We start from the raw sequence: 143863 nt of genomic DNA on the forward strand, positions 1-143863 counted from the left end.
ACTATCTGAGGCAGAGACGTGTATGTAGCTCATGCCAGCAGAGGCAGCGCCCTCTAGCATCTCCAGCCTGCCTCCACTACAGCAACTGCAAAAGAGTGTCCAACTGGCAACCATGTTAAATCTGGCCCCTCGATCTCCGTCCTTGACTTCACTGTCACATCATCGGCCCTTAAACTTGTTACAATTTTTTCCATTCATTATCTCATGAGTATATAAGCTGTGTAATGGATGTATCATGTTCCCAATCTACCGTAGTTTTGCATATCATCACAAAGACAATTTTAACAATTAAACCAGTGCTCATCATATCAATTTACAATATTTATAAAATGGAAGGCACTCGCAATGCGACCATAATGGACACTAATGGCGCTTTTCCACTGCATAGTACGGCACGACACGGTTCGGTTCAGCTCACTTTTGGGGGGTTTTCCACTGGGAACAGTACCTGGTACCTGGTCCTTTTTTTAGTACCACCTCAGCCGAGGTTCCAAGCGCGCCGAACCGTTACCAAAACGTGACGTGTAAACTCTACTGGTCACTGATTGGCCGGAGAAAATCGTCATTACTGCGTCACTGAACTTGCGACACGAGACACAACAGACCCGCTAGATTTTTAGCACAGCCAGCGAAGGTTCGGACGCACCATTTTGTTTTAACTAAAAATGGTCTTGCTGTTAAAAACATCCACATGCCGAAAATGAAGAACACCATTCCGTCGATATGCTCCATTGTTGTGTGTTTGTTTGTGGCGCATTTAGAGGCGGCGCAACTATAACGACACGTGAATAATCCCGCCCACTCTAAAGCGGCACTAAACTGCAGTCGAAATGCAAACCGAGCCGAACTGAGCCAAACCAAGGTGAGCTGTACTGAACCGTGCTGTGCCGTACTATGCAGTGGAAAAGCGCCATAAGATGCATTTGGAGACCGCCTCTAGGTGGACCTTATCTACAGGGGTGTGGTCTCAGAGGGGTATGGTTAGTAAGGTCCACCCATGACTTTGAGCCCATCTTTGAGATAACAGGCAGCTATTTAGAGGCTGGTCTTGCAGCTGCTTGGACCCTATAAACCCAGAGGAGTGGAGACAGCACGCTGAAGGAGAATTTAGTCTAAATGCTCTTGTGCAGCTCGTTGACTAAATCAGCCATTATTTCAACGCTCTAGGGCCCAATAACAGGAAAGGGAGGGAAAGTCAGAGCACTTGTGCTTCATTATCTCAGCACCCTACAGGAGGAGGGGGGGATGAATTACTGGGGAATACGATAGAAGCTTCTGGAGCAGAACTGTGGGTCAGGTCCCTGGGGGCTAGAGCGGCAGTTATTGGAGCAGAGCAGGAACTGGACAGCCACAGGTTATGAGAGTCTACATGAGCTGGAAGGGCGGCTTGCGGCCATCATGAATCACAAACCACCTTAAACAGTGTTTTTATTCATCTTCATTAATCTGTCTTCGACAGCGGTTCCAAGCTGTTAGCTATTTCTTTGGTTGCTAAGTGTCTGCAGAGACGGAACCAGAGTTGAATCGCATACGCTGATTATGAAAGGGCCCCCCCCCCACAGACAAGTTTGTTAAGGCAAAAGAAACTCACAGCTGGGACCTTCCCTCTGGGCAAGACCGAGTCTTTTTACACGCTCCAGATTTTGCCACTGTAAACGGAAGAGGAAAAAAAAAAAATCTTAAATTTGTCTTCTTGAAAACAATAAACAGTGTTTTGATAGGATTTCCAAAAAGAAAACCTTATTAGTCCAGATAGTAACAAGCTCTCATGCAAGGAATAAGGAATAACTACCCGACAGAATTATGTAACCTACTGTGGCCAAAAAAAATGTTTAGAAAAATACTGCAACAAGCATGAACTAGGGACCTTAAAAAGCCAAGTGAAATCGGGGGGGGGGGGGGTCAAAAACTGCACATGGTTAAAGCAGTTTTCATGTGCCATCCTCACTAAACTAACTACTCAAGCTCAAGTATTCCATCTGTGACTCTCTGGGATAGCGATGACCAAGGTGCAAAAGTGACACCCCCTAGTGGAGGTAGTGTTTGTTGAGGAGTCCTGTCTAGACTTCTGTGCATTGATCCAAATTTGTATTACAGAGAATATAAAAATATGAAATTGTTCAAAGGACACACCCACACATTAAATGTTTAAAAGTTTTAATATATTAGCATACATGACACATAAAACTTGATGTTCGGTGCTCCATAGCTCCGCCCCTTGTTCATAACTGTCAGGGTCAGCCTGTGATTGGTCGTCTCAGCTCCCACCCACGGCCTCACCCAACTGCAGTGCGGTGGAGGCAGAGGTGGTTGGGGGTGATCGAACAGGACGCATGCTGAGTGGGGCATGTGAACACAAGCGAGGCGACCAATCATGAACTGCCACCAGCAGTCCCAGGGCCCACCATGACTTTTCACAGGTCACCTGTGTCAGACTATCTCCCCTCAACCAAAGATACCCGAACCGCACTTCTTTTAGAATAATCCTACAGTTTCACCACACCCCTTCCCTAAAAACCAACTATGACACAGAAATATGGAAGTGGGTTTGAAGTGGTCGTGGCCTACCTACCTGTCCCTAAAATGTATTGAACCTCATATGCGAACACTGTGGTCAGAGCTTAATAAACGGCAACACCCATGACGATGGAATGAATCTAGAAGCTCACGTAAACATCCGCCCGCCTGGACACATGCAGGCACATTCCTCTGGAGGTCACGGAACGAACACACAGCGAAGAACATGGGGGAAGAAATGTAACTACTCCAGGCACACGAGGACCCGTATTCCCTGACAACCCCATCACAGTCAAGTAACAGGCGCAACAGCTGCACCGGTGACTGAGACTGCTTACCTCCGCAGCTTGCTAGACAGGCCGGGCACTTCCAGTATGCCCAGACTGACGAGGCTTGATGGGAAATCGAAAAAGAACCTGATCCCCACCCCTCAGAAAACAACATTAGTTCCTTCAGCCTTAATCAAAGCCACAAAACCATTACACAACCGGGAGGAGTTCCACGCAGCAGGATTTCTCAGTTAGCTGGCTTAACGTAAGCTAGAAGTCACGATAGCTTAAGTTAACCCAGTTAACTGAGAAATCCTGCATCGTGGAACACCCCCCTGGTCACTTCACGGATTCACACTTAGCATTTCAGGAAGACCCTGGTAAAAGTGTTGGAACAGATCTACTGATTAGAAGTGATTGTGTGAACAAAAGGACCAAACTCTAACAACAAGATCCAGCATAAAGACTTCTGCTTCTGCATTTGGTGGATGCGCTCTCTGCACGCTGTGAATCAAAGTATTTTGACCCGATCTAGTACTTGCGTGCCTATGGCTAAGTCAGCTCAGGTAAACATTTAGGTCAGTGTAAATGTAACCTCCATGGAGGCTGCGTGAGCTGGGTGACCTCGTCACATCCTCATGTCCCTGTGAAGGAATGGCTTTATGCTTTGCCTGGAAGCCGCTGACCCCGGAACACGAGACGCCCATGTGCAGAGCCATCCAGATCCACGCCCTTGGTGTTCGCGTTTACAAAGTACTCCTCCTGGGATAGAAACGTTGATAAAAAAAGGGAAGCGTGTGAGTTAAGGTCTGGGGTGCCTGAGGTGGAAATGGAGACCTTTGAGGTTTCACTTTGTACTCTACTCCGGTTCCCCCGTGCTGTGGGAGACGTGTGGAGAACAGAGTGCCTCTCGCACTACAGAGTGCGTAAGAAAAACACAAAAAAAAAAAAAGAAAAAGAGATTCTATGTCCTGGGAACATGGCTGCCCCTCGACTGGTGGAGGCATCCCAGCTATAGGGGCTGACGGGGGACTTGCGAGACCAAAAGCCAGCCCTGCTAAAGGTCCCCAGGGTTCTGGCTACAGTTAGTACAGACCCGGACAGGGTGGTCCCAGCCCCGAGAAGGTACAGGGCGACGCTGGGGTGAGCAGTCATCGCACACGCCCTGGCCACACGCCCGGCAGTGGTGTTTGGACAGCTTGGTGCTGAACTCACACTGGCAGTAGTAACAGCACAGGATGTCCTGGTCTGGGACCCAGTAGGCAGGCCGGGCAGCGTCCTTCATCAGGCCTGGGGTGGGTTAAAATATGGACGTGACATCACAGGGTCATCTCTATGCTGCGGGACTCTAAAATATCTACAAACACCTCACTGTTTTTGCAACTTCATACAAGGTAAAAAAAAAAAAAACAATGAATATCTTCAAACAACCACCAGGGGGCAGCAAAATGAACCTGTAATATTACGTTTGAGAGATGCATTGTTAGATAATAAAATAAACAGCTAGCAGGGAAGTATCCTCTGTACTAGCTAAACACAGAAAGGTGGTACGCATCACTACACACCCAGAGGGATGTCGATGGCGGTGACCACAGCTCCCAGCGTGCTCTGCACTGCCTCGCCCACCTTCCTAGCTATCACCGTCCCGCCCTCCTCTTCCTCCAGGTCCAAATCCAGCAGCTCTGCGCGAGATGCAACCAAATACGACCGTAGCAGACAAAAGTAAAAAATATATATATATATGAAAAGACCTGAGAGGGTGTTACCTGGCCGCACGCCGCGCTGCTCAAAGCAGGCGTCGCAAACACGGACGGGCGCCAGGCCCCAGCCGCGTTCGGGCACCGGCCGGCTCTTGGAGGAGCATTCGCCGCAGAAGCCTTCGCCACAGGCACGGCAGTGGTGCTTCGTGTCATTCTCCTGGAAGACGCTGCTGCATTTGTGGCACGTCTGTCACACGAAAGCAGAACGGGGATGGGGAATCACTGACAGCTCCCCTCACCAGCCAATCCTGCGCAATATCTCATCAGAGTTAAGGGGGCGCGGCAGTTGAGGACCTAATTAAAAGTTTGGTGCTGCTTTAAGCGCCTTTTAAAGAATGCAGTGAAAAAAATATATAAGCTGTCTAGGCTGCTGCCAGTGCAGTGACATTCCTTAACTGCAAATACACTGTTGGGACTATAGGACAGGGGATATAAACAAGCCACGGACAGTAAAAAAAAATCCTCTGCTCACCAGGATGAGCGAGTTTGGCTTCCAGTAGGCTGGTGCAATCTGGTCGGTGAGCCAGGAGGTGACGGCCTTGGCAGGCTTGACGCTCAGCTCGGACACAGACTGCGCCATGAAGTTCACCCCGTCCAGGAGGCGCTGGGCCGCGTTGCTGTTGTCCTTCAGGAAGCCGTCAGACTGCAAAGGTGGGAAGGTGCCCTTGCTGGGCTCTTAATCACGTCACCGGAGGGCTTATCCGACGTCTAATCACATGACTAGATGTTTCAGGGGACTCGTCGAATATGGTGTCAAAGCCAGAAAACGGGTCAAGATGACCAGCCAGGTACGCCGTCATAACCACAAACCCAACACAGAAGACAGACCGATATGGGGCTCCGTATCTTTCTGCAAACCTTTTATTGGCATGAAATGTTAAAAAATGCACCCTTTTTAAAATTTATTTGTTCCCTCCGTTATGTAAGTACTCATTAATTATGACATATTACATATATACATATATATATGTGTGTGTGTGTGTGTGCACACGGATGATGTGTCCAGAAGCATCAGCAGATGTATTTACACACTATCTACCAATTAATTAATAAATTATTGTAATCTATTAGCTAATTTCTGAGGGTCTGCCGTAAGAGTTAGTGGTTGGGGAACAGGGACAGTCTTGTCTGTATGTTCCCTACTTCTTGTGTTTTCTTCCTTGCATAATTTAAAAATGAATAAAAATTTGTTCACAAAAAAAACAAATGCACCCTTCCATGAATGGCTTATCCTGGTCAGGGTCACAGAGGTGCCTGGAGCCCATCTCAGGCAGCACAGGGCACAACAAACAAACAAACAAACAAAATAATCAGACAGAGGCAGACAGCCAAAAGCAGAATTCAACCCTCAATCCTGGAAGTGTGAACCATCACTGTTCTCCACTGAGCCGCCATGCTGCCCTTAGTAAATACGAGCAGACAGATTTTACAGCTTCTGCCACTTCAGTATTATTGATTTGTTCTCAACATACTGAGCTTGTTTTACTGATTGTGTTACTTTTTATTCCTCCATGCATTGTACAGGTGTACAGCACTCAGGTTTGCCATCTCGTATAACCAGGAACTGTTTTATCATCAGCAGAACCACCATAATCCATAACAGCACTCTATAACCCATCATTTCTGCTCAGAGACTAATAAAGGTTGGCTATCTATCTGATATGCGATTATAAATCAATATAAAACAGACACTCGTTGACGGCAAGCGGCCCCCAGTATCTGTGCTGTGGTGACATTTACACATCACTTCCTTCCTGTCCCCCACCCCACACAAAATGGCTCCCATTCTGCCTCCCCACTCACTCAATGTGACTTCAGAGACAAGTGCAAGTTTGAAAAACATGAAGGCAACCCCCCCCCCCCCCTCCCCCAGGCTCCTGACCCCCAGCACTGGCACAGGGGACAGGGTACCAAGGCCCCCCTTCCAGATGACACTAACCCTTCACATGCCCAGCCAGCCAGCAGAGATGCAGTTTCTGACTGAACATTAAACAGACACATATTGTGGGAGGAAATGGGGGGGGGGGGGGTTCTCTTACCCCAGGCCACACATGGCGGATCTCGGTGCGGACCACAGTGTCCACGGGGTCCTGGTTCCCATACCAGTACTGGCGGCTGCGGTAGATGACGTCACAGTTCGGACACTCGATCACATACCTAAAGACACACCCAGAGAGAGGCGGGATGAGCCTTGGTTTAGCCAACTGGAATGGCTTCTGGAGGGGGGCGTGGCCAAGCTGGGCAGTCACGTTAAATAACTAAGGGATTAACTGGTAAGGGTGAAATACAACAACATACAGCTAATGCTTTGGGTAAAGCTCTGTAGATCTGAAATACATAAGCAAGTATGAAACACCCATGGGCTTATAACCAGCTAGAAATCACCTGCATTAATCTGTACCCTGACTATTAATTCCCACTAGAGATGCAGGCAATATTGGTTGAACATACTGGTATCGACCAATACTTGTTAAAAATCAAGACATCAGAATTTGTCTGCTGTGTCGATCTAGGTCAATATTGCTGACTGATATTTAGACTTTAGTTAATATTCAAAGTTAGCCGAACCAGAGCCAAACTAAAATAACGGATGTGACTGCACTGGACTATCAGCCATTTTCCAGGGTGGAGGACGAGGGATTTCATCAGTTCATTCACCACTTAAATAGGTTTCAAAGAACCAGCCCACTGGAACCCGCACTGGCAAATCCCACCCACCCCCACTACCCAGACTTCACTACTCACTGCATATTAGTAATATTCAATGAACCTATAGAGATTATCAGTGTTGGGGTTAAAAGTTCCACATTGGTGCATCACTGCGTACTGCCAAGTCCATATTGCCACCTTGGTGTCTAGCTGCTGGCCTGAAGTGATTTTCAAACATTTATATAGCTGTGCTTTGAACCAACAACCTTCATGTTACAGGCCCATGTGTTTAATTCCGGCAGCTCAAATGAAGTCCTTACCCTGACCATGCGTATCGGGCCAGGCCGAGCCAAGGCGAGTCTGAGGATGCGGACGTCTTGGGCACCACGATCACCTCCATGCCCCCCTCGTAGCACGCCTGCAGATGGGAGGGTAGTGCGGTGAGGCTGGAGCAGGCAGCGCATGGGACAGGCCTGGGATATAATGGGGGGAGGGGGGTCTACCTTGCAGGTGTAAACGCGGTTGTCGTAGTGGGCTGAGTAGCGGCAGCGGTGCTTGGCCTCATGGCTTACACCCTCCCTCAGGTGGTTCATACTGTTTCGGCAGCCGGACCTGGAGCACAGACAGGCGAGGTAGGTGTGATCCATCAAACGCCTACACTACGGCTCCCCGCCCTCCCCACCCAGAGGCCGCACCCACCCGCAGCTGAGGCACAGGCTGGAGCAGGTGAAGTACTCATCTGGGAAGAAGGAGCTGAGGGCCTGGTGCTCGTCCGGGATCTCGCCGCTGAAGCGCTCACTCAGGGCCTGCGGAGAGGGGGAAGGTTCCCCGGGCAGTTGGGTTATGGCGTCACGCCCAGACAGCCAGCGGGCACCAGGTGGGTGGTGGCCCATCACAAACCTGCAGGGCCTTAAACACGACCAGCGGTGAGCGGGGGGACCGTGTGGTGCTGTTGTCCAGCTGCTGCTCCAGGCTGCGCAGCAGGCCGCTGAAGTCAGTGGGCGGGTTGTAGGTGCGAGTGCCGCAGTAGCGCACGGAGCTGAAGGCCTCTGGGAAGCGGCCTAGCTTCCGGAAGCGCTCCTGCAGGAGCCTCTCTGCCGTCTCCCCTGGCTTGTCTATTTAAAGGTGAGAGGGGCAAAGGGGAGGGGCATGTATAGATGAGTGCCAGATACACGAACCAATAGTAGGCCAAGTTCAGCTTTCAAAGCCACAACATACACACTCATTAGTAAACAATAATGTCTTTGTACATCTGGCAGGAAAGTACAATATTCATAAATCAAAGCCCCAAAAAGACACCAAAGAGCCATTATTAATTAATCAGTTAAACTGGAAGCTGGAATTCGTTTCTGCAGAGGGAGGAGACTCTGCTGACCTGAGCCCAGGAGCTTGGTGTGGACAGTCTCGTGGAAGATGATGACAGCAGGGCCCAGCGTAGACAGAGGGACGTCGAGGCCGCATCGCGCCGTTGTGGCCTTCAGCTCTTTGGTGAAGTGCTTCAGGTACGCGTCGGAGGCGTCACCCAGGAACTTGAAGAGATCGTCGTGCAGCCGGTCGGCATGGGTGCGGTAGATGACGATGTCGGAAATGGCCAGCACCTTCAGGAGGAGCCGCGTGCGCTGGCCTTGATGGGAGCCCGCCCCCAGCAGGCCCTCCGTGTCGATGACCACCACCTTGTGGATGGGGTCCAGCGCCGCCCACACGCCCACCGTGCAGGACTCTTGGGTGGCTGAAGTCTTGAAGACCTCACGGCCCAGGAAGAAGGTGTGGTTCAAGGTGTGGGACTTGCCCTCCCCCGTGTTCCCGAAGATGGACACCACCTTGAGCAGCTGGTCAGGGGGGCAGTCCAGCTTTCTCACAAACTCGTCTTCGTCCTTCACCTGACCGGGGACCAGCTTGGTATAAATTTATTCAACAAAACAGCCCGCAGACAATTAGGAAATGAAAAAACTGATGGTCGAACAGAGATTCTGCGGTCTAATATGGCAAAAGGCTACTGATAGCTTATTGAGCTCTTTCAACCTTCGTCGTGGGTGGGCTTTTAGCCACACAAATAGACTCATCATTACTGACTGGTAGAAGAGGGAAAGACAGGTGTTGTCCAGGGACTGTCGCCGGCCTGTATTGCCAGCCAGAGAACGGTGTGCTGATTTAAATCGAGGGGAAGCAGTAACTCTACAACCCCCGATCCAAACTCACCTGCATTTCCTCATTCTCATCCACCAGCAGGAAGCTCCTGACTTTGTCCAGCAGCTGAGCCCTCAGGACCTCGGCCTCGCTGACGCCGGCGTCCACCGCTTTGGGCGGGGGGTAGGAGGCGAGCGGGTGCTTGCGTTTGTTCACACCGCTGTGCGTCCGCTTCTGGCAGTCCAGGCACAGGTTGATCTTGCAGCCCTGGCAGCGAACAGCCGCCCGGTGTCGGCCACCAGCCTCCCCCTTGCAGGAGTCGCAGAAAGGCACGTGGCCCGGCGCGACGCGGGTGCGCTCGTGGTTCTTCAGGCGCTCCTGCCGGTGGAGCTCCATCTCGCAGCGGGCGCACTGCAGGCTCTTGCACTCGTCGCACTCGAACGCCGCCTCCTCGGAGCCCCCGCAGGCATAGCTCTCCTGGCAAACCAGGCTGCCACCGACTCCAGGACCTTGGCCACTCATTATTGCTCAGTATTGAAATGATACACCTTAGTATATGGGCCGTGACCCCAAATGATTAAATATAATTATATCTACAAGTATATTCTTCACTATTGCAATCTATTTAAATATACATATACACATTTATTTTAAAGCTATTTCAAATGCTTTGTTTTTTGATCTTTATGTGTACAGTGTTGATTTTATACGCTACCCGTTTAAATAAATTTGACTCCTAGCTTTCAAATTTCAGACACCTGACTTGGCAAGACCCCTTAACAATATAACATTATTTCCCTTCGCAAAACTTCAAGTTGAAACAGTTATTCAGGCAATGAAATGCAAACGTGAGTTAAACACTGATATTATGATTTAGTGCAAACACCAATAATGCCCTTGCATCGACAACAAAAGAATGACATGAATCGACCAGGTGGTATGACTGCAATTTCCGTTTACGTTAAATGTCTAATGTCATTTAAATAAAACTTTGTCTTAAAAAACTAAACTTAGACAACATCAAAACAAACAGCCAGAATAACGAAACCTTCCCAATGAACGCGACTGGTTCACTTGCCTCTGGAGGGACCTCTGTAAACATGACATTTAAAAACTTCAATAATTTCCTAAATTGGCAAGGTAAAAAAACATACCTGAAACAAGCCCAATAGACTAAAAACCATACGTGAGACTAACTACGATGAAAAAACAGACACACCAATGACACTTCCAGGAGATCGAATTGCCCTTAATGTGCGATTAAACAAGCAAATCGTGCGGTTTACGTTCAATTTACAAGATTAGCGTTTAAAAAAGACGGAACCGGTGTGTATTGAATAATACTGTCACGAACACAGAAATCAATGTTTACCCCACAACAAAAACAGAGTCGCTCTATAAAACTGGATAGTGACTCAGTAATCCTAGCTAGCTACCGGCACGTTAACAACAGAGACACGTCTCTCTTGCCAACAGTTAAAACTTCATCACCGTCTCAGGAGTTTCAAAAAGTCGAGCTTTTCAGTAAAGTGCGGCTTTGTGTAGCGAAGGCATTGTTTTTTGTTAGCTGAGTTCCCCTCCCTGATAGACCTCCCAGAATGTTGTTGCCAGGTCAGATCAGCTGATCAGGGTATTTTCAGTCACAGGTCAAATGTCACAATGGTGTGTCTACTGTTGCATTCTGGGTAATGCAGTGTAAATCGTGTGTATAGGTGATAACGCTAACCCTTTCTTTATGTGGAAAACATTTAAGCACAGGGAAAGCGTAATTACTTCACGTCTATATTAATGAGAACATGTAGACACGCATCTGAATGGGGAGTATATAGTAACAGGGAGAATGTAGTCATTAAATGTTAATATTTTGCAGCGTTTTTCCTTCTTTGTTACTCGAGTTGCTGCGGACTACAAGTCCCATTGGTCATCTTGGATTTTGACGTTGTTTTGAATTTAAAAAAGATTTAGCAGTTTATATGCCGTATACTGTAAACTTTAACTTAATGCGGCAAACTACGCCTTCTCTACAGCGATATTTTAAAAATTAGAAATGTACCGAAAAAAAACGTAAGTTCCTTCATTTTTTTTTATCTTAAAGTGATTTTATAATATCCCCACACCTTTTCATATTTTGAATTTCCACAGTCATTATGTATGTGAAAAATACAGTATCAGACAAAATGTTTTACAACACAGTTTGGTTAAGAAAATAATAAAAGTAAATGGTGTTAAGACGGCAATCATTTTTTTCCATTAGGTGCTAGCCCTTTTTTCCTCAACGAATGAAGTATTTTGCCCATAGAAGCGTGTTTCAATTTCCCAGTTAGTGCTTTCATTTATATTCCCCTCTTAAACTTCTCTTTAAAAGATGGTCTTAACGTAAAATGAACTGCCCTTATAATCTCACGGTACTTATATCTATTCGATTTTTTTTTATTTGGAGGGCTGTTTCACATATAGATCATATATTTTGCGCCAGTAGGGGGCACTAAATATCAGACTTTTCGTAGGTTCAGAGAACTTCAGATTCGTTTAAATCTGGTCCTCGGGACTTTGCCAGGTTTCGTTCCAGCCATGAATGGCTGTTAGAAAGCAGCGATCGGTTTGTCAGAAATGGTCACATCTACTCATTAGTCAGTCGCTGAATTCTCATATGCTGCTCATGCTTAATTAAATGAAGTACATTTTTTTCATTTTCTGAATGACGGACTAAAGAAAGAAAACGGTAACATAAGAAATGCAATGCAACTATAATTAAACTATAACACTATAAGGACATGTCAACTTTAACTATTCATTTATGGAACACACACGCACACACACACACACACACACATATATATATATATATATATATATATATATATATATATATATATATCACCCTGACCAATGTTGAGAACCTGTACTTGACAGAAACTGCAAGTGCTCTTCAAGGAAGATTAAAATCTTATTCCTGTCAAAGGTTCGCTTAACCTGGCAAACCTGTTTCCGAAGGTTTTGAAAAGGGAGATCAGACGAGGAACAACAGTTCAGTCTTTCCCATAATTATTTTCCTATGTACACTCATTATGCCATGTGAGAATATTTACCTAATATGATCCATGACCCTTTAAAGCAAACCTCGGTGTGAGTATAATCAGATTATCTCCAGATTCTTCTGGAGAGAATAGCTCTATGCACGGTAAGTTTATACATTTTTCTGAGACCTCTATCTGTAGCACAAAACTGGAAGCCATATGTTTTATCTACCCTCTTCATTCTGAAATACCTGCCCGGTTACCAAAGTAAGAAGCACTAGTTCCATTGTGCATCATTCTGCCTGTACTCTTAAGAAAAAGGGACTCTGTCGGTGCTCTCTCTTTTTCGTATGTTACTGAATAGCTGCAGGCCACCTCGCCGACACACAGCGAGAGCTCTTCCCCAGTTGGCTTCATCACATTTTCTATGGTTTTCATAGCCCTGTTAAGTTGAAACAGCTATGTTTTCTCTCACTATCCATCTCATTATTGCTTTGACAAGTACCTATTAAAGTCTTCTTTACTGACACATTATTACCCAATCCTATAGTACCAGGTGTCTTGCAAACTAGAGTCTAACTGGCATTCATTGTTTTGTTTGATATGAATTTATTGCATATAACTATCTTTAGCAAGTGAAAGCAAAAGTCCCATTTTGCTATGTAACACTACCTGAGATTTCCTTCTCGCAGATTTCATGACTATCTACCAGGCAGAAGCAGTTTAACTTGCTAATCAAGTGGGCCAAAGTCCTACCACTTCCCTGCCTGCGTTTTTCCCTCCATGTGGGTCACCATTTGTATGTCCCTGGGGTGCGAGGCCCCGGAGGGAGCAGGGAGAGAAATTTCACGGCTCTGTTTTGGTCAGCACGTCGGGGTGGTGGCGAGGGCCCCCAGCAGGTTAACGGTTCTACCAGCGGGTGTGAAACAGCCAGGAACTGGGCCTGAGGTGTGAACTCGGGAGTGTCCTGACCCACACCTCATCCCTTATAAACAGAGATCATAAACCCCCACCCCCCCGCCACACACACACCCTTTAAAGATAGATAATACACTTTTTATCTGTGATGTCTGTTTGTTTAGAGCAGTGTCTCCCAAACCAGTCGTCAGGGACCCACAGCTTGTCCACGTTTTTGCTCCCTCTGAGCTTCTTGCCAGACAGTGCATGTTTTTGCTCCCTCCCAACTCCCTACAGGGAGCTAGGAGGGAGCAAAAACATGGACCGGCTATGGGTCCCCGAGGCCCGGACTGGGAAACACAGGTTTAGAGCGTTAATTGGCTTCAGTCTGGCCATTTCCACCTCACCTTAATCTGTCTCATTCGATCCATCCGTGTGAGAAGTGATAATGGTTTGGCCCTGGGGGTCTCCATGTGTAGCATAAACACATATTCCTGTAATAACAGAAAATGTGTGTCATGTAGCAGTTTATCCTCCATAACAGAAGCCACCACCCCTGGAAGGGGACAGATTGATGGATTGGGGACGGAGCCGCAAGGCTGAGGGTTTCCCGCTGAGTGTCTTCAGCAGGAAACCGCCCCTCTAAGCCGGGAGTCTCCCCCCAACTTGCTTCTCAGGATGGGGGCAGGGAAGGTGGGCGGGGGAGATGATACACCCACCCTACACCAGTGCCCACACAGTGCCTGAAGTGAAAAAGTGTGACATTTATAAGGGATGACAGAAGAGCTAAAGCTATAGCACCCTCCTGCCCCCTCCCCCCCCCCACCCCTAGACCTGAGGGGCCACCACTTTCAATCCTGCCTCTGAATTTCTGGAGCAGCAGTGCTACTCTGCTCTGGGCTATGTGCTAATGACAGCCAGAGAATTATTATGTTACAGAGTCTAATAATAATTCAAATTACAGTACTGTGCCTTGCACTCCGCTCATTGGTAGCCACTCAAAAGTTCACACAAAAGCCTTTTATCTTCCCCTGCCTTGCAAAGCTACGCTATGTTCTTTTTTTTTTTTTTAATAGCCATGGTTTTTGACTTGCCCTAACCTCCTTAGGAACAAAAGGCTTCCCGAAACTCCACCTACACAGACAGCCCTCCCCTCTTATTGGTCTGTAGCCTAAATTACCGTCAGTTGTGTTGTGTTTGAATTTTGGCTCAGGGCTTTCGATAACGCCTTCTCCCATGTGATGGGCGATTGCTGTACGCTGACAGGTGTCTCTGTTTCTCTTTCTCTCTCTCGCTGTAGTCGGAGGTCACCTGCCTGCTGGGGTTTTGTCTGGTATGGCTTGTTTTTTTTCTTCCCATAATCCTTTGATCCCAGAGGCCCTCATCAGTTGCGGTGGGCAGGCGGGCAGGCAGGCTCTGTCCACACCTAGGCTTCCTGTTGGAATCCCATCCCCGACAACTGGAACAGATCGATTTTCAATCCTTTACAAACAAACTCTTTGAACCTGTGTTTGTGGGTGGGTCTGTTAAGGAGAACAAACAACTACCTTTCCCCACCCAGTCTCCAGACAGGTAGCTCCAGTAACCCAGTATGTGATGGTATACGTATCTATCCTCCTTGAATATGCCATACAAGACCCAGAAAGGTTGTCACAGTTGTAGCATGCACTGGTTCATCTTACATTATCATCCAGTATCTATAGTTTCTGACTTAACTTCCTAATCAGTTTATGTGACTTTAGGGTGTAAAAGTTTAGGATCTGTGACATCATACTTATTAGAATCATACTACTGTATTTATGTCCGGCAAATGGTTTCGGTGAAGGTGGCGTCCCCTGGAGCTCACTTGGGGTATTGTCCCACATTTCGAGCAGGCGGCGACCTAAGGCTCAGCTGCTGTTGCTCACCTGCAGCTGACGGTACTTGTGCTGTCGCGTTTGGAAAGGCGACCTTCATGAATCATCTCAGGAAAACAGATGCTGAGTCACAGACATCCTTCACCCAGACAGCTGGGAAGATGGCGGATTTCTGGGCTTAAATATCTTAAGATACTTGAATAGTTGTCTCACCTGGTTGTTGACTGGGACTTGAAATTTTGAAAAGGTCTGTCACTGTATTTACAAACCAGAGGACATAATAGATTCTTCTTTCACTATGCTGTAGATAAATGAACACCACGCATACCATAAATTATGAATCTATTATTAGCACCCCTTGTGAAGATTTGTTAAAAGGTTTGGAAAAAAATCCACCTTTTGGTGAAGTAGCTTCATCTCACACTGAAAAACTGAGAAGAATCCAGGGGCCTAGCAGCCCAGATGATCTGGAGAGATTCTGTAAAGAGAAATGGACTCAGATGCCCTGCTTGGTATTCCCCAACCATATCAAACGCTATAGGAGACTCAGTGCTGTTACACTGGCAAAGGGAGGTTCTATTACATGCTGGGGTTCCAATAATTGTGGCACATGTGTTTTTGTTGAAAATAATTATTTCTTTTTTTATTTCAACGGATTTTTCTCATTTTCTCAGTGTGAGATGAAGCTACTAACCATTTACAAATCTTGACAAAGGGTGGCAAATAATTGCGGAGGGCACTGTACTTGGACTGAGCAAAGGTTTAAATTTTATGGTTGCCCATCTGGTGGTATTTAACTCTAGGGACGAATTCGTTGTCCTACAATGAAAGCCACACCTTACCTGTGACCTTTAAAAGAGGCTTGAGATGTACCCAGGCTGACATCACCAGCTTCCAGCTACAAAAGGATCCAAACGGTGTGTTATCTAAAAAGATCTGGGGGCAGGATTTTTGCCATACTTCTCCTGGGAGGTGTGTGGGCATCTGTTTCCTGCTGCGTTTGCGAAGTGTAACTTTCTTTCATTCTTTGTGAATATGGCCGTGGCTCTGAACACCAGGTTTTATTCCATGTCTGCCAAATTAGCTGTCAAAGGCAGGACACAATGGCCTGGGGGGGGTGGGGGAGGGGGGGGGGTCAGCAGTATTATTAGGTTAATCTCTCCTTTTGCGAATGACTCCTTAAACCTGGTTGAACAGCAAGACGGGGGCGGCACAGTGAATAAGAGCCTCTTACAAAAGGGTCGGCTTCCCTCGCTGGGCCGAGCGCAGCTGTCAAATGGCCCAGCCGAGCCCAGCGTCTTTTTCCACCCCCCAGGACTGAGCTGGGGCCTGAATTCCCGAAATCAGCCCCATGCGGCACAGGGTTGCAGAGCGGATTTCCACAGGACCAGCTGTTTACCTGTGAGGACATAAACCTGTAACCAAAAAGCTGTTGAAGAGGAACCCTATTGTTAAACTCTTGAACACAGTACATGACTCAAATTTTTCCAACCAATTACCAAACAGCAGTGTGTGGCTCAGTGTTGTGAGTCAAAGCCTGGGAGTGTTACTGCATGATTGGCCCTTAAGTGAGGCCCTTAGGCCCAGTTGCTCCAGGGACTGGTTGACCCTCCTTTCTCAACTGTACATTTCATTGAATCAAAGTTTCTGCTAAACAAAAATAAGTAAGCAGAGGTTGATAACTCAGGTCCAGAAAGTTAATACCCAAGATTTTGTTTCAGCCAACGTGTTGAGTACCCTGTCACTATGACTCTGTATACTGAACTGGTTGGTTGAAACAAACTCATGGACTGGATTTTTACTTCTGGACCTGAACTATCCACCAATATACGTGAGTTACTTTTGATGAAAACACCAGCAGGAAGGCAGGAATTCCCGGGTATCTGTCAAAAACAGGTGTTTCAGAGGAAGGTGTGGATGCTTTTAATCTGAAAGCAGGAAGAACAGACAGACTAAAGTTTCAGCATTATTCTGATGAACCAGAGGAAAGCCCCATGTTCACAGGAGCGCCCTGTATTCAGGCAAGGAAAACATTACGGAAATGCTGAAATCAGAAACGTCATTCAAGTGTCACATTTTATCGTCACGTGTTTTTAATCCGCTTCCTCCCAAAGGCTGTATTCGGCTGTGCTGTCACTGGTCTCCGAAAGAGCGCAGTCTCCTTTGTACTTGCTGCGTGGTCATCCATCCTCACAGAGAAGAGAAGAATCTGGACCCTCGTGGAAGCCGGGGTTCCCTTGGATGGGAGCCAACCGTTTCGTGGCCCGGAGCAGCAGCTCAGTGTTTTGAAGGAAGCTTAGATGACCGGTTCGTCGGGGTCACCGATGAGCTCATCTGGTCTGACAGGCTTTGGAGTCTGAATGGAGGCCTGGCGCCGGTCGGACCTGCTTGGTGAGGAAATGACAGCAGGCTGCACTTGCCGTTACAACAGCTGAGCTAAACAAGCCTGAGCACTGGATATGTTACTCAGCCCCTAATTAAATGGCACCTTGCATTGAACAGGGCAGCCATTGTTCATTTCGGTATGGAATTGGCGCAAGGGCCTGGCCAGGAATGAGTTGAAGATGATTTTTTTTTAATATTATTGTAGTACTGAAGACCAGTTTAATAATTCACAACATTCTTCTTTTAGCATCCTGGCACACAAGAGTTGGTCATCCTCCAGACACAAGCAGAACATTCTGGGTTTCCCCGCATGACCTGCCAAAAGACCTCCCTGATTTTACGCTTCTGCAGCCAGTGGAAGAGCAAACAGTTTCAAAGGCGAACCTCACCCAGGCCTTATGGGTCCTGGACTATTTAGCTCTGGTGCTGAAATCTACCTGCTGATGATAAACTATGTGTCATAGACAGTTACAGCTCATGCATCATGAATAATGATGTGAGCAGAAGGCAGTGCGTCATGTCACATGACACCTGGCTACATGATTAGTATGAAGCCATGAACTGTAGCATAAATGGGAACCACCTTTAATCCAATTAGACCTCTGTGGCCAAAGGCCTTATTTAAAGGGCTTTTCTCGTGTAAATTTGCCACCTGAATGTGACAGCAGGCAGCCAATTTAAAAGTCTTCTCCCACTCCCTCCCTCCCCACTCCCTGCCCCCTGCCCCCCCTCCCACACACACACACACACACACACACTCTCAAAATTTATGGCCTCCCCAGTCTGTTGGACACAATGTGTCTCTCATTGCTTTGGGCCATGCAGCAAAACCCCCCAATGTTTCACCCCAGCCGTGATGCAGCCCTACCCAGTCCTCTCCCTCCATGTCTCTTTGTGTCACACGTGACCTGACAAGCTGTGGATTCAAAAAACAAACCAGTCAGCCTGTACTGTGTACGAGTTCATTTCCCGGGGGCAGCACAGGACAGCACTGTCAGTATTACCGGGCAGCTTGGAGCCTGTCTTTGGTGAAATCTTACATTCTGAGCCCTAAGCAGACCACAGAAACTAAGCAGACCAGAACCAGTCGTATTTGAAATGACTCACTGAACAATGCATTTGTTTGTACGTTATAGTCAGGTATTAATTGCTTAATGGAACCAAAAAAAAAATTGGAAGTGCATAAATTCACATGTCTGACTGAAAAATAATTGAGGTTTAAAGTTATAAGCCTTTTTTTTTTGACGATGTGTGTGAGAATTTAAATAATTACTGTCTGCCCCACTACATCTCATTTCCATAACTATGGACATTATCCCAAGGCCCCCTTATAATTGTTTTAGGACCCCACAGGTGGCCCCAAAGTGTCTCTCTTCCTCCCTCTCTGTTCCACGTGCAGCCAGGGTTACTAAAGCCCGTATAGAGCTAATGCTTTACATTAAAAGCCCTGTGAGTCAAGTTACATTGGGTTCATGTTTTATTAATGGATGCAGGTCTCTTTAATCACACCCTGCATTTTCACTTGTCACTATTTTGCGTTCTTCTTTCTTTATTTGTATCCCGGCCAATCCAGTGAGGATGGTGTTAGACCAGGTGCCACCTCGGTGATGCGCCCATGGGACGTGCATTCTGATTGGATAAGGATCCTATGGTCCATCCCTCCACGGCCACTCACATACAGCAGTGCTGCAGGCAGTGACCGTCCTCTCCGCCCTGCATTTGAAAGTTTACCTATAGAATCCCCCCACCCCCACAGTCTTAAATCACTGAACCCCCACCGATGTAGTCTGAATGCATCTTCAACAATGGCTATTATTCTAAATAGTCAGGGCAGTTCCTCACATTTAGTCATTAAATTAAAGAAAACATTATAGTCTTTTAAAATCTGCTGTCTATTCTAGATTTAATGACTCCTCTAATGGGTAATTATTAATTGCAATAATAATTATTACATGTTGAATTCTGTATTTTTTCTTGACATGGCGTCCTATAGAGCACATTCTGTACCATACACATGCATACTTATGATACGTAGACAGACTTTCACTGAGTGGTGATTCACTGTTGCAATTAATCATAAACCATCTTAGGCTACCTTCAGTTTGCGGTGCTGGTCCGTGCCCCGGGGGGGTCGCATTGTCATGCCCGCCTATCGACTCTGTTAGCCCCACCCCTGCCCGCTCACTCCACTCTCTTCTTCATGGGTGTGACCCTGATCATCACCGAGGGATAACTTGTCTGTTCCATTCTTCTTTTCCATTCCATTCTTCTTCCAACTGCTTACCCAGTACAGGATAGGGTCCAGCCCCAGGAGTCCATCCCTGCTGGAAGCACAGGGCAGTAGGTCGAGGTAGACCTTGTGGGCAGAGATGGATAGTCCAGGCCCAGAAAGCAGAAGTCCAGACCAAGATCTTGTTTCAACCAACTAGTTAAGCATAAAGAGTCACAGTCTTCAGTACCTGACTGGTTGGTTGAAGCAAATTGTTAGTCTGGATTTTTACTTTCTGTACCAGAACTATCCAACCTGTCTGTGTTGGATCCTAGACTGTCACAGTGGACACTCTTACCTACACAGAACTGAATCATACATAACATAAATTAAAAACTGAATTAATGGAACTAGTACTTACATGAAACGCAATAGTGTAATTATGTTTTTTTGTGTTATTGCTGTTATTATTGTTCCTGGTATTTCTACCAGTTTTCTAAATTAAAAAAATAATAATAAAAGAAGAAAAAATAAAAAATGCGGGCAGTGGTGGCTTGATGGTTAAGGAAGCGCACTTGTAATTGAAAGATTGCAGGTTCGAATCCCCGACCAGCAAGGCCCCAGTGAGGTATCCTGAGCAAGGTACCGCCCCCAAGCACTGCTCCCCGGGCGCTGAATTAGCTGCCCCCTGCTATGTCACGATGTCACATATGGGTTAAATGCAGAGGACACATTTTGTTGTTGTGTGCTTGTGTTGACAATGATCACCAAATTCTAAATTTTAGTGGACCAGCTGGCTGTATTCGGGGGGGGGGGGCGCAGGGCTATGGGCGCCGCGGTGCAGGGAGGGCTGCTCAGCAGTGGCGTGTTCTAACAGGCTATTCGCGGAGCCAGGGGCGTCCCGTCACACAGGGAGTGTAATTTACACACTTCACTGTCGCTTAAGTCTGGGAAAAGTAAGAGCACGGCCCTCAGCAAGCCTGACGAACCCACAGAGGCGGCCGCCGCGTCTCTTCTGCTCCCGCCGCTGGGAGGGGCCCCGGGCCGCTGCTGGGGGTGACCGTGCCTCTACTTGCCACTCTGGAGCGCCACTCCAGGAGTCCCGTGTCACAGCAACCCCCACTGCACAGCGTGTGAGAAAGAGGCCCCCCCGCCATTCCCAGAGCAGGATGCGGTCACATGGCCGCTCTCTACCAATCGAAATGCACCCCGTTATGCAAATCTGCCTAGACCTTGAGTACACAACTGTTAGTATCTTGCCATGTTTTCGAAGGCAACTGACTGAAAATAAACACGGTGCGTATTTTAATGGTACTAAGCTTTCTTCCCATGTGAATTTAATGCAGTGTGAAAACTTCAAAGGAACATCACAGGTGACTTGTAGGTTGGCATTGTAGCTGCCATGAACGTCATAAACTTAAGAACAGACCTAATATAAAAAATAAAAATATCAATGGTCATATTTCATGGAAAATGAGAAGTTCGCAGTGCACTTAATTCAATCTTTGGAAAGAAAAGATGCAGTTTTAGATTAAGGTGTACATCATCACTCAATGGATTCTATTGGTCTTTGGCTGAATACTCTGTTGATGGTCAATCCATCTGCAGACCTTTTCAGTTGCAAATGAAGGGTCCACTGTAGAAAGACAGATACAAGCCAGTAACTGTAGAGTTGATGTGTACTGGACTTACCTCTACTGTGCGTGAGTAGGACAACTAATTAAGTGCTCATTTGCATGTGTGAATACATGTATAATTAAATCCACTCATCTTCCGAATTGTTGTCCTGGTCAGGATCAATCACATGTCAGGCAGCAGAGAGTACAAAGCTGGGGTATGCACTCCTGGTCCTGGCCGAAAACAATTGACTAAATCTAAAATTGCAAAACAGTATGGTTTTAATGTTCTCAGGAGCAAATAATTGGTCAGGACATTAGCAAGAATTAAGCACATAGATAGAGTACCTAAGCATTTATCTTTGATATCTTTAAATGTTTAAGTCTCCTAGGTAAACTTGGCAGACAGTTTTTTATAGAAAGAAAACCCAGTGTTGTTTCGCTAAATGTCAATGATTTCAAACAATTGACAAGTAGTTAAAAAATGTTACCTGGTTAGTTTAATGCGAGACTTATATTCTCTATAGGGTACAAATCTGGACTCTGAGGAGACAATTTTGGGTTTGGCCCATATTTTCCGCCCAGGAGTATACATGCACACACAAAAGACGTATTTTCACTTAAGCACATCTAAACTATTAGCAATGAATAAGTTGTACTCATATCTGAAACCACTGCTACTGAACACAAAATTTATAGGTATATTATGTCTTTTTATGATTATATGGTTCCACCTACAAAGGCTTACTTTCTTGTTTTTTTGAATATGAAAATTTAAATAACTTTACAATATAACATTATACATTGACTTACAATCTAACTTACTGAAACTTTAAATTTAAATGAGTGACATTTACATTGTTAAATAATGATGACTGTTTGTATAACATTGTACATTATTATTATTATTTATTATAATTATTAACCTATAACCTAACTTTTGATTGAAAATATACATTTAAATAATTGAAATATAAATTGTTAAATAATGTGATTGTGTGTAATACATGTACATTAATCCACAACATAACAGCAAATCTGATCTGATGCCAATGAACTGGAAACAAAGCAGGGATATTATTTGCATTCATCTTTGAACAGCAGTTGAACTACTTGGCAAATGTCCAGAGGCTCATAGAGCTGAGAGTAAGTTTACCCTCTGCTTCCTAGTTTCATGTTTCAAGGCTTCTGCATCCAAGGTGCCGGACAACGTTTGTGCATTTGTCCTGCAGAGATTTGGGTTAGGGTTAGGGTTAGGTTAGGGTTAGGGTTAGGTCCCAGCTGGGACACGATCCCATAAGCCTCACTAGGCAACATCCATAAATCATAACACGAGACCCAAGAAACACTGCACTGCAGATAAACATGTTGCCCAAAACACCAACCAGCCATGCAGGCAGTTTCTGTTTTTCAGCACTTCCTGCACGCCTGAGTTCGAATTGGCCCAAAGAGTCCCAGCCACAGAGCCCCGGGCCATAACTGTCGTCTCCGAGGTGGATGGCCCGTGTCGCTGGGGGAGCCGCCCGTGCCGGCGAGATGCACCTGTCGGTTCCCATGTGCTCTGCCAGGAAATTGCATCAGTGAAACTCCCAAACTCCGAAACTGGCCACGCGCCAAAAACGGTGCTAGCTAATTTCGCCCAAGCCTTGGGAACGAGAAACAGCCCGGCTCCTGGGAGAGTCGGAAGACAAAGGATGACTAATGCTGACTTCAAACCACAGGGCGAGAAGCACAGCTCACCATTCATGGGAATCTGATTCCGACAGGTTTGACTGCTCTTGCCCAATGCATTGGTTGTTCTTCTGTGACATGTTCTGTGAGGTAGGCGGACATTCAAGGAAACCGCTTCAGTGTGTTTCGTCGTGTGCGTGTCTATATGCATGTTTTTCTGAGTTTAATCCCCAGTCTTGTGGATACTCTGTTTCAAAACAAAGAGACCCCCAAACAGGGCATGTACCAAGGTTCCTCTCACGCTGGGCTTCCTTTGCACCGACCCTGAGCCCGCAATTCCAGCATGTGATATGGTTTCACGGGTCATTCCATCTGTCATTCCATTTCCTCCCTTCTGCGTTGTATTTTCGATTCTAGCAAACTCAAAACCACCAAACCAAACCAAAGATGTACATTTTATTTATTTATCAGATGCTTTTATCCAAAGTAACATGCATTTTTGAGAAAACAGGGTCAAAGAATTGCTGGAGCAATTGGCAGTGAAATCACTCTGCCTATTACTGGGATTTGAACTGGTGACCATCCAATCACACACTGCCGCCCACTTCACTCAATCTGGACTTTAACTTTTAAATTACAAAACCAATACTGAATAAGCTCCAGAAAAGGTCAGGAAAATCTTCCCATTGACAACAGAATACAATGCATCTAACTTTAAAGTGCCATGCTGATGTTAACCCAGGGCATTACGAAAGCTTGTCAGTTGCATATCAGATTGCATGTAGTCCCTGATGCAGGTTTGATGCGGTACCTGGGAGCGAGGTGACTCTGGCCAGTCACACTGTATACCTCACACTTTACCTGCCAAGACACGTTGCAGAAAGCACACAGCCAGTGTGTTTATCCTTCCAAGTAAAGAACCTTCTTCTGGTGAAGCCTTGTCTTTGATGGTATACTTTGATATCCTGTGGTTTGCATTCAAATGACCCATGGAGAGCTAAGTGCCTTTTAATAATGTGACCCAAAACCTTGACTAGCAACAATGGTCAATGTTAAGCGTTTTATTCTCCATAGAATAAAATGAGAATTTTTCAAATCTAGTTAGTTGATATGTTGGATCTGTGGCTTTCATACAGGAAATTTCTTACACTTGGCCGATATTTATTACAATTTCATAATTCTGGGGAAACTGGAGATAAGAAACAGGAAAGAGGCGGCGGGTGTTCTCTTTTAGAATTAATCGTCATTGAGAAAGTTAGTTTGAAAGAGGTGACCACTCTGCCTTGCAGCTTCAATAAATTAATCGTCAAATGAGATGACATTCACATGATTGTGAGTTACTTCTAGGAAGTGGGGAAGTAAGTGAAGTGGAGGTATGGGCAGTCTCAGGGTGGGGGGGCTCCTCTCAAACCTCAGTTTTGTCACTGGTGGATTCCAGCCAGGGTTGCCTAGGCAACTGAAGGTAGGTATACCTCACTGCAGGGGGTCTTTTTTCACAGTGTCATCAGAGATGCAGCTGTGTGTGTGGGGGGGGGTGGGCTGGAATGAGGAGGGGGGGCATATGGAACAGCCAGCAAATAGCTAACAGGACCTATGCTCCTGTGTCCATCCCCATTCACCTGGGCTAGACCACAGCGGCATGCCCATTATAGACAGTGACTCACCTTTCTTCCTGCTTATATGTTTAAAAAATGAGGTCATTCAAAAAAAGACTTCTCTATCAACATTGCCGGATGTGATTAAGATCTTCTGTCACTGGTCTGGGGCAGTGTTTCCCAATCCAGTCCTAGGGGACCCACAGCCAGTTCACATTTTTGCTCCCTCCAAGCTCCCCACCAGACAGTCCATATTTCTGACTAAAACGTGGACTGTCTGTGGGTCAGTTTTATATGGAAATGAAAATACTGAGCTTTATGGGATGTAAATTGGAGGATCGGGTGCTGTTATTTTGTAGAATAACCAGGATTAACAAACAGCAGGTATAACTTTACCCCTATGTATGGTTTGGTATTACAGTGTAGCGGTTGGTGGTAATTTGTGTATGTACTCAAATTACAACGGTGCTTCTGAGGGGAACTGGTTCACCTCAGGTAACAATGGTCGGAAACCTTCATCCTGAGCCATATATCTACCTGCTGTTCCTGTACAAAAAAAAATTGGCCAAACCTGAAATTGCAAAACAAAGCTTTTAATGGTCAACAGCAAATACTTTGTCAGAACATTAGCTAGAATTAAACAAACAGAAAGTAACTCAACTTTTCCCTTTGATGTGTTATAAATGTTTATGTCTTGTGGCAAACTTGCGGACAGTCAATGTTTTTCCACTACATGCTAATAACATCAAGCACTTGACAAGTACTTGAAAATCATTTCCTAGTTAGTGTTTAATGTGAGACCAGATATCCTTTATAGGGTTCAAATCTGGACTCCGACCAGGCAATTTAGGGCTTAACCCATTTTCTTTTGTCCAGAAGTGAACATTCTCACAATGGTGACACTGTAGGGCAGTTAGTGTGGCCAGTAGATGGCGCAGTGATTAAAGGCATAGCCCTATCGTATAGATTTCCCACTTTTGTACCCCTGAGGAAGGGTAATAAAAACTGAATTGCTTTGGGGAAAACAGCCAACGGTACAACTTGGTGAAAGTCTGGAAAATTGAACTAATTAGTGCCGAAACTACCACAGGGAGCAAGGAGGGGAAAGAAAAATCAGCCAGTTTCCTCCTGCTACGGCTTCCTCTTCACTGTGATCACTCCTCCTTCAGTGAAGGAGCAACCACAACAAGGCTCTTGGCAGGACGTCAACATGGAGATGCAAAGGTGCTCAATACATGCCTCCATGCTCACGCGAGGCATCAGGCGGGACCCACATTTACTAATAGAACAACACGGAGACTTAGGTGCATTTCATCGTAATTTATTTGCCAGCATTTCATGTAACATTCACACGCCAAGATTTCACTTATTCAAAACAAACTCTGGAAAAAAATGGCGTGTCTAATTGCCGACTGAAGTATTAGGAAACAGAGATGGTAGGATCAGTAGTCATCAAAAAGCTGATCGAACTGTTAAACAAACAGTACCGCTTGTCAAAAAAAACAACATAAAAACAAAAAGCTTCCACAAGAAGCATCAATGCAATGTTTACATTCATACATTTGTACGAATTCCTACAAAGAGTTCAAAATGGCTGCTGTGATATGATTCCTTCCAAGGTGAAGATTTCAATAAACATTAGAGAAAAACAGCCTGCAGCTTAAAACCAAAAGGAAAAAAATCAAAACTGTTCCCCCTGGGTTTCTGGACGCTGATTAGTGTGCCAGTTGCCCTAACGATCCAGGACCACATTATGAGCGGATATCAAACTTTTGAAATCCCTGCCCAAGGTGCTTGCTAAGGCCTGGGTGCGGAAGATGATCAGTCCTCCTTCCCGGCTTGGCCCGGAGCCATTGAAATGTGCATTGCAAATAAGTACCCTTGTAGTGGATTCAGTTCATGAATACAATGTCGAGGGGACAATGTGGGGCCCGTCGCCAGTTAACGGGGCGGCCAGGCAGACAGACACTGTAACCGACACCTACTGCGATGCCGTGACTTTAAGTTTAGCATATGAAAGACAGAGGCCCAGCAGGACAGCGGACTCTGAAAAGGCCAGTGGCCCCCAGGGTCCCGCGACTCTCTCCTCTCTGCCAACCGCCAGCTCAGAGAAGACGGCGGCGGGATTGGTGCGGATTCAAAACTGGCGGGCTCTTCCCATATCCACTGGGGGGGGGGAGTCTAGTCAAATCCAAAACCGTGTTAGATTTTCAGGTGCCCTTTGTATTTAAATCTGCTCCCCTTTGCTTCTCCCGTTTTGGTTTGTGCTCTGAATTCCATTTCCATTTCACCCTAACACTTTTTTTTTGGTTCTTAACTGAAATCCACCAAAAACTCCACGCGACCACTCGGCTCGGACTGGTTCCCCGGATCCAAACTGTCCTTCACTGAGGTGTTTATAAACAAAGGAAAGCTTGTCAGTTTCAATGGGTCAGGCTTTCTGCCTTGAATAAATTAATAAATTAGTCCTTGGTGATTTGAAGTACTGCTGGGCCATCAGACGAAACAGAAGAACTTTTTCCAGCCACACTTAGAGTATGTCTTTGTTCGGTCAGACATCTTCAGTTTTTTGGCTTTACGGGCCTTGTGCTTGATGGCAGCAAAGATGGCCGTGTCAAAAGCCTCTTTCAAGTTCTTCTGAGTCAACGCCGAGCACTCAATATAGTCCTGGGCTCGGATCTTCTCGGCCACGCACCGAGCCCGAGAAGATAGGATTGGCTTGACTTTAAAGCGGTCCAGGTTGATGAGGACATTAACATCATGTCGGAGGTCGGTCTGTGTCCCCACAAGGATGATTGGCGAGGCTGGGTTACAGGCCCGGATCTCCGGAACCCACTTCTTTGTGATGTTCTGGAAGGATGTAGGGTTGACAACGCTGAAGCAGAGGATGAAGACGTCCGTGTGAGCATAGCACAGTGAGCGGAAGCCGTCAAACTCCTCCTAGAGATCAGAAGCCACTTTAGTAACAGGGTTAAAATGTGCCAGTATTGTAATAAAGATCAAAAGTCAAAAAATGCAACTTCACTCCAAGATGGTATTCACAAGGGCAAGCAACAAGTTAATCATAGAAATACGTCACATGGAGATTTAAAAAACTACATTTTTTTAAATATAAGTCATGGTGTCTTGCGTTATGTTAAACACAAGGGATAACTTCTGCAAAAGCCATTGCGAAATCACAAGAAATCAAAATACACGGAGGACGCGATAATGGGTGGACTTGAGTGTGGGAGGTAAAAGTCGATTAAGTCCCCATTACGTCGAGAAGTATTCGTACCTGTCCGGCAGTGTCCATCAGCTGAATTCGTACTGGTGTCCCATCAACTTGAACCTGCCCTATTGCAGAAAAATACACAAAAAATGCGTTAAAACATAAATATTTCGATTTTGTTCCTTCTACATATTTATTTTGCGCATTTACACATACAACGATAAAATTTGGGATTGCTCCCTATTTCTTCGTACATTGCTTTAAGGTTGCAACAAAGTTTCAAAATATACCGCGAAAGCAAAGTATAACCGCGTGTTTAATGCCACCTATTGTAATCTGCTATATAGCTATTAGCTTTTCCAAACAAAAGAAAGGCTGCTCAGATTATATTTTAAAAAGTAATCAAGATACCGGAAAAGACGTCAAACGCAGTCTGCTGGTATTCCATAGGGTATCCATTGGAAGTATAACTGACGATCATGCTGGTTTTGCCCACGGCACCGTCTCCCACCAGCATGCAGCTGATAGCCGGCTCCTCATTATTTTCTTGATGCATGCACACTGACGGGACCCGTCTCTGATCGCAGTGGTAGTCCATTTGAGGGGGCATTCTTCAGCGGGTAGATCCGGGGGTCAGTGGCCGCACGGGGTTCAGCACAGTGCAGACAGCTCGGGACAGCGGGCGGCACGGTGCTCTCATCACCTCCAAGACTAACAGTGAGCTTGTCATTGCTCAGCTCTCGCTTTAGTACCAACTGTCCTAACAGGTTGTATTTGCATGGCCACTCCTCTGCGTGCCCAGTTAAGTCACGCACACAAATCCTTCCAAAAGAAAGTAAAAAAACCCTTGCCAGTGTAGATAAGACTTATACCGATCGTTTTATCAGACATTTGAGCGTACATTATTATTTAACCACAGTTTAAAAATTGTGTTGATCTGTTACGTGATAATCCTTTACGATATTAAACCACCAAAAATGTACTACTAACAGAACTAACACATCCTTAGTGAAGTGACACAGACAGACAAAGCTTCACTGGACAATCTGTCCGTCTTCGAATAAAAATAAAGTAATAAATGTCCAATAATTATGCTAGTATAATTAATACATAAATGAAAAGTTTACCTCATTTTGTATTTATTCATGTAGATTAACCACACCGAGTGCGCAATCTGACTCTTCATGTTGTGAGATTATCGGTGTCATTAATAACTGGTAGATGGCTCCACCTTGCGCCAGACGGACGCAATGGCTTGTTTTTCTCCCTTTTCTTGTAACACCGTCACGTGGTCGTGAACCACGTGATCGCAGATCACATGACCCTCCTTTCCTTGTCACTTTGTGCGAATTCTGTCAAACCCTAGAACCATGTAGATAAACGCTTATTTGTCAGATACGTATTTTATTTGGTGACTTCTGGGTCTATGTATTTTTTATTTTTTTTTCTGCCGTACTTGCGACACCAGTTAATTTCAGATCTCGAGTTATAGATATCTGGCTTCTCCTTACACAGCTAGCTGGCTGTGGAGCTCTTTTCTGACGCACTGGTGTGCAGTTTCATTTCCCCCTGCTAAAAAACCCTAGCGACTGCATATATGGCTTCGATACTGGACGAGTATGAAGACTCGCAAAATATGAGTCGCCCGGGTCATCAGAATAGAATTTCTGCCTCAAACATTGGGATAACTCATTCAGGTAAGCTTAAGGCCTGCAGAATGGAGGTACATCATCGCTACTCAATTGGGGTTCTTTTGTATAAATTCGCTTAATCATCTGACACGTTTACTGGATAATGTGAGGATGCGTGTACCGCAAAATGCAAGTAAACTCGTTTTGTAACTGCGATCATCGTACGTCGCAAGCTTCCGCTATCCATCCTAGCATTTCTACTGTCAGCTGACGAGGACGAGACAGCCCTTATCTCTTATTTACCGGGCGCTTTCCTCGCCGAGATACGAAGGAAAGTCGCATAGGTTTACGATGTCTGAGGATGAAGTGAGGAATAATTTGCGGATTTTTCCTGCAGGGTTTGTCAATGTGCGGCTGGAGGAAGAGAAGCCGATTTTCCACAAACAAAGGATCGACTTTTCACCTCCCGAAAAGATTAACTACTTTGTGGTGTGCAACAATCAGCTATGTATGAGTCTGGGGAAGGATACGCTGTTAAGGTAGGCTGGCAAGGGTTAAAACCACCAGACAAAAGGATGGGATTGAATTGAATTAGAATGCAGCAAACCCCCATTACCCGAAACTTTAAACCTTTTTGATTAAAACTGCCTTAGCTGATTTGATTAACTCAGATTTTACGGTGCACTGCAAATTAGTCAGTTTTTGAATGATGGGATTTTCTGGATAAATGCACATAAGTTATACATTTATTTCCTGAAATGTGTATTTTAAAGACGGAAGTTGGAATTCATTCTTTGACAGCCTAACCGTCAGTGATGCAAAACAAGGAACTGTTTTTGTACCAGTTTACTACTACTATCTAAGTTGTGCAACCTTACTGAATTTGTTTTAAAATGAACAAATGTGAAAGCAACAAGTGCTTTGGATGCAGTGTAAATAAAGTATATATTTTTCCTGATGCAGGATCGACCTGGGAAAACCTGACCAACCCAATCAGATTGAATTGGGTAGAAAAGATCAAAGCAGCATTTATAAACTTTTCCTGGATCCCACGGGTAAGCTGTGCTAACTTTTGTCAGAGGATGATGTGGAGGGGGTTCTTTTACTGTACATTTAAGTGCACAGCCCATTATCTGTTACATATATCTCTGATTGGATTGTCGCAAGAATTTCACAGGAATGTGCTGCCATTGTCGCAAGGAAGTCCAGACTCTGGCTGCATTTCTGGGCCAGATTAAAGACATTTAAGTGTGGTGTGGATTAGCATTTTTTGTGGTTGGGGGTTGTGCTGATTTTATAGCTGATGGTACGCTGTTATCTTACATACTTACTACTGTATAATAGGAGACTGTACCTGGGTCCCTGCTGTCTGGTACAGTTATGTGCATAATCTTACTGGTTCCATCCTGCAGGTTCCCATCTGGTGATCAGCCTAACCACAAACGAGTGCCTGTACCTGAACAGGAACACCCAGAAAGTGCGCAGCCTCTCTCGGTGGAAGGGACACATGATCGAGAGCGTGGGCTGGAACAAGCTCTTGGGTACGGAGAGCAACACGGGCCCCGTGCTGGTGGGGACGAGTCAGGGTCTGATCTTCGAGGCCGAGATCTCTGCCTCAGAGGGCAGCCTGTTCAACACTAACCCGGACCAGTACTTCAGGCAGGTCCACTCTCTGGAGGAAGATGGCGACCCTGCGCCCGTCTGCTGCCTGGAGGTGGAGCGGGGCCTCGAGTCCAAGTACTTCATCATCGCCACGACACGGAAGCGCCTCTTCCAGTTTGTGGGGAAGGTGGCGGATGGCTCAGAGCAGCAGGGATTCAGCTCCATCTTCAGTCAGAACCAGGACCTCCTGCCCAGCTTCCAGGAGTTTCCGGTGAACATGGGCTATAGTGAGATCGCCTTTTACACCTCAAAGCTCCGCTCCTGCCCCAAGGCCTTTGCCTGGATGATGGGTAATGGAGTCCTGTATGGCCAGCTGGATTATGTCCGGCCCGACTCGCTCCTGAGCGATGTCCAGGTGTGGGAGTACGTGGACAACGTGCACACAGTGAAGCCTCTCTCCATCGTCCTGACACAGTTCCACTTCCTGCTCCTCTTCTCCGACCGTGTAAAGGCGGTGTGCACCCTGAACGGCCAGGTGGTCTATGAGGACGTCTTCCCAGAGAAATTTGGCGCCTTGAAAAAGATGCTGAAGGACCCGGTCTATGGGCTTGTGTGGATCTACACGGAGAAAGCCGTCTTCCGCTACCACATCCAGAGGGAGGCGCGGGACGTCTGGCAGATGTACATGAGCATGGAGAAGTTTGACCTGGCTAAGGAGTACTGCCGGGACCGGCCGGAGTGCCTGGACATCGTTCTGGCCAAAGAGGCCGAGCACTGCTTCCAAAACAAGCGATATGTAGAGAGCGCCAAGTGCTATGCCCTGACCCAGAATTACTTTGAGGAGATTGCACTGAAGTTCATAGAGGCGCGTCAAGAGGAGGCTCTGAAAGAGTTCCTGCTGAAGAAACTGGGCAGCCTCAAGCCTGCCGAGAAGACTCAGGTCACCTTGCTGGTCACCTGGCTGACGGAGCTCTACCTGAATCGGCTGGGCGTTCTGGAGGCAGACGACTCCAAGAAGAGCGTAGCCATGGAGACACGCAGCGAGTTCCGCAGCTTCATTGCCAACCCCAAATACAAGGACTGTTTGTACAACAACCGCAGCACCATCTACGATTTGCTGGCCAGCCACGGAAATGTGGACGATATGGTCTACTTCGCCGTCATCATGCAGGACTACGAGAGGGTCATCTCTCACCACTGCCAGCACGATGACTACGGCGCCGCCCTGGAGGTGCTATCTAAGCACTGCGACGTGAAGCTTTTCTACAAGTTCTCCCCCGTCCTCATGCAGCATATACCCACGCGGGTGGTGGAAGCTTGGATCAGCATGGGCAAGAAGCTGGATGCTAAAAAGCTCATCCCCGCTCTGGTCAACTACAGTCAGATTGGCAGCACCCAGCAGATCAACGAGACCATCCGATACATGGAGTTCTGTGTCTATGAGCTGACGGTGACGGATGAAGCCATCCACAATTATCTCCTGTCCCTCTATGCGAAGTACAGGCCAGACTCGCTCCTGTGGTACCTGGAGCAGGCTGGCATTCACGCCACGGACATCCACTACGACCTCAAGTATGCACTGCGACTGTGCGCCGAGCATGGGCACCACCAGGCATGCGTCCTGGTGTACAAGATAATGGAGCTGTATGAGGAGGCTGTCGACCTGGCTCTGCAGGTGCGTACCAGCATTCCTTGGCCACTAGGGGCCATGTCTTATGACCTCGTAGTCAAAAAAAATGGCCATAATCCTGTGTTTGAAACATTTAAACATTTAAAAGTTACAGAACACCAAAGTTTTAAAGCAAGTAAAATGATAAACATTTGTCTGCAAAAATACATTACCTCAAATGTCAGCTGGCTTAACCAGAAAAAGGTAATTTAAAGGAAAATTTAACTTATTTTAGAAAACAGTGGACCAGATGTTACATCATAAAGACATCATTATCTTCAGGGCACAATGAAAAAGTTGGTGGATCTAATTCAAATATTGACAAAAACGACCATTTTCACTAATTTCTAGGTCATATGGAACAACCCATGGAAAACCATGAAAATATTGTAATATGACAAAACTCTTTATTCTTTTAACTGAATTTTGAATATCAAGGACAAAAATATGTTCATGTGTCCAAGCAGTCATCTGTTTAATTTGAAATGAGCTTGAAAAGGCAGGTAGTGCAACTGCGATTAATATGACCACAAATAAATGTGAAAGAGAAATATGAATTAATGCCTGATGCATTGTACACACTTGAATGGTTACTTTGCGAAGGTTTGATTAGGGAAAAAATAATTGTGAAATATTTTTTGGTTGCACCACCTGACGTTTTTCATTTTGTGAAACCCTTATTTGTCATTCGCCCATGGGCAATAGAGAAACAATGTTACATAATCATGACTGCTTCATCACCATTGTTATTAAAGTGTTTAAGTGTTTTGAAAGCAAACTAATGCATCTTGCTGATGCTGAATTGTTCTTGTCTGCTCTGGCACTCAGGTCGATGTGGACCTGGCAAAATCCTGTGCAGACCTGCCCGAGGATGATGAGGAGCTGAGGAAGAAGCTGTGGCTGAAGATCGCACGGCACGTGGTGCAGGAGGAGAAGGACGTGAAGAAGGCTATGAACTGCCTGTCCAGCTGCAACCTGCTGAAGATCGAAGACATCCTGCCCTTCTTCCCAGACTTCGTCACCATCGACCACTTCAAGGAGGCCATCTGCAGCTCCCTGGAGGAGTACAACAAGCACATCGACGAGCTGAAGCAGGAGATGGAGGAGGCCACTGAGAGTGCCCGCCGCATCCGGGAGGACATCCAGCAGATGAGGAACAAGTACGGCGTGGTGGAGTCCCAGGAGAAGTGTGCCACCTGCGACTTCCCCTTGCTCAACCGGCCCTTCTATCTCTTCCTGTGTGGCCACATGTTCCACTACGACTGCCTCTTCCAGGAGGTGACGCCCCACCTGTCCTCCTACAAGCAGGCCAAGCTGGATGAGCTGCAGAAGAAGTTGGCGGCGGCCAGCCAACCCAGTAAGGCCCGGCACCGCATCCGGGAGGAGGACACGGCGACGCCGGGCAAGGAGCAGCTGAGCCGCGAGCAGATCAAGTCAGACATCGATGACATCGTAGCCGCCGAGTGCGTGTATTGTGGCGAATTGATGATCAAGTCCATCGACAAGCCCTTCATCGACCCACAGAAGTATGACGAGGAGATGTCCAGCTGGCTGTGATGGGAAGCACGTGCCGGAGACAAACCGGAGTTGTCGGTACCAAAGCTCCCCGCCCCCGCAAGACGACCTGCTGCCCCACCCAACTCTGCGACAGCGAACCGCCATCATATAGAGCAATGGCTAGCCCCATGTCGCACTGTCACGCTGTGCTTGTAGCTGCCTGCTCCCTGGCTGAGAAAACGCCATTAAATTCTGCAAGTGGAGAAAGATCGGATCTTGTTTTCTGTATGTAAGAGCACCTCAACACCCCCTCCCTAGAAAAATGGTGTTTGAGGTGTTTCATGTATAAAGTTTGCCTTTGGAAGAAAACTTTCACTAAAAATATTTCCTGTTATAAGTGTGCACTGTACATTTCTTTCGTCTGAGTGTGACGTCACGTTTTAAATTCTTTTGGCGTTGCTGCAGCTAGGTCGTGATATATTGAATAAATCTTGTAAATTGGAATTTTGTACCGAAAATCGAACGCGTCACTCTGTAGCCCTGAACGCAACCCTTTCCCCACAGCCGCCGTAACTTTGTGTCTCATTAGCTGCAAATTAACGATCCAGCAGGAGTCAACACATGACGGAGGAGTGGGGAACAAATGTAATATAAACAATCAGAAAATGAACAATGTCAAATATGCTGAATTTTATTACTGCTGGGATTAGGGGTTTCCCATAGTGGAGAGTCCCCACAAAGATGGGGATACAAACGTGTGTGCGAGACAGAAGGCGGCTGTGTGATGTGTGCTGTTTGTATACTGTAGGGACCTGCTTTCTGTGCTCTGATGCAAGGAGAGTATTTGCATAGATCTGCTTTAGAGAAGCTATGATGAAATTCAGTTACATACAGCAGCAAAGGAACATAAAGTACACAGTGCGGGCAAGATTGTACAAAAATGAATAAACAGATTAATCTTCATTACCAAGAGGTGTACACATGATGGTGTCTTGTTGCCTTTCATCCCAATTCACTCAGTATTACAGTTAAATACCTTGACATTTAAATAGAGGTGGGGGAAAAATATTGATTTTGGGTCATTCCATGTCAAATCATCACACTTTCAGACCTCATCGTCACGGATTTTAACGAAACTTGGCATGCTGATTTGGTCACATGAGTAGCTCGTGAAACTGAAATTGGGCGAGTCTTGGATCAATATTGAGGGAGATTTAAGCGAACAACTTTTTTTTTTTTTGGGGGGGGGGGGGTGGCTATGATTTTGACTGGTTATATTTACCGTAATGTAAGCTGCACAGAAATGGTCCTTATACTGTTTTAAAGCTATTGTCCAGCTCTGTAGATTGAACAAATAATATGCCATCCCCATTTGAATAATTACTATGTAATGACTGATTAAAATACTTAAAAATCAATAACAAAAAACTTATGTTTCTAAATTGATCAATTTTTTTTTTTACTAAAGCTAGAGCATAATGTCATGAACATTTGGTATTTGGTTTTCATAAAGTGTTGCTGAGATATCTTGACTTAAAGGTAGCGTCACATGGTTTCATGTCACTAATGGACCTTTTTAATGGCAGCCACCCTGACATGAAATAGTATAACAAGCACAGGTGTATGTAATAACATTAATTAAGGTTACAAATATGATAATTAAATTTAATGTAAGGCTCATTAATGTCATTGCAGACACCTGTACTTGCCATACTACTGCAAAGGCCCACGTGGCAGGTAAATATAGCTAATAAATGCCCTGCATTCATCAGACGCGAGTGAGGTGTGCAAATCGGACCAGTGTAAGTGCACACTTAGAGAATCACTCGACTTTGCAAGCATCAGAGGTTATGTCCTGGCTGCGTATGATGATAATTGGTGGCTAGTCTTCAGTGTTACGGGCCTCGGTCTAGGGGATTAGGGAGTAACAGAATAGGTATATGGGTGGATGTGTGGTGTGGGGACAGAACAAACACGGTGCACAAAACAGGTAGTATAAATGGAGCGTGTATTTACAAGTTTGCTCACCACAGTGTATGTACAGACTTCAAGAGTAACCCAGGCCAACGCAACAAAACAATCTATCGCACAAACTTAGTCCCAAACCAACTTATCTACAAAAGAAAAACGAAACAAAAGACAATCACTCTCATTATTTCCCTATCTATCAAAATATACAAAGAAAACTCCAGTCACTCTATACACCATACCAAAGGCTAGGCTTTTCTCGAAATCAGGAACGCAGGCAAAATGGCCGGTACGCAAGAAAAGCAAATACAGAGACAAGCGACTGAAATCAAGGCCGAAGCAAAAATCGATAAACCAGTTACAAATCATAATAAAGCACGAACCACTGTGGGTGCCCGATGCGTGCCGGCTGTTCCGCTCTCGGAAAGCCGCCATGTTGCTGGCCGATCGGTCCCACACTTTACGGCAGACAGCCCGTTCCGGAGCCGCACATAACAGACGGTTCATAGCGTAACTTTACAGTTTAAATGCCTTTAAACGTTCTCAATAAATAAATTAAGTTAACCTTCTAGTCAATCACATATACTTGGTTTAAATATGTATGCAAAACGCTCTAAACCTGTTTCTATTACAATATATGTGATTGACTAGAAGGTTAACTTACAGTGCTGTTACCTTTTAAGACATAATTTGCTGACTTTCTTTCGTAAATCTTTGTCCGGCTTTGGGGAATTTTTTCGGTTCTCGAGATACTCGGAGGGCTGCATAAAACACGGACATCCTTGCTGGCTTCGAACGCGGTAACTCGCCGTAACAGAAAACGCGGATCCGACTTTGCCGTAAAGTCTTAATTATTCATTTCTTCAATTTTTCTTTTAACCTGTCTGTGAACAGATGTAAGTGTTTGAAACATATTACTTGTAGTTTATTACTGCTACTTTCAATAAGTGCAAATATTCTGCATATGCATTAATAATGTTGTGGTATACTGGCAGTATGGGACCAACCTAATTTTGTTATTTGTTAAAGACCCACAGAGCATGCCCACGGGGACACTGGAGCACTGTGGCTTCACAGGTTTTCTCCCTCCCAGTGTTCCCCCAGCAGGCCCACAGTTTGCCCAAAGTATGCCCAATGTGCCCGCAGTACACCCCACAGTGTGCCCACAGGGGAGCATCCAGCAGGCCAAAAAGTGTGGGCATACTGTGGGCCCACAATGGGCCTCAATGCGGCACACTCTGCTTAGTGTGGGCAGACCACAATGGCCCCAAATGTGCCCCGCATTTCACGCCGGTAATGGGGCCCACAGCGGGCTGCCCGCAGTGGACCCACACGGGCCCCAAAGGGGCATGTTGGCTGGGAAATGGCTGCTTGTCTGGTACCCTCAGATTCATAATGGAAGTGAAAACATGGAGTGATTTCTTGGTCTCTAGGACCAGGAATCATTCTTGTAGCCCTGTGTTGAACTCTTTCTGAGGCAGCAATGTCCTATTTAAGGTACGGTGACCAAACCTGCACACAATATTGTAGGTGGGGTCTTACCAAGGAATTATATAATCCTCTAATTACAACCTGCTGCTTCCTTAACCAGTTTTCAATCCAAGATGCTACAGTTCCTAAAATCCATTCTTCATCATTCTCACTCAACCATTAAGACAGCAAAGGGTAGGCCTTTTACAGAGCCCACTTTCATTATTATTTGGGGCTTTTCTCTCTCCCCCCTATATTCTTAAATAACCTCCCTCCCCCCAAGTTCGTAATTTAAACATTCTTCAACTACTCTTCACATACACCTACCCAATACACTGGTTCCTCTTTGGTTCAGATGCAACCCATTTGGCTTGAACAGGTCCCACCTGTTCCAGAAGGTCCTCCAGTGCCCCATAAACCTGAATCCCTCTTTTCTACACCACGCTTTTAGCCACGCCTTTAATCTCCTTATTCCAGATAACTTCTTGATTTTTCCTCAAAGTGTCACTGATGTCAGAAAAAGAAAAGTCCCGTGGCAGGTTGAGTAATCCTACTTACCAGGATGGAACTTGTTCTGTTGCAAGGGGCTTGGATGCCTCATTAACCTGATAGGAACTAATTTCTCCAAAAAAAGTATTTGAAATGTGGGCCCTGACACTTAGCTGCAGTACTCCACGAGAGAAGAACAGCAGCTGGCTTGGAGGAACCTCAACCGGGAAGAGTGTGTACCTCTGCTGTTCGTTTTCACCTCTTCCACCAGGGGGCAGTGTTGTTCCAGTGGCAGCATCTGTCCATCCAGCATCCATCCCACTCTTGGTGGGTCAGGGTTGCCTGCCTGGCTGCCATTTCCTCCCGACGGGCCCAATTGTGAGCTGTAAATAGTCCTTGTCCACTCTAAGTACCATTGTGGTACTGTCAGCAGTTGGCCAGGGGTTTCTCTGCTCAGCTGTCAGGTGCAGCTACCAAAACCCGACACCCCTAACCGCTCACTTAGGCCCGAACTCCAAGCCGATCTGCTGCGTCGGAATTATTCTCTTCCGTGTTACTTCCTAATCTGACAGGCAAACGGGATCATCTGAGGTCTCTCGTGTTTCTGTCACACGAAAACATGCCAGTTTTGTCGCTCGGCCCTCAGCTTCTCTGCCTTCACATGGGATGGCCATGCTCCGCTCGACCAGAGGGGCCTGTGTTTGCTTCCTCCTAGCATAGCTGTGGGTAGATGGTGTTGCAAAATGGGTATGGCCACTATTTACTTACATGCTGGCTGGACTGTTTACAGGCTTTGGCGGGCCAGGGAGGTATCCATCTGTTGCACGAGGACAATGATTTACTTCCTCTGGAGAAGAAAAAAACACGGAGGAGGATGAGACACGGACATCTGGCGTGATCCGCGTCTCAGATCCTAGGATGTGATTCAGACTCTGTCTCGCAATCGTGTGTTGGTGCCTCTTTGCTCTTGTCACCAATCTCAGCTGTGTCAGCAAATGCGAAAGAGGCCCGACGGACCCAAAACGGGCCGGGTTAGAGCTTGCAGTGGGATGGATCAGATAAAATTGGCCCGGAAAGTCCCAGGGAGCTGTCAGGAAGCCCAGACCTCACACAAATGTTTTGCATATCTTACTGCAATCGGCCCGCGTGTGTCTCCAAAACAACTCTGAGCAGCTATACCAGGATGTCGAGAGGCTTATGGCAGCAAAGGCCCGTTCACTGTTTTTTAACCGTTTCTACGAGAATCCACATCACCCGGTGGCTGTCCTGAACGATTGTCGAGATGTAGCTCGGAGATGTTCAGCTCTAATCACAAGCACACAAGTGCTCTGCTTTCACGTTGGCGGCTGGCTGACAGATGCGAGGTTTGCGGTGGCAGCTCCAGGGTTGGTTTTTAACGGGCAGAACCCCTGATGCTGTAAACCAGGCCCCGGGTACTGTGTCACAGATAATGTAATGAAAAGTCAGGAGAGCTGGAGTGTAACGTTAGACACTGATGGAAATCAATGGGGTCACAACATGTTCTACAAATAAACAGGATGATTAATGCAGTGCTTTGGGAATATGGGTGGAGATCTAACACCCATCAGATGCAGGTTTTAATGGATCGTGATGCCTTCCTTTTTCCCCCATGTGTTGTGGGTTTTGTAACCCCTCTTTCCAAGGTTTCCTTCTTTCCCTCTGTTTTTTCGGCAGCGTGTTTGAACTGAGCATTAAGTTTGTGAGGAAGACAATGAGAAATATGCTGGTAGGTAACCAGCAGATGTTTAAAATCCCAGCTGGCAGCGGGCAGACGGGTACTTGAGTTTCCTTAATGACAAACTGACACTTGAGAAACTCGACGGTTTTTACAAAGCATCACAACTTAGGCATGGCCCTAATTAAAAATCGTTGCGTCAAGTACAGTCAATTGGAATTACGTGGCAGTAACATCTGACGGGGGCTCGAGTCGCCCCCTGGTGCAAGACCCAAAGACCTTCATACGTTCTTTTAATTGAATCACTAGGGTAAATGATGGCTCACGGTCTCTCAAGCTGACAGGAGATTGATGAACCTTTCAAAAATCATCTCCACCTTCACCAAGAGTGCTTATCGATCTGATTGGATTTAAATTAGCTGTCCCTCTCTGAGCCCTGGTTTCTGTTCACCGTCGGGGCAAACAAGACCTTTCTGGAGTGTTCCAAAGGTCACGGTGACTCATTGAGCTTTGTGGTCTCCGTGGTCATAGTGGTCGAACATTTTGAGAATGATTGTGTTTTTAAGTTATTTCAGTTGAGGGTAAAAAACTGTTGTGAGGATAGATATGCAGGATTCTAAATCTTAAGTGACGGAACATGTCTGATAACACCTTCAAGTGGGTTATGTGTTCCCTCTCACTGACCGTGACCATATCCATGGGTGAAGGTGCAAAGATCTGGACATCCCAGGGAACACATGGGATCCAGGACAATGAGCCCAGCTTGGGAAAGGTGTGTCACGTAGGCGATGGGACCTTTCAAATCCTTTATTGCGATACTGGCGGATCATGCAATAGGAGAGAAAAAAACCTGTTATCCTGTATCAAGGTTTGAAGATGGAGTCTGATAAATGAATTTTTTTTTGCTGAATAAAATATTATATTGTCCAATTTCATAAAAAGAAAACAAATTGACACCTTTCGCATTGCAAAAAACACAGGTTTGGCGATCATATATCTCTTGGACCTTTCTCAATGTACATACCAAATATGTGCTTAATTTGAAGACCAGCTTATCTGCCAAAGTTGTGATTCAGTCAATTTCACCTAAACGTTTGATACGTGTGTTTCTGGGAGGTTGGTAAAAGCTTTTCCCTGACAGCCAAAGTGTTTCTAAGGAAGGAGGAGATAAGTTTAGAGTGAATGTAAAATTAGAAAACATCACCGCTTATCTGTCAAGGCCTGCAGGAAATGCATCAGTGCTGCAGGGGTGCTTCCTGTTTGCCCTTTATAGCTCCCTTTCCTTCTTTCACCTGCTGTCTGGTCCCCTCCTTCCCAGAAAGATATCTGGGGACCCCTTCTGATGACCTCCTTGGTGTCCGCCCCCCAGCAAATATCACAGAGATCCCACTGGATTTGCAACGCAAACTCTAAGTAACCTTGACTCGTGCAAAACCTCCCACTTCTGTGGAGGGAACTTTTTTCCTTTTAAAGACCTCCTTCATTCACTAAATCAGGTAGTGGTAAAAATGAATGCACGACTTTAAAGCTTTTGTTGAGGATTTGTGAGGTTGGACATCCAAGCCACATCATTAATGTCAACGGCTGCATTGAGGTTGGACATTCAATCCACATCATTAATGTCAACGGCTGTATTCTGCCCTGCTGTTCCCTTAAACTATCATACCATTCCATTGTACTATTCCATTGTTAAGTCTTCTAAAACTACTAATAAGTATGCCACCAGCCGTCTTCCAGGCATTTTGGGGGGACTTGTAGCATATCTTCGACAGCATAGGGTACCATGCAGGGGTACACCCTGGCCATACATAAACATACCCAATCTCAGACTGAGCCAACCCTTCATATAAATATCTACTTTACTAAAAGGTTGTGGGTTCCCCATTTGGTCTTAATTTGGCCTGTAGGTGGCAGCAGAGCTCTGATTATTTATTCTCAAGGATTCAATGTTTTTGCTCTGGCCTCAAAGACTATCTGTGAAGTAACTGAAATTCCTGGATTTTTATGTCAATTTTACTTAATTTTGCCCGTGGAAAATGCATTGGTCAGCATGCAGACACCCTTCTCCAGATATTGTGTCGTTTCTGTGCCCTGCGTGGCTCGGTCCTTGGTCCTAGAGAATTTGTATCCTGACAGGGATTTGCAGGAGTAATCTGCTTAGCCACCTAACTGGCCAAGCGTAATGTCCCTTCTGGCTGATTTCTGCGGACTGGTCAGGCAGCCTTAGTAACACCTTCCACACTGGGCCCCCAGGTCGCCCTGGCAGCATGGCCATCGCTGTCTTGGGTCCGGGGGCTCGGTCTGGCCCCCATTCATACCCGAGGCCAGTACCAGCCCAGACCTCAAGTAATATGCTAGTCCAGTCGAAAATCTTTTAATGAGGTGTAAAAAGATTACAGCGCATGAGCTGTAGATAAAGCTGGATAAGTGGGAGGGAACAGCGCAGGAAGAGTGATTGACATTAAAACAAGACACCACAGTGTGGGGGAGGTAATGATCAATAAAAACTCCTTGGTAGAAAAAAGTGAATTTTGGTAGTATGTATGGTTAAAGTATGCTGACGTCATTTCTTATTTGGTTAAAATGACTATCCTGACCCATCCATCCTAGACTCTAACAGCATCTCGCTGATACCTGGATCACCACTGAGGTGACTTCAGGTTACATGTCCCCATATGGTGGTCTTTGTGTAAATCCTCCATCCTCTGGAGAGTTTTGGGGGTGTTAGTACATGTGCCCCCACCCATCCACCCACACACACACACACACACACACGATGGTGATTTACCACTGCTGGGGACACCTCCACTTCCCACAACCTTTGTGTCTCCTGTCTCCCACTGTTCCCCCACCCAGAGGATGGGATTATATTAATCCAGGAGTGATGACACAGAGACACACAGACGCTCACAGATACCAAAATCACCTCAGACCTGCCCCACCTGGCCCCTTCACACACAGAAGGGCATATTTGTAAATCTTTTGCCATTATCAAGGAGATAAATGGCCTTTACTTCGAGAGAAATTACATTTTTTTCACAGTTCTATGAGCTCGTGAAGAACACCAGCAGTCCTTTTGAGAAATTACCCTCTCGTAATAGTTTAAATACAGCTTAGTGCTTTGAGAATGACTGAGCAGGAGAAAGGGCTTTAATGTAAGAAAATCAAGGTTATTAAACACAGATACCTGGAAGCACTATGACCTTTGGGCTCTTAGCTGGCAAACATCTCACTGATGAATGTAATATTTATCTTTCTTGCGGTGCTTTGCCACACAGATCCTACCGTGTTGGGGCAACCCACTGCTTTATTGTGCTGTAAAGGCTGGCGAGACGATATTCTCCGTCGTCCTTTTTCTTTTGCTGTGTTTTAGGCTATTGGACTATGGAGGTCATCTACAGCTCTCAGTTAATGGTCTGGCACATCAGTACTTCTAGAGGGTCAGTATGTAGTCCTGGGAGAGGCCCGTGAAAGAAATGTCATTTGCAGGAGACTTATGGTGCAGATGTGTTCGGTGCTGAGTAGGAGTCGGCTATATATCTGAAGAGATCTTGTAGATACCTACACTATTAATCCATTTATCTAAGAGGATGCTCTTACTTTGCACATTTTACAAATGGACGTGTCTAAACACTTAGTCTATTTAGATTTCTTACAGGAACTATTCACGTTAAGTGCCTGAGCCAGGCTAGGCGACATCAGAAAACCAGGCGGAATTAGTTTGAATTATGCTTTAAAGGCATTGAATCATCTCCATGGACCTTCTACAGTTTCAGTGTCTCAAGCGTATCCAAAGCACGGGGTGAAGCAGACCTTAGCTGGGCCATCATACAGAGTGAGAAACCCCACTGGGATTTTTGGGACCTCAGCTCAGTGTTTGTATCTCACTGGGCTCTGCTTGATCCTAAAACCCTTTTGGCAACTGGGAATCATGGATAATGAGCTGTCCAATGAGATCCAACTGAGGCTCTTAGATTTGGAACATCTCCTCATTAATATTCATGAGTCCATGAATGTGTGGGCTTTTATTACTTCTGCTTTCAAATTTGTGTAATAGGAGAGAGCTGGGGTGCTTCCTCATTAAAATGCATGGCCTGCAGACTGGGCAGGCTTTCATTCTAATTTGTTGTCCTTTTTTCAGTTCTACTGTAACATGACTGGTCTGTAGCATGACAGAACCTCAGATGAACTATTTGAATTATGCCGCTGCCTCCCTGAAAGATTTATTACGTTTACAATGGGCCACATGTTTCCAAGCTGCGTCTTTGTTGCAGGGGAGGAAAAAAAGGACAATAAAGCAGCGAGATGCCAGGCTTTGACAGATCCTGAGCGGCGCAGGTCGCTGTGTCCCACGGTCCCTCTGGATGACACCTCCTCCCAGCCAGGATACAGCCTTTTCCCAGGTCAGCTTCCCCAGCCAAAGAGCCCCTGGGAAGATTCCTCAGCCTCACATGGCTCCCTACATTAACCCCCCTCCCAACCCAATCTCCACCGGCTGGGATCCTATCCTGCTGCTGCACTGATTGCTCAGGAACCACGTCTTCTACAGTAGCTTGGACAGCATTCCCTGAGCCCTACCGGCAGCCCCGTGAACCTCATCTTGCTGGGTCAGAGTAGCGGCGCTATGAAGCTAAATAGTTCTGGGACAGTGAACAACGCACAGATAGTCCAGCGGCCAAGAGCTCATACCCTGTTCTCCTTCACAAAACAGGAGATCCCTGGTTCCCATTTCTTAATGGGTAGATTAGCAGTTGCCCTACCCCCTTCCTGACAATAAATCAGTGTTTCACCTGGGAATTGGGAACGAGGCTCACAATTATACAGGACCATGAAAAATCTACCTCACATTCCTGCTCTTTGAGAGTCTGATTTCTGCAGATAGAGGTTGGTACTCCTCTTCCAGCTTAGCCTCCCCTCCTCTTGCGTCTTAATGTTATAGGTGCAGGAGAAGCTGCTGATAGCTGGAGGATGGTCTATATGTTTGTTGAGATAGACCGCTCTATCTCAAGTGACTGGCTGAGAAAGAGGGAGCATATCTGGTGCTCCATCTTCGGCTCTCCAGATGCTAGTCAAAATTCTACTGCAGAGATTAAATGCAGTGTGCACTGTACAATGTCATATGCATGCACCCGTCTATTTATACTGGTTTATTTTGGCTTCCATCTACGTGCCTCATTTTCCAGTGAGGTCATGACTTTTTGACAGCTTGTCTGACATGCCATGCAAATCTCATCTGGACCTGACGTTGGACTCAAGTCATGAATGTTAAAGACTGGGGCTCTGGATTTTTTCAGGAATAAATGATTGATGTATCCAATAAATTGGATATTTCAAGCTAAAACGATGTCCAAGCCTCCTGCTCTGAACTGCAGCTGGTCTACTGGCTTGGTTGGAGATGTTTTATCTGTGGCCCAGCCAGAGACGGTGCCCTTATAGACTTTACCTAAAATCTGTGCTTCTTTTTGCCTTCTGGATTGTTCACTGATACTGTTCCACAGGAAAGATGAATCGTCCATCACCATGTCTTTCAACTGGGGTATCAGAATAACCAGCACAACTGCTGGGGTTTTCGACACCTCTGGGGATGAGGAATGAGCCATGGGAGGTCAAGTATAATGGGGTGTTTCTGAGTTGACAGTTCCTCATGTTTGACTGCCGTTCTGTGGCCCCACTTTGCTTGCACCTTCTCAGCCCAGTCTTACAGGTGAGTGGAGCCGCACCGTAATGGACACCAGGTGTGCCAGCATGCAGTCCTCTTGCAAAGTTTCTGAAATGTTTCCCCAGGTCATATTTTCTCCCCTAAGGCAGCGTCTCCTAGCTCCAGCCTGGCGTATCCTATGTGGAGGAAGGCAGGGCGGAGGGTGGGGAACCAAAAACTGTCCAAACACACCTCTCCTGTCGGACCTCGGGCCTGCAGGGACTTACCAGGTCCTGCAGAAGCATGCTTTAAAGCGGAAACCTGACACTAGACCCTGCGGTGCTTTTGAGACATGGCCAGAGGTCCAATCAAGTGGTTCCATAAGCTAAACAGTGCAGCAGGAGCTCCTCCAAACTTTTGAGTGCAAGAATGTTTCTTAAGAAGCTCCAAAGAGAAAACTAAGCTCTAATCAAATTATGCCACAGAACACATGTTTCTGTAGGTATCTGTGATTAGAGTCATGTTGAGTCAGATACAATCCATAACAATATACACAGGAGTTCTTCTGAATACTGCTAGCATTTTTTCTTGATAAGTATTTCTCATTGTAATTGCCTGTGCTTCTGTCCTGAAGGCCCTGTAAGTCATTCTAGATACAGACATCCTTGGAATGAATTAATAACTTATTGTTTAATACCGGAAATGATTTTCCTTTCTTTTTGTGTGAAAAGACAGTCATTCACGAGAAGCCGTAGTCCTTTGTAACAGGCTCAACATCTGCACCTCAAGTCTTGCTCAGTGTTTTCATTAAAAGGTTCTGTGAATGTGGGCTCCAGGAATACTTGAAGCACTCTGAGCTCTCCTGAAGTCACAGATCCTTCCATGCTCCCACCACAATTCAGAGATGTCATTTTTTGATTTTTTGGTCTGGTTGGAATATACCCTGGTGCCTGATAGTGGAGCGACTGCCAGGCCTAAGCTCTTTGGTGTGGTCTAGTTGCATCGGCCCCAGCCGTGGTCCAGACTGCTGGGCTCCCTCTGAAATTCCCTTATTTCCGCCCTCAGCTAACAGCCTGGCCTACTCCAGTCACCCGGCAACCAATCAGTCATATCCCTGCTACCTCAGTCTCAATGATGTGTCCACGTGTGTGGAACTATGGGATAGGCTTAGGCTTAGTACAGTTGGATGCACTCTCCTTTAAACAAACTGCACCGTCTGACTCTTGCATTGTGGGATTCCTGCAGCTCAAGGGAAGTGATTTGCTGTTGTTATTTATTGGTACAGAGACAGGAATGCAGAGTGGGCGGTCAGGTACAACTGGTGCCTCACCACTAGGTGGAACCAGCTTGATTCTCTCTCCTCTGGCCCATCCAGCTAGGGCTTGCTTGGCTTCTGTCGCAAGGATGTTCTCACACTCCGTGGGATGAGGCTACCTCCACCATGTGGCCTTGGGTAGCCAGCTACCTTAAGGTTTTTCTGCTCTCATTATGAAGACATGGAATATATGTGCAGCTTAGAGTGCCCAGCCCATAGACTGTGATATTCCATTTTGGCAATGGTCAGATGCTACTGGGTGGCTTAGTACTGGACCTGCTTTTGTCAAGGAGTGATAGAGAACCATCAGGATAGACCCTTGTTTGGAGGCGGGGCCAAACAAAGCAATGCCCCACCCACAGTTTCCATAGAGACAGGTGGATTTTGAAGACTGCGCATTACTGGGTGAGGTGAGAGGGAATCGGTAGGCAGACCTTGCGTGTGAGCAAGACTGGGGGGCTTTAGAGGAGTTGTAACAATGACGTTGTTCTTATCTGGTAAACATGTGCCCCCTGTTTGGTGGCTGGGCTCTCGCTTCATGCATCTCATGGGGGGGGGCTGGTGTGAAAGACCCCTACAGCGAGCTCCAGCTGTACTCAAACAAACAGCACACAAAGCTGGAAAGAGGCCCTCCTTATCTCCTGCCCCCACATATTCATTGTTTGTTTAGTTTCCTTTCTTCCAAGCTTTTCTTACGATTCGCTTCGATGCGGCTGCCCCGTGAGGGATTCTTTCAAAGGGGGTTGTTGACTTTAATCAGCGAAAAGCCCAGCTGATCTGCTGTCATTTCTATTCCAATTACGGGAATCAAATTCCCTTAGCAGCAGACCTGAACGTCACAAGATTATGAGAAGCACTTTAGTAAATTCTTGGTGAATACAATGATAGTAGTTATGATTGGAATTAGTGACTATTCAGTTTTCCCAACTGTAGTCTTCAAAGTTTGTCATTTTGGTTTCCCCTAAGATGTGGTCCCTGTGGAATGGACTTGGCACTTTAGTGCCAGCACAATAAATGAGTGTGATCCCCTAGTGCATTCTGGGAAAGTGAAAAGAAAAATCCTAAGCAAGCTATTCCGTGGGGGGTATGGTGATGCAGTGGTTAGCACTGCTGCCTTGCAGCAAGAATGTCTTGGGTTCGATCCCAGGTCCGTTCTGTGTGGAGTTTGCATGCTCTCCCCATTTTTACCGGGGACTCCGGTTTCCTCCCACGGTCCAAAAGCGTGCAGGATATGTTGATTGGTGAGTCTGAATTGACCCTGTAGTTGTGTGAGTGTGTCCACCCTGCGATGCATTGGTGACTGCACAGGATTGGTTCCCGCCTGTGCCCGTTGTTCCCGGGATAGGTTCTGGTCCCCCCGCAACCCCAGTTGGGATTAAGTGGTTTCAGAAAATGGATGGATAGAAGATATGCCATGCCAGCCTAAAGACACATCAATTTTTTGGACAGTAGATAAAAATCAAAAACAAACATTGGAGAATCGACTGGGGCTGGCCGATTGGTCCTTGATTGTAAAACCGTCTTTTTTTTCCTACAGGAGAACAAAAGCAAAATGAGATAAGCGCCAAATGTATTCCCGCAACCAAGTGGTGTCTGATTTTATTAATTGTTGCAGGAAGCGGCCAGCTGGAATCTAAAGGCACCAAGTCAGATTTGAGTCGGCCCTGTTTCTCTTGGCAGGCCACGGTTTCGGAAACATGGAATCTGAACAAAACCTCTGGCCCAACGACTCGGGGAAACGCGGAGTAGAGCGTGACACTGACGGATCGGGTCAGCCCTGCCCATCCAAAACAAGTGCCAGTCAGCTGGAACCTTACAGGGATCATCACCCTGCTTTGGGGGGGGGGGGCTTTGCTTAAACACTATGTTGTGTTTTGAGTGGATTTATGTTTGTAACTGTATTTATATGGATCTATTCTGCAGTTCGCCACATGCTGCACTGACACGTAGCGTGATTAATTTTTACAAATCGTTTACTGTGAGCTATGCTTTTGTTTCCCTTCTGTGTCTGATTCATATCACTGACGATCCACGTGAGGAGTGAAAGCGGGGCCCCCCTCACCCAGCTCACGAGACTGGTGGGTAGACATGCTGCCCCCGCCTGGATAGAAGGTATTATCAACAGTCATCAAAGGGGAGGTGAAGAGGGTGTTTTGGATTTTTGCTGGGGGATCCATGCGGCCTCACCTTACCGCAGTGTTTGAACTGGGATTTGTTGGAGTGCCCTTATCTGTGTGCATGGGTTTACCTGAGAGGGACAGATAGGAGTTAGCTGTGACCTCCGCCATCATTCTTATCAGAATCAGGGGGCTTGGGTGGATTATGTGGTTCTGCACCAAGAATATGTGATGATCAGGTCTTGAATAACGCATACAAGTTAGCTGATATCCAGGCTCACAAGCGTCTGGGATACATAGTTGCGATTCTGTCATATGGTCCTCATTTCTAGCAGGAGTGTGTGCCCCCCCCTTCCCCACAAAAGGCCCCAGGTCACTCTCTTTTATTATCAACCGAGTCAGGTCCACATCGCTTCTGTTCCCATTATTGTACATGGTAGACAATTCCTGTCCTGCTATGTCTTTCCATGACCCTGTGGGGAGGTTCTCGTCAAAGGAGTTTCAATTCCTGGAAGAAGTGTACTATCTGGATGCAACTGGAGATGGTGGTGGTGGTGGTGGTGGTGGTGGTGGGGGGGGGGGGTTCAGGGTGTGTATGTATGCATGAATGAATTGGGGGTGGCTATTTGCGGAGAGGTGAGGTTGCTCTTCAGGTGTCTGGCTATGGAGCTTCTATAGATGAGAGAGCCAAACTGCGTCAAGCTCAGGCTCTCTCAGGGAGGAGATCCCCACTTCACTTTCCCTGTTCCACCTCCGAGGCCCCAGGTCTGTCCCAGTCCCCCAGCCCTCCAGGTACCTGGGAGCATTTTACAGCCCTGTCATCGGATGCCAGACTCATCCTCCCCTCCCCCCGGACGGTTTACGATTTGCCTGGACTTGCCAACCACAGCACAGCCCGTCTGCATGTTCTGGAGGTGATAACGGACTGAGCTGTTGGGACTGGTCCGGGCCGCTATACGAAATGCCGAGCCGTATGTGTGTGTGGGTTGGGGTGGGGGGGGGGGGGTGGTAGCGATGGATGCTCTGGAGCGGCTTGCCAGCTGGCAGGGGGAGGAAAACAAAATGTGAAAGTAGCTGCTTCAGCAAATCTGTCACTAGCGTGGCGTGAGCTGACAGAAACGGCGCTCAGATTGGCTGTGGTTACAAAAAGCAAAGAAAAACAGATTACAAGCCAATATGGCCAAACACTCGCTTTCATTTCCATGGCAGCTTAGCAGATCGTTGCATGGTGGCAGAAGTTACCTTGCGGGATTTCTAATGCGTCTGAAAAATCCATGCTGGTTTTGTTATATTCTCAGAATATCTCACGTTTTCCTTCATGCTGTTGCTTTTGAAAGCAACTTTTGCAAGGAACACCTGACTCTAGAGTTATCAACAATATCAGTTTGATTATCATGGTAGAAGAAGCTGTCGTTGCGACTGCCTCAGAGTCCCGGATGAGCGGCCGCATGACCTCTGCACGTTGCTTTTGTGCTGACCACCGACTCCCAGCTCGAATTTTCCCCTGATGCAATGCGGAATCTTGCAATGTTGGCTGGGTTCTCGGGGCTATACTCAAGAACGCCTATCAGCTAATCGCTGTGCAGAACCCAGACCGCAGGGTGTGGCCTCTTCTTTATTTGATAAGTTTATCAGTTCCCACAACTCCTGCTTTTTAAGTCTTGAAGCCTTTTGGGGGGGGGGGGTATCTTGGGCTGGGGCAGCCACGGAAACAGTCCTTGATTCTGAGGTGCCAGCTGCTCTTGAAAGAAGATAAGGACGGAAGTCCAACTTGATGGAAACTGAAGGCTCATGGGAGAACTCATTCAGGGGTCATGCAGGGGGGGGGGCTATCCTACTGTGCCAGGACTACATACTGTAAAGAAATTCCTTGCATCGGTATTCCTCATTCCCCAGCTCGCTGTGGCTTGTGAGGCCACTTCCTGCCTCTAAACTCTGGGGAGAGCCTCCAGAATGAAACAAATCCTTAGATCTGATTTAAAACAAACAAAACAAACGTTTACAATTAGTAAAGCAGTATCATATCCAGAGCTATCAGGGTGAGGCACAGTAAGTTACAAGGTTGCTTGAGGACAGGCCTGGGATTTCCAGAGCAGCTACCATACCAGTCTTATCTCCTGCAGGACTATTGTCCAGACCAGCCCAGGAAGGTCGGTAACGGCTTCAAAAAATATTTGTTGGTTCACAGTAAAGGGGGAAAAAAAAACAAGCAGTGAGAAAGGAGCTGGCAGGCTGTATGAGGGAGGTGGCACAGGCAGGAAGCCGTGGAGGAGCGTGACTCCATAAGAGCGGCATGAGTATTGGAATAGGATGGTGGAGGAGGGGCCTCACTCACACAGACTCGGGATATACCCTGCCGACGGGGGCTGTCGGAGAAGGTGTACTGGGAAGGAAATGACGCCATAACAGGCTGGTGTTATGGAGCAGAAGGTTCATTGACTGACTTGTTGCATGAGTGTTAATATACAAAAGTTATTTATAAGAAAGCAGTTAATATTAAAAATAGTTTTAAAAATGGAAGAAATTGTGCACTAAAACCTTTTTTTTAACCGTATATTAATATGATTTCTTAATGCTTTCTAATGGGTTCTAATTTTTGATTCTACTTTGTTTTTATTCTTTTTTTTTATAATTTATTATTTGCACTATTTGCAAATGTATGAGAGGTCCTATGTAAATAAAGCTATTATTATTATCATTCTTCTTCTTATTATTATTAATAATAATAATATGATTATTATTAATAATAATAATAATAATTATTATTATTATTATTATTGGCTCCAGCTTCCCCGCAACCCAGATTGATAAAGCGGTATAGATAATGGATGGATGAATGGATAATTATTATTATTATTATACCACCTGGGATTGCACTCAAACACAAACTCAATGAAAGCAAATGTGATATGAATTAGATTTATCAGCGAGTCAGTGATGTTGATGACATGAGAATCAGCAAATCCAGGCACGATTCCACAATTCCAGTTACTTTTATTTGCAATCTGCTTTGATCACCTAGGCTTCCCTCAATGGGAAACTTAACGTTATTGTAAAAAGTAACTAATTGCTTGTCAGGAGCAGCATGACTGAAACCAAAGGCAAACGCAGACTCAAGCACAATCCTTTGCGTTTCTAACAGTAAGTCTGGCAAATGGTGCTTTTCATCCACACCATGCTCCCAGTGCGACAGCCGTGGTCCAGGGAGGCTTTCAGATCCGCTCGCCTCTCTCAGCCTGTGGGAAACAGTCACTCCACCTTCCTGTTCTTTGAAAGAAAAATGCACTCCAGTAAAATAGCAGGAAACATCCCCAGCCTTTTGATATTAGCAAAACAAGTCGGGTACATAATTGTTTACAGTTTGCGTCTGTCTGGGACATCTTTATCGTGAGGAGACCAGCAGCCTGCGGCTATAAGTTGGGAAATGTGGCTCAAACTGCCCTCTCAGGCCGTCCTTCAAATTTTTGAGGCATGAAACCACTGTGGAATCCACAGACTATAAAGGCTGCTGACGGTGCTGTGATCTTACACCAAAAATAAAAAGAAAGTATGGAAGAACCGGTTCCAATTACTGTTACACACAGGTTACATGTCTGTTAGCTGTTATCTTCTCAATATTCACATGAGGACATATATACTTTATATATATATTTACTCGCACCATTTCAAAGCTTTTTTAAAATATGTTTTTTATTAGTACACATCTTTTTATATGGGTTGCTGTACATTCCAAATATCTGTCAGTCTGAAGGTGGGCGCATGTTCTAAGTGTTATTGCTTCCTGGCTGGGGGCTGCTGACAGTCTTAATGGATTTTGCGAGCCGTACGTAGCTCTTTTCCGAACACGGTGCCACGAATTTTCACACCCCGTCTGGATTTGCCGTGGCATATTCTGCACACCAAATTTGGACCCCTTTAAAAGAAAACTGTGTCTCCCTCTCCCTCGAGCGAACCCTGACACCTTCAAATCATAATCGTTGCGGCCAAGACAACAGAACGCTGGGTCAGCTGTGAAACCCACACGATTCTGCTGTGGGCTGCCTTCCTCTCTGTCGTCCCTGGAATTTCCTTCCCGAAACCGGCCAATAGGGGGAGATGTCGCAGTTTGAATCCTGAGCCATCGCTCTACCTACTCTGTCACTTATGGTGAACGGGACAGTGGCCAGCTCCGATTTTAGTGCGTAGTGTGGAGGACACTGTTAGCTGATTAGTCACATCAGAGCTGGTCTGAGGACTCATCCAGAAACTGCAGCAGCCTATAATGTCCATGTATCCTAGTACATAATCTGTGAGTAACGTCCTCACCCCCCGTTTGGCGCTAGCCTGAGGGAGGGCAGCACTGTACAGAAATACCTGCTTTTATCTGGAGTAAATCTGAAAAGGGAAAGTACAAAGTAAGGCTGTGCGTCAGCTGACTAGCATTTCAGTGAGTTGAAAGCAGTGCTTCGGGGTCTTATTTTAACTGTTCGAATTCTTAAAAATGAGGTAAAGTGGAATGGAATACAGTAAACTACGATATTTGTATTAAGGTCTTTGCCCAGAAGTAAATGACATTACTGAAAATGTAAATCCACTGAAATGTAAATCTACTGAAATGTAGATATGCTGAAACGTAAATCTACTTAAATGTGAATCTCCCATGTGTGCCAGAGGTACTATTAGGCTAGCCTATAGTACGGTATGGTAGGGGTTAATCCCTGTGCGTGCGGGGCCAGGGGCAGACCTGCCTGCAGGAAGGCCCACATCCTGAGCACCACTGGCATGAAATGGGGGGGGGTTTCAGGCACTATAAGGGAACCATAAAGAAATGGGTTTTCAGGGAACCCATGCAGATGGTGGTGCCATGCAGCCCTGCAGACGTTACCTCTGGGTCAGACATTTGCACAGATATTAATTCACGTTTTAACACTAATACAAGCATCATCTAAACCTGAAATGCCACAGTATATGGTTAAGGATCCTATCAATTAGATAATTAATGAAATTGGGAGCAGCTCATGAGAGGTGGATCTGCTCCAGACAGGTTGATAGCTGCTGATCAGTTTTATGCCCTTACACACCACCCCCAAGGGCACAGTTTGCTATGCGCCTGGGCTATTTCCCAGTAGGGCCTGACGTACCCCTGAACCCCTGACCACAGCAGCGTCTGACTCCCAATTGAATTACCAACATGAAATAAGGGGGTGTGCGTGTTTGGGGGGGGGGGGGGGGGGGCAGCATTGAAGGCGCCATGGCCCAGCAGTGAGCCAGTGGTAATTAGCAGGCCTCTAGCTGGGGCTGATAAATGGGTCAACTGTGCCACCCCCCCCCCCCCCGCCCACCACAGTAAGGACCCCGATCTGGAGCAGAGAGATTGGATTAGGGGATCTGTTGGAGTGGAGTCAAGGGGGCTCTGGTTTGGGCTGGTCCAGCCTCGCAGATCTGGGCTGGAGCCATGGCCGACCGCCCTCACTGGACGTGGCCATGGCTGCGTTACCGGGAAACGCCTTGCAGTGGTTTCATTGGGGCCGAGCCCGTGAGGCAGTGTAGGAGACACTCAGGCCTCACTGCGCTGTCAGAGCAGTCCCTTCCTGCACAGCACATGCCAAACGCTCCATGAGCAAGTGACCACGCGGTCAGATGTATCATTAGCTGGTGGTTGGCTGCATTTTGGTGTGAGCATTTGTGCCTCACAGCATTCTCTCCCCCAAAATGACAGGAAGTCAACTATTAGTACAGTGATTTGTAACTGTTGTAGTCTCGTGTTGTTGGACCCACTGCCCCCACACTAAGCCACTCTACAAAATCCAGACTGGGACGCACTCACCCCCTCCAACACATACAAGCTCCTTGACGCTGTAGCAGTCAGGCATCTTTGATGGAAAGCCTGAGGTTTGGAAAGCACTTTTTCCCATAATGCTCTTTGAGGTTGAAGGACACACACTGAGTTTGCTGTCTGGCAGAGCAAGCTTCACGTGCTGTGTTTCAGGGCTCGTGTGCAGCAACTCGAGCTGGGGTCTGAGTCCCCAGTCTGTGTGTGTGTGTGTGTGTGTGTGTCTGTGTCTGTGTGGGAGGGGGGAGGGGGGTTCAGGTTACAATGTGCCTGGCGGCCCCTCCACAAACAGCTTGGGTCAGCTGCTCCACAGTACGCCATGACCTTGGGGTTGCCCCCATCTGAAGTGGCAAGCCGGGCACTTAAACGCCCAGTGGTCGTTACAGCCCTAATGAGTCACTCTTTAACTCGTTGGGCGACCAGCCCCTCGGCCACGCCTGAGACCCCGCTGGGTCGGAGGTCAGGGTTCAGCCTGGGTGCACATTAGCATGCAGGTGGGAGGCCGGTCGTTTTCTTTTTTTTTTCTGGTGAATTCTCACCGCCTCTGCCACATGCGCCCTGGCGCCTCCATGCAGACACTGTGTTTGTCTCCCTGCCATCACCAGGCTGTAAAATGTCGACCTCTTCACCTCTGGGTTGAACCAGCACCTAATTATGCTGCAAAATGTGCTGGTGCTGTTTTATATAGTATAAAACAGGGACACTCAAACACAAACGCATCTGAACCTAAACACATGTGATTTGGGCCATGCGACTGATCCCAGCTCCCCCCCCCCCACCACCACACGTGGGGAAGTTACTCACAAAAGTAATCCATTACAGACAGAGGTGGAAAGATCAGGTCCAGAAAGTACAAATCCAGCCTGTTAAAACCAACCAATTGAGTCTAAAGAGTCACAGTCACAGAGTACTCAACTGGTTGGTTGAAACAGAACCTTGGTCTGGATTTGAACTTTCTGGACCTGAACTTTCCACCTCCGTCTGTAATGCATTACTTTTATTAGTAACCTCCCCAACACTGCCTACCACCACCCCCTGCCCGCACTGCCTCGGACCATGGCTTTGTGCAGCTGATGAGATTTGTACCTCAGGGAAATTTTTTATCTATATACATGCTATATACCTCCTGGTATATAGCATGTAGTATGTATGACATATAACACATTCAATGTAAGGGGGCATCATTATAAATCACTATACACCATCTCTGAGCTTGGAGGGAGAGGCTGTCGGAGCCCAGACTCACTCACTTCGCTTTGTGTTCACAACCCTTGCTTTGAAATTGCAGCAGACCGTGTGAATGTCACACTTTAAGCTGCTATTTTCTGTGCTATGCAACCGTGCTGCATGGACAGGGCATGCCACGGTCACCGCCCCCCCACCCCAGCCAGACCCTCACAGCTGCCCCCCCAATTTGCTGGCCACACGACAGACCAGCTGGCCCCAGATGGTGCTGAGGTTCCCGGCTGACCTGAGATCTCGACCTGCTTTACCACCACGCCCCGTGGTGCAGGGCAACTCGCGCCTTAGTGACTCACTGTGAGAAGCAGCTACTGAAACCTCATTAAGAGAATAACTCTGTTGTCACAGGCATTTTCTGGGTGGTTTAGGGATTCCTGAGCTGACATATACAAATGAAAACACAACCAGGCATCATCGAGTTATTGTTGTGTCATATACTGCACATGTATAATCCAACTGAGGGCTACTGACAGTATTAGATTAACGGATTTTGACTGAGATCACTCACAAATGCTCTTTTGACAGCACCTTTCACACGTGGGTCACATTACCAGGTGCTGTTCTCTGATTGGACAATCTAATTGCATGCCATTGGTGTTTCAGACAATGTGAGCAGTTGGGATTCCCCGATTGGGCAGCACCAGCTAGCGCTAATCTCTGGCCATTCCTAATATAGTTCCACTCATGAATGGCCGAACATCATACATGTTTAAGGGGTGACACATTCTTCATGTTTGATTTTCCAAAGTTTTAACAGCCATAGCTGCCATTACTGCTCTGTCTCTGAGGTTGTCTTTAGCTGTATTTGACCTTTTTTTACCCCTTCTCTCCCTGCTGTAGTCTTTCTTCCCGTAGGACACTATAAGCATGCTGACCTCAGCACTGTTCCCAACACTGCTGACTGGAGAGCTCTGCCCGCCTCAGCTTCACCACTAGGTGTCACCAGCTATGCCAGTCCGTCGTGGTCAGAGCCACAAGCTAATTGTGTTGCCAGAGGGGAGTGAGGGACCGTGTACACTTAGCACATCACTCATCTTCCTTAATTACCATTTGCATCACCGAGGGACTCGTGTGTTGTGCATTAGCCTATTAAACAAATGCCTGGGATTAACGGACATGTGAAGTCTCTGGCTTGGTGTGTGAATCTTGGCCTTGGGGTGCCAACTGCACGAAAATGGTGCAGATTTAAATGTGCTAGAGGTCCCTCCCCCCCATATGCATGCGGTCTATAACCAAGCCACTCTGGGCTTTGTGTGAGCAGAAAGCCTGCGATTCGGGGTCTTCCCACTTTACGTTTCTGTCTGCACACTTGGCTGTGATGCATTATGGGTAATTAGGGGGGGGGGGTCTCAGCTGCAGTGAGAAAGGGGCTTGCTAGGCAGGTGTGTGGGAGGGGCTTGCAAGTGTGTGTAAGTGGGGTCCGAGGCTTTAGGGATGCAAGTAGAAAGGGGGGATTTAAAGAGCGGCAGAGAGAGGCGTGTGTGTGTGAGAAGGGAAGTCAAGGGTGGGTGAGACAAAGAGCAGAGGAGGAGGCCATGTGTGGATTAACCTGGGCCAGCAGAAGAGCAGCTCGAGCATGCAAACCTCCTCCACAGCAGACTGCCCAAGGGGCGGGGCTTATGTTTAGCTACTAAAGCGACAGTATTCTCAGTTATTCCGTGTTCGTCATTTTAAAATCCTTTTGAGTGTTTTGGTCGGAAGGAGATGGAAAGATCAATAATTTGGAGGGAGCTGTAATCACAGGCATGACATTTGTGGGGTTAGTGAACTTAGCCGCCCCGGGAAGGAGGTGTGATATTTTAAGAGTGGGAATAATGGAGATAAGGCTGAGGATGAAGATGCAGGGACAGCAGGGAGTGAATACCACGAGGGAAGTGTGTGCGTGATTTTCTGTTTTTGTGGGTGTCTGTGACTGTGTACACACTCTCAGATAGACACGTGGCTTCCGCTAACAACCGCCGGCAGCACTCGTCTGCGTGTCCGTCTGTCTCTCTCTGATGGTCCAGGTTATGGTTTTCCCCGCAGGGAGTCAGAAGTCCGGTTTGGCCCATGCTTTACGTGGTGGCGAGGCTTAAACAAAGACGCACCTGCCATATGTTTATGTAAGATGAGACCTTCTGTGGATCTGAGCACAGATAGACAGTCCCAATAAGAACACCTTTCCTTTCACCTGGATGACTCACCTTAGCATCTCCCGTAGCATCTAAAGGCCAGCTGGCTTTTTCTCCCCATATAACTAACCCTGAATCGCTCAGTCGCCACAGAGTGAAAAGAGAAGGGAAATCTCGACTTCCTGTCCATTGTCCCAAACCAGTGCGGCGATTGGTCAGTACTGGTTCTGTCACTAAGGCCTCAGAATGGAGTACGACAAGTCACAGGAAACAGCCCAGGGCGGACTTATTCATATCAGCGTGGGAACGCAGTAACCAATCAAGAGCCACGTCCATAAAACTGGGTTAAAAATCCACAGAAGGGCTATAGTCATTTCACAAAATCAGGATTTTATTTATAATTTGCTATATGAAAATCAGCCCGAACGCTGACATGTTACACTTCTCCTTGTCTCTCTCCATTGGCTCCCTATAGGGGCGCTAGTATCTAGCTCAAGTCCTTGGTTCTCTCCTTCAGTTCCATCAGTGGACAGGCACCCATCTCTCTCCACAGACCTCTTCTCACCTTTGCCCCAACTCTCCCCACAGTCAACAAACCAACACAGCTTGGAGTTCCCTCCACCATGTGACTCCAGACCATTCTCCTGTGTGGTTCCCCAGTGGTGGAATGAGCTGCTGAATCTCATCCAGTCATCAGATTACCTCTCCACCTTCAAGAACTGCCTCTCAAGACCAATCCCTTCCACAAATTCCCCTACTAATCTGATGTCTCTCATTGTTCCCTAATGTTGTCGATGTTGCACTTCTCATCATTGAATTGTCTTATTAGGTTCTTGCTGTACTTGTAACATGTTGCTTAGCTGTTGCCTCTATACTACGTACACTTGTAATTAGGGATACATTATTATAACGAATACATTATTTGAAAATGCACAGGTAATGCAATGTAAACAGTGGTACTGTAAACAGGTAACAGTGTGGGCTGTGGTGGCTTAATGGTTAGGGAAGTGCACTTGTAATTGAAAGATTGCTGGTTTGACTCCCTGACCAGCAGGGCACCACTGAGATACCCTGAGCAAGGTGCCGCCCCCAAGCACTGCTCCCCGGGCGCTGAATTAGCTGCCCCCTGCTATGTCATGATGTCACATATGGGTTAAACGCAGCGGACACATTTCGCTATGGTGTGTCAACAGTGATCACTAAACCAGTATTTTTTCTACTCAAAGTTTTGCATTATTATTTGGAAAAAGGCAGCTCCATGACTGACATGTCTATGTTTCTTCAAATCGATTCATATAATTGTGAATAATTACCAGAAATAAATGCCCACTCTCTTTGAAATTGAAACACAGGACTTTCATTTACTATAAATTTAAAGTGATCGCTATATTCTGCAGTAGACCCACCAGACTAGGATGCGGTGGGCAGCGGGCTGAGAACGGACCTTCCCCGTTGTCACTCTGGGAAACTCGCATGGGGGGGCCGAGGTGTCAGTGTCATGTGCAGATTTCTTTCAAATCCCTTTACAACCCAAAACCCCTAATCAGCATGCATTAATTACTTCCATAAAAATACGGGAATATGGAGTATGTAATTACTGTTGTACAGTAGTCATTCTTGTTTCCCTAGCGAACAGCAGTAACGTTAACGCAGGGGTGGTCAATCTTATCCGCAAAGGGCCGGTGTGTATCTGGGTTTTCGCTGCAACTCCCTAATTAGATTACTAATTAGAGGACTGATTGGCTGAAGAGTCCTCACACCTGGGTTTGAACAGCTGACCTACAGGTTATCCCAAAAACCTGCATACACACCGGCCCTTTGCAGATAAGATTGGCCACCCCTGCGTTAACATCAAGAAATGCAAATGCCACATCATAAGATAATTCCTTTTAACTGAAGGTTATTTTTCTATATAAATTTACTGAAAATAGTTTATATTTTCAATGCAAAACAGAATCCTTTGATTCTCTCCAGTTTTTGATTGTTTGAACTTTATTTTCAGCATATCATTGTTATTGTTTGTGTCCCCCGGATAAAGGGAGCAGGTGGGGGGGGGGGCGTTAGAGTCAAACAATTCATAAAACTTAGTTTAGTTACAGCACAACAACTGCACTGCTAATGAATATTAGGTTAGACAATACCATTTTTATGGGACCACACCCATGTAGATATAGTGACAGATAATTTTGTTGGTTGAACAGATACAGATAATGATGTTGCTGTGCACTTGTAACTGGGTATTCATAGGGGCCACATCATTTACAAAAGTTTTTCCATATACACTGAAACATGAAAAACCAAATATGACGCGGCTATTAGCCTAGATCAGGCATGCGCACATCGACACACTGATTAGTAGATTAGTCTCTTTTTACGCACATACAGCAGTCACACTGTATGAAATGCTATTTAGCGGCATACAGGTCAGCAACAGGGGTAAAGCCATTTAAAGCCCCACAAGAGAATTTCTGTATCTGCCATGTTGAAATACTGTTTACTTCCATGTAGGGTAACCAGGCAACCAATCAGAAAATGAGAGGGTGTAATTGGTGGGATTAAATCAGGGAAGGGCCACGTGATGAATAGGGTGCTTATAGAGTCCCTGTTTTCACTCATCCACATTGCAACTCTGAAACTCTGAGTTTTCAGAAGTATTCAGCTGTGAGATCGTTTACAAAAATCTCCTTTTGGGGGCTGAAACCTGCAGAGTTTTCTGTGGAGTACTGAGTACTGTGGACGAAGGGTGAAAAGAGAGACTTATGTCTGCATTTTAAAACAAAAATGTAACAGTGTGAACATAGAATTATACTACACCAGTGGAGGATCTAAAATGAGGGCCCTTGTAGGAGATTCCTGACAGTCATCGTCAGCGGACCCCCCCCCTCAGCATCGTGCTAGCTCCGCTTCTGAGTGAGACCTAACATCACACTAGCTAAGCTAGTCAAAGTGCTAACCAAAATTTCAGCTACCGTACTGGTACCTAACAAAACTGATAGTCGAGTTGCACATAAAACGGCTTGTTTGGTGGTACAGTATTTGTTGAGCTCTTTTGAAACATCGCACTTGAAATTACCTACTACTTTATTAAAAAGGCTACTTGTTTTATGCTTGTTCCCCTTCTGTGGCTAGCTAGTATGGTTTATCTGGACGTATGAACCCACTGAGGGGAAGGGATTGAACCAAAAAATTACGTGTGTTGAGCGTAAAGCCATTTCTGGCGTCAGCTGGAAGGAATGTCAGGCTGCAGCACGTGAAAAATAAACTGGTTTGGCATTATTATGTTTGAAACGGCCAATCAGCTTTATTTATTTATTAGCTGAAGGTCCCAGAATGCCGTTCTGGATCATTCCGGCCCACTTTAACCCCTGGGAGTTCACTGGAAGCTCACTTATGCCGAGCTGATTCCTCAGCAGCCATTTGTTTACGATGTGCTGTTTGCCACACTTGTACATCACTTCGGACAAAAGCGTCTGATAAAGAAAATAAAATACACTGGTAGAACAGAACTAGCAGGTTGCTAGGATCACCTGCAGAATTCAGAAATATGTTACGTGTTTTCAAAGGTTCGTCATGGTTCCATTACATTGTTTCCATACTTCACCATGAATTGCCACAGACAGGCTTGGACTTTGCATAAACACTCAAAAAATGTCTGCTAGCTTTAGAATTACAATCCCCGCCAAGTCAACTTCAGAAGATGATTAAAACCAGGATAGTTTACCTTTTCTCAAAGAAAAACCATTTGCAATGCTTGTGTTTAGCATTTGATTGTATGAAACTGTTGTCCCCCACTCACATGGTAGTGATTCGGTGTTCAGGAGTATGGTCAGACCTGAAATTAAAGCGAAATTCAGTGTTCTTCGATACATACAAACCGCTTACGGAGGAGAGTGAGAGTGTCACATCACATGACCTGGCCATCTGACCTAAACACAGTAAAAATGGTTTTGGAGGAGAGTGAAGGAAAAGTGGCCAATGAGTGCTCAGCATGTGTGAGGGGCCTCCTTTAGGACAGTTTGAAAAGTATCTCAGAAGAATGGGAAACTGGCATATAGGAGAAAGCAGAGTCAGCCAGGTCCTGGAGCAATTAGAGAAGATAAGGGCCTAGGGTCCAGTGGTGGGATTTGAACCAATAACATTCTGAGTCCCAATCTTCAGAGCAAGTTATTTTTTTGTTTAATACTTTTTTGGTCAATGCATAATTCATATGTTATTTTATCATTTTGGTGTCTTGCTAATTATTGCAAAATGTAGAAAATAGTGTAAATGAACATTTCTCTTGGTCCATGTGGCTAAACATTTGACTGCTACTCTATGTATCCATATTTTCCTCCTATCTTGTTCAAACGGTACTCAACAGCACCGCTCTACTGGCCCAGAAGGAAAGCACGCTGTGATATGCAGCACACCCACATGAGCAACAGCTGAGGCTGCTATCTGAAAGAGCACACAGCTCCTCTCTGACACCCCATTTCGGGAGAGTCTAGAGCCAATCAACAGCCATCACCACTGCTATTTCTAGCAACGATGACCTTTTAACTTTGAGCAGTTGGAAAGAATGTCAGTTCCAGGTAAAACTGAGAATGTCTTTTGCAGTATGTGGGAATGAGAGAAAGGTCAGCAAAAGCTCTAGCAGTGGAGTGAGAAAGAGATCTTTGTTCATGTTGTTTTGGAAGGAGAGTTATAGGAATCACCTGAAATACTTAAATGTCTCAGGTAAACAAAACGGCAACACCAGCGCCCAGGATGACGAGGCCTGGATCAGCCTTGGACAACATGGAGCCCAAACTCCTCTTGCAGGATCTTCTCAGGAGCTGCCCTGTTTTCCGGAATGTTACATGTGTCAGCAGGATGACGAAAAGTTTGTTATTAAAAGCTACAGCCAATGCAAAAGACTTTAATTTGCACAAGCAGAATGTCAAGCAACATTTGAACAAATTGCTATAACGTTTAGTAAAGCAAAACATTGAGAAAACCATTTAAAGCCATTCCTTTCATAAGCAAGTTGAGAAACGGTCAATTTAAAACTGGGGAAGGGAGGGATCACATGGCTTATTATTCATAGAAGATTCCATTGCAAAGACTCACTGATGCAGAAACTACTGGAATGCACAAAGTTTATATAACCTACAGTCCCTTCAGTGAAGGGTGGACTGTGGCTCTCCCTACAACCAGTGCCCAAAAATGCCACAACATGCATGCCAGAAGGAAGATAACCCCAAAGCTGGGGGTTAACGATGTCTGTAGGGACCGGTCACATCTGGAGATGCTCCCACAGCCCATCTCTGTCCTCAGCAGGAAGGCCACGTCTGCCCAGACCTGGACCTGCCACCCAGGCATGCAAAGCTCAAGAGCCTGGTGGTGAAATTCCAGACTTGGCTAGCAGAGTTTCCAGGACATTGATAAATATCCCAGAAATTGCACTGAGAGGACTTCAGTTCACACTTACAGCAATTTAGGGCTGTAATATATATATATATATATATATATATATATATATATATAGGCTATCTCAAATTGCATTGGGCTGAATTGGTGGGATATGCTGTTTATCATTCGCCAGAGAGTCTGTCGTTTGGTGGAACAGCTCAGTCTGTAAATCCTGGTTGTCTGCTTGGCCCATTTATCAAGTCTGTGTTTATACTGGCTCTGACCCAGACAGTCACCCATGGCCCTATACCCTTCTGCTCGACTCACGTGACGAACATCTTAGCGTTCTTCCTGAGACCGGCAGCTGAGGATCAGCCGGTTCCACCAAAGACCCAGAGACTCCATGATACCGGCAGCCCAGAGGAATGGCAGTGAGTTCCCAACATGCCAGCCACAAGGAAAAGTATATCACTTTCAGTCACACTGCCAGAATTAATAAGCCACACTTAAATATCCATTAGCAGTTAAGGGCAACACAGAACTGACAGTATTAGAGGTAATACTCTGTAAGGACGTGTCACAGCATGAAGCCCGTGGAGGATACAGCTGTGCACAGCTGAGAGGTGTTCTATGTTTGGCATGTAGTCGCTCATAACAGCAGGAGGAACATTACGGTGGATGGACAGGACGGCCTCTACTGGGCTGAGCTGGGACAGGCCCCATCTGCCAGGCCTCGGTCCTGGAACACATCTTATAAAAGGCCATGGAGATCGAAGAGGCAGAAGAAGAAAGCTCAGGGCTCATGCTCACCTGAGGCACCAGCGTACAATTGTGGCCTGTGTCCATCACCTGGCCCACAATATTGGTCCATGGCGCAGGGATGGAAAAAGAGGCATGATCTACAGAGCGGCTCCAAGAAAAAGGGGCTCATTAACAAAACTGAACACAAAAGGATAAAGCACAAAATAAATTGTTTTATTTTAAAAAAAGGACCATAAAGAGTCAAGAGCTAAAATGGAAGAAATAACTAAAAAGAACCACAAAACAAACATACTAGGAACAAAGCAAACATGAGCACAGGACTCAGAACAATTAAAGCTACAAACACACAGTAACAAGTACACATCTTAAACATAATGACTAACTGAAGAACAGAAATGATGGCAGGCACTTAAATACATACAGACAACAAGGTTAACAAGGGTTGGGCCATAACTAAATCAACCAATCAGGACAGGCAAAAAGACACAGGTGGAATACATTACAATAAACATACACAGGAACCAGGAAACATTGACAAACACTGAGGCCTAAAACTAGGAAAGACTCAGAACATAAGCATAAGCAGGCATGGGCAGAAGAAATCAAACCAAACCAAAGACAGATAAGCACCAAACACTAAAGATAAGCCAATTATAAATTGCACAACAGCTGAACTCATAACTGGAGGGGTACAAACTCTGAGCCGCACGTTTAACCCATTGAGCTTCATGACAACCCTGCGGGCAGGGAAACACACTAGGGGCTGAAGGGCTACAAGACGAAGAGAGGGGGAGAAACAGGATGACCAGCGACACCTGCTGGCCAAAGGGGGACAAGACACATAGATCTGTAGATCTTCCATGTAATAGTAAAATAAGTGTGGCTTAGTGACATGTGTCCTCTGCCAAGAACACAAGAGTCAGGACTGGAAGCAGTGCTCATGTTTCGGCTTGTCCAGGGTTTCAGTACAAACTGCAGTTTTTTTTTGCTCTTCCTAAATACTTACATAGTTCTAACCTTTCATGACCCTGAGGTGACATATACCTTCAAGGACTCTGGAAAGATATTTTTACTCCAATGCTGTGGCATGTCAATGACTTCAGCGCGATATTCTAAGTGAACCAATGCCACCTTGAGATCCCTCAGGAACGTGAAAATAAGTCTGACTTTAAATGTTTCCTATTTTTGGGTCCTCAATAGTGGAACAAGCTGCCCCTCCACATCCAGTCACAGAGTCCCTCTCTACCTTCATGAAACCATCTATTCCAGGAACACCTCAACAAGCTCTCTAACCACTGTGATCCCTTGCCATGTCTCCCTTGTATTTTTGAACTTGTCTTTGATTTTACAGTTTTTCACGATTGCTTCAAGTAATTTCTCAAGAGACATTAATATTTCCAAAACAACAAGTGTAATCCCCACGCCATGACATCACTTCTACACAGCTGAACATCATTTCTCATTGTTTCACACAAATTTCCAGATATTTTGCTGCATATATACAAAGGGTTTTGTACAATTGTCATGATTTGGCAAAAATTTCAGTTGCTTTGGTCATGTTAGTCAAAATAGATTATGTGGTTTCCCACTGTAATAATTTTACACCCAAAACTACACATGTATGAGATCATTGTGTTAGTCACCACATGCAAAACCATTAACATTTGCAAAACAACAAGTGTAATCCCCACACCAAAATGTCACTTCTGCACAGCAGAACCTATGGTAAAATTTTACACCCATAACAGTATACACATGATTATCGTGTTGCAGTTTTCACAATTGTGTTTGGTTCCCACGGTACATGATTTTGTTGCCATTTTGCTGATTTTGTGTTATACAGTGCTGTGTGACTCTTTGTTTGCTATTGAGATCTGAAGAAGTTATATGTGCATGGGAGAGCTTTCTCTTGCCAGTGAACTTTACATACTGTAATGTAGAGCCTTGCAGTGTTGAAACTAGGCTTTGACATGAGGAAGAATCAGTTTGCTAATAAAAAATGATCAGTCAGTGACAATGTGAAAGTAGGAACCGACTATCACTCAGAATTGTGGCGCTCACGAGTTGACTTACACTGACATACTGACAATATATCTAAATATTTTGACTTTTCATTTTGCTGGCAGTGAATAATTCATTGGTGGAATTATTTGCTTTTGAGACAGGAATCAGCTAAACCACAGTGTTGTGCTACATGCATGAACGGTTTTGTGAAATGCTCTTATAGCCTAGAGAATGTTAAGTATGCTTCATGAAATGTGCCAAAGCAATCGAGAAAAACTGTAACGTTGTTTGCAGGACCATTTACCTCTGGGTCAGTGGGGAGGGCCTTTTTCCTGCTCAGCGCTGCATGGTGTGGGAAAATTGGGAGATGGTTAGAGCTGCCCAGAGGTCAAAATAACAGCAATGAAGAAAAATACACTTTGTGACTGATGGATTGGTGGGGGGTGGGAGGGGGGGGGGGGAGCACTTTTCAGATTTCTTTCTTGAAACCACTGTGAGCTCTGCTTTGAAATGGTCCCTGTAGGTATCTTCTGTTGATCAGGATGACAGGCACAGGTATCATCAATTCTGTTACTATTGCAATTCAACAAAATATATAAATATTGCTTCCAAAACAAACTTAAATAAAATATGACCAAAATGTCAAATACTTTCCATTACCTTAGCCTGCACCCCTTGTTTGAAAATAGCACAAGTGATCGGACCCTCCCGAAATACAATGCTTAAAATACCCAAACAACTTACAAAAACATGCCCAAACATGTTGTAGTGTAAATTCTGACAGTCACAAGATGCTAACCAAACACAAAACAATTTTAACGAAGTTTTACTTACACAGATAAGCTTGAATTGTAAACAAAACTCATCGTGGCCGAAAAGGGCCATCAAAGTGGATAGTCGATAGTCATTTTACAAGCTGGAAACAGTTGCCATTCAGTAAAACTCGAATGGATAGTCTCATTTTGTTCAGTAGGCAGAGCTGCATAATGAATGCTGTGAATCATGTATATATGCATGTATACGTGCTGAAATCCATGGGTGAAAACTAAGATAGGCCGAGATAACCATGCTTTGTGCTGTGACTGTTATGTTATTCATGTAAGCAAACAGGAAGTGCACAGTTCCCCTAGTGGCCACCTTGAAATGCAAACATATTTTCTTAATACAGTGGTACCTCACTACTCAAACTCATTAAAACTCGAATTTCTTAAAAGTCGAACCAACCAGTTTGAAAAAAAAATGATGTAGAACTCGATCTGAATCTCAGAAGTCGAACCGTGAACGCCGACCTAAGATAACTTGTATGCGCGAGGAAATGAATCACGCGGCACGTCTCAGCGGAAACAAAGGGTAAGGCTTCAGTCTCAGCCTCGCATCCGCTGTGATAGCATTGTTTGTTGGTGATAGTGCTTTTTTATTGAAAATATCAGGTACTTTATATCATTTTGGTAGCCATCGCACATTGTTTGGATACATTTATTTTCTTACTTGACAAATTTGTCAGGCCCGGCTCGTGCGATCCTCCTGTGTGCCACACCCCCCTCGTTAACCTCGTGTGATATCCCGATGTCATCTGCTGTTTCTTGTTATTTCCAGTTAGTCATGTGTATTTAAGTCCGCATTCAAGTATGTTTCCCCAGTCCTGTCATTGAAGTCTACTCCGCCTTGTTTGGCAGCAGTAAACCCCGTGTTCTTGGATTTCCGTCTGCCTGACCCTGATTCCGCGCTCCCTGCTCTCTCGTCCTGCGCACGGTGTGACAAAATTACTGTTCATTTTGTGTTTAAATGCTAAAGAGAAAAGCATAATTAGGTGTAATTTTTTGGGGCCGGGAACCAATTAGTTGGTTTTCCATTATTTCTTATGGGGAAAATTCGATCAGAACTCGAACTTTTTAGGATTCGAACCCGAGTTTTGAACGGATTAAGTTCGAGTTCTGAGGTACCACTGTATTTTTATTTGACTATGTCTATATAATATGATTAATTAATCCCTATTAATTGAAACCACATTAATCAAATATAATCAGCAATCATAAAAATTACTGATGCACTATTGATTCATCTCAATATAATTAAGTATATGTAATTTACAAAGTACATAATATGATACTCTTCTAATTATGTCAAGTTTAATGTGTAAAATAATCACTTCTCTTTTCTTTTTTTCACTCACCATTGTGGCATCATACTTATCCTTAGATATAGTTAAGTGGGCAAATAATCAAATATAAAGAAACCAGTCGGTCTGTAGTAGACATAACAAACACATGTGCTTGCAATGCACTGACTATGTGTGTCAACTAAGGAGGCTGTTTCAACCAGAAGGTTGCTGGTTCAAATCCCGTGAATGCCACAAATGGTCCTACTCCGTTGGACCCTTGAGCAAGGCCCTTAATCTGCAATTGCTTCATCGTGGGTATGACGTTAATCTACATCCAACCCTATAAGGAGGTTCTCCAATTTACAGGGAAATTTGGGGGTTGGTGGCAGGATTGGCACTCCAGCCATCACAAAAAACTCACACCGGTTTGTCGTGTGGCAACGCACTATAATCAGCACATGCTCCTTACCTCCTCCTAGAAATAAAATGACTTATTATCTGCCTTGAGCCTGTAACTTCCAGAATAGATTCCCCCCCTCACCCCCCCAGCATACCATGTTAGGTTAATTGATACCTCATTGAGATGAGGTCTTCATCTAGTCATCCAACAAAATATCAGTAGCTTTTTTGGAGAAGAGAAAGAAAACTTGTTAGTTTAAACTGTGTTACTGTTAATTTGCACATTCAAATATTCACTTCCTACCAGGATAAATAGCTTCTTCAAACTACATCAACTGTTAGACATTATTCATATCTGCTACTTTTAAATATTGTGGTTAGGAAAGAAACCAGAAAAACCAGTGATGGAATTCAGATTTAAACTTTACTGTGTGAAAAATAATGGCACTTATTTTTTTCCTTTTAGAACAAAGCCAATACCATATAAATAAAATAAAAGACAAATATCCATACCTATATATATATATATATGATTATAAGTGCAAAATGTTTGTGCTGTTTGCTTGTATCAACCAACACTATAAACGGCAGACATTATAATTCACAACATAATTATAATTAAAATAATTGTGTTTTTTAAGTGTGTCCTTTAGGACAATATTGCACTTTGAAATTGGCAGCACCAAATAACATAATACCATAATTACTCATTAAAACCCATCAGTGAGAAAACAAAAAAATATTGCACAAAACCCAACGTCATAGTAAACAGTCGTGCAATAGATAAGAACAACTACTTTATAATCTGAAGGCTGGTACTTCTAGTTATAGGAGGAACAGACAAGTCCTGCCTGTAGTACCTTCAGCCTGAATATCTCCACTAAAACTAGAATAAACAAATCGACAAAATAAGCAGCTCTTTTAAAAAGTGTCATTTTTCTATTATATAAACTCTGAAAATGAAGTCTACACAAAAGTGTTCATAGTGCAATGCTACATGTTGGCAGTAAAAACTGCCGTTGCTGAACCATATTGTTTTGTTTTGGCCCCCAGCTTGACCAAGGGAGACACGAGGGTTACATCATCTGCTTGGACACCAACAGATAGGGCACTAGGGCCAGGGTAGCAGCCTCGATGGAGAACAGGTGGTCATCTTCTACCTCTGGGCAGTACCGCTTCATGAACTGGGCCAGGCGGAGCAAGTATTCAATGTTGTGGCCCGTCTTGCCCTTGCAGACGGCAATCTGGGCGGCGATCTCCTCTGGGCTGGCAGGTCCTTGGTATATGGGGTTGCTGGCTGTGGCAATGTAGGTCAGGGCGAGGATCGGCGTGTGGCTGTCCTCACGCGAGATGAACTCCACCCACTTGGTGATGTAGCCGCCACATTCAGACTCCCTCACATTCAGGTATTTGAGGGACTCTTCGATCTGGGAGCCTGTCACCTCATACGCCACACCCCAAGTGCATGCCTGACAATCATATGAAAGCAAGAGGTAAGTTCTCACATAGATATTTTTCGACCCCCCAATTTGCCAGTTTTAAATTTCACCATCCAGTGTTAAATAATTTGAAAAAATTATCATCTATTAACTGAATACTGTTAGTCTATCGCAATGTGTTTCTTTAATGCCCCCGACCTCAAACAGACATGCATCCACATGAAGAGTTTAAACTAAAAAATGAACAAGTAAAACCACGTATTTCGGAAATAAGACACTTACGTCATCATCTTCCACCAGAGTCACAACTCTTCCGGGCTACATGAAGAAGCAAGAAAGAGGAACAAGTTTAAATACAAAACTGACCTATTTATTGAGTGACAGCTGCCGAATGAGCATACGTTATAAACAGTCATAAACAACTAGATGACCTCGTTCCTAAGCATCACTTAAGAGTTCACATAAATATCAGATAGTATTGAGAACCCCGTCTACTGTACAGTAGTTAACTACAGGAAGAAGATCGACTTACCATATCAATGTCCCCTCTGTGAAAAGTATCGCCGTGCCAGAAGCGTCTCTTATAGCCCTGTATGTAGCCAACTTTGCTCCGTTTGAACTTGAAGTCCGGTCTCCAGACGAGAGAACCGTAGCCAAAAACCCAAAGACTCCTTTGTTCATTGATCATGTCCTGATGTTTCATTCCTCACGTCCTTCAAAAATTTCGCTTCAGATAGCCTCTAGTTGTACAAGTTAACAGAAGCCTGACAGCCTTTAATGTATTTTTAACGTGATCTGCAATTTGATTGCCTTATTCTTCCACTCCCCATGGTTTTAATACTTCAGCATCTTCTATCTTGATGTTTTAAAATCCAGTGTAAACAGTCAATCCCTTCATTATTAAACAAAAGTCCAATAAAATGTGCAAAATGGCAGATCTGGCTTAATTAATCTACTAAGTATAAGAGAATCTACCGCCGTCCGTCAGCTGCACAGATCATTTATACCGCAAGAGCCGGGCACACGTGTGTTTGTGATGCCGGGCCTGTCAGTTGAGCAACAGCTGGACCAATCAGAGCACAGATAACCGTGGGCCTGAACGTCACTAACCAATCTCAGCGACGTGTTCCATGCGGTCTACAGAAACCCAGCGTGATACGCCTGTTGGTCATAAACAAAAACCCAAATTCGCCTTAAACATTAGTAAGTCGAAAAAGAAGAACCTAAGAGTAAAGGGTCTTCTTCTGACCGGCTACGATTTTGTTCACTGCCACGATTTTATTTCTCCGTTTTTGGATACACGTGGATGCGATCCCCCGCCCCATTTAGAGCAGCGTCATAGGTTTCTACGCAGAAACGGCTGACGTTCAGAGGAACTCGTCACAAATCGTTTATCGTAATCCGTCTGGAAAGAATTTTCCACTTCGGCGTAATTGACGCTTTGTATTTGTATTCTTGATATGTAACATATTAAAAATGTCAGTAAGCGTCTACAAAACAATGACTAAATGCAACTTAAAGCACGAATAGCAAACGCGGAACCCAAATGCTATAACTCATAATGAACCAAAATTAGTGGGTGTATCAAAGGGGAAGCTTTCACGACCTGAAGCTGATATTCATTACTGAGGAATATACAGAAAATGAGTCCCTTCTTCACTTCAGTTTAAACCCAGTTCTAGACCGTCACCCAGGGGTATTGATGGGCCAGGATACCCTAGCTAATTCAGGGGGTCCAGCACTGTACAAAAGCCTCAAAAAAATCTTTATAAAATAATTTTGCTACAAGTTGGAAATTGTACATATAATTTTATGGGCAACTCCACATATTCTGCCATAATCATAGTAAATATGGGAAGACAAAGAAATTTTGTTCTTTTGTTCGATTAATACATGTCCATAATGGAAAAAATAAACAAATATTGATGCATATGTGTATGTAATATAATTACAATATAATTTAGCATATATTAATGAAACAAAATTACAATATAAGCATATATTATTTATTAGCATATATTGATTAAAATAACTTTTGTTATTTGTACAAATACAAATCACAAATTCACCAGTCCAATAGAATGATATTTTAATGTTATTTTAATGGGGAAGTAAAGAGCAAACAGTAAAGGTCTTGACTCATCACAGAGAAAACCGAAATTTCGGATTCTGGAAATGGCCCCTATAGGTGTCTCCTGTTGATGACAGGCAGTGGTCTTACCAGAATGCCATCCTGAGGGCTGGGGGGGGGGTAGTTAATTAGTTTAATTAATTGCAATTAAATAAATTGTATTCATATTGCTATAGCTACAGTAATGATATTTTATCTTTAAACAGGACAAAGGGGTATAGTAAACGGCCCAACAGTAATCGTTTGTCACTTAGAGAATGACAATTGCTATGGATCATAGGTTCTCCTGTCTGGTTACTATAGATGTCAGTACCCATGACCGTGTCATACATTCCACTCCACCAATCTCCCTGACCAGGTTTCCTAATGGGGAGCAAGAACATTGATGTGTAGAACCTTCTACGTTGGTACATTACCACCCATGTCTCCAACAGCACGGGAGGCCAGCCTGTGCAGTTAGCATACAGTGTTCTTACCCTGTATTGCTCTCAGACTGATTTTGCTTAATGAACGCCTGTAGGTCGCTCATACATTGTAAAATCCACTAATTCTTTAAGTTTCACGTTGTGTTATAGTTTTTCTCCCTTTCTGTTTAGCCAAGGGAGTGACATTCCTCTCAATAGTAGGAGGGATTGCAGCATTGTTGAAAAACACTCCTACTATCTTGACGCAGTTGAGTTTCATTGTTATGGTACAAATCGTTTAATATGTCCTGTCCCACAGAAACCCCAGCACCAGACACCCTCACTGCCATACTTCTTTAGCCATGAACACTTTTTTTCCCTTAACCCTAATCCCAACTATGGCAACCTTAACCGCTATGCAGGCCTAACCTTAACCATAAGTAACCAAATAAAATAAAAGACTTTTTGAAGTTGGGGTCCGAAAAAATGTCCCTACAAATTCATAATAAGAGGATTTCAACATATTTTTGGAAATGTTATTATATTGTGGGGACAATATAATAATCACACACACACACACACACACACACAGAGGTTTGTAATTATATCTTTGTGGGGAAAACTCTAATCCCAACCAAACAAAATAAGAATCTTTTGGCATTTTTAGTTTTTTGAATGCATTCACAGATATTTGTGGGGGCCTGAAAAATGGTTCCCACTATATGAAAATAACAGATTTTTATCACATTGGGGGGGGGGTGGGCAGTTGGTCCCCACAATGTAACATAAACATAATTTGCACACACACATGTTCCTCTTCATGTATGCTGCTACTTCAGGAGCATTTCAAGGTCGACCCCCTTGTAGCATTCGTTTCCTGCAATATCACACAATAGCCCTCCATTTAAACCTAGAACAAAACATACATCTCACTCATCGGCTAAATCCTTCCGTGACCTTTTCTCCCACGGTGCCCCAGATGCGGAGCAATGGGCTTGACCCTGAAGTACCCCAGGGGACTCTAAAGAAACTCTGATCCCAGGGGGATTTGTAAAGAATTTTAATCTAATTTGTACATTTTTCTCCTGTTCTAGGTGCTGGATGCTAATTATATAACACTAATAATACTACTAATAAGAAAATTGACTAATCGAAAAATAAAATATTTGTATGGCTATTTAATGACATACTCCTCCTGGGAAAAGTAACTGTAAGTTAAATGTGTCTAGTAAACATAATGATGTCACATTTTCCTGTCTCAAACGTGTGGACAGGCACAATACCTATAATTAACCACCGGAAACTGAATAAGATGGGGTTCTGCAATTTCTGCCTGTTGCATAAGAAGAAAAAACAGGCACAACCCGGCAAAGCAAGACACAACACTCAGCATGCAACAGTGACTTGGTGAGAGGCGTGTGAAAACATCTGGGGAAATAGGAAGGAAGTGGACCTCACGACAAAACAGAGATCATCACCATTTGTGCCTCTGGTGGAATAAATGACACAAAAATGACTCAAAAGCCTAAGGTTTTAACTCAAAATAGACACTGCTTGCTGTTTCATCTGTGTGTGCTGAGAAGCACAGTATTTATAGTGGACTAAACAGGATATATTCTCATTGTTGGTTCCTGGTCAGGTTACCTGGGTTATTGAGATAAAGCATGAAAGATCACATTAATCTCACGCAGCAGTGAACAACACACGTCTTCTGTCACCTACATGGTTTCAGCAGGTTGCCAAACTGTCTGCGGGTGTGAATGTGTGTGAATGGTGTGTGTGCTCTGTGATGAGTTGGCTCCCCATCCTGGGTAATCCCTGCCTTATGCCCATTGCTCCCGGGATAGGCTCTGGACCCCTGCAATCCTGCAGAGGACAAGTGGGTATAGAGAATAGATGGATGGATCGATGGATGGATGGATGGATGGATGGATGATGGATGGTTTCAGCAGTGTATGGTGGGAAATGTCACATTGTTTCATCTCAGTAAAATCCAGACATATAACATCATACTGTAATTTTCTTATGTAAATTCCTTAATAAAAACGTCAGATGTTGAATTAAGCCCGAAACAGTGTGATAACATTGTTTTGGAAGGTCCTGCATGTACCATGATGCTTATAACATAACAGAAATGTATCAATGTTGGATGAAATAGTTAAAAAATTCATATGTTATTATTTTTATTATTATTATTATTATTATTATTATTATTATTTTAAACAGAACTACTATATAGATTACTATAGAGCATGCGTTCATAATTCTGATTCAATTGGCAAGCTATGTTTTGGACATAGGGTGTTCTAGACAATTGCAATGTTGTACCATGAGACCATATAAAAACCATACAAAAGAAAACTAGTTCTCCCCCTTTAACCAATGACACTCAGTTACAGATTAACAGAGTTATACATTTCATATACAGCAGCTGTTGAACTCCCTTGGAAAAGGCTGTAGCCCTTAAAATAGGTGAACTCACTCAGTTTCATAAACAGCCTGCAGGTCCCTACAGGAGCCTGCGCCATTGTAACCTCTCACCCAGTTAGCAGGCGATTCTCAGAAATACAAGGTTTGCTGAGCTTGGCAAGTCACATTTGGCCGCTCTAAACATTCTCCCACAAAGTAAAGGGGTGCACACTTAACTTATTTAACCAAAGAGGGAAGAGAATTTCTCTGTCTCACGGTGGGTAAATTGGATCTCTGATGTCGGGTTTACAATGTTACAAAAAGTACTGTGCCGCTTGCATGATAAAGAACCCAGCCCCTCAGTATCTACAACCATATAATTAAGAATTACTATAATTGCTAATCGTAATATATTACCCAATAATAACGAGAGGACTGCCACTTTCGCAAGAAACTCCTGATACAAGTCGTATTCGGAGCGTCACTGGAGATTCATGCGAAGATTTGCTATATCCTATATTCTTATAAAACCACGAACTTAACAGAATTGAGAAATAGATCGCTAACGCGGAACCACCAATGTTCAGAATATAGTTGCTGTGTTGACGAAACACTGAATCATTATTACATTCTGTTCTGATGCAGACGCACATTTGCATGAAGAGAAATATGTTTGTGTACGATTCAGCAGTGGGTAAATATAGGCTTGTTTACTTCGCTGGAGACTGCTCAATGAAGCTGTTACGCATAGGGCAGGGTGCGATCAAGACTGCGGTATGTTATGCCATTTCTCAGTCACTGTCAAATAAGACATGGATTAACACCCACCTAAGGTATGCCAAACACATAAAATCCACTGAAAATAGAACAGGCTGTACTGGAGAGTTCATAGGTGTCACCAGATGTTTTTCCATGGGTGGGTATGTGTGTTTTTCCGCAAGACAGGAGATACTTCAAATTACAAGACGACAGAGATGTTTGTAAAATAAGTTCTAACAATCAGTGAATCTCCATACTCCTGCTGTGCCATATGTTGCAGTTTTGGTATGCTACTCAGTTTTTGATTACTTTGATTGGTACAAACAAGTTCATCTGGATATGCTGGCAGATTCGGGAGTCCCAGCACTTAACAGGGGCGCTTGAATATGTAAAAGTATACACTTATCTATTTATTTATTTATTACTCACAAATGCAATAAATGACAGTGTGCTTCAAAGTTTCATTTCATAGACCAAATTACGGTTTAAAGGTATGGTTTTCTTGACCACATCCCTTAAAATAAATACCTCAGTTCTTTACTAATTCATTTCTTGACAACCAAAGGAAATGTTTCTAAAGGATTTACTGACCTAGAGATTAAAAAAATTGTTTCCTAAGAATATTACAGACAACTGAGAAATGTCTAAGGCTGGTGTTAACAGAGTCTCCAAATAACATATTCTGCCACCTAATTTAACTCGTACAGCATTGTGGAAAAGTCTTAGTCGTTATGCTGGAAAAGTCATCATGCTGGTGTAAAATAATGATATTATATTTGTCAAAGTGCGTTAGCTTAGCCATCTCAAAACTTGTGCTGAAGTCACCCCAGTGTTTGTGCACCATGTATTTTTTAACTCAACTCGACTAGCATGGTCAAATTTGGCTGATCAATACCTACGTCCAACCATCCAATTTCTGTACCCACTTGACTGGGAACAACCCAGTATGGGGCACTAACCCATTGCAAGACACTCACACTCCATTTACACCTACAGGCAATTATGTAACTCGAGTTAATCTCATCATGTTTTTGGACTGGGGGGGGGGGGGGGGGGGGGACACTGTGCTAACCAGTGTGTCACCCTTGACTGATACCTCATGCAGTTATTTGACTAATTAAAAAGAAATTATTGTTAGCTTAAACTGTCACTGTAATTTGCATATGTTCTCTTTTTCTGAGCAAAAATTCATTTGCTGCCAGGATAAATATAATTAAACATTTTTGCAGCACTGCCCAAATAAGCCGTCAGACATCATTCACATCTGCTGTAAATATCGGGGTTACAAAATAAACCAGAAAATCAAGTGATGAAATTCAGATTTTAACTTTACTGTGTGGGAAAAAAATATATATATATATATATTTTTACAACAAAGGTAGTGGGAGAGACGAACAGTTGTTGGCTACATGACTATAGTAAGAAGAGAAGGAATTAATAATTCACAACATAATTATAATTAAAATAATTGTGTTTTTTAAGTGTGTCCTTTAGGACAATATTGCACTTTGAAATTGGCAGCACCAAATAACATAATACCATAATTACTCATTAAAACCCATCAGTGAGAAAACAAAAAAATATTGCACAAAACCCAACGTCATAGTAAACAGTCGTGCAATAGATAAGAACAACTACTTTATAATCTGAAGGCTGGTACTTCTAGTTATAGGAGGAACAGACAAGTCCTGCCTGTAGTACCTTCAGCCTGAATATCTCCACTAAAACTAGAATAAACAAATCGACAAAATAAGCAGCTCTTTTAAAAAGTGTCATTTTTCTATTATATAAACTCTGAAAATGAAGTCTACACAAAAGTGTTCATAGTGCAATGCTACATGTTGGCAGTAAAAACTGCCGTTGCTGAACCATATTGTTTTGTTTTGGCCCCCAGCTTGACCAAGGGAGACACGAGGGTTACATCATCTGCTTGGACACCAACAGATAGGGCACTAGGGCCAGGGTAGCAGCCTCGATGGAGAACAGGTGGTCATCTTCTACCTCTGGGCAGTACCGCTTCATGAACTGGGCCAGGCGGAGCAAGTATTCAATGTTGTGGCCTGTCTTGCCCTTGCAGACGGCAATCTGGGCGGCGATCTCCTCTGGGCTGGCAGGTCCTTGGTATATGGGGTTGCTGGCTGTGGCAATGTAGGTCAGGGCGAGGATCGGCGTGTGGCTGTCCTCACGCGAGATGAACTCCACCCACTTGGTGATGTAGCCGCCACATTCAGACTCCCTCACATTCAGGTATTTGAGGGACTCTTCGATCTGGGAGCCTGTCACCTCATACGCCACACCCCAAGTGCATGCCTGACAATCATATGAAAGCAAGAGGTAAGTTCTCACATAGATATTTTTCGACCCCCCAATTTGCCAGTTTTAAATTTCACCATCCAGTGTTAAATAATTTGAAAAAATTATCATCTATTAACTGAATACTGTTAGTCTATCGCAATGTGTTTCTTTAATGCCCCCGACCTCAAACAGACATGCATCCACATGAAGAGTTTAAACTAAAAAATGAACAAGTAAAACCACGTATTTCGGAAATAAGACACTTACGTCATCATCTTCCACCAGAGTCACAACTCTTCCGGGCTACATGAAGAAGCAAGAAAGAGGAACAAGTTTAAATACAAAACTGACCTATTTATTGAGTGACAGCTGCCGAATGAGCATACGTTATAAACAGTCATAAACAACTAGATGACCTCGTTCCTAAGCATCACTTAAGAGTTCACATAAATATCAGATAGTATTGAGAACCCCGTCTACTGTACAGTAGTTAACTACAGGAAGAAGATCGACTTACCATATCAATGTCCCCTCTGTGAAAAGTATCGCCGTGCCAGAAGCGTCTCTTATAGCCCTGTATGTAGCCAACTTTGCTCCGTTTGAACTTGAAGTCTGGTCTCCAGACGAGAGAACCGTAGCCAAAAACCCAAAGACTCCTTTGTCCATTGATCATGTCCTGATGTTTCATTCCTCACGTCCTTCAAAAATTTCGCTTCAGATAGCCTCTAGTTGTACAAGTTAACAGAAGCCTGACAGCCTTTAATGTATTTTTAACTTGGTCTGCAATTTGATTGCCTTATTCTTCTACTCCCCATGGTTTTAATACTTCAGCATCTTCTATCTTGATGTTTTAAAATCCAGTGAAAACAGTCAATCCCTTCATTATTAAGCAAAAGTCCAATAAAATGTGCAAAATGACAGATCTAGCTTAATTAATCTATTAAGTATAAGAGAATCTACCGCCGCCGCAGCGGAACAAGTCATTTATATCGCAGGAGCCGGGCACACGTGTGTTTGTGATGCCGAGCTTGTCAGTTGAGCAACAGCTGGACCAATCAGAGCACAGATAACCGTGGGCCTGAACGTCACTAACCAATCTCAGCGACGTGTTCCATGCGGTCTACAGAAACCCAGCATGATACGCCTGTATGTCATAAACAAAAACCTAAATACGCCCTAAGCTTATTCGAAAAAGAAGAACCTAAGAGTAAAGGGTCTTCTTCCGACCGGCTACGATTTTGGTCACTGCTACAATTTTATTTCTCCGTTTTTGGATACACATGGATGCGATCCCCCGCCCCATTTAGAGCAGCGTCATAGGTTTCTACGCAGAAACGGCTGACGTTCAGAGGAACTCACCACAAATCGTTTATCGGAATCCGTCTGGAAAGCATTTTCCGGTTGGGGGTAATTGACGCTTTGTATTAATATGCTCTAAATCTTACCGAAATTCTGCCACTTCGTAGGAAGTCGGACATTTAAAAAAAAAAAAAAAGGAAGAAAAAAAAGGGAAAAAAAATGTGACTGGTCTGAACAGTAACCCGTCTACAAAACAACTACTATATGCGATTAAAATCAAATCAAATAGTAAACCCCAAACGCGTAAGGAGTATCCCCAAAATGAGTCCCTTCTTTTACTCCCTGCAGTTTAAATCCAGTTCTATACCGTTGCCCAGTGGTATTGGAGGGGCATGGATACCTTACCTTATTGAGGGGGTCCAGCACTTTATTGGAGCCCGAACACTACCCCCATGAGGAATCCATTTTAACGAAACGATGATTTATTGAACATAAAAAATAATATGCAATACATTGTAGACATACGCTATGTACTTAAAGGCAGTACAAATACAAATTACTTTCTTTACCCCCCATACCCCATAACCCCCCCCCCAGCAAAATACTGTGTATAGGTGTTGTAAGTGAATTTGCGAAAGTGGAGGGTGATCTGGAGTGTTAGGGGCCTGAGGCAGCGATGGGGGAGGACAGGATGGAGACTATCTGACCACTGCTAATTCAGTTACTCTCTTATCACCTTAGTGGTGCCAACTGGACCCCCCATGATTGTAATTTTCTAAGACTGTCTATATTCAAATGATCAAACAAGAACACTGGGACAGCCACACTCCTTTTCCTTACACCCCCGGCCACCCTCTCCCCCACCTCCCCCCTTCTGCTTTGGAAATTGTATGTACTATGGGACCCATAGGGGGGATTATTGTTAAAATGGGATCATCTCAATGTCTTTAATCCCAACTTGATTCCATTCTAAATACATTAATGCCTGTTGAACACTATATAAAAGAGAAAATAAACTATTGTTAAAAACATATATGAATTGCAAAGTTTAATCGTTCCCATTTTGTCAGGTGTCCTATTTCAACAATACTCAATCTATATATTCAGATTGCTACTTGAAAGTGCCACCCCAAGTGAGGTTCCAAGGTAATATTTTGCCAGCGGGCCCAGAATCCCTAGTTACACCATTGTCGCACCTACTTCAGTCTTCATGTTTCAGGCCAAACCTGTCTGCAGTGTTCATTGTCCCATATCCCTCATCACCTGCTTGCTCTCTGCATCATTCCCCTTTGCAGCACCTTAGATGTTAATTCCCTCAGTCTTTCTGCACTTACTACGCTCCATGTCTCGGTCTGTAGATACAAAACTGCAGAACTGGTAGCAGAAGACAAGACTATACTGCGAGACTATACTGTACATTAAAACTGATTGCAAAAAGGTCTTTTTTTAAATATAATTTCAAGGTCTTTCTTGAAAAAGACACGTCTTGGGCTTCCTGTTTATACTCACCCTGTGTTCAGAAATCAAGATCATTATGCTCTGTGCCATTGTACTGTTCAGCTGGAGTGCTAAGGTCTATCAAGCTTTACCAATGTGTAATCTGGATGATAATGCTGTAGCCCACGGACACAGTTAAAGTAACAGCTCTAACTGAATACAATAATTTTATTTATTAATTTACTACTCTTTAAATCAGTAGTCGAATGTCTACTGATCACAATCAATAGCTTCTGGAAAGAAAATTTTCATTAATATTTAAAGTCATATTTTCCAAATAATTTCTATTTATTGCTATTTCTAATTTCTATTTATAAGCTGTGGTTCCAAGAGTCACGTGAAACAAATATATAGTTAAATAAAATGTGCTTGATTTATGTATCCTCATTTATTTTAGAAATTTCACTACAAGTTGGAAATTGTACATACACACAATTTTAAGGGCAACTCCACATTCTGCTATTATCACAGTAAGTATGGGGAGAGATTAACAAATAGACATTGAATAGCAAAAGAAAATTATGTTCACATCTTGGAGCTTTTAATTTAATAAATGTCTATAATGGAAAAAAAATAAGTATTGAACACCATTAAAATCTCTGCCATTAAGTCTGATGCACATGTGTATGTAATATACTTTGTCGCATAAAATAATTAAAATAATATTTGCATATTTGATTAAATACTACTGTACATGATTTTTGGGGAATGGTCTTGTTAATCACAATAAATTATACAGTCCAGTACAGCACTGCTCAGCACAAATATCCTGGAAAATGAACAGTATTTTAATGGGAAAATAAATACCATGCAGTGTAACATGTCTTGACTCATCACAGAGAACACCCAAATTCCGGAATCTAATCTTATCCCTGGGGTGAGTCACAATGTACTGTAACACTTCCAAAAACATACACAATCTAGATAACTGCATGCGTTTGGCAAAGACTATGTTATGTATAGGGTTGCCTTTTTGTTTGATTTCTGCATGTGTTCTTTGGAGATACAAGTACATCATGTGGCGTCATGTTCGGGGAAGCATGGGTCTGCGAGGCGCCTTGTCTGAGGAAGAGCGGTACGCTGTGGTCTCTGTGGCAGGCCTGCTTACTGACTGCAGCAGGAAAGGGGGAAGTGCTACCTTATGCGTGAGATCTCCTGGTATTGCCCAAATGGTACTGACTCAGGGGGTGCTGTGACCCAACTGAAATTTGACATTTTCTATCCTTCTATGGAGATGATGATGATGATGGTTATGATGATAACCTTTTATTTCGAACATATACAACAAACCAATATATACACATATATATATACACGCATATCTGCCTATATAGGTACACACACATGTGTGTGCCGCAGACAAAATAAACAAAATCTTAAAAACATAAAATGAAAGAAAAAAAATTGTCAAGTCCGAAATGGAGTTGGAGGAAGTATGTCCATACTTATTAATCCTAACCCCATGCTCCACACTATCGAATCACCATATTCTTAGTTACCCCCCACCTCCCCTCATTACTCACCCCATGATGACCACGAGATGGGGTAGGAGAGGGGAAGCATTCCAATGTATCTGTACTTCTGCAAATGGTAAATAAAGGATTGAAAAAGAAGCTTTTTTGCATGAAGAATGACAAAATCAGTTATGTTAAGAGTGACTTGATAATGGGCCCCACATTCGGCATATTCCTTGAGTTTTAGAAACAATTCTGTCATAGCTAATACATGATTATCTATAAATAGAGGCATTAGCCAGAATCATGCTCGTAAGAGCCTTAGACGTCTGCACACCGCCGAGTGTTTCGTCACTGGTGTCTCACTAAGCTTGTGTCATGCCTACTGACAGAGAAACATCCTGTTGACTGAAGTGCCCTGAGACTGGGTGTAGTAACAGATGAGTCACGCACCTGTGGGCTTTGGAAATGCAACGTTGACGCACTGGTCAATTTTTCATAAGCGAACTTGTGCCACTGATATCATACGTGATCTTCGTCTGCCACGTCACCTACATGCACTCATTATGGTCAGCAGTCAGACATCAGAGCCACAACTTTGGTGGCACCTCTTTGTGAAGCTCTACGACCTCTTTGTACCAACTATGGGCTCTGGAAACTGCGAACACATTTGCATTTAAGACTCACGAACAAGACCAGTGGGACAGACGTACCTCATATCTGGAAGCAAAAATCAGAGACTAGGGAGAACAGTTAAGGCAAGGTGGGGGGAGGGGAGGGGAGGGGAGGGGGGGGGCTAGTGGAGAACTTCCTTGACAGTTAACTGAAGTATCGGCATCTGGTGGATTTTTGGAATTTTCTATCTATCTTCAGGGCTGTTTTTTGCATCCGAGTAGCATGTCTTAGCATGTTTGCCACATGCATCTGTGAAATCACGTCCAGCTGTATGAGAAGGGCTCCATATTCATATTTCACTACTGGGGTAGCTATTTGTGTCTTTAACATCTGACCCAGATTCAGGCTCACTTCCCAGTACAAGGGACTATATGTTCTGAAACACGTTTACCAAATATAGATGAATATGTCTGGGAAATGATCTTATCACATATCTTACTTTTCTTTTACTGAAAGAAGCAACTTACTGATTTTTCAGTTTTATGAAACTTTGGCATCTACTGTTTGCAAAACAGAAAATAACAACAACTGCATTTTATCATTACAATGTAAATATCAAAAAGTTAATTAAATGTTTGGTGCACCTGCTAGGACAGCTGATGGCTGAATACAACAAGTTAAATTACATTTCCTGTTATGAACCAAAAAAAAAGGCAAATCAGAGTAAAACCGGACATACCAAACTGGAATCAGATAACTGGTCATGTTAACTGCTAAACATGGAACTCATTTTAATTTTGATTGTTTTATAAACCAGTCAAGTAAAATTACTTAGTTGGGACCCAAGCATTTCTATAAATACATTACTTACTGCCCCCTAGTGTTAATTAATTGAATTACTTAAGAATAAGGAAGCGGTTTGGATAGAGATTAAAAATATTTTTGCTCTTGTACTTGTATTTATACTGTATACAAGTATTTAAACCATTGACGTTCTCTCTGATGGGAAGTTCTTCAGGATAAATGTTTCAAAGCACAAATGAAATGCTTGAATGAACTGTATCCGCTTGTTGAATTGTTTGAAGTGGAAATATGATGTTGCGTCAGAAGATTGTGTTTAATTTTTATTCTCTGGGGAATGGGGTTTAAAGCCTATGCATCTGCGGAAAATACCCCCCGCAGTTGTCTTTTCTTTTCTTCTTGATAATTTGTTTTGACCTGTACACTTGCAGGCTATCTGAAAATAAGACATTTTCCCCGTCATCACTGCTAAACTTCCTTGAGACGCAAATACTAGAAAAGTGTCTGTAACAGATGCGTGAGAAAAGCAGTTGGCCAGCGTGGTTTGCATTTTAATCAAACGGGAAGCAGGAAATGATGTCACTTGGTAACAAACAGGATGCTGTGATTATAACACAATGAAAATGCTTGGCTGTGTGATTGAAACCCAGAGGCCAAAATATGGGCCAGAATGGGGAAAACATACAGCTGCCGGCACGAGACAGGTTGCAACTCTGTGAGCAAAAGCTGCAGGAATGGTATGACGACGAAGCCTTTCGAACCACAGGTTTTAGGAATGTTCGGGGTTCACCTTTGACCACACGGCTGTTCCCAGCTCTCAAGCCTGGGTCTGGTTTTTTTTTTTTTTTTTAATTCTGCTGTTGTGTACTGATCATTAGTCTGCCCATTATTAACTGAAGTAAGGAGATTGAAGTAAGGTGAAAATCAGCTCTGAAAGTCTTGTATTATCAAATCTGCCTCTGCCTTTATGTTTCTTTTGCAGTGTTCTAATTGTGTTGCTTGACTGTATAAAATCCAATTTCTATTGCACACTTGGAGACTGATCTTGTGTTTTATCTTAATGACTTGATCTGGTAACTGTGTGTGTGTTTGTGGGGGGGGGGGGTCTTGACTCTGATTCTCTTAAAGTTAGAGGCAAAACCAGCACATCTGAACCACTGAGAACCCCTCCCCCAACCCCCCTATGCCACGTTCCACCTGCCTCAAGCTACCAGACGGCCACGTTATAAACAAACTGAACCGCATCAAGAACCAATCGAAGGGAATTGGAGACTCCTGTCTGAAAAACCCCAGTCCTGCATGAGCCAAGTCAGCCTATCATGTAGCAGCTGGAAGGTTTGCTGTTTAACCATATATTATGACAAAAACACGTTTTTAGTACAGAAAGAGGATTTACACACAATTAGTATGGCAGAGCGGGGTTTGGATGGAGGATGGTTCAATATTCTTACAGTAAAGGGACACCCTGAATGAATTAACCTAAAATTAATTAAACTCAGAAGCCCATCTGTGCCCCCACCATTCTGGGCCATCGTCGGAGAGCCTTTTTTAAAGCGACTTAGCGGGGTTTTCGGAGGGACCACTGGGCCATTCTGTCGAATTTCACCCTGAATGGAGACCGGGGCTTGGCGGCAGGTTCCTCTTGCGTCTGAGGCTCCGTTCTCCTGCTCGTGCTTGGGTGCGGGGGGCACATATGCTCGCTTTCATAGACGTGTGTGTGTGTGTGTGTGTGTGTGTGTGTGGTGGGGGGGGTCACACCCTTTTGCATCTGCCCGCCTTTGTTAAGTAGCTGCTTTTCTCCTCTCTCTCCTCCCATCGTTTGCTCTTTACTTGTTTTTGTTTCAGAATTCCAGCTTAGGGGCTTCGTTTCCATGGAGACGGATTAAATTTCAAGCCAATTAAAAGTACATGAACGTGAAGGGGTGAGGGGGCGGGGTTTAAGGGGTGGGGATTCTTTTCAGTAATTAAGTGGTGACGTTGCCAAGCGTGGGGCCATGCAGACGAGGACTAACGTAGCCCCGAAAGTCCTTATTTCTGTTCTGAAAGCACAAGATCCTCCCAGTAAACAGAAGCCTACTTTTAATTACCTATTTGTTTGTTTGGGGGGCCCCTTGCTAATTACTACATTAAATGAGGTTTTTCCCCTCCACATATGGTGCAGCGTCGCAAAAAATCTTGGAAACCTTTAATTCCACCTCTCTTCAGAAAAAAAAAATGATTATATCATCTGAAACACACACACACACTCAAAAAAATGTGTTCATGGTGCTTCTATGAGTCGCAACAGAGGTACCGTCGCAGGACGCCTTCTGCTGTGCTTTTCTATGCAATAAAATGAAAAGGATTTAGCTAATTTTACTTTATACATTTTAATATATTACTCCTTATATTCCAACGTCTTCTGCCTGTTACCAACAAGTACAATACTGACCACCAATGACTGAGAGCACATGGATTTTACACGACAAAGACTACCACTCTAAGTAAATGCGATTATTACAAGTTACAAGCTCACAGGAAATCCAGATGTAGCTGGTTTTTTTTTTTTTTTTGTTGGATTATTGGCTGTAACTGAAAAGACCTACAGAATTCCAAAGGCTAGACAAAGTGCTAGGATTTCCAGTATTCCGTCTTTCTTTAACATTTAATGAGGCCAGGAAACAACTATGTACCAGGTATGTTTTCATTGATAAAAAAAAAAAACAAAAACAAAAAAATAAATTCATATTTTGTGAACATCAAATGAAACACAGTTTTAAAAGAAACTGCTTGTACACTTCAGACATTTTCTGTTTATAAATATACATTATATACAAAATAATCTTATAAAACATAGAAAGATCAGTGCTTCATAATATTTAAATTAACTAGTGAAATTCTAATCTTAAAAAATAACATTATTGGTTCAGTAATTTCAATACTAATTATAGGCAGTCCTTGGTACGATAGTCACTTCTCTTCGTTTTTATTGTATGGGCAATTTTGCATAATTATAAAAAGTAGTGGGTTGTACTTTTCCTTGGGTCCCACTGGCACAGCACTTTGGGTCTCCATCCTTTGTTTTTCCACCCTAAATCCCATTCAATTTCCAAAGGAAAATATCTCTTCCTCCCCTTCTCTGTAGTGCAAAAAACCCAAGAAAGTCAGGGCACAAATTCAGTGCTTCAAACCCATGTTAAGGCTTTGTGATATGGGCTGCATACAATCTTTATCAAAGCTTGGAAAAAAAAACTGAAATGCCAGTCATTTTGCAGATTTGACAATTCTCAGCCGTTCTTATGAACTACGAACCGTCACTTGTATTTATTTTTATTATTCCCCCCCCCTCCCCCAGAAAGAATTATGTAGAGTTCTTTACTTGGAGAAATCTACAATTTTTTTTTTTTTTAGTTTCTTGCATAGCACACAGCCTGGGAAGAATCCGGGAAGTAGCTGGCCCCTCCCACTTATCTGTTGGCTGCTTGTTGATTGGTCAATGATTATCGCCACAATGCTGAGGGTCTTTTTATCCGAGGCAGACCCTTCCTCCGTCCATTAGCCGTCTGCTCACATATTTACAGTCTGCTGTCTCTCTCAAAAAGGTGTGCTCGTATCGAAGTCCCGCCATGGCTCCAGAGGGCAATGTATGCCAGTGCACACACACACACACACACACACACACACACACACATGCTCACTAAGGCACATTCACACACACACGCATACACACACATGCTGCCCTACTGGTGAAACATCCAAGATGCACATGCATGTGCTTCTGAGATCCCCTCCACAGTTCAGTAACTCTTATACATTCAAACACTTGACAGAAGTAGAAGTCCTATTGCAATCAGAGCAGACTCCCGCTCTCTCCAGTTATCAAGTTTTCAAGAGCAGCAATTTACATTTAAATAAATCCCAGTCTCTTCTTAAGTTCTGTAAACAGTCTGGAAGATATTCCTCCTTGATTTTGATTTTTTTAGGTTATCTTCCACAGTTTATACCTGCAAACAAAAAGTGGGTTAGGATTAGAGAGGAACCAGAAAAACACAGTAATCAGCTTTTCAGCAAAATATAAGAGAACGGCAAAAACATGCTGTTTATCTATCTTTTTTACAGCATGCCGTCTGATTCCTGTTTGGCTTGGCATCGCAACATGTCTCCCTTTATTCCCAATAGCTTTCAGAGTTTTAACACTGAACTGTGCCAAATAACATGAAAACCAGCTTTGATTTTTCTAAGTAACTCAAACATACAGCTAATTTCAAGTCAGCTGGGCCAATACATTTTCAGCAAAATAGGACACCCAGTTACTTCAAGATGTTCCGCTTGGATTAACAAACTCAACTCGACATGTTCAGAGTGGTTTTATATTAAAATACAAGCTGTGATATTATTATCATAGAATCATCATTTTCGGTAGAAACCGATACTGAATATTGGTTTCAGGAATCAGAAAGTGTAAACACCTTTTCAAAGGAGTAATCAAAACTTTACCTCAGTTGCTATGACACACTCGTTCCGCTCTTCTGCTATTACATACACGGACTGGTACATGGAATCTCTTGGGGAACATATCGTCGATATCCTACACTCTGGCTTTTCACTGTAAACACAGAGAGAGCACGAGGTTACTCAGGAACACGGGCCGACAGAGGGGAGTGGGCTGGCCAAGGTAGTAAGTGTTAGCTGAACCTGCATCGCTCTGGAGGAGTCCTGAGTGTTCACTTGGGGGGAGGCTAAACTGGGGACCTTAGCTATGGACCACCTAAGCCCCTAAGCAGAAACTGTGGAGGTTCTCTAACGTGTAACGATACACTTGGTTTTACCAAGTGTGTTAGAATCATCTTCCGGAAATGCAAAATGAACAGAAATTCAGGCGCGTTGCTAAAGTCACGGCAGATGGGAAAACATACGGCGGTGATGGAAAAATATATGCAGGATGATGTCTAAGTGGTTAATTTTGTGGCCCAGGAACTGTGAATTATGGGAGTCGGGGAGACACTTCCCGGCATATTACCTGTACATTCTACTCAATGGTGTTTTCTCTTCGGGGCACTTTTCATAACTGTGAGTCCTGTCATCCTGCGACATGTCGTCCTTGTATTCCTTGGAGGATTTGTAGTCCAAATGGTAGTTATTGTGTTTGTAGTTGGACTTCTCCAGGCCACAATCTACTTCCAGGTCCACCTTCTTGTTGGTGTTCTTCAGCTGTGAGGCTGGGATAAGGTTGTCCTTCTGGAAGTCGGACAGGTTGTTCATGGCGTCCCTGTCAGGCCCGTCCCGGCCTCGTTGGTGCCGCACGTGTCGCAGGACGACCACCACCATGCAGAGCAGCACCAGCAGAACCACCAGACCCATCCCGAGGGACACGGCCGCCCACTGGTAGGCGTCACTCGCCTGCTCGTGCTGGGTGGGGCTCGGGGCGGACGGCACCAGCAGCTGGTGATGCTGGCAGAGGTTGCCGAAATAGCTGGTCGCACAGGTGCATACGAATGGCCTGCCGTGGCCACCAGAGCATGTCCCACCATTCAGGCAGGGCTGCAGGATGCACTCGTCGGCCGGACGGTCGCAGTTGTGTCCTGAGAAGCCGGGGGCGCAGACGCAGCTATAGTCATTGACGCGGTCCACGCAGGTCCCGCCGTTGGCACAGGGGCTTGCCGCACACTCGTTGATGTTGATCTCACAGTGTTGACCCGTGAAACCGGCCCGGCAGCTGCAGAACCTCAGGTTGCCGATGATGTAGCACTGCCCACCTACATCGGGAAGATCAACGGCGTTGGACGAGGCGCTCTGGCCAGACCCTCCCACCACAGATGTCATTCCTCAAAACCCAAATCACGGTATTAAATCTGAGCGAGCTATTTGCTAATTACACCCACCCATTACGAGTTGTACTGCATACGGTGTCGCAATTATAGGCTCTTCAAGAACACATTAAATTATATGCGGGAAAATGATTGAAATTTAAACCGAAACAGAAGTTGTGACGTTGCATAATCTGGAGCCAAATTAGTGATTAATGAGCCATATGCCACTGTATGGCACTGCTGCAGGATTTTGATGCGTCATGCAGAGCAACATGCCACACTTCACACTGCATTGCTCTGACTACTTGCTGTACACTTCTGGGAAGTCAGTGCTCGTTTCACCTTGCAGGCATATATTAAACTGTCTTGTACGGAGAGAGGAATGTGGAGTGTACCATTCGCACAGGGGGGGGATGTGCACATGTCGACTTTCTTCTCGCAGTTGAGTCCCGTGAAGCCGCGGGGGCACTCGCAGGTGTAGCTGCGGCCGTTGTCCTTCTCGTGGCACTTCCCATTGTGGAAGCAGGGGGAGTCGGCACATGTCAGGAGGCTGTGCTCGCAGTGTTCCCCCTCGAACCCACGCAGACACACACAGTGGTAGCCGCTCTCCAAGTCCTATGCGCAACAAGACGTGGGGGGTGAATGAGCATTTTGGGAAAAGGGAGACCGGCTCTCGGCCAAGCTGTCTGAGGTGACTCGCTGGGGACGGATCCCATGATGTCAAAGCAGACAGTGGGGCGGTTCTATCCTTACAATGGGGGGGGGGAGAGGTCAAACGACCCACGTTTCTTCACAATGGCGGAAAAGGTCTTGCAAAGATTATCGAAAAACAAAAACAGGAAATGCCGCTCGCACAGGCATCGTGGGAAAAAGGGGTCCTTACCATGCACCTCCCTCCGTTGCGACAGGGCTGGCTGTCGCATTCCTTGACCTCCAGCTCGCATTTGACCCCAGTGAAGCCCGGCTGGCAGGTACAGGTGTAGCTTCCCTGGCCCGTGTTCATGCAAGTCGCCCCGTTCTGACATGGCTTGTGGTGGGTGCAATAGTTCAGATCTGTGTGGGCACGGGCAGGATGCATCAACCGACATGCAATTTGTCGTCCTGCACACTTGCAGCTGTGTATCGCCGACCGCTAAAACACAGCCCTGTGTGAGACTGGAATAGCGCCTCACCCTGGTCACAGAAGAGTCCGCCCCAGCCTTCCTCACAGTTGCACTGGTTCGGCAGTTGGCAGGTTCCGTGCTTGCAGGCCGGGTATGGCTTACACTCATCGCAGAATGGTCCCTGCCAACCATCCCTGCACCTGTGAGGGTGAAGCAGAATGCCGCATGTTTACCAAGAGACCCCTCCTTCGGGAAGCCTCCGCCCCCAAGCTAACAGGCACCGCCCACACCACTACCTACTATCACACTGTGGCCCCAAATCACATGTCACCCCCCCCCCCACTGCTGACACCTGACACAGGTGCAGAAAATGGCAGGTGCTGGTCTGACAGCCCAATTATGAGCCGTTGTCTCATTTGAAACCATTGTCCACACTATTTACTGGTAACAGGCATATTTAAAACTCTGAAGCAGCACAAAGGTTATTTTCTTCTCAGAGTTTATCCTCTAACTATGTCAAATCTGTCATAGGAATCTAAAAAACATGACTTTGAATACATGGTATTATGAATTAAACTGGAGGGGTAATGACCAGACAATGAAATCTGTACAATCCACACCCAGAGAAGTGGGTCGTCATTTCCCCTTAATTAACTCGAGTGAAAATGAAAGCTGTTGACATCGCTAGCTCTCGCCCCATCCACTTACACGCACTCCCCTGGCTTGGAGCAGTTGCCCTTCCCTTTGCTACATCCCTCCAGACAGATCGCTGCAACACAGAGAGATAACGAGTCATCAACTTGGCTTGCAAGCACACATTTTCATATTTAAAACAGATATTGATAAGGACTCCCACACAGGTTTGCTTAGATTATATTTTTATATACTAAAAATTCTATACAAAGAATTTATGAGGCGATTAGGGACGATTCTCTTCTGCACTGGCCCTATCTCTCTTAAGACCGTGTGTTTGATGGGACATTGATTTGTGCGGGTTAACGGCTAGCTAGGCTGAAGCAGATGCTCGCCGTCAGGCGCGGACAGCTGCCTCCATTGTCGTGTTTGCAGCTGCTACCGCGCAGTGACATCACAATGGGGAGCGCGATTGAGTGGCGCGCAGGGGACAATGACGCCGCGATTAACCCGCCGCGTGCCGCCCTCCCCCATGGGGACGCCGGTGTGGGATTAGGCTGGCCGGCACGCGCCCAGGCAGCTAGGGAGAAACCAGACGCGCGGCTGCGCCCGGGTGGCTCCCCGGCACGCGATTCCTAATTAACACGAAGGGGCGGCGCCGCTCGCGCGAGCGCCCATGGTCATGCACCTACCGCGAAGATGAGCCTGTCTGCGTTCGGAACTTGGGAGGTTTTACTACCCGATTGTTTTGGAAGAAAGGCGTTAAAAAACGACAACCTCGGATAACACGTGGTTGCGGTTGTTGGCATTTCAAGATAATTGCCCTTCATTTCTGTTTACAAAAATCGAGCTAATTTAATGCATATTGGAGCGCAATATCTTCCATACCACCTGAGACTGATCTTATACTGTATTTTAGGTAATAGTATCGTTTTATTGAAAAGCATACCCGTATTTGCTTATGGCACAAGACTGGCCATCTTAAATAATTTGTCTAGATATGATAGACTTTCTGCTGTGCTTGTATATGAATAGCAGTCGCTCTTCAACTGGCTCTCTTTTTTAACACAATACTGCATCTGAATCAGTGTCAGCTAAGCCAGCACAGTTACTTACACCGTGGAGATGCAGGGTTTACACATTAAAGAGATCCGTTACAAATTAACACCACTGAGATGCGTAACCAAGGGCAAAAATACAACACTGTTGAATTCAGCAATTAAAAGAAACGTGTAGTTTTCTTAAAGCAAACCCAAGTTATTTCAGGCCAGTAGATCATTTTCTCCGATTGCTTACGTTGTTCGCAGTATTCTCCCTTCCAGCCAGGGAGACAGGATATTTGCCCATCAGGGTCGCAGGTGTAGTGGCCAAAATGGTCGTCCCTGGGTGCGCATTTTTTGGAACAACTTTCGCCGTAGTAATTTTCATTGCAGATGAACCGGTAAGAATACCTTAGCTCCGTCTGCTTGAAGTTCTGTACATCAGGAGACCACTCATCCCCTACTTCCAACTTTTTTTGGATGGCAAAAGAGCTAATCAATAATTCGGGGTTGTTTGTGTCTGCAAGGAACAAGAGAGGGGGAAAGCAGAACCAACATGAAAAGCTGTCCAGATAAAATACGAATTTTATCAAAACAACGTATTTTCTATCAACTTTAAATAAAAGGCAATGGGAGATGCTTTACTTTGTTCTTGCTAATATTTAAATAACAGATGGTAACTCGGTTGAACAGGGGTTTTCGTCATGTGTGTTATCAAAAGCGCGTAAGCCTTTCAAGTGCAGAGTACTACGAATGAAATTTCCTCTTCCCTCGTGTCAGCAAAACATTCTCAAGCTATTATTCTCCTTCCAAAGGGCGGAACAGAAAAAGGTGTAAAATACAGGAAAAGGCAGTCAGAAGGTTTTGGCAAGGTTTAAATATTCTCACCAAAGACCAGCAGTCGTTCCCACGCCAAAAATAACTCGAAGGAAGCGCAATTGTGTTGGTGCATAAGAATGAAAAAATTGTTTTGTAGCACGTAACAAAGCAGAGCATACCTTGTATTTGGATACGTGCACAATTACAATAAATAATAGTGAAGAATACTCTAACATAAAGTTACTATTAGAGAGTATGTTTGTAAAATAAACATTTGTTCACACATAACAAACACAATTTGTAAATTGCTGTGAGTGGGAACAAGGAGACATGTCTCCCTCTGGTGGTAAAATAGGGACTTACTCACCTGCAGGTAGATCCGCGGAGGGAGAATACCAGGCTTCAATAATTAAAGAAAATGACCCCTAAGGACATAACATAAATTATTCGTATGACTACAGATGTAAAAAAACTTCAAAACCACAAGTGGTATCAGTACAAATATCCTAGAATACTACGGTACAAATTCAGCTTTAATATTCTTCACTTTCATAAAATTCATTCTGCTTAGTCAAATATTACATTCTTTATTCAGCAGTGTTAAAACATTGCTAACATTAACATGGGTATTTACAGAAGAAAACAGGTGCTTTAAATTGCTATATTAAATCAACTCTGAATTCAATGCATGTTTTTGCAAAAAAAAGGCATCTTACCGGCCATCCGAAGTTGAACGGCATTCGAATGGGTTTGCTGAAACTGCTGCTTTGCCGGACGCTAAACGAGTTTGTCCCCAGGACTGGAGTAATGACGCTGCCGAAGATACATTCACCTGGAGACACCACCGTTTGGTAGTTTTTCAAGCAAATTCGGAAAAAAGTCCTGCAGTCTGGTTTGCACGCTGTCCCATTTGCTAGCAGTCCATTATTATTCTTGAAATCCTGCAGGTCGAGCTCAAATATTCCGGATCCCCAGACCTTTAAAATACAAAAAATATTTGAAATACTGCATGACACATAATTTCTGAACGACAATCTAGACATTTACATTGCTAAATAACTTAAATATTCCCTGGATCCACGAACAGAACACAGCATAACCGTTTACCTGCGTTGAAATCGTTAAGCTAAGTGCGAAGATAAAGGTGAACAGAGCTGCCATCCTTTCTGTTTCTCCTGTGCAGCCGCTCGTCTCCTCAAAATACCGCTTTCCCGTCACAAGTCTCCTATTCCAAATAGTCACGGTAGAACGTAAAACCGTAAAAAAAAGCAAAACGAAAATATATATCCTTCTTGAAGATCAGCACAAGGTCCCCCCGTTGCAGAGGCTCCAAACACTCCAGACGTAGGTCTTAAAATTCCTGGTTATCCAACGGTACAGGTTGAGCGCATATTATAAAGATCAGTATCCACAGTTTGGCCCCGTGTGTCTCCTGCTTGGCTTCACCTTCTATACAGTCCACCGTGTTATTTGGTTTCGTGGCGCGTCCTAGTCTGCCTCGTGTTCTGCTTTTGAAAAAGACACACGTTTTGAAGCGACAGTATCGTGCAGTGGAGACGGTAACCTACTGCCGGGGCTTACTATTCCTAAATGAAGACTGCTGTCCGCCTCCCTCAGTTTATATACTGATCCTGCTGTAGCTCATTATATAAACTGTCCATCAGTAAACACCGCCCCCTCTCCATCCACCACCCTCCCCCACCACCATTTCCAACAACACTCATATCCAGATTTAATACCCCACCGCAACGCTGACCACCAAAGGAGACAGACCGATTATCAAAAAGCCCAGCATCTGTTGATATATTTTGAGCGCTTACGCCAGGGAACAGAACGTATAGATTTTTTGTATCAATTAACTGAGCATATTTTATTTTATTTAGCAACTTGTTTAATATTATGCTTGTAACGCGGGATAACATGCGTAAAATCATATGTCACAAATGGCAACCGGCGGGACGCAAAGACATCGGGAGCTGGCAAATTTAATTAGTGCTACAGTCCCATCTTTCCAGGTTTATATTATATTATTTGAAGCTAATTTTCTCAGCGTCCAAATTCATATTTCATGGATTTTATATAAGAAATGGTAGATTTAGAATGAGGACATTGGGGTACTTAAATAAATGGTTTATTATGCAACACATTTTTTCGGAACCAAGCATACTGTTTTGAATTCTATTCTTCCTTCACAAATACAATTTAATTAAAGGCTGGTATACAAGAAAATCATTTTACAAAGAGAAATACTTCATTATTTAAAACGCCATTGCAAATAACATGTACAATAACAAATGAATCTTATCAAACGAAGCAGAATAAACTTGAAACAAATCTTACTGTAAACAGAATCAGCAGGGCACCCTGACAAACCTTTCGTACAAGGCGTAGGCATTGGTGCTGTTAAATTTCAGGTGCAAGGTAAATATTTCCCCCCCGTTTTGAAATTGCACGCTCGTATTTCTGAGGTTGGCGACCGACCGGCTGCGTCTCGGGCCAGTTAAGCTCGCCCAAGTGATTGCACCTTGCCTCTTATTGTTGGGTCGCGTGCCCCTCATTAAAGTCGAACACAGAACCGGCTTTCATGTGACTTTTTATTTAAGATTGTAAAAGCGATGGGGGAGATAACCGCTCAGCTGTATGATAATGAGCTCCCGTCAGAGTTATGCTTCCGTAACATCATAAAGCCTGGATGTGCCTGTTTATAGGAAATCTGAAGGAAGCCGCACAAAATAAGATCTTTGACACGTGGTTATTGCATTTATCGAAGTTTTCAAAATCAGACGTTAAAATCCGTATTACTGTTTAACATTTGTAGAAAAAGTATTTTTGTTTTACAGGTTCTTTAGTCTGAATTAGCAATCACTGTTCGGGAGACAGGGCATCGAATAGGAATCAGTTCACATAAAATCCCACTTTTCTATTTATAGATCTAATACTTAATCATAATCGTATAAGGTACGGTCAAGCTTATTTTCACAATCGGGATTTTCCCTATATATTTTCATAATAATACACGAGGTGTTATATCATTATGATACAGTGCCATTTTAAATTAATTCAACTATCCGTTTTAATTTGCATTGAAACTATTTGTTTGAGTTTTAAGAGACGACTTGTTTTTGGTTAATTTTCTTTTTTAGAGACCCCTTCATTACGTTTGCGTATCTGGTTTTTATATTTTGTAATGAAAATGTTATTTTAAACATAGCAATTTGAAATTATAGTTCTCAAAGATGTACTGGTTCATTTTTATCTAGTGGAATAAACAGAAACATTTAGGTGAGGGTTCCATATTTTAAAAAACACATTGTTTATGATTTTCCGGTTTAATTTTAGACATTAAGTTTAATTATTACTTTTTATATGTTATTTCTCTTAAAGCACAGATACAGTCTTATGTGTTAGATATGTGCGAGACGAAATTGCTGATAAAACGTTAAACCTAACTGACACATGGAACTGGGCGTAATTTAATTTTGCATATAAAAAGCTGTATACCATTTACTGGTAATATTAGCCTGTTGGTTTTGATTTTTGACTGGTTGTGTTGTTTGACTATTTTTCGCACGTGGATTTTCCCTACCCACCATCTGGCGAAAGACTGCGCTAGGGCGCTATGTCCCGCGACAACCCTCTTAATTAGGAAACATTCCTTGCAGATGCTCCAAACCTGGGTATTTTAATTAATCGGTGGAGTGTGTTTTTTTTTTTATCGGGATGTTTTGTTTAAAACTGATAATCATTATGTGCAATTGGTATTCTGTATTGAGGTCCTGAAAGAAACAGACAATACATTTTTTTTCTAAACGGAATTATGTATCTTTTGGTTCATGCGAGTTTTAAATTTGCAATTTTTGTTCGCTTTAGTAAGAGATGAAAAAAAAGACATTTGAACTTTTTACTTTTAAAAGGCTACTTAACATATGTTGCTTATGCCAGTCGTTTTATAAATGTCTTATTTATATTTATTGATACGTTATGAAGGACCAATGAAGAATGCCGTCAGGACAGAAGTTGTATGATGTGAATTTACCCACGATTTCAAATGAACGAAAATCACGCCGAATTAAACGACGCTTATGAATCTGTTCATTTACAGCTACACCCTTTTGAGTGACAAAATATGGAGTAGAATGTCAATAGATGACGGCAGCGGAAATAAGTGGAAGGGCGACGATATATCAACTGCTCAGAAAAGCTTTCATGAATGTATCAGCAGAAACATGATCAATTATATCAGGCGCACGAGCAGAAGGAGAGGCGATCTGCAAACTGTTGCGGGCATCTGCGCATCCAGCCCATTCTTATTGACGCGAGACAGACGCGTGCTGGTGCGCTGAATGGGGATGCCACGCGCCGGAGCCCCGGGGAGCCAAGCGCAGATATTCCGATAAAATTGACATATCTCCCATTTCACGGCACATAAAGGCTCAAATCGAAATATCTGTCTCCCCTTTGAGGCAGCCCACATGACACTCAATTCATTTATGGATAGCGTGACTGACACGTCATTAAACAGCGTTTTTGTCTCCAAAACATATCGGGGTTGTATTACACCTTCAGCACACAATCTGCTCTATTGTTTTTTGCAGGGTTACTTAAGAGGTGTTATCTTTAAGAACATAAACCAAATTCATTATATATTAATAATTATATTATATTATATATGAATAACTTTTTAAAATTTAAGCATAATCCAAGCAAACAATGCTCTCATTTACAAAAGAGCAATCCGGTTACATATAGTGGGTGAACATCCAGGGCCCCTGATCCCCAAATGGATCATTACCTGTTGTACTGTGTGTCCTGTTGCCATATCAGTACCTTCAGTAGGCCGGGAGCCATGGTGTGTTGTCAATACACTTCTGACAGCAGCTGTTTAGATCAAAATTGATAAAAAGGACTCCACCTGCCAATCCCCCCCCACACACACACACACACCCTCAGCCCATGGTAGTTCTAGTCTAACAAACTAAAAACAGACTCTGACCATACTGTGGCGCAAAGCATAAAAAATGTAACTTCCTTTTGTGCAGGCGTTGGTAAATCTGAGAGATCTGACAAACGTTACACCTCATACAGTCACGATGCGTAATTAGAAATATGATTCATGCTATTTCACTTCTATTTATGCTTTATCTTCTATTTTTTCCCATCGCCATCCACATGAATTTGTGCTTGTTGTGGCTTTAGCCACTATGGGATACTAAGTGACATCAAAGTGGCAGCGCATGCGTCTGGCGGCACAGAGATCCCGTGCAGGACTTTACCGCGCTGTCACCAGGCTCGTAGCGGCGGACTGTGATGGCGAGGCGTGCAAAGTGCTGCGAGCTGCGAAGGAGCAGCCTGCCCCCCTGCTGGACGTGAGTTAACGGCACGCAGGGTCACGCCGGGTGCGAACATGGCCTCCCCCCGCTACCTCGCGGCTGATTTACAGTGAACGCTGGCAAGGGAGCGGGCAAAAGGAAACGTTGGTGTGCAGATATGATGGTGTCTTTGAAACGAAGCGCTTTCTCAGAGCCATGACCTCACCCCCCCCCCCCACACACACACACACACCCCGGCAAGCCACCCACAGCACTTAGAGTCTGAGAGTAACGTGGGGCAGTGATCTCTCTGCACTGAGACAATGGCCTATTCCGACTATTTTATTTGCCGGCCGCGTGAGTAAGTGCCCAGCCAGCCGTCCCGCTGCTCTCCCCTTGGTTTGTTCCCACCATTCACGGGCCACGCTCAGATCCTGCAGGAGGAAGGCACTGCCGAGATACCCCCCCCCCCCCAGCCCCCAAAAGAAAAATCATCCTGGGGCTTTATAGTCACACCTTTCTATCAAAATAACCACTGTTACCAACATCACAGGTACAATCTTGAGTCATAAAATCATTTTCGCTTCTGTGCCTCATAAGCTATACCTCTACCTTAAACCTATAAAACTCAGTCATCTGGACATGTAACTTTCGCAGATAAATGAAGAACCGGCACCAGTGCAATTAACAACAGGCTGATAGCTCACCTGGCCAGATGGCTCATCCGTTTTTATATTTATGTACTTTATTTTTCCAGCGGCTGCACCTCAGCGTTTGGCACGGCCGCGTCTGCGTCCCTTGCAGTTACAGGTGTCTTCTCTGACGGCCCCCGGCAATAAACTTGCCTGGATTCGCTCCCGTGGTCTGGAGGAAGATTAGCATTAAATGGAGATTAGAGCCAAATGAAGCAGCGGATTCATAAAAGAACAGCTGTCGGGGCCTGTGGACAAACGTTCCTTTCTTCACCCCATCATTCTGCTTTGTTTCCTGGCTTGAACTTGCCATTATCTGTGAGTTACAGCCCTCTGTCTGCATCCTGAGAGGCCTGTTTGCAGAACATCCCAGAATCGTGTCCTGCAAGCCGCTATCCCATTTGCTGCAGCGGCAGACACGACCGAGCCCTCCTGCTCAGTTCTCACAGAGAGCTGAAAGCAGGCTTGGTAAATGGGGACGCGGCCTTCGGGAAAGTAACCGGGAGGCTATGGGTTTGAGGCCTGGGAGGTGCTGTATCTATGCTCATGCTATGAAGTGCTCCGGTAAAGACCATCCAGACGTTTACATACATAAACAGTGTTTAAAACAACAAGCTGTGCATCTCTTTGGATAAAAATGTCCACTGATGCCACAGCGCAGCAGTACTGTGGGGTGTGAGATCTCACTGACCGGCATTAAGAGGAGACCTAAGGAGTGGTGTATGCCTATCTGCAGCTTGGCTGGCCTATATTTCTGGGTTCCCCCCCCCCCCCCCCCCAGGTACCTGGGCCTAGCCCACTGGAAACCAGGGACAGAGCAGGCCCAGACCCGTAGATGACTTTACAGTAAAGGTACTGGCCCATTGTTGTGTATGAACAAGCAACCCCCCTCTAATGAGAAAAGAGGCAAAGGCTCATATTTTTCTTTCTAATTTTCTAGACAGTCTATAATTTATAGACTGCGACATGACCATTATAAGATGAAGAAACAAATATCAAGCTACAGTATTTTTACAGATAAATAGTTCCATTTTTAGACAAAATAATAAAAAACAGACACTCCTAGTGCCGTACATGTTTTTAATATTTGGGACTGATGTGGTTCTTTTTCCTTTTTGCTGTTTTTTTTTTTTAATGCATGAAAACTGTCTACCCCTCTACAGATTTGGTCTCTGAGATCCAGCACCGTGTTTTGTGGTGTGATTGATCGTAAGCGACAGGCCTGGGGTTATGTGAAAGCCTGCCGTTCGGAGCTTCTCCTTGGGGAAGAAGGCCAGCCCCCATCTGCTGAAGGACGAAGCCACATTCAGCGTTCGGGAGGCTCTTTAGAAGCTCAGTTCATGCCCTGGTTCTGCACAGCTGTGGTAGGTGAGCTCTCTCTGGGTTTCCTGCTGTCTGAAGAGAGCTGGCGGGGGAAGGTGTCTCCAAATCACCCTCATTTCACACTGGCACACCCCCCCCCCCCCCGCCCCCCAGGCTGTTCTCTGCGTGTGCCCTATGCTCCCTGCGATTGCTCAGTTTGACCCCGCAATGGGTGGAAAAAGGAGGGTTCTAGCACCAGGACGATTGGCCAAATCTCTTTCATTTACATACATTTAACTAGATTTTCTCCAGAGAGACTTGTTCTGAGCTCACAGAAAGCTAAAGGGGAGGCAGCATGGAATTTACTGGGACACTGAGATCTGAGTGGTTACTCCAGGCTAAGGAAACTTAGGCGGACTTGGGGTTGGGGGCGGGTGTGTGCACTCACAGATGATGGGGAAGCAGTTCACCTGAGGGGGGGTCACATGACTGGATTGTGACAGGCATGGGGCGGGGCCACACCATCATTGTGACAGGCATGGGGCGGGGCCGCACTATCATTGTGACAGGCATGGGGCGGGGCCGCACCATCATTGTGACAGGCATGGGGCGGGGCCGCACTATCATTGTGACAGGCATGGGGCGGGGCCGCACTATCATTGTGACAGGCATGGGGCGGGGCCACACTATCATTGTGACAGGCATGGGGCGGGGCCGCACCATCATTGTGACAGGCATGGGGCGGGGCCGCACTATCATTGTGACAGGCATGGGGCGGGGCCACACCATCATTGTGACAGGCATGGGGCGGTACCACACTATCATTATCCAGAAATCGCTGATGCAAACTACCAACAGAGGAGTGTGGAGCTGCAGAGTGGTTAGTAATAATAGGAATAATAACTGGAATAAGAGCATGTTTCAGTGCACATCATAAATCAGCACGACAGAGGATCTGCGACGCCGTCCATCTTCTAGCTTTCATACAGCTTTGTCTCTCCATGCTGAAGATCCAGCCCGAAACAATATGGCGTTACGGGCACCACCCCTGGGATTATTTACCTTTGGCCAACGCAAACAATAGCATGACCGCCTCCAGTTTCACACACAGGCTTTGTGTAAACAGACCCTGTCCGAGCAAAGCTGCCATGCCTATTTTCCCCCCTGCAGCCACTTCTTCCATTTGCATAATGATGTCATAATGATGCATGTGTTTTTTAATGGGACAGTCTCCTAATTGTCCTGCTCATTCTTTATTTCCCCGATGCCTTAAAAATAACTTGGTCGATTAAGCCCCTGCGTCCCCGTGGCTTGGGTTCAGCCATTCGGTTTCCCTGCAGCTCCAGATTCCATGGCCCAGATTCAAGCTCTGCAAGCAGGGCAGTGTGATTGGCATCATCCCATGGCGAGGCTTCTGGGACTGCAACCTGTTGAACACGGACAGGTTGGCGGCCCCATGCGGTGAGGACTGCGCTTCCCCGCTGCGCGCGCAGCTCTGCCAGGATTTCGGCTCTCTGAAACACGAGGTCCCCCAGCTTCATCAAAATCTCCTCCATTTCCCATCATTCCCGGGCAGGAAGTAGGTGTCCAGGTATTGTTTAGAAAGTCATACATCTGCCAGGCCTCTTCTCTGTCTACTTTACATTCATATTGCTAAAATAGAAGGTAATTCCTCCTTCTCCTGATCCACTGACCATAAGCCACCCCACACTACGCCTAATTTATAAGAATATATTTGAATAATAACACATATGAAGAAAGACCCAGGTAGTTATTTTGTCAACGAGGTGGAAGAACCAGGTCTGCACCTTCATACCTGCTCAAGCCTGGATGTCCCTTTTCAGCTCACCTCAGGATCCCCAGAGAGAGGCTCCAACACCCCATCATCGGTCCGGCAGCCAGATGTTTAAATGTCATGGACTCAGTTGTGATGGTAACCTAAAGCTAACCAGCGTCGGAGCAAAGGTCCCTCCAGCCTGCCTTTAAGGGGACTTCATTTGTTAAAACAAATAATCCAAGGGCACATGCAAATACTATTTCTTTCTTAATACCACTTCAGTTATTAAAATACATAATAAAAATGCTCTCAGTCCACAACAAGCCATTAAAATAAAATTTAAATGAACCTGCATGTCTGCTTGTGTTGAAGTTGAGCGAAAATACTTCACTTGACGAGTCTCTGTATTAATTGCAAACACCCAGCATGGTACTGGATGACGAAACGGAACTGGCTCAGGGCCTAAAATAGATGGATTAATACTAGCCCAGATAATAACTGTTTCCAAAAACACAAACACTTATTGCTCATTTAAAACTCTGTATATTTAAATAGGGGCTCTATATTTAAATTGGCTCTCTCGCTGTCCGTGTGCTAAAGTTTGTTTCCATGAAGTCAGCCATTCCTGCTATTTCCTGTATCCTTTGGAGGGTCCTCGTGCTGTTGTTTGAGGGCGGCATCGTCTGTGTGGTCCCCCCGACAAATCACCACCCCCCCCCCCAAAACAAAAAAAAGACAGATGACCGGTATTTCCACCGTCTGGTTTACATACTGTCACGAGTTGTTTGTGGCCTTTTTCCTACTTTACACTCTGAAACCTGCGTTCTCACGGAAAAACCCGTATTCCTTTTCGGGGGTAAAATAAACACTTCGGATGTCGACGTTGCACCGCGGTAAACGTTTGCTCCATCACAACCAACTGATTCAGTCACTAAGTTAAAATGAACTCAGCTCCCTGTTCCTAAAAACTGGTTTATTTTTTTTAATAAGTTACATTTAAAGTGCATTTTTTCATACTAGTTGTGTTTCCAACACCTGTGCTAGCCATTAGTTACTAAAGGATGAAGCTGGTCCGAATACAGGAGAGAATGATAAAGCAATCATTCAGTGTCGGCCTTCAGGCCGAATAGACGCATCTGCTATTGCTATAGCGCTGTCACAGAGGTGGGTCTAAGCTTGACGCGCTCAGGCAGGGTACAGCATGCCTGTATGGCCCCATAACTGTCAGAGCAGATAATGAGCGTCACACCGTCTCCCCGAGCCCGTGTTTTCGCTGCCCTCAGATGGGTCAACGGATGCAGGACTGGGAGAGGACTGCTGCCTCGGTGCTACTGCCGAACACGGGGTGCTAAGCGTGTGTACACAGGAAGTCCTGTCAGGCGTCGAAAACGTAAATAAATGAGCCCCATCGCAAGTAAAGCAGTGCACATTTTATAGGGGCAAAGATTAAGTGAACAGTTTCAAACTGTGTGGTCGGCACAGGGCTGCTCCCAAAACGCAGGGCTGATTTCTGACTATTTTCACTTGCATTTACAAGACAAAGGAGCTTATGATTTATCTGAATCTTTAGTCCGTTGGGTTTTGCGTTCAAACAAAAAGAATTGCTTGAGAAATTTTTATGGTGGTTTTCACCTACCGGGGGAGGAAGCTCCCAGCATTGTGGCGGGGGGTGGTGGGGGTGATGAGGGTGTGGGGAGGGGGGTAAATATGCATCAGTGGAGGGTGCCAAGGCAGCCCCATGGGCACCAGACGCGGGCCGCTGGGTGCGTTCAACGGAAAATTAGCCGCGGTGGTGGCAGATGGCCTGCCCCCCCCTCCCCATTCAAAGCGCTGCAGTTTAGCACGTCTTAATTGCGTGTTTGATCTCTAAGCTGCAGTCTGTCCCGCAGAGTCAGTAGGTGTTCAGGGGTGCGGCCAGCCAGCGGGCTCCTGAATGCCATATCGCTTTTGTTCAGCGACAAATTACCTGCTACTTTGATTATCGCTGGCCGGTTTCTTTGGATTTGCCGGCGTCCTGTACAAGCGGCACGCATGCAGCCGCTTGCCACGCGGCTCTGCTCCCTCATAAATCTGCCATAAATCTCTCCGTCTGCATCAGGGTTTTACAGATAAGTTACACAAAGCCATCAAGAGGTAGATGTACTTTAGTTTTGAGCCCCGTGTTTGAGGTCTGTGATTCAATTTCCTGGTCGCTTTCCACAATGGACCATGTGACATCCTAACAATGATAACCACCACTACGTAGGTTTTGGGCCATCTCAGAACCAGACGGGTCAGACAGCTGGATCCGCAGGTATTTTGGAACTTTCCTATCTCTGGCTCGCAGTGTGTTTACAAAACAACGCAGTCCCCCAAGCTCCGTGTGGCTGTCCTTGCCACTGAGAGCACCAAGCAGCACCGACTGCTGGCAGAGTTTGGAGTCATTCAGAGGAGTAAGTTGACGCTGCACCAGAAAGGAGCTGCCTGACGATTCGCCCAGCCAGAGTCACCTGAACACTGAAAACAATCTTATTTCACAGAGGCTTTCTCTCTGGGGGGGGGGGGGGGGGGTACATATATCTGCACTACGGTTAGCAATATGGCTGAATATTTTATCACAATATTTTTTTTTATATTGATAATTATTGTGGTATAATTCAAGTAGTCATTTCAAGGCTCTGTTTTTGCTTAAAATTCCATCAGGATTCTCCATAAACAGATTCAGAACATGAAAAAGACGACGAGTTGAATCGACTGCAAATTGAAATCTAATTTTAATTATAAATGAATCTTGCTAAAGATAAAAAATGCCAGACGGTGTAACACTAGAAAGTGCTTTGTTGCGTGTTGCAGAGGGTGGGACTGCTGTGTCACATTTTGAACTAACTTGGGATGCAATTTGTCCCATATTTCTTCAGATTGAGAGTTTAAACCCTAATTACTGGTGTCCATGACATTAAGTGCTTGCCTTCTGTATGTGCTACTATATGGAAAATAAGTTTGCAATGTTTCCAGATTTACTTGGCACAAGTTTTCTGCAGAATTTACAACAGACAGCACCAGACATTAAATTGCCGAACTACCGCCACACCCCTGACGACTTTTTACTGTGTTTACTCACAATATCATCTTTTAAAAAAAAACGAACGTAGTGGCTGCTGAGCTGTGGTTTTCTTTACCAAATCAGAGAGCACTCATCCCTTCCACATGACCAAAATAGTAGCATGCAGGGCGTTCTGCTAACTCAATGAACATTGCTGTACCGTGGTTGGTTATTGGTTCTTAAAAGATCATATGATTGGTTGGGATTGCATTTTTTCTGTGATGTTATATGAGTTACCAAGCAATGATCTTTATTGACAGTTTACCGAAGTTTCTCAGTTTATCATTTAATTTTTATATAATGGTAAAGTGATATTGCCCTGCAATGGGCTGGCACCCAATTCTGGGTTGTTCCCCGGCTTGCGCCGGTAGCCTCTGGGCTCAGGGCCCCGTAACCCTGAATAGGACAAGTGGTTACAGAACATAATATATGGTTTATATTGCCCAGCCTTATAGCTAGGCCTCAGCCACTAATAATGTGCAGGAAGAATGTTACAGAAAGCATAGAGTTATTATCGATGTTTATGATGCGACAGGGAAAGGTGGGACTGTGTGAAAGTCATTCCCCAGATGGAAAAGCCTCATATAAACAACGACAGTAAGGGAAGTGCGTGTCTTCCATGTGCTGACCCAGGAAGCCACAGGAAGCTGCCCTCCGTTCTCAGAAATCATGCATTTTATAACTAACATCCTCAAAGTAAAGATCAATAGCCTCTAGTTCTTAAAATAGATCCAAATATATTCCTGTATTACTGACTTCTAGGTGGTTTAACTGCAAAGAAACAGGACTTAAGCACCTTCTAGTTCCCTAAAAGTTTATTTCAAACCATACTGCAGTTTGGCGTATTACTTAATGATTAGTGACTGCTTTGAATTTTATAGTTGTTAGAGGATGATTTTCTTTCTGTTTGCACCCTAACCGTGCTGCACAGAACAGCTCTGAAGCCAGCCTGACAGGGCCCCCATCTGACAGGGCCCCCAGCTTGACAGGGCCCCCAACTGACAGGGCCCCCAGCTTGACAGGGCCCCCAACTGACAGGGCCCCCAGCTGACAGGGCCCCCAGCCTGACAGGGCCCTCAGCTGACAGGGCCCCCAGCTGACAGGGCCCTCAGCTGACAGGGCCCTCAGCTGACAGGGCCCCCAGCCTGACAGGGCCCCCAACTGACAGGGCCCCCAGCCTGACAGGGCCCTCAGCTGACAGGGCCCTCAGCTGACAGGGCCCCCAGCCTGACAGGGCCCCCAGCCTGACAGGGCCCCCAACTGACAGGGCCCCCAGCCTGACAGGGCCCTCAGCTGACAGGGTCCCCAGCTGACAGGCCCCCAGCTAATTGGCCCCCGGCTAACTGGCGTGGTGGAATATGGGAGTATGTGGAAAACCTCAAGGAAGAGCCGCGGCTATTACCGGCTCAAAGATTGTGCTATTCCATGTCATAGAAGCATGTTGCTATGGTTCCCTTGGGAAAGACACTTCATCTGAATGACTTTCTTACATTTTAATATTATAAAAGTATGCAAACTTAAACTCTGCGGTTTGCTTAGGTAAATGGATCTGCAAAAAAAAAAAAAAAAAAATGGAATGGTGAATCACATCAGCGGCCAAAGCCACCATTCCACAAACCAGTCTCAACACTGGCTGGATCGTGTCTGTTTTCAAAGAGATTACTTTTCTAATTATGTGCATAAAATGTGTGATGTGACCGCAAGTATGTCTGCACGACTAGGAGAATACTTAAAGCAGGATTAAAGTGATTGAATGCAAACAAACAGTAATATTGGAAGATTTCGAACAGTATTTGTCTTTCCGTAATATATTTAGTGCTGGAGAAACTTAGAATACAATCAGTAATATGTTCAGTGTGCGTGTTTAATGCCTGACTGCACTAATTAAAATTTCCAGAAAATTCCAGATGGAAAAACCAGGAATAGGGCTTCTGTTTTCAGGGGCTTCTGATTACTGTCACCTAAATTCCTCACTCTAAGATAGATCCTTACGGGTGTGTGTTACTGTATGTGAAATTCCTAATACAACAAAAAAAAAAATCATTTTTTTTATGTCATAGCAAAGAGAGTGTGTAGACAGATTCACTCTCTTCATTGAATGGGTGGAGCGTTATGGTATATTTAAAAATGAGCTTATAAAAGTACACAGGAAGTGATGATTCTGTTTGAAAAAACAGGACCATTGACGTCCTCAGGAAGAATCACTGTATGGTGGTTTGGGGAGGGTGGGGGGGGGTGGCTGAGGGGGTGCAGGTGGTCAGCAGCTGCCCGATGACATGGGACTCTAAACCAAGCATCCATGTGTGTCAGAAGAGCAGAGTGAGGGCGGGGCCTCATGCGGCACTGTTGGCAGATTGCAGGTTTTCAGAGTGATGACAGGTATTGATCACATGAGGTCTGGCTATCAATTTTAACGTGCCCCACCCCTGGCTGGCTCCTCCCTGCCACCACTTTGCCAAACCCCAGGCATCTGTCACAGTTAGGTGATGAGGCAGGGAAAGCGAGATAGAGAGATAGAGAGAAAGAGAGAGAGAGAGAGAGGTCTCCTTCTCTGTTTTTTTGCTGATGTCTTTTGGTTCCTGTAAACAGGCACCACTCCCAAAACGAAGAGCTCTGTTTACCCAAGTCACTGTTTACGTAAAACACGAAGGACAAACAGTTGAAAGTCGCACGTTAGCCGCCCCCCCTTTTCTTTATCCTCGAGATTTTTTTCTCCTCTGTGTTTTTTTGTGATGTTTGACAACAAAGCTAATTGTACATGGAATCGGTGGGATGAAAGGAAATCCTCGCCTGTTAGAGGTCAAGGCATCGCCTTGTTTTTTTTTTGAGGGCTCATGGACAGGAAGCGGCACCGGAGTACCCTGCGGTCCGGGCCTGAGGCGTGTGAAATGGGCCCATTGGGTCACACTCACTTCTCTCCTGGCCACCAAGGCTGTCCACTAGGGGGGGGGGGGGTCCACAGGCAAAATCCAGCCCATCAGAATGACACACAATAAACACGGTTTTCCATTTGGCCATTCCCGGATTTTCGGAACGTCTCACATTCCGTTAGACGGATGGTTGGGGGACTTTGAAAGCAAGTAGGCAGAGATTGGAAGGAGCGTTGTGGGGAGTCCGGAGGGAGCAGGCCCTCACAGGGAATGCCACCGTCGGCACTCCAGGGGGGGGCTGCTGATACAAGAAGAAAAAAAAACAAATGAAAAAACAACAAGCGTTTAGGAAGCGGGGGTCAGAGGAAGCGGACAGAGGGCAGTGACCTTATCCCTCCTTGGGGGGAAGATCCTGTCAGTCACTGTGGCGTCCTGTGTCGGCATGACCCCCCTCAGCCCCCCCCCCCCGCCTCATCCCCCTCTCCCCCGGCAGCAGATCTGGGATTTCGTGACATGGTACAGCTGCAGGGCATCAGTCATATAAAGCTTTCCTCATTTTGCCAGTCTGTGTAACTTTAACGACTACCTGCTAGCTGAGGCTGATGCTAAAGCTAATGCTAATTTGCGATTGAGTGCTCGTCGCTGGCAGCCGAGGGTAAAATGGAGCGTCGTCTTACAGCACCTGTCAAAGCAATGGCAGCCTTTTGCCGCAGTGGTAGAAATCCCAGCGCGAGGGAAGTGTTGTGCCGGCACACTGAGGCGAGGTGGGCCTGCTTCCTCGGGACCCCTGTTTCCTGACTGGCAGCCATGGAGCTTTTAGGGAGCGCTGTGGAGAAGGGAGAGCTTCGCTTTACAGCTGGGAGCTGGACATGGAGGAAGCTAATGAGGCCTAATCAACTGTCCTGCCTGAACTTCCTGTGTCTTGGTGGAGCTGGGGGGGCACAGGCTGCCAGTTGGTTAATACTATTGCTGTTTATTTCCAGTGATGGGCTTGGGGGGTATTTTTGGAGAGCCCTTGTTTTTTCCTCTGTAATTTTGCCTTCCGGGTTTTTCCGGTTCCCAGCCAGTGGATGCTGGAGACGCTTCCTCTTCTTGCTTCCTATTCACAGAGTCTGATTGTTGGAAAAGTGTGTGGGGGGGGGGGGTGTTTGCAAGCGAGGGGGGAGGGATTAGGAGAGAATGACTGACTGCACGGGACTGAGCCGCAGGGCCTGGCGTGGGGGAGTCAACAGTGGCACTGGTCCGCCCCCCCCCGATTGTGTGCGTGACCAGCTGCCCCCCACCCCCAAACCTCTGAATGCCTCCGGACGCTCTTTACCACCAAGATACTGCCTATTTTCTCTTTGTGCCCCAACAGTGGCTTATCTGCCCACACAATATGAGAAAGGACAGCCCTTAGTCCCAGAGCCACTCTGGATGGACGAGGCATGGCTGCCACTTGTTTTGGATTTGGAGTTACATGGAATTGGCCTGGGTACGTCGAGCACATACAAGAGTACATTCAGGAGCACCTGCATGGCACACAGGCAGGAGCACAGGCAGGAACACAGGCAGGAGCACACACATGGAGCACAGGCAGGAACACAGGCAGGAACACAGGCAGGAGCACATGCATGAAGCACAGGCAGGTATACAGACAGGAGCACATGAAGGAGGCATGCAGGGGCACATACAGGGAGCACAGACAGGAGCACACACATGAACCACAGGCAGGAGCACAAGGATGGAGCCCAGGCAGGAACACAGACAAGAACTTATGCAGGGAGCACAGGCAGGAACACAAACAAGAACTTACGCAGGGAGCACCAGCAGGAACACAGATATGAGCACATGCATAGAGCTCAGGCAGGAACACAGACAAGAACTTACGCAGGGAGCACCAGCAGGAACACAGATATGAGCACATGCATAGAGCTCAGGCAGGAACCCAGACAAGAACTTACACAAGGAGCACCAGCAGGAACACAGATATGAGCACATGCTTAGAGCCCAGGCAGGAACACAGACAAAAACACACACATGGAGCACAGGCAGGAACACAGAGAGGAGCACATGCATGGCATGTTAAAAAATGTGTCTTCTCATGAATTAACAGGGAAGCAGATCATTCTGTCATTCGGTCCACATTCATTCAGAGAGAATGATGCTGTGTTCACTGTATCGGAAAATCACACTGGGATTTTCGGGCCTGCCAGCTGGTGAGCTCCGAGCCAAAACCCTTGCTAACTTGCTAACTTTTTAATTACCTTTGGCAGGGATATAAACCCATATGTGTTTTTAAAAAGTATCACAATGGGTCCTCGTTAGCTATGTTTTTCACACCTGGAGATATGGATAGAAATCAATGGCTCAGCCAGATCTGGTCACATCCCCCACCCTGTCCCCTCAGGCCCTAATCAGTCATAAGGTGCGTATGACAGTCAAACCCTCTCGTGCCCTGTTCCCCACCCTCTCCCAGTATAGGGAAGCGGTAATCTTTTTAGGAGAGATGTGTTACATCTGAGGCCTACAGGCATACTGGGAGTGTGGTAGACACCAACACAGGACTGGTCCCTCCCCCCACAATGCCACCACCCCCCTCCCCCTAAGTTCACATTCATAGGGACTTCTGATGGATGAAGTGCTTCAGATATGGACCGGATAAAAATGAAACCAATCAGAGGAGTTCCACGCCTTCTATGGACTGACCTCAATGCGTCTATAATTAGGCTGCAATTACGCAGCAATTGCACCATAGTAATTGTTACAGCTGCAGATTGTTTCTGGGGGCTGCATATCGGCGATTGTTTTTCTTCTCACCGGAACCTGAACAGGCCCGATCCCCTGGCTTCAGCTTTTCGACCGAGCGCCAGAAACACTACAGAAAAAAACAGCCACATGATGGACAAACAGCCTGATATCGGCAGCAGACCCACATCAACATGCTGTAGCAGCATCAGCGCCCCCATTGGCGGTCAGACACGTGCCGTTTACGCAGCGTCCCGCCCCCATTATAATGCCGTGTTGCGATCACGACCTAGTCTATGCCCACATGTGGATCCCACATAGCTGAGGAAAGGCGGTGAACTACCCAGTGGCATGAACAGCCGGCTGAATGACAGAACAGCACGTGGAACTGATTCTCTCAAGAAACTGATTCACCCTCTCATTGCCCCTTCATACAAAAAAGAGCTGGAAGATCTGCATCCATGCAGGTCCTGTAGGAGGAAATTAACTTATTGACCTTATTGGTCCGATTGAAGAGTTAACCATATCACATGACTGCAGGCACCGCTCTCCGTCCAATGAGGCGCTTTTGATGCAGGTACAGCTGGTCCTTGGCAGGCCAGCCCACACGCCAGCTGGGCGCCACGCCCCCTTCGCGGTGACATGAGCCGCTCCTGCTTCTTGCCGAACTGACTTCAAAAGGTCCTCTGGCTTGATTTACCGCGGAAAAAGAGGTTGTGACCAAGTGGGGGTTTGATTTCTGGACACAAGGTATTTTTGTCACTGCTTGATGGACGGTCTGTCCCCCGTCTGTTTGGGGATGGTGGGTTTATCTGACAACCAAAGCAACAACCCTACAATTCTGGAATCTGGCTTCTGGAAAAGTCATGTCTCAGTTCGGGACTTGAGAGAGAGACCTTTGGGTCTGTGTGTTGTGGGGGTTGGTTGTTTTTTTTTTATTTTGTAGGCTAACAGTTGTTTTATAATTGTAGTTTGCCTTTGGGTAAGAGTGTTCTCTTGAAACAGCTGCTGCAAGGGCACAATAATGAATGTTTTGAGTGTAAATGTTTATAAAGGATACATTTTGTGAGGCAGAGACAGGTGAGAAGTGTCTGTGATGTCACATCAAGCCCGTACACTCTCGCTACATCAGACACGGTTTGTTTGCATTCAAAATGTGTCCTTGGGGTTATAAACCATGTTATAGGGGGAAGTGGCCCATTTTTTTTGGAGGGAGCAATCAGCTCGGCCCTATGATTGGCCCTCTGGTTCTCCTCCCAGGGGGCTATTGGCTCTCCGGCAGGGTTGGTAGTGAAATGCTTGAGGTGATGTTATCTTAAAGCAGCGGTCGTGCTTCTGACCTCACTGTGTTCTGGAGCCCTGATTAACTTAAAAGGGTCCCCGTTCACATTGAGTTTCACCCCGTGTGTCATAACCCCTCCAGGCACATAAAGCAAATTATATATTTCAACCTTCATGTTGTCATTGTAAAGTTTTGCTCATTAAACCTGTTCCATGTTGTCACACCCTGCTCCGTACGATCCCGATGTGTGCCACGCCCCCCTTATTACCTCATGTTCAACCCTGATTGTGCTCGCCTGTGTCTTATTAAGTCTAGCTTGTCTTGTGTATTTAGTCCTCGTCTAAGTCAGTAGTCCCCAGTTCCGTCATTGTAGTGTCTCGTTAGATGTTCGTGCCTGTCTTCCCTCGCCGAATAAACCCCGTTTCCCTACTTCCTGGCTCCCGATCGCCTGCTTTCTCGCTCGCCTCCCCGTCTGACGCTGACACGTCATATCCGGTATCATTTTGCATATATACTGCACGTATCATTGTGTACTGGATAAGCATTTTGCTATAAAAGAAAACATTTAATATTTATACTGTTAATATTATTGCCACCCTGACCAGGATAGATGGTCAGAAAGTGGATGAGTAGATGCAGTGGCAGAACAACTGTACATTGGGCCCTGGGGCAAAAATGGGCCATGTCCCCCCCCCCTTCCAAATTCACACCTAACGTCTCCCATGTCAGCTGCCGCAGTTGCGGATGATGAAATTTAAGTAGCCTTCGATCATACCCATCATGCACTGCAGTAGTTACCAAATTTCACAAACATGCTTTTTTTCATTAAATACACGCCTTCACAACATAGTTTGACTACAGAACATTTAAACACAATTTGTTTCAAGTATTGCTCCATTTTTTGTGTCGATTCCCACCATAATGAGATTGTATACATAAAAATGAGAGACATAAAAGCAGCATGTTCAGAAGTTTGTGTAATATGCCTGATGTCACCTTCTTAATCCTCACAAATGGTTTACATATATCTCAGATTTCCAGTCTGGGGGGGTGGTCAGCTGCCCCTCGGTGAGGGAGTCGATATTAGTCTGGCATGTGGGACCTATCGATGCAGAAGCCTGCTTGTCTTTGGTGTTCATAGAAGAGCAGAGCACTGCACTTAAAATTTGGGTCAAATGTGAAGAAAAGTGCTTAAGAGTCTCAGGCACGTGAGCTTTTTCCAGAAGTGCTCTCCTTCCCGTTTACAGATTGTGGGGGAAATAAAATGCTTGGAAGGACCATTGTATATAATCTATCAACCCCCTCCGCCCCCCACCAATGCCTGTTGTTTCTTCGCAGACACATGGAAAAGAGTAAGACAAGGTTAACATGACAGACCACATGGGGGGGGGGGGGCAACATTCAGTGCCAGCAGCTCTTCAGCCTTACAAATGACAGTCGATAAACAGTTTTATTTTTTCTTTTGGTCTACGACATTCCAGACTGGAGTGTTCTGCCAGATCTGAAATCCTCAATATTGCCCGGCATTAAAAAGAACAAAAAAGACAATGAATCCATGGGCGTTAATTCAGAACTGGAATTAATAACCACGTCTTGTTCTAAAATGACTCCTTAAGAGAATCTGACACAGAACTTTAAAACAATGACAAGAAATAAGGTCGACGGTGTATACACTTAAACGTGTTTGCTGCACAGTGGCTCCCTTCTGATCCATTCGTTCACGATTCAACTTTAAAAAATATGAGGAGGGGAAAGAAAAAGACGGGGACCGGATGAAAGTGCCCCGAGCCCCGAGATAACGAGAGATTTATGAAAGCGTCTCCGCAGTGGAACGGAAACCGTGGACCTGCACTTTCCGCAAGCCGGCAGGAGGACCTGCACTTGTTGGACGTGAGCGAGAGCATTCCAGAAGTTCTGCAGTCCTGGTAGCTGTTTAGGGTAGGGGGGCGCCCTGCTCTAATAACTACCATTGACGGTCCCTGATATGCGACCCCCCCCCCCATTTCTGAGGGGTGCATGTGGTTTTGCAGTTCTATGGGGGGGGGGGGGGGTCATTAGTGGAAACTTATGAAACAACTGGACATGTGAATGGCAGCATGACATCACCATCCCTGGCCCCGCCCCAGTACTACGAGCCCCCTGGTAACAATGCAAGCGGCCCCCGCTTCCTTTGTAGAAGGATGGATAACTTTACTGACAAGGTGTGACGAGACCTTTCATTTTAAATTAGCAGTAAGTTCATGGGTTTCATTAATACTAAAATTCAAAATTCAATAGCCGCTTTTACGTCCGTAGGGTAGTGGTTACCAATCCCGTCTGCAGGGACCCATAGACAGTTCACGTTTTTACTCCACCGGGAGCTGGGTGGGAGCAAAAACATGGACTCTCTGGTAGGGAACTCGGCAGGAGCAAAACCATGTACTGACTATGTGTCCCCGAGGACCGGACTGGGAAACACTGGCGCAGTGGATTTGAATGCCCCTTTCCCTGCTTCAGTGGTTTTTACTGCAGTTAAGAGAACCTGCCTCAACTAAGTTGTAAATGAAGGAAATACTGAGACAATTAATCATGAGAGACCATAGATATCAATCTCTTACATTATTCTATATGGTACCATATTTAGCAGAAATGAGTACAGGAAATTATTTTGGCTTTTATGTGTTTATAAGTATGCCTATATCTCATCTTTATGAGGAAATATTTCTCAGTTCCATGCTAATGATTCCCAGATCCATTTATAGATAACACCCAATGGCTTGCTGTTCCATGGTCTACAGACTGAACTGTTTAAGTAAAATGAAAATGTAGGTCAGTGAAAAATGTCTCTTTGAAACCAGAAGCCTTACTGCACATGAATAACGATATCCTGTAACCTGCCCACCTATCCAGTCAGGACTGGAAATGCACCTGTTGCAGTGAGGTTGGCTCTCCAGCTCCCCTATAGTCCACTTGAAGAACTGCAGGGGGGCGTGAATTACACTTCCAGGTCACCAGGGTTAGGTTCTAACCCTGTCTGTCTTTAGGCTTGACTTATGGTTGTTGAGTGGACCTCCAAGAGGGACGCAGCTCAATTGCCGCTCTACGCAGATCCAAGAATATGGGGGGTGGGGGGGGGACCAGGAAGGGCCATTGTTGCTGCCCCATTGTTGTCCCAGAGACTGCCGACTTGTTTCCCAGCCTCTTGCACGCATTGGGCACTACCGTGTCCTATCAGTACATTCTCCCACGGCGGTGTCACTTTAAGATGTGTGTGAGCTTTAAGATGACATTCTGCCAAAGATTAATGCCACTCGCTCACTGCTTTGTCACAATTCCTCCCATGTTAGGTGTGTGCCTCCTGCCATTAAAGGCCACTTCCCCCAAAAGTATGTGATTTAATGGACTACCTCTTATTTTTATGGGAAAATGCAGTTTCCAGGGAGGATCTTACAGCACCTTGTTATAGTGCCAAGCAAGCAATACACAGAGGATAAGGAGTGTAAATGCACTGGGAGGCTTTTTTAAACATCATGACACAAGAACTTTGTTTTAAAAACAATTTAAAAAGCACTGGCATTTTGGAACTGTAAAAAAAAAATAAAAATCCATCGTTGATGGCTTGGCACGGCACTAATTCACAAGCCACACTGTCAGACAAGGAACTCGAGAGACAAGCAACTGCCTGACAGAGCAGCAGTAAAGCCTAATCGCATGTATCCAATCACGGCACGGCAGCACAGGCACTGAACCAATCGGCAAGAGCCTCCCTACCTGATCTGTGAAGGTCTTTTGGGAGCCCTGAATGATGTACTGTAGTGTCACATAGTGTCCAACAATCTTCACCTGTGCACTTAACCGACCAGCTTGTTAGGATTTTGTCACCTTCCTTGGGGGTCAGATCTGGGTCAAGGACATCGGCTGTCCAGGCTTGCCCTCCTTGTGAACCCAACCCTGGATCAGGTCACCCTTGATGTGTTAGTGGAACCTATGGAGCTGTGTTGTAGTATTTGAGTCTGGTCTTGGTTTCCAGACCACTTTTTCACTTACTCTGCTTTGTTTCAGAATTGAAAGCATTTCTATTCTTCAATTTTGACCACAGCGATAAATTTGTCTGTTGATTGTTGGAGACAACAATCCCCCCCCCCCAAAGCTTGGTAAAACTTAATTATCGGGTGGTGGCATACTTTTTTCTTTTTAGTCCATTTTACATTTGATTTTTGAATATTAGCAGCAGTGAAGACAGTAAATCAGCATAATTAAAACCATGTTCTCAAAAATAGACTTGAGTTTTTCCTTTCTCAGTCTCAGCTTGGTCTCGACCCCCTCAAAGTCTTGATCTTGAGTTGGACCCTACCTTTCAAGGTTGGTATTGACTCATACTTGATATAGGTGGTGAGTCCTCATTTGGACTACCTAAAACACTATAAAAGAGGGAAACATTTCATTTAGCATTTCATTATTAGTCAGAATAATGAGTAAATACTTTCATGATGTATGCAACCTGTGACTGGACATTAATCAAAAAAGGAACCTTTTGCGATGAGTCCAATTCCTGTTGGTTGACTATGGGAAGTATTTTCTGCAGAAAATAAAATGAAAATGATAAAATGAAAATACATACACAACTAAAATGGCGCTGTGATCACTCCCCTCTAAGGAAGCTGGGAATAACTGAAGCCATGAAATAAGATGCTGCGAATAAGTAGCTAACTTAAGCCGTGTGTGACTTTGTCATTAGATCAGGTGACATGGGTGACCATGGGCAAGAAACACAAGGACAACGGACCGAGAAAGTGCAGCAATGATCCATAGCTCCGCCCACCGCTCCGCTCCAATCAACTTATATTTGCATGTTGTGAACTTGAAAATGAAAAAGCAACGTAGGAAATGAAAAGTCAAACTGGAAAATGAAAAGATAAAACGGCTTTTTAAAGTAATTTTTTAATGTTTCAAATCTGTGTCATACATGCAAATGGTGCTATTTCATTTTCATTTTCATTTTGGCAGGATTTTTGCGCATAGACTGAAAACTAAATGGCAAAGTGGAGACTGTATTTTCATTGTATCATTTTCATTTTATTTTTTGCAGAAAATGTCTCCCATAAGTTGACAGCTTCTTATCGACATAAAGAGAATCTGTACCAGTGTATTGTACTGCTATTGCTCAATAGGGACCCTCCACACATGAAGAGTGACCCCAGGTGCTTGGGTCATCTGAGCAATAAAAAAATAATGGTGAGGAATGGTGAATTCGTCTCACTAACAGAGTGGCACATTGAAGCTTTGCACAATCTCAGTCCCGAAAAGCCAAGGGGAGGCACGAGGCCTACATCTGAGGTTTTCCACCCCTTTGTGGGCCACCCAACGCTCTATCGTCACCCACACAGTCAGGAACCACCCAGTGTTCAATGTAGTTTAAAGGGTTTTGACTAGTGAATGAAAGCCCCCATCTGTCTATGGCCTGTATTTACTTAACAGCAGAATTGCTGAAAAACGGCCATTTTCTAACAATTGTTAACCGAAGAATCTTCCCAGAAGTCCAGCTTCCTCACATGGTCCCGGTGATTTATTAGTGGGAGTGAAAATGTCATATTGTGAGTCCTGGACCAATGAACTAAGGTCTCAATTTATTTATTCATCTTGCTGAGCGATTCCTTCTCCTATTCCTGCACAAAAGTGGGATTTGATACCAGCCTGTAAATTTTATATACAGAGACTCTCTCCTTCCAGACTGGCCTCTGTTGTAGTTCTGTGTCAGTGGTTCCTGGATTTCTTTGTATTAGACACTGCAGGTCACCAGCTGATTAACTGATTGCCAATTTTGTGAGAATGTAACCAGTTAAAGCTTTGACACTTTGGAAACCCTTTATCTGCATGCAGATTAAAGTTAGCCGATGTGTAAGGTAGTTTACACTACAAGCCTCTTTGTTTCTTTGATTCAAAAGCAGAAAAATAGGCTTTGAAAAATGTTGCAAACCAGTTGGTTTTTCAAACATGGTAAAAGAAACATTGTCCCCTAACTGATGCATTCGAACAGCAGTACAACCCATATTTATGGAGTTGCGACGTTCATATTGGCTTTTATCTGCGTCTGTGCGTAAGTTCATCCTTGCCACATTTTGTGTGCGCTTTTTTCAAAATAAGGGATGCAGCTTGCCGGCACGTAATATCCTGTTTATTGTTCCAGTCACGGCCGTGAGATCGGCGTGGACTTGGGGGCATTGTTTTCTCTTTAACTCAAGGTGAACCCCGCTGCTCTCGCTGAGACGCTGGAGCTCCACATTCACTACGACCCCTGTACCTCTTGCCTACTCACTTGCCTGGCAAAGCCTTGGCCTACATCCAGACCAATGTGGGGTCTTCCATTCATGCTCTGCTGGGAGACACAAATCTCCAGACCTCTGTTTTTGTTTGTTTTTTTTTAAGAAGCGCTGGAAGTGGAATGGATGTGTAATGTTTCTTGGTCTAGGAAGAATGTCATGTTGTATTTTAATGTCATCTTTACTCTACTTACCCGTCATGCAAAACTTACCCCACTTCCTGATGTCGGTGACTTAGAGAGCCTCAAATGGATAATGGTGGGCAGTGATTTTTTTCCCAAAGACTTATTTATAGTGAATAAATACTCTGGTGGTCATCGCAGATCCAGGGTGTCTATATAACGGCTGTTGTCTCTGGACAGCTGACTGATGTAACTGACAGTTATTATTTCTTCATTCTCTGAGGTGATGTCTATTAGTCCCTTTGAGGCTCAAACCTCATTTAAAATTTTATTTTTCACCCACCTGCCAGCTAATTTACAATCCCTGCAGTGGCGACACACGCGCCCCATTTGCCTCGAGAGTTTAGGGCAGCATACAAACGCATGACAGCTGGGTAGCACGCTCACAGTGAAAGCAGGGAGAGGGAATGCCAGGAAGACACCGCCCCAGTCCCCTGTGAACTCGCCGTAGCCCGTCGTCCCCTGCCGGAGCTGCATTCAGGCCGAACGGCAGTGGCATGAAGCGGCACGATGATGTCATCGCAAAGCAGCGGTGGTTGAGGCCGCTAGACCTTCGGCACAGACCACCAGGCGATGTGCTGGACCTGATAAGGGGCTGGGAGCGCCACAGTGCCTGCCCTCTCACGGCAATTACAAAGACAGAGCACAGAAGGGCTTACGTAACTCTGCCTGGGCTCAGCGCCGCTTGCAGGGCTGCATCCAGGCATCACTCGGCCATGCTGGTGTTTGTACCCAGTGTCACAAGGGTGCAGGGGGAACACAAAGGACTTTCATCCGCGCATCTGCTCTAGCCTGCTGGGAAGACCACTGTTTGGATTTGCAACTCCTAATCTGTTTACCAAACAGTTCTGTGGCTTGCGTTCTGACTTGGGCCTGCTGTGCTGTTAAACAATGACAGTGGGTGACTGACACGCTTTGGGAGGGGGGTCTCAGATCTCACCGCAGAGGCTGTGATCTGTCTGATCCTCGCTGTCTGATCCTCAAGGTGGCATGTCTCTCCGCCGTGCGCCGGCTGCGCAGACGCCACTTTCTGGAAGTGCCGCACAGCAACGAAGTCCGTCCTTTGTGTCCTTTGGAAGACGAGTGCATTTGAAGTCTCATCCAGCTGCTTGCGTAAAGTAACGCAGGTACATGGGCGAGGGGGAATTCATGGAGAACTGCTTTGGCCCCATGCAGGCTATTGTCTTCATGCTTTATTCCCAGCCAGCCCCCCTTGTGGTATGGAATGAGGCAAAAATCGAGCCTAATGAGAGTGGAAGAATGAGAGTGTTTTGGTTAAAGCGGCCAGTTATTGAATAAGCTTTATTGAGGTCCAGGTCATTTTGCTATGATAAGGTAACATCCTGTTTCAAAGCTATGGGGTGAAAACGTGAGAGGCCAATGAGGTGTTTTGTCAAAGCCATCCGCTTTAGTCACCTACCCCCCCCCCCCCCCGGCCCCCTTCCCGAAGTACTTTGCTTTGGAGCACATTTATGTTTCCATGGGTACAGTACTTGTGGTAACAAGTGTACATTAGTTGCACCCCAGCCTGCCATCATTCCCCCGCCCACACACTATTGCCCCCCCTCCTCCCAACACCGCCACCCCCCCCCCCCCCCAGGCCTTACCCTGAGCCTGGGAGCGGAATTCTGGGAACATTTTTCCATGTGAAAAGCCGAGGTCCAGTCGAGGGGTGTGACGCCACTGCATTGTTCATGCAGCAAAAAAAGGAACCGCTTGTGATGAGGCCAATTCCTGTTGGGTCCAAAAAAACAGGCACTTTCTCACACTGGCTTCCTTCCTCACTGGACAGCGCAAAACAATCCCAGTCCGGCCAGCCGAAGAGGGAGAGGGAGAGAGAAAGAGAGAGAGGGAGAGGGATGGAGCGTGTTCTATCAGTCTACACAGACTGTTTATCGGTCATTGAGAACAAACAAAGTGCCGGCACAATCTCGAGTGTCCACCTGACACTCTCAGGACAAAGGAAGCTGGGAATTAGGCCCCTATCGGGTCAGCACAGGCCCCCACGCGGCCGGCCTTGTCACTGCCAGGTGTCCAGTGGCATGGTTACTGTTGTAGAGTTTACAGAGAGCCAGCATCCACTCCTAACCCTTCTTACCTGCTGGTCAAGCACATCTAGTGAGATATCAGCGCTCAACAGAGCTAGATGATATATGTTTGGACAAGTGCAAGAGGGAGAGGTCACTCTGAAATCCCTGCTTCCCCTACTCCGCTACCTCCAGAGGGAGCAACACTTGGATGTTGTACGCTTCATCCTTCTTCATCCTTCACTGATAAAAGAAACATTCTTCATCAGCTCCTACCCAAACAAATACCAGGCCATTTCCAGATGATCTGCGATCATTTGCACGACTTCAGTGAGGTTTTCCCACCATAGCATTCAGACCTAGTTAAGACAGTGCTTGTCCAGTGACTTTCATCAGCCACCTGTTCTGGTGTAATCTAGGAATCATAAGACAAATGGCATATAGGTATTTGTTTAACTGGTTACTGTTTCCAGCCCAAGAGCAGAAACCCATGCTCCTGTTTTTCACACGTTTGTTACGAGAACTGAGGTGAATGTGATGAGCGCTGTCCCCTTGCGTCCTGTGTTGTGGTCAGTCGTCAGGTCAGAAGTTTAATGAGTTCTAGACGTGTGCACATAGAGCACGTGCACACCTCGCCTCCGACTCAGCCGACCCCCCCCCCCCCCCAAGCAACAGTCTGATCGTCCTATTGTTTTATCACAACTCGATGGTTTCGGCACGTATAGTCGGTCTGTTATGTGACCCCCCCCCCACCCCCCATGGTTTCCCACTGGCCAAATATAGACATCTGGGTCTCAGGAGGAGAGCGCTTTGAAACTCTGGGGTGTCAGGTGTTGACAGCACAGAAGGACCAGACTGCAACCTGTCCCATTCTGGAGTAGGACGAGGCAGTCGGGTTGTACCATCTCACTGAGCCTCAGAGAGAGTGTCTGCAGCTATGGAATTGAGGGAAGCGAGTTGTGAGGAACTGGATGCTTTCCTGAGGACGCCCTCGTCTGGGAGTTCCATTCCGGCGCAGAGACACTGTGCCTTTAAAACAGTGCCTGTGTGTGTGTGTGTGTGTGTGTGTGTGTAGTGTATTTGAGAGAGCGAACGAGAGAGAGAGAGAGAGAGGTTGAAGTGATCGAGTGAGTGGGGGCTCAGGAAGCACCTGCCTGAGCGGCCCACCGTGCGTTTATCTGACCCCCCGCTCCCATCAGGTGGTTTCCTTGTTTACATTATCCGTGACTCCCTGAGGCCTGGCCTTCATTGGCTTGCTCTGGCCACTCCTTTTTCCACCACATTCATTGATGTTGAGAGAGAGCTCACACTTCCCTATGACTCTTTTCCCAGCACATCGACTTTGGGGTGATCTGTTTGATCGCGCCGAATTCCCCCCCCCCCCCCCCCCCCCCCCACGACCCTCTCCAGCTGCCCCACCCCTCTTCACTGTGACGTGTGGTGCTTTCTTCTTATTGGGCGTCCACCCATCGGCCGTTAAACGGAGCCCCCTAACCCCTCTTACCACAATATAAACAGGAGAGCCTTGAAGACCCTTTCCTTCGCCTTCCCCTTCCCATGCCGGAGCCCAGTGAAAACAAGAAAGACATTAATCAAGCCGGGCAAGCAACTGGAGACGGACAAGCTCTGCTCGCTCTATGTTTTCCTGCGCAGCGAGCTTGCCGGGTGACCTCCCTCCACACTTGTTACTTTACCAGCAAGGAAAGTTTACACCTTACACCGAGACAGCTTAGTGGCACACCGGTCACGGCGTGAGCGGAATAGTGAATGAAACATGCACGTGGAGCACTAGTAGACGTCACCCCAAAGTAACCCTCTGTTATGTGACATCAGGAGTACAACACCATTGCAATTTGGTTCCGCTTGCTTCCTGGCTAAGTATGGAATAAATTACGTACAATGCGCTTGGCCCACAGCGATTGTTTGTAGGTAGTTAATCGCTTGCTCAGTAACTAGAAGTAACCTACAGTACAGTGTTCTAACATTGTGGCTACATGCATAAATTAGGCAATAAAAAAAACAGCAAGAAGACTGAAGTGTCAAAGTTGTGAATATTGTGAAGTCCCGCTGGGTAATCACTAGTATTTCACCTAACACGGCCTTCAATTTTTTATTTGGATAGCTGGATCTTGAAGGTTCATGGATATTCCTCAAGGGTATTATGGCAACCCCCTGCATGCAATTCAGAGCTCTTTGATCAAAAAGCCTAGTTTCCAAGCTTCATCTGCCACCTGGCCTGACTTCTCCAACCAGCCACAAGTGACGATGCACAGTGAGTTTGCTACACATACTGTATGTCTGAAGGAAGTTTGATGGTACATTTGCTAAGTGCAGTGATTCAATTCTGCTTCGTCTTGTAGTGGACGTAACTTCTATGACAGCTTCCGTCATGGGTCACCCTTGGGCATAGTGCTGCCTCTACATAGGTGCTGCCTTTAACAACTTAGTTGAGGACAGAAAGTATGAAGATCCCAACAGTACCAGCACCTATTAGGCACCAGGCAGCTGTCTGCAACCTCCAAACACCATGTTTCTCTAAGGTCCTGATTAAGAAGTCATTTCTACAGTTGGCATGAATTATTTGCGTGGGTTTAAGGGAAACAAAGGGTCTAGGAAAGGTCAAGTCTGGAAATGCACTGAACCCTGGATGGTTGTTTGCACACTGAGTGACTTGTGTTGGTGTGAGGGGAAGACCCAGGTCCTCGCTGGGAACCAGTTCTATGTATGGGAATGACATCTAGACATACCTCTTGTCTGTTTCTCCTGGCAGAGCCCTCAATGTGCCTGACGTCATGGGTCAGAGTTCTTCATGGTAGTGCCAGGAGATCAGACGGGAACTGAGAGGCACGCCACCCACCCCCTAGTCGATTCCAGCCTGGCCAGCACGTCTTTCCTCATGCTTCCTGTCACTATTGCCATGTTACACCCAAGCAGACTAGGCATCAAGGATGAAGGATTTTTATTTGTTATTGTGTAAATGGATTACAGAAGTACAACAAAACTTAGTAGCTGCCTCTATAATGACATAAGTAACATCAACAGCCAACATACTGTATATACATAACAATCAACATAGTATTAAATAAAAACTACACAGACATAGCACACAAGAATATACAACTGTGAAAAATTCACTGGGAAATATTTTCAGTAAATAAGCTTGGTACATATTGCACTGTTGTGAAGTAACCATGTTAACGTATGACGTATAGAAATATGAAGGTAGGTCTCCCATGTGGGCCATGGTCTGACATCCTGCAGGTGCATATGTCTTCAAAGGCCTATCGGAGCAGGAGTGTTCCAAAGCACGGTCCCCTACACGGGAGGCCTTGCACGCACTGCCGCAAACAGGCCCCTCCCCCCAAAAGCATGCCGACACACGCGCGTGCGAGCTCACACACACACACTCTTCCCAGCCTTCTCCCTCCACACTTCCTCTATCTGGAACTGTCGTGCCCTCCCGGCAGCTCTGCCTTCCTCAGTATCTTGTTATCTCAGCAAGTGTTTCCTGGAAGCCTCTCGCCTGGCTCTCCAGAGGTCTCCGAAAACCGGCTCCCTATTACGTCCGTGGGGGTATTGTTCTCCATCAGTTTGCATGGTCCAAACTGGATGGAAATGATTCGTCAGATGCCTGTGGGAGGTGGGGGGGATGGTGAAGGCGCAGCCCAACAGCCGGACCTCCTTCATATTATTGCTATTGAACCATAACTCCTAGATAAATTAATGGTGCTACTCGCTGCCATATCTGCAGATATGAAAGGATAATACAGTACAGGCAAAGTTGGGGGGAAATAGCTTCTTCGTAGCTTTTACTGAGAATTATCCCTCTGGTGAGTACAGAGCATAAAAATTCCACCATAAGTCCCAATTAATTTAAGTTAATTAATTTAACTCTTGTAGTACAGAGCCTCCTCACTTAATGACCAAGTTCTGTTCCTACGACTAGGCCATTAAGCAAATTGGTTGGTAAACGAGGAGCCGGCCCTTACTGGTATTTCGAACATTCTGTCCTGGTAGTGGGTTTGTGTCAGCCATCTTTAGATATTGTTTTATTTTTGGAGAGCTGGTCATAAGTCCAGGCAGTCGTTAAACAGGTAGGTCGTTAAGTGAGGAGTGTCTGTATTTGTGTGAGAGGCATTGCTCCCAGAATTGTTGCTGCATGATCTGTGACAGACGAATGATGGTGACATGGTACTGCCCACACGGTCCACAGAGTAGAAAACTTGAGTTATGGGTGTAGACTGGCCATCAGGAAGTTTGGGGATTTTCCTGGTGGGCTCGTCTTGTAAGGGCTGCTCATTCTGTCTTTCTTCCCCAATGTTGGCATTACTTACATTGCAATTGCAATCCACTGAAAAAACCAAGGGGACTACCCCACCCCCACCCCCCCGTTTCAGATCAGCGACAAAATACACCATGCAAGAACATCAGAAAGGGGAAAACATCTATCTGTCTTCTCATCCTCTAAGAGTGTTACTAATACTGATCGCCATTTTAACTTGTGTTACTTCCCACTCATTACATGCTCATTCCTGCATAATGTTAGTTAGGTAGAAGCTTTAAATGAACAAACTAATAATGAGCCAGGGGAAACAGCTGTACACATGTGTTTATACTGGGTATATTTGTCTATAGTCCATTTATTTGTTCTGTTGCTGCTGCCAGTCATTCCGTTGCTTGTTACCCGAATCGTCACGTCTATATTCCAGAATAGAAGTTTTTCAGTGCTAAAGGATGTTCATGCCTAGCCCGGAGATTAAACTGTGCCATACGTGTCACCTGCACCGTGGGGGTCAGGGAGAGGTCATGCATCCTGGAGGTCAGGACTCACTACAGGCATCTGGCTGGCATTCACATGGATGCAATCACAGAGGCTTGCTCACACAGTCGCCTCAGGGCTAACATGGAGTGGATTTTCTCCATCTTTCAGCCCCAGGCCAGACTGACTGATAGGTCTCCTTTTTCATCTGGCCACAGGCCCCATTACCCTCTGAGCCCAGCCGTCGGGGTAAGGTAAGGGTCTACCCTAGAACCAAAGGAAGTGGGCACGGTTCCCACCAGTAGGACTGCCCTCCGGGGACGTTTGTGACATAAAACAGTGTGACAGAGAAAATACCCTGGAAAATAAATCCCAAAAAGCATGATGAAAAGTGCAATAAAGTCCAGGTCAGGCAATGACATGAGAACCACTGTATTCTCCCTAAGGACCCAAAAAGGTTATCTTTCAGTCACTTCCGTAACATAACCCAGATCTTCTCAAGGTTAGCCCCAGTTGCCAAACAAGCCCTTAGGTAAGTCTGGATGGATTGATTAGTCTAAGTTTGATCTTGATAACTAGGCATCATTATTAGTAACTTAGCAACATGAAGAATTTTATCTCATCTCTGCTTATGTCTATGCGATTACTGTAACATATCCTGTATCCTAATCATAATGCTTTTGGATTTGTGGAACTTTTCTCGAATATCTTGCAGATGGATCAGGGTTTTCCAGCAAAAGTTCTGATGTCAGTCCTCCTCCACACTACGTGGAATGCACATTACCGAAGAGATACCAGAACTCAGCTAAGATCTCGCTTATCTGTCTGGAAGGTCTTGTAGTGACATGCAAGTGACAGTAAACTTCCGTCAAGTCAAGCTCCTCATTGAAGGAGAATCATCTCATCATTGAAGGAGAATCATCTCATCCTTGCCAGTACCTTTTCAATGGAGATCTGATGTGTGCCTGGGAGACTCCCGGAGATTCCAGAAGAAAAATTCCCTCGAGGCAATGCCAGTGATGTGTCTCTTGTGGCCAAGCTGTTACCCAGATTTCCCAATGTTGCAGCACAGACATTCCAGATACGTTACCTGCTTGTCGGGTGGGCATTCCAGGAGGGTTTACAAGCACTGATAAGATGCTGGTCTTCTCCAAGTAAACCATGCAGAAGAGGTCCACCGCGGTGCTCAGGAATGCCATCGATATGCAGCTTTTCATCTGATTGGCTGCCAGAGGGCCGTAAAGTACAGTCATTTTCCATGTAATTTGCTGTGATAGTAAAACATTTGCACAGCTTGCGAAAACAAAAGCCCCGTCTGGGGACAGTTGGAGACATGCCAAAAGTAATAGCTGAAATAGGGAAAAAAATATCTATGTGTATATGAAAAAATGGTTCAATCCGTTTTGACAAGGAAGTTTTTAGGCAGGATGCTGTTTGGCCCGAAACCATGTATGTTACAATCTCTGCAGTTCTGGCACGTTGATGAAAATGTAAGAATATTATTAAATTCAATACATGTTCAGATCTGTCAATTTCCATGTCCTGGGTTGTGTGTAGCCTCCTGAATGGAACAAACAAAAAGGTCTTTAGAACAAAGAGGACATAAAATTTTAATGCCTTTTCATTTGAATCATCATTGATCTGGCAAGATATTTTCCAAGTGAAGAACAATGTCTCTGTTTTGGTCCACAGGTGCTATGCCGTGTTGATGTAATCTGTGATTCGATTGCAATGCTGAGAATCTGAAAGTTGGTGGTGAGCGAGGCCAAGCCCCCTTTGGGTGGTGGTGACTTACTGGGTCACGGTCCTGTAAAAGGAACACATTCACAACAGTCTCTTGTTGCCAGTGGGTCCGTGCTGGCCAGCTGCTGGGTAAGGGGGAGGGGTACTGGGGGGAGTTTAGTCAGATCCAAACTGGCCTGTCGTACGCCCAATACCTCTGGCAGCTCCATTTGCACCTGTTCGCTACTTCGCGTTTCTGTGGGGAATGAGATCAGCGACAGGCTGTAGGCGGGGTACACTTTAAAAAACATCGAAAATAACCGGAGTGGTCAGTCTGATTTGCATAAAACTCCCCCCAGAAATATCAGATCCCAATGCAGTCACATTTTCCTTTTTCCTACGTAATATTTATGAAGGTGTTGAAGGCGAGGATGGATAAATTCAACTTCTTATAGTTACGGAATCCCTGAAGCTTTGACACCTGTGGTAGGCGGGGTTATCAGCTGTCAGTCACACAGGTTTAACCCTGTTTGTTTTTTTGTTGATTCCCATTGGTTTAAATCAGGCAATGATTGACAGCACACACTAAATCCCTCTACTATGGGTTTTTCACATCACCAGACTGCTGCTATTAACATTTGAGAAGATTATTATTTTCTGGGTCATGTCAGTGCTTTGTCTGTAGTGGTCTCCATGGCCTTTGAGCAGAGCCCAAAGTGGAGAAGCAGGCTTGCATTGTTCCCCTGGAGGTGGGCAGAGAAGCTGGCCTATTGCTACCACCCTTCAATGCCATTGGCCGGAGGGCCTGGAAGAGATGAGAGCTCAAGCAATCTGCTCCAGCCCTAAGCTCGACACCACACTAGACAGTCATTCAAGATTTATGTTTGGCTGTCCATCCATCCTTCAGCCGCTTTTCCATTACAGGGTTTGTAGGGTATTGAACCAATCCCAAGCAGCACAGGGCAGTTAGGAGATGACAGTCCACTAAAAGGCAACTTAGAGACACCAAATCGTCTAACTGCATGACATTGGGCACCAAATCACCTAATGGCATGTCACTGGACAACCAGAGGAAACATGAAACACAGTGATAAATGCCAGTTCCACACATACAGTGTGGGTGGGACTCAAGTGCACAACCCTAATATTAGTCTGTGTCTGATTCACACCTGAAACACCAGGTGAGAAGATATAAATACATATAAAACAGAGTGCCAAACTAAAGTCCTTAAAGACTTTCGATCCACCTTTTACTCCCCTCACTGTGAGGTAAGCTGGAGAACACAGCCATCTCTGTGAGGTAAGCTGGAGAACACAGCCATCTCTGTGAGGTAAGCTGGAGAACACAGCCATCTCTGTGAGGTAAGCTGGAGAACACAGCCATCTCTGTGAGGTAAGCTGGAGAACACAGCCATCACTGTGAGGTAAGCTGGAGAACACAGCCATCTCTGTGAGGTAAGCTGGAGAACACAGCCATCTCTGTGAGGTAAGCTGGAGAACACAGCCATCACTGCAAGTTTAGCCCTGTGTTCCCGCTGCAGTCTTCTAGGCCCTGTAGGCCAAAGTCATCCAACTTGAAAGTCCTCAGCTGCTGTGACCCCGGGGCTGAGGGAATAGGCTTGCACCCGGACCTCTGCCACACTGCCCTGAGGTGTGCCAAGGCCCGGCAGACGGACACTTGCCCATGCCCCACCCCCCACCCCAGACCCTCCCCATCACGTACTACAAGTCTTGCATCTTATTTGTGGGAGGCGGGCACCGTTACCATGGCATTTTCTGGCTTTATTTTTTAATAGGAAGTGGCAGCAGGAACAAGGAGGCCTTCTTTCAACAACGACCCCCCCCCCCCCTCCCGAGGGGATCGCTGCATATTGCCCACCTCTACTTCCCCCCACCATTTGCCAGGGTGCAGGTGCGCTTGGAAGAGGATAAACAGAATCAAATGAAACCTGGACCGTGGGGCCTGGGCTGGCATGTCGTCCAGGCCAGAGCCCAGCGTGGCCAGAGTCCAGGGAAGATACACAAACAAAGAAAAAAAACACTGAGCTTTTCACCAAATCCTGAAAAAATACACTCCTGGACTGACTACAAGCCTTTATGCTCTTTAAATGCAACCTGACAGGCTTCCAAAACTGTGTCCATGAGAGGACAAGCGCCCGGGCAGAACTCCCAGCATCTGTGGCACCCGTCATCAAAGGCCGCTTCAGGGGCCTTCCCTTAGCACTGCGTCTGTGCCATTGTTCCTGCCACCTGAATGTTTGTCCACAGTCATCATCTTTCTAGGAAACCGCTGGCGAGGCCGCCGGACAGTGAGCGAGGTCAGCTCAGTCTCTGGACCATAAAGCAGTCCCCGGCATCCTGCCCCGGCTACGTAGGCGGCCTAACGATGCGGAAGCTCAGACGAAACGATGGCCCGCGGACACCGAAGACGAGCACCAGGGGAAGGAGCTTGACCTAAGATGGCTGCCAGAGAAAGACAAATTTAGCGCACGTGAGGACGAATCCTCGGCTGCCGGCATGTGCGCAGTTCCCGACCTGTTATCCGGCGGTACTTCCCGTTTCGTCCACGGGAAGTGTGTCCCTGCAGATTGCGGAGCAGGGCCACATGTCAGGGCGTGGCCCCCACCATTAGGGATCTAATTAGAGCAGCAGCACTAGCGAGTGTAAGGGGGGGCGAGTCCAGGCTCTTTATTACTCGCCTGGTGGGTGTTTGTCGCAGCCCTCCCTCCCACCCGCTTAATGAGCACTGACGGGGCGACAAACACTGTGTCAGCTGAACAGCTGGCAGGCTGACCCCCCCACAAAGCAAATTGGCTAAACTGGCTACTGAACAGGCAGATCCGGAGCTCACACATTCAGCGTTATTGTTTTGTTTTTATGTTTATTTGGGTAAATATGTGGGTCATCTTAGTAGAAGGTGTCTATCTATTTACATTAACTTTTTTCTCTCCAGGCTCATTTTCTGAAAGCAAATTTGACACTTATATAATTTCAGGTACCTGCATATTACCTGACAAACAAATTAAAGCCTGATCTTCATAAATTAAAGGTTTGCCTCAGGTGCTTTTAAAAGATAACATCTTTTAAAGTCCATCGGTACCCTGTCACCTTCTATATTTTGTTAAGTATGTAGGAACCACAATCAACTCCACAAAAACTAAACTGCCAAATGCCAAAACATTGGATGGAGCAGCAAAATTTGACATTTACATGCATGGTGGTCAGAATGTGTTTGTGTAACTGCAAATAAAAATCAAAGTTGTTAGAAAATAGCAATTCAGATGAGATCTTGCTGACAGATCACAGAACAGAAGACTGTGATGAACAAGGATTGGACTCACTACAGACTGGATGCAATCAACACATTGTTGCCAAGGATACCACTAATTGCAAGCGGGAAACGCACAAGGAAAAATCAGCTGTCCTCCGGACAGCCTTCAGTTTGTGTCTTGTAAAAAGAGGGAGCTACAGTAACGGGGCAACTGTTAATGAGAGCACTCGAATTCTGTGTTTGAATGACCCTCGCAGGGTTCTTGTGAAAATTTATTTGACGAGAACTCTAAGTGAATTATTCATAGCCTAATAACAGTAAATTCCGCGGTGTTTCAGCGGCCCCCCCAAGAGTGCCAGACGACCTTGTGACACACCCCGTGAGATGGGGACCACCATCACCCTGCCGACACCTTCCAGGAGACCTACTCCGCCACGCCACATTTCCATCACCGGCCCCTCCCCCACCCCACCACGGTGGCCGACCGCAGGCTAGCAGAAGCTGGATAAGCCGGTGGGTTCACGGTTCTGGGTGGGCGCTACGGAGAATGCAAACCCCGAGGCTGGGGGGAGACGCCGGGGCAGTGTGCCATCTCCAAACAGCACTGCTTAGATAGCATCGGCTAACCTTTGGCGCTTCTTAGGAGATGTAGACTGTCAATGTGAGGCTTTAGTTTCAGGATCATGTCAATAAAATGACAAATGACAGCACAGTCATCGTCTGCTGAATTTATACAATCATACAATGCGAGTGTTCTGTGCTCAGAAACGGCTCAGAACCAGAACAAACTGCTATGTGTCAACTGCTCAGTCTGTACAGGGAGTCTGCTTTGGCACAAGCCCAACTAATCTTTATACCTTATGAGAAACACAGAGGGAATTACTTCAGTGATGGTGCCGATTAGTTCAGGTTTCAGTTAAAAATTAAGGCTAAATTTGGGTAGAAACTGGTAGTTAACCTCATGTACTGATAGTCAACCAATGTGGCAGATTAATGCGCGATACATATATTTAAAAACTTTTCAGATGCAGGTGTACATCTGCCCCAGCATGCTGCCCATTCGGTCCCCCGATTATCCTGAACACCCAGATCTGTCTCCTCCAGCTGCAGATAACGCCCTGGGAGAAATAACCAGGGAACAACATTCTTTATGAAGCTCATCAATCCTAATACAGCCCCCCCCCCCCCCCCCAACGCCCAACTTGGGCCCTACATTCATCTCTCTCTTTCACAGCAATATCATACGGACATCATCGTATGGACAGCCCCGCAATTAAACTCATACATCACTCTCCCGCTGTGTCTCAGAGAATCTTGGTGGCTCCGCAGGACATCCACACAAAAAAAAACTTCGAATTTGGGAGTCTAACGGCTGTAAGCTTTGGAGCCTGTGAGTGTAGAGCAACAAACAGCTACAGAAAATGGGGCAAGGGTGGAAAAACAGGCCAGGAATTGGGTCAAAGGATGAGGTAGCTAGTCCTAGTGTGAGATTCGGTCAGTCCTGAGGGAAACAAAAAGAATCTTTTTATATCACCAGTGATTACCTACAGGTGAAACGAAGGGGTTTGATACCTAACCTCCCCCAACCCCCATAATGCCCCTGTGCTCCCCTCAACTTACATACCTCTGCTGAAAACCCCCATTTAAGTCTGGGGTTGGGCGACAGACAGAAGTTGAAGGCTTTGTGAATAGGAAACACAACTTATTCACACGTGTTTTTTTTTTTTTTATTCAGGATGAAGTATTTCACTCCATATAATGCCCTGATTCATTCATACTCCCCTCCTCTGTGGTCACGTGACCCACCTCATTGTGTTTGAGTCCACCGACTCCATCCGGTGCACAAAAAAACAACACAACAAAAAACCGAAGCCAGATGAAGCTGGTCGTGATTACCAAGAGCTTCCAGTAATTCTTCCCGGCCCGACACCCTCGTAGGGGAGGGTCGGGATGAGCTCAAGACCCGTGAGAACGACGGAATCAGACACCGTCAAGGCGAATGACGCGACTCTCCACGGGACTGGCGGCAGCAAGAGCCAGCTGATTGGCAGGGACCCAATGTGCCAGCAAGGTGAAGATGCTGCAGAACATGCTTCTTATTTCAGCCTGATAACATCTCGCATGCCGCTGTCCTCCTGGGACCTTATCGTGGCCATCTCCTGTTTTTTTGTTTTGTTTCTGGTTTACCACACAGCTGTCAGCCAGGACCCCGGAGGCTCGACCCGGTTCAGGGCGGACAGCGCCGTCTGGGTGGCATGTAACCCCAGAGTGAGCAGCACAAACTCCCATAAACCCCAGACAGTCGTCGGCATGCGGGCCACTTGGGGGCGGGGGGCGGGGGGCGGGCGTGTGCAGGGGAGTTCTGGAGAAGCAATGTAGGAGGTGCAGGTGGGCTGGTAGGAACTGCTTGGCGGGGATCCATCAGACCAGAAGCCGCCCTGAATGACACAGGAAACACGCCCCCACCAGCTTTCCATGTTAACTGATATCAGATCAGACTGGAAGCAAAAAACACAACAAAAAATTGATGTTTTTCTTCCAATGAGACCACAGCAAGCAGCATGTTGGATTTAACAATGATTGGTATGTACGGCTGTGCCTGATGGCTACCTGTAAGGGGCGCTGTGCCCCCCTACCCTGCTAAATTCCCATAACCCATGTCATTCTATGTCAAACAGACTGTACTTCCACTGATCAAAGTACTACCTGGAGGCCATTTTATTTCCTAGCCCCCCCCCCCCCCCCCCCCATCTCCTTTCTGGTTGTAATAATGAGAAACCGGGGAACGGGTGGTTGAAGGAGCCAGCGGCAGGGGGTGGGGGGGCCTTTAACCACACTCTCAGCTTATTAACACATGCCCCGTTATGAAAAACGCATGGAGATGCCGGGTCCTCCAGCTAATGAGGATGCTGACAGGAAAGGAAGGAAATCGCCTGCTCATTCAGATGCGCGTAATCAGGGACACCAGCATCCGCATGTTGTCTGAACAAAGGGCGGCCGGGATGATCCAATGGCCGCCCGCGGGTTCGAGCGGGGGGAGTTTCGCCCAATCGATTCGGTCCCGTTTGGATCCGCAATACCAAATCACTGACCACCTCAAGATGGCAAATCTCAAACCACAACACGGAGGCCCTGATACGTGGGCCAACCTGCTCTTCACACGTTCGCTTAGCTGCCCGATCGGATTTAAATTGCTGACAGATAACGTGCCAATTAACGAGGGTAATTGCGACGGAGCCCTGCGTGCTGATTGTGCAGCTTGCCAGCAGCACTGGGATCCATAACGCTCTCCTGTTGAGTGTTTCTGCACGCGCCCGGTGAATTACACGCTGGCTGATTAATTATGCATGCGTGGTTTGTAGGTGAGGTTTCAGATAAATGCGATAAAGTCCTCGTTAAATACAAACCGATGTCCAGCTCCTCTGAGAGGTGAGACGGGGTTTATGTCAAATGCCACCTGCCAAAAGTACATTTTAAGTTATAATGCAACGTGTTTCTTGCAAGAAATTTCAGTTTACCACCATTACTGCCTATCCATACAGGCAAAAAGGACCAAAAAGGTGAAAATAATCTATTTTAATCATGCTGCTCCAACCAACTAAACAGCAGGGAGCAGATGTCAGTGCGGCATATATTTTCCTGAATGAAAAATTGACCTTGGTTTAATCAGATTTGGAATTTCAGGATCCGATGTGGTAATGGTATTGGGCCGCTGGTCGTAATCCAGTTTAAACCGAGTGCGCTCTGACCTAATGCGTTTAATACTGCAATAAAACTCACCCCGGCCTGCGGCCCGGGGCCCTAGTCAAGATGCTTCCATAGGTCTGGCCTGAAACTGGATCTCCTGGGTGGACAGGCTCACATTCAGAACAACTGACCAAAATAAAATAGATCTCTTAGCATGTAAATTGATGCCATTGGCTAACCGACTGGGACATTCATAATCAGAAAACAAGGACAGCTTCCACTTTAAGAAATAACAAAGGCATTACTCCAAAGCTATTGTATTGTACCCCAAGCAGTTCAGGTAGAGCTGGTATTAAAAGGCATATTTAAAGGTGAGAAACCACATGTGACGGGATTTCCGACGGTTCATTGGCTGCCGTCGGGTGGGCTGGGGATGTGACCCCGCCTCCCTCGTCTGAATGGAGGGTTTAAAGTTGTATGGTGTCTGGAAGCTGAGTCGCGAGGCAGTGCCGACACGTGCAAACAATCAGACAGACACAGGCTCCCCAATAACACACCCTTGTGTGCACAGAAGACGCCGGACGGCTCTCGCGCAGAACCGGGCTGAGGGAAGAACCTGTTTGGTAGGCAGGCTAAGCCAGACCGCACGTCTATAAAACACCACCGGAGACAAAGAGGGCGCTGGGTGGGACAGAAGGCTGAGGGTACTTTGGGGATGGGGGGGGGGGACAGAAACAGAGGCGATGAGCGGTCTAATCCTCATCTAAGAGGAAGTGTTGAATAAATAAACGCTCTGATGCCAAGGTGAAGTCGGTCAAACTGCACGTGCGAGCGCTCGCTGGTGTCTGTGCCCGGCACCTGTGAGCACACCCGGGCCAGCGACGCCGTGAGATGGGCCCCCGTCCTCAGGGCTCGCAATGGCGCCCCCCCCGGGGGTTCATTAAGGACGACATGCCGCGCTCTCCCATTGTTCGAATGGCTCTTTAACGATGCGTCCACGTCACGACCGAATAAAACGCATGTTACGGCTCTTAAAACGACCCCTCGCTTTTCCCAGTAGCCTTGGGGGCAATTAGCTGCACTGGTATCGATCCACTCAGCACATGCAGAGCAGAGGTCCTGCACCTCGCGATGCCCTCTTGTGGCTGTCAGCGGAAGGTCCATGTACATCGATACCTTATTAATGTGGGTCTATGCTTCCTCTCTGCTCATATTTTTGATCTGGTTAGATTGTAACGGACACAAGTTCAGGTCCTAATTCATGATGGGGCTTATTACTGATAATCATTATCACAAATGACGAGAAACCGACAGAGATCTCCAGGCTAGAGGCTCGAAAATGACATTTCATCACGCCCATAATGGGACATGTGGCACAAGTTGGCCAGTGGACACTAGGAGAAATGGATCATCTGGCCTCATGGTGGTCTATCCAGCGGTCAGTGATAATAAACAAGCAGAAAATGGATGATCTGCACATGTCATTTGCCTGGGGGGGTGGGGGGTGGGGGGCATACTAAAATCATCACAGTAACCGGACTACAGAGAAAATCTTCAGAACTGCCGAAGTCGTTTCGCCAAAGGCGAGGGGGGGGGGGGGGGTTCCATAGCCAGTTACTTATGCCATGTGTTGTAAACTGTGAACTCTTGGTCATCTGTACACTTTCATCCACACACAATACACTCACGGCATCTGCAGCTGCAGCAACACATTTTGTCCTAATTTAAATGTAACCTTGACCAGTCGGTCCAGAACGGCAACATGTGCAGTACAGCAGAGGCCAATGATTTCTCTATTCTTTGCTGTGCAGTGACCCATTAAAGTTGAAGAAAAGCAATTCATGATGCTGTTTTTGGGTTGGAACGAAGCGGCAAACAGGCCCGGTTTACACGCTCTCTGTCCCCCTTCTATGTTGGCCAGGCATGATAGGGCCCATTATTTACCCCCAATTTGTCTTGCTGTCAAAGGATTCCACCGGCAGGATCGTAATGCCTTTGAGATGGCGATTGGATATATCCCTGCTTGTATCCCTGCTTGTATCCCGGCTTGTATCCCGGCTCGTTAGCTGGAGCTCGGCGGGACGGGCGTACGCGGGCAGGATGGCTTTTTTCAGCACTCCGCTCTGCGTCGCCCGTCTGAACGATTTCCCCTGACGTACAATAGAAAGAAAAACCGCACTCGCGTCCAAAAAGGGAATTTCAGCAGCGGCATTCCTGCGAAATGATTGATTCTATCCAGACATAGTTTCAGTGCTCGTGGCATACCCGGACATCAGATTAAGCCAAACACAAGCGCAGAACAAATAAACATGCCGCTGATTACCCGAGCTGCGCACGCCCGCCCAAATTGAGTAAAATTAGCGGAGACGCTTACAGGCGTGATAAGATACGGCGTCGGGTCTCAGCCCCAGCGTGTTTTCCTATCCAGAACCGGAGTTCGCGGATCAAGACGTCAAAAAGTTTGAATATTTAGCAGAGACTCGGGACTGTGGAATTTTACCTGGAGTTCGATCAGGGCCCAAACACCCCGAGTTTAAATCTGTGGATGTCGCTTTTGTACTGTAACTGTGGCAAAAAGAAAAAAAAACTAGATATATAAAGGTTAACACGGGCTTCATACTTTGTCCCGGATGAGGCTGTCTTACATACAGTATCCGTAAATGCTGCAGTAATGCGACAGCGATACTGATATCAGCCGCAAAATTTGTTCGAGATAAGACTGTCTGCCAAACAATAAACATACTCACATCTTACTCTGTTGCCTCCGCAGTGGAGAGTACAGTTTTAGTGACGGATGATACGTTTGATCCTCCGCTGATTTCCCATCAGAGATGGAATCTCCACACTTTCACTTTCGCCCCCCCCTTGTTTACAGTGTGTTGACATCACGTCTATAAAATTCCACACGTGAAATCCCTTGCTGGTAAACAAATATACTTTCTGGATGGGTAAGTGTCAGCTTTCGCTACGTTGGCCTTTGGCCTGGCAGCCGGACGATGTTTCCACAAGTTGAACCTGTGCTTTTGGACGCGCTTAATCAGAACAAGCCGATTTTCCAGACAGACTGATTTGGAGAGTTTGGCCAACTGGTCTGCGTTTAATGGTGGGGAAAGAGAGCAAAATTAAAGAAGCCGTGTGCACGTCCGAGGCGAGTGGGTGAATTTGCACAATCGCAGTCCCACCCGGGCCCGTGTGAAGCCCGGCCTGCAGTCAGACGGGCCTCCTCGTTAAGAAGGCCTTCTGACTTCTGCGGGCTCTTTCTCTCATTGAGATTAAAGCTCACACAAAGGGTTTTTGCATGTTTGCTGAGCGATTAGGAGCAGAGCCGGGCCGCATGGTGGTGAAAACGTCCAGCACATTGGCTGGAAGTCGTTATCAGAGACCCTGGGAACCACAGGCCTCCTTAAACCATTCGGAAAGGGCCTTAATAGCCGCGCTCCCATTTGCCATTAGCGAGCGCTCCGTATCTCGCCGGCCTGGGAACGCCACCACAATGGCATTTGCCTGCAGCACCCCTTGATGACTGAGCAGCCGGGGGTCACTTTGATACCAGGCGACTGTTGACATGTTATAAAACACTCAGCTAGCTCTGCTTTTCAGTGCTGTGCCCCGCCCCAGTCCTGCCTCCCAGAGAGTCCTGCTTTGATTCTGGGAGAACAGGAAGTACTTAAATATAGGAAACCAGCCTGGGAAAGACCCAGGTTACTTTCCTGCAGAAATAATGACATTTTTTTTTTTAAAGAAACGCCGCTTTGGTCATAAATCAAGCAAGAACAGGTTCTACATCATATACACCTGTAGGATCCCTGATTTCTTATTGGCTGTGTGGTTCATAACTCTCAAACATCAGTGCTTAGTAGAGAAAATCAGGAGTTCTTTTGTGGCTGGTAAGAAGGGAGAAAGTGATGTATTTGCAAGACGACCAGGAGTTTACAAAGCATGGCATTTGTAATTGGATATGGATTAAGAAGACAACACATTCTTCAATATAAATACTAAACACTCGTCCCTATATACAACTGCACTGTAAAGCTGCCAAGGCACAGTAATTGTTATGGGTCTCCTAGGTGACCAGCTTCAGATAAGCAGCAGCTGAAATTGAAGAGCAAATTCCCCAAACTGACCAAGTCCCTTTTCTGTTGTTTCTGAGATGAGACGGCTGATGTCAGCCTTTCTCATCAAATGTTACAGTATCGGGGACCAAAACTCACTCACTCCTCACGTAATCCAATGACGTAGAGGTACCAAGACTCACTCACTCCTCACGTAATCCAATGACGTAGAGGTACCATGTCCCCTATGACAGTGTTTCTCAGCCCAGTTCTTGGGGACCCACAGACAGTCCATGTTTTTGCTCCCTCCCAGTTCCTTGCCAGACAATCCACATTTTTGCTCCCTCTCTGCGGGTCCCTGAGGGTCAGACTGAGAAACGCTGCTCTAAGGCCCGGAGCAGTGACCCTGACCCAATCCTGAAATACCTAAAACCAAATTCATATCGATTTAATTCTCAGCTGAAAGATCACCTTGATATATTGCAGGTCTTCTCCATGCCGAGCATTTTTGCCATCTGAATTTGACCATAGATTATGCTGCAAGTGAGGCCTGACCTGCTTCATTACAGTAAGGAAGCAGCTCATGGTGATTCCGGCTGCTCTCAAAGGAAGTACTGCTGAGCCGTGAACCATCTAGTTAAACCTTTATGACTCTGGTACAGTGTTTTTTAAAGAAACGTGAGCCTTAAGATACTCGGCCATCATCTCAAGAACTACTTTGGTGCTGTGTAATGGTTACCATTTTATTGCCAAAATCTTCTGCATATGTATGATTATGATGGTACTTTTGTGGTTCACCTGTTACTGGTTAACAAGCTCTTCAGTTTGGCAAGATCAATCAATGAATCCAAAAAAAATACTGCCCAGAGCTCATAGTGAGCTGGAACATACAGCTATTTTTATGGCATCTGTGACTTATTAGCACCAAATGTCTTCTCATAGATCTCAAATCATGATGCAGACCTCAGTGTTCACTGGTCTGAAGTACTAAACGGGCACAAGGCATTTTTGGAGGGTTAGGAAATTGAGTTTTGTAACACTTTACTTAAAGCTGTCATCTATAATGCATTATAATGATCAGTACAGGAATTAATAAAGCATTACAGCATCTTCTACTGACAGTCATATGGCATTACAGTGTTGATAATACTTCATTAGCTCCATTGAAGCTCTCATCTCTCCATAGTTTGCACGCGATGTCACATCCTTATAGGACCTCCCAGCTGGAGGACAAAACAAGGCTTTATTCCGCTGCCCGCCGCTTATTTTTACTAAGTCTATTTAGCCAAAATACCAGATAGCTGTTCAGTTAGTTGCTTGGGTTGTGCTTCTGTAAAATCCCATCCGAGAAAGAAAACCTAGAAAGGAGGAGATGGTAGATTCATGCTATTAGATGTGGCTACATCACTGGGGAGGGAATGAAAGAATGGGTATACACTATATGGACAAAAGTATTGGGATGCACCTCTTAATCATTGAATTCAGGTGTTTCATTTAGACCCATTGCCACAGGTGTTTAAAATCCAGCACCTAGCCATACTGTAAAGCGACCTTGGGATTGTGAAAGGCACTGTATAAATGCAACCTATTATTATTATTTTATTATTAGTCAGGTTTAGAAACATATGTGAAAGAATGGGTCATTCTGAAGAGCTCAGTGAATTTAAGTGTGGCACAGTGAATAGATGCCACCTTTGCAAAAAGCCAGTTTGTGAAATTTCTTCCCTGCTAGATATCCCACGGTCAGCTGTAAGTGGTATTATTGCAAAGTGGAAGCGTTTAGGAGCAACAGAAATGCAGCTATGATGTGGCCGATCACGTAAAGTAACAGAGCGGGGTCACCGAGTGCTGATGCATATAGTCTGTAAAAGTCACCAACACTGTTGATACAATAACTGCAGAGTTATAAACTTCCACTGGCATTAACTCCAGCACAAAAACCGGGAGCGCTGGGAGCTTCATGGAATGGGCTTCCATGGCCGAGCAGCTGCATGCAAACTTCAAGAGCAATGCCAACTGGACTGTGGAGCAGTGGAAATGTGTTCTGTAGAGTGATGAATCATGCTTCCCTGTCTGGCAGTCTGATTTGGCAGATGCCAGGAGAACGTGACCTGCTTCACTGCATCATGCCAGCTGTAAAGTTTGGTGGAGGAGGGATAATGGTATGGGGTTGTTTTTCAGGGATTGGGCTACAGTAGGCCTCTTAGTTCCAGTGAAGGGAACTCTTAATGCTTCAGTAGACCAAGTCATTCTGGACAATTCTATGCTTCCAACTTTGTGGGAACAGTTTGGGGAAGGCGGCCCTTTTCTGTTCCAGCATAACTGTGCCCCAGTGAACAAAGCAAGGTCCATAAAGACATGGTTGGGTGACTTTAGTGTGGAAGAACTTGACTGGCCCACACAGAGCCCTGACCTCAACCACTTCAAACACCTTTGGGATGAACTAGAATGGAGATTGCAAGCCAGACCTTCACGTCCAACATCAGTGCCTGACCTCAAAAATGCTCTTCTGGATGAATGAGCAAAAATTCTCATAGACACCCTCCTAAATCTTGTGGAAAGTGTGATAGAAAATTGAACAGAAGATATATTTTTCTTAACTAGCTTTTAGATAAACTGCTTTTGGAATGTATATTTCTATTGTTGCAAGAAGGCCAGGGTGACTGACACTCATGAGATAAAATTTATTTAGGTTAATTTAGGTTTGGGCTAAATGTTGCTTTCATGCTTTGGAGCATAGCACTTGTTAGAATTGACAGGAAATGCAGACTGGGGGACAAAGGCGAGAGCATCGAGCGCGTAGCAAACATGCCAGGAACACCACAAAGACAAGAGGTCATGCAGAAGCGTAGACGCCCCCTCATGTGCCCCAGACCTGCAGCATGCTGATCACGTGACGTATACATCCTTGAAAGATGCAATCTGCATAAGGCATATGTGTGTTACAAAGTGCACGCCCTACCCTAACCAGTTTGATCTGGTTCAGAGGAGGGGGGCGCGAACTGTGAATGTACCTCTATAAAGGTTATGTTGACCAGAAAATCTTGGGAACGTTACCAAGAGGGTGGCAGCTGGATGGTTGTTCCCTGAGCTCATTAATAAAGCCAAGTCGCATACAAAGGCATCAGTCTGTATTGTCATAAATTTCTGCGACAAAAGCCTTCCCAGAAGAGTGGAAGCTGTTATTGTTGTAAAGGGGCAACCAGCTCCCTAATGATGCCTATGGATTTAGAATGGGATGTCAAAAAAGTTCCTGTGGATGTAATGGCCAGCTGTCAAAGTACTTTTGTCCATATAGTATATATCTCCAAAGTGGAGCTCTGTTCTCATATCTTTGTTTTTATTCTGTTGATAAGTGATCTAAATATCCATCGCTTGGCACAGATGGAAGATTAACTGACCTGTGCTGTTGTTCTATAGAGTGCCCAGTATTAACCGCCAGTGTTTTGCCCTCCAGGGCCCCTGAGCCAATCACGCGACTGAAAACTATGAATAATGCACTTCAGATATGTTCATAATGGATTGTAATGGTCGGTACAACAAAAAAGGATGCTTTGTACTGCATTATGAAGGTATCTATGGTACATTATACATGGGAGTGTCATAAAGCATTCATAATGCATAATAAACATGGCTGTAATGTGTTATGGCTTTTTATAAACATTTATAACCATATGGACATGGAATTCATAGAAAGTGCTACCGGTAGAAGCACTGGCTCTAGCCTCGTGCTTAAAGACCTGGACTTCAGTTGCTATAGTAATAGACAAAAGGTCATAGGTGAACCAATAGGAGGATATATGGTTGACCTTTGCCAAAACTGTTTCCCACAGCACAAACCCTGCAGTGGAAGGGGACAATGGAAGTCAGCATGAGGGAAGCAGGGGGCCGGCACCCTGGCATATCCTGCATCCCAACGTCACTGGGTCACAGTCTTCTCCCCTACTGGTGGGAGTAAAAACCTACATGGCCAGCAGCGACAATGATACCTATGCGAACAGCAGTCTGATCCCACAATATTACCCCTCCCCCATCCACACATCATTGCCATGACAACACAGTGTTACACATGAGTTCTCCCCCTCCACACCTTTTAATTAGTATTATTATCGTACAAACTACAGACAGGTCAGTCACACCTACTCCAGGTTATGTTTGTCTAAATGCCTCCAGTTTGTTTGGCCACTGCATCAGAATCACAGGAGAGATACTGAAAAAGTGGCCGGTGCCTCATGCAACCCAAACAGTCATATACAAAATCATTACAATCCGAGTACTGAAGGCTGCTTTTCTCCTAGTGAAAAGGGAATCTGTCACACTGGTTACTTACATCTACACAAATGCCAGTCTAGTACAATCAGGCCATAATCCTCTGCAATGTTTTGCTTTCTCCTAAGCATCTGGCAACAAGATTTGTGTCTGTGGTCTCTGTATCCTGAGATACACATTAATGATGATGAATGATTTGAGCTTTTGAAAGTGTATTCCCTTGAAGAAATACAAATTCATGCTGCATTCTTGTAAACTCCTGTGAAATAACCAGTTGTTTTCAGCAACACTTTTGGTACTTAACACTTTTGTACTAAAACCATTTAATAGGCAGTGCTCACTTAATTGCTTACTTAATGGGGCAGCCTGTAATATGTGTGTTTGCTCTCTCTAAAGGACCGTCTTGTGCATGAATGACTGCACAAGGGCTGCTTATCTTCCCACTGTATCATGCAGCATACAGCAAGACGACACCCACTCCCCAGCCGGAAAATGTTCAGAGGACTGCGGTGAGTGGCGTACTACCATGTCATGTTACCAGCACCAATTAGCGGTGGTGAAGTCGAGGCATACGACATTACCCATGGCAGCTGGCTGTCGACCAGCAATGTAAGGTCACCTGAACGTTTAAGCATGAAACCGGAGCCTGTCACTGACAGGAGGGGCATTGACAATGTGACTCTATAACTTTCGGAGACACTTAACCCTGACGTTACATGGACAGGTTTCATTAGCTCATGGCAGATTTTACCTCCAGCATAGGGGATGAAAACAGGAATCCCACCAGACTGTGTTCCTTCACGTTCTCCGTCGTCATGAGATACGGGATGGTGGATGTGGATTGTGTTGGCCTGTCTTTTTTCATAAAGTTTGGCCACCATGAATATAGCCACCCCACCCCCAACCCCACTAAACATGGGCAAACCTGGAGTGGGCTGTGGAGGTGGGGTAACCTGAACCTGCAGGCTTTGGGGAAACTCAACCAGGCTCAACTGACCAGGGCTGTCAATTATTCAACGCGTGTTAGTCCAAAACGCAAGCATCTTAAAAATCCATTAGCCACAGCAAATGCAGTCACTTGTTACTACACCACGGTGGAAAGATGCGAGATGCCAGCAAGGGGAACAGGCTTTGACGGAAGGCCATGAAAATCCAACATTTTAGCATCACTGCTAAATTTTTTCAGCCTGTATCATGCACATCATGAGCAGTCATGTACCTTTTCACGAATCTTCCTAAAATACATGAAGGTTGATCTCACGTGTACAGTTCGATCCATATGGAAGCTTTTGACCTATAAATAGGCCCTGTTATCAGATGGGACTTCAGTGTTTCCCAAGGGACCAACTATGGGTCCCCGAGGGCCACATTGGGAAACACAGCAATTGAGGCCTG

General features: G+C 45.5%; 6 protein-coding genes and 1 long non-coding RNA gene across 7 annotated transcripts; 2 read left to right on the forward strand and 5 right to left on the reverse strand.

Annotated features, from left to right (window-relative positions):
• Positions 1 to 2140: 2140 nt before the first annotated feature.
• On the reverse strand, positions 2141 to 10970 carry zfyve1 (zinc finger, FYVE domain containing 1). Its single transcript, XM_023802407.2, has 11 exons — positions 9395 to 10970; positions 8571 to 9075; positions 8096 to 8310; positions 7895 to 8001; positions 7699 to 7807; positions 7516 to 7613; positions 6586 to 6703; positions 5019 to 5189; positions 4553 to 4733; positions 4352 to 4468; positions 2141 to 4076 (listed from the first exon to the last, which is right to left on the reverse strand). Exons 1-11 carry the CDS (start codon positions 9842 to 9844, stop codon positions 3844 to 3846), a joined length of 2304 nt encoding a protein of 767 aa, XP_023658175.2. The 5' UTR covers positions 9845 to 10970; the 3' UTR covers positions 2141 to 3843.
• Positions 10971 to 11092: 122 nt separating this feature from the next.
• Positions 11093 to 18939, forward strand: LOC111838928 (uncharacterized). The gene is made up of 3 exons (XR_002836993.2): positions 11093 to 11386; positions 17207 to 17483; positions 17725 to 18939. It is a non-coding gene; the product is annotated as an uncharacterized lncRNA (long non-coding RNA).
• A 6934-nt stretch (positions 18940 to 25873) lies between these two features.
• Positions 25874 to 28997, reverse strand: rhov (ras homolog family member V). The gene is made up of 4 exons (XM_023802373.2): positions 28907 to 28997; positions 28191 to 28601; positions 27846 to 27904; positions 25874 to 27508 (listed from the first exon to the last, which is right to left on the reverse strand). The coding sequence occupies exons 2-4, from the start codon at positions 28387 to 28389 to the stop codon at positions 27065 to 27067; spliced, it is 702 nt and encodes a 233-aa protein (XP_023658141.1). The 5' UTR covers positions 28390 to 28601; positions 28907 to 28997; the 3' UTR covers positions 25874 to 27064.
• A 78-nt stretch (positions 28998 to 29075) lies between these two features.
• On the forward strand, positions 29076 to 35148 carry vps18 (VPS18 core subunit of CORVET and HOPS complexes). Its single transcript, XM_023802372.2, has 5 exons — positions 29076 to 29476; positions 29808 to 29949; positions 30374 to 30465; positions 30823 to 32687; positions 33510 to 35148. Exons 1-5 carry the CDS (start codon positions 29377 to 29379, stop codon positions 34236 to 34238), a joined length of 2928 nt encoding a protein of 975 aa, XP_023658140.2. The 5' UTR covers positions 29076 to 29376; the 3' UTR covers positions 34239 to 35148.
• Positions 35149 to 69082: 33934 nt separating this feature from the next.
• LOC111838829 (glutathione-specific gamma-glutamylcyclotransferase 1) lies at positions 69083 to 71288 on the reverse strand. Its single transcript, XM_023802188.2, has 3 exons — positions 70644 to 71288; positions 70394 to 70429; positions 69083 to 70141 (listed from the first exon to the last, which is right to left on the reverse strand). Exons 1-3 carry the CDS (start codon positions 70812 to 70814, stop codon positions 69749 to 69751), a joined length of 600 nt encoding a protein of 199 aa, XP_023657956.1. The 5' UTR covers positions 70815 to 71288; the 3' UTR covers positions 69083 to 69748.
• A 5836-nt stretch (positions 71289 to 77124) lies between these two features.
• Positions 77125 to 79144, reverse strand: LOC140578408 (glutathione-specific gamma-glutamylcyclotransferase 1-like). The gene is made up of 3 exons (XM_072699246.1): positions 78627 to 79144; positions 78377 to 78412; positions 77125 to 78124 (listed from the first exon to the last, which is right to left on the reverse strand). The coding sequence occupies exons 1-3, from the start codon at positions 78795 to 78797 to the stop codon at positions 77732 to 77734; spliced, it is 600 nt and encodes a 199-aa protein (XP_072555347.1). The 5' UTR covers positions 78798 to 79144; the 3' UTR covers positions 77125 to 77731.
• A 6981-nt stretch (positions 79145 to 86125) lies between these two features.
• On the reverse strand, positions 86126 to 94760 carry dll4 (delta-like 4 (Drosophila)). The gene is made up of 11 exons (XM_023802417.2): positions 94267 to 94760; positions 93876 to 94136; positions 93527 to 93584; positions 92597 to 92860; positions 91376 to 91436; positions 90737 to 90867; positions 90448 to 90617; positions 89960 to 90179; positions 88775 to 89510; positions 88252 to 88360; positions 86126 to 87758 (listed from the first exon to the last, which is right to left on the reverse strand). The coding sequence occupies exons 1-11, from the start codon at positions 94318 to 94320 to the stop codon at positions 87753 to 87755; spliced, it is 2070 nt and encodes a 689-aa protein (XP_023658185.1). The 5' UTR covers positions 94321 to 94760; the 3' UTR covers positions 86126 to 87752.
• Positions 94761 to 143863: the final 49103 nt, after the last annotated feature.

The sequence above is a fragment of the Paramormyrops kingsleyae genome, chromosome 14, assembly GCF_048594095.1.
Source record: "Paramormyrops kingsleyae isolate MSU_618 chromosome 14, PKINGS_0.4, whole genome shotgun sequence".
Taxonomy (NCBI): domain Eukaryota; kingdom Metazoa; phylum Chordata; class Actinopteri; order Osteoglossiformes; family Mormyridae; genus Paramormyrops; species Paramormyrops kingsleyae.

Excerpts from the sequence above, each read along its gene's own strand:
- zfyve1 (XM_023802407.2), bottom strand. The coding sequence starts at position 9,844 with ATGAGTGGCCAAGGTCCTGGAGTCGGTGGCAGCCTGGTTTGCCAGGAG. Across the intron at positions 9,076-9,394 it reads ATGAGAATGAGGAAATGCAG|GTGAAGGACGAAGACGAGTT; the intron begins GTGAGTTTGGAT and ends GTCCCCGGTCAG. Across the intron at positions 7,614-7,698 it reads ACCGCGTTTACACCTGCAAG|GCGTGCTACGAGGGGGGCAT; the intron begins GTAGACCCCCCT and ends TCCCATCTGCAG.
- rhov (XM_023802373.2), bottom strand. The coding sequence starts at position 28,389 with ATGCCCCCTCAAATGGACTACCACTGCGATCAGAGACGGGTCCCGTCA. Across the intron at positions 27,905-28,190 it reads TGCGTTTGACGTCTTTTCCG|GGCAGGTTCAAGTTGATGGG; the intron begins GTATCTTGATTA and ends TTTCTGCAATAG. Across the intron at positions 27,509-27,845 it reads TGATGGACACTGCCGGACAG|GAGGAGTTTGACGGCTTCCG; the intron begins GTACGAATACTT and ends TCTGATCTCTAG.
- vps18 (XM_023802372.2), top strand. The coding sequence starts at position 29,377 with ATGGCTTCGATACTGGACGAGTATGAAGACTCGCAAAATATGAGTCGC. Across the intron at positions 29,477-29,807 it reads CATTGGGATAACTCATTCAG|GGTTTGTCAATGTGCGGCTG; the intron begins GTAAGCTTAAGG and ends TTTTTCCTGCAG. Across the intron at positions 29,950-30,373 it reads GGGAAGGATACGCTGTTAAG|GATCGACCTGGGAAAACCTG; the intron begins GTAGGCTGGCAA and ends TTCCTGATGCAG.
- LOC111838829 (XM_023802188.2), bottom strand. The coding sequence starts at position 70,814 with ATGAAACATCAGGACATGATCAATGAACAAAGGAGTCTTTGGGTTTTT. Across the intron at positions 70,430-70,643 it reads ACAGAGGGGACATTGATATG|CCCGGAAGAGTTGTGACTCT; the intron begins GTAAGTCGATCT and ends TTCTTCATGTAG. Across the intron at positions 70,142-70,393 it reads CTCTGGTGGAAGATGATGAC|GCATGCACTTGGGGTGTGGC; the intron begins GTAAGTGTCTTA and ends TATGATTGTCAG.
- LOC140578408 (XM_072699246.1), bottom strand. The coding sequence starts at position 78,797 with ATGAAACATCAGGACATGATCAATGGACAAAGGAGTCTTTGGGTTTTT. Across the intron at positions 78,413-78,626 it reads ACAGAGGGGACATTGATATG|CCCGGAAGAGTTGTGACTCT; the intron begins GTAAGTCGATCT and ends TTCTTCATGTAG. Across the intron at positions 78,125-78,376 it reads CTCTGGTGGAAGATGATGAC|GCATGCACTTGGGGTGTGGC; the intron begins GTAAGTGTCTTA and ends TATGATTGTCAG.
- dll4 (XM_023802417.2), bottom strand. The coding sequence starts at position 94,320 with ATGGCAGCTCTGTTCACCTTTATCTTCGCACTTAGCTTAACGATTTCA. Across the intron at positions 94,137-94,266 it reads GCTTAACGATTTCAACGCAG|GTCTGGGGATCCGGAATATT; the intron begins GTAAACGGTTAT and ends TGTATTTTAAAG. Across the intron at positions 89,511-89,959 it reads ATCCCCCCCCTGTGCGAATG|GTGGGCAGTGCTACATCATC; the intron begins GTACACTCCACA and ends TTCCCGATGTAG.